This window comes from Akebia trifoliata, chromosome 1 (genome assembly GCF_017979445.1).
Source record: "Akebia trifoliata isolate Shusen 1 chromosome 1, ASM1797944v1, whole genome shotgun sequence".
NCBI lineage: Eukaryota > Viridiplantae > Streptophyta > Magnoliopsida > Ranunculales > Lardizabalaceae > Akebia > Akebia trifoliata.
In genome coordinates, this window is record NC_141375.1 from 33664253 (window position 1) to 33769881 (window position 105629).

At 35.8% G+C, this 105629-nt stretch overlaps 10 protein-coding genes across 15 annotated transcripts; 4 read left to right on the forward strand and 6 right to left on the reverse strand.

The window, feature by feature from the left end:
* The first annotated feature begins 490 nt into the window (after positions 1 to 490).
* CRR21 (Tetratricopeptide repeat (TPR)-like superfamily protein) lies at positions 491 to 3732 on the forward strand. The gene has a single exon (XM_086454583.1). The coding sequence runs from the start codon at positions 629 to 631 to the stop codon at positions 3194 to 3196; it is 2568 nt and encodes an 855-aa protein (XP_086310709.1). The 5' UTR covers positions 491 to 628; the 3' UTR covers positions 3197 to 3732.
* A 7929-nt stretch (positions 3733 to 11661) lies between these two features.
* On the reverse strand, positions 11662 to 14775 carry LOC147411966 (Leucine-rich repeat protein kinase family protein). Its single transcript, XM_086454591.1, has 2 exons — positions 13344 to 14775; positions 11662 to 12531 (listed from the first exon to the last, which is right to left on the reverse strand). Exons 1-2 carry the CDS (start codon positions 14632 to 14634, stop codon positions 11891 to 11893), a joined length of 1932 nt encoding a protein of 643 aa, XP_086310717.1. The 5' UTR covers positions 14635 to 14775; the 3' UTR covers positions 11662 to 11890.
* Positions 14776 to 20808: 6033 nt separating this feature from the next.
* Positions 20809 to 26123, reverse strand: DBP1 (DNA-binding protein phosphatase 1). 4 transcript variants are annotated; one of them, XM_086454603.1, is made up of 5 exons: positions 25693 to 26123; positions 25245 to 25287; positions 23647 to 23853; positions 22852 to 23063; positions 20809 to 21547 (listed from the first exon to the last, which is right to left on the reverse strand). In XM_086454603.1, exons 1-5 carry the CDS (start codon positions 25800 to 25802, stop codon positions 20983 to 20985), a joined length of 1137 nt encoding a protein of 378 aa, XP_086310729.1. In that variant the 5' UTR covers positions 25803 to 26123; the 3' UTR covers positions 20809 to 20982. The 4 variants fall into 4 exon arrangements, with proteins under 4 accessions (XP_086310729.1, XP_086310733.1, XP_086310750.1 ...); XM_086454607.1 differs by having other exon boundaries at positions 23647 to 23850; positions 25693 to 26122; XM_086454624.1 differs by lacking the exon at positions 25245 to 25287 and having other exon boundaries at positions 23647 to 23850; positions 25693 to 26122.
* Positions 26124 to 40692: 14569 nt separating this feature from the next.
* Positions 40693 to 44259, forward strand: YUC1 (Flavin-binding monooxygenase family protein). Its single transcript, XM_086457758.1, has 4 exons — positions 40693 to 41518; positions 41630 to 41878; positions 42473 to 42595; positions 43862 to 44259. Exons 1-4 carry the CDS (start codon positions 40886 to 40888, stop codon positions 44063 to 44065), a joined length of 1209 nt encoding a protein of 402 aa, XP_086313884.1. The 5' UTR covers positions 40693 to 40885; the 3' UTR covers positions 44066 to 44259.
* A 1022-nt stretch (positions 44260 to 45281) lies between these two features.
* LOC147411969 (putative 2-oxoglutarate-dependent dioxygenase AOP1) lies at positions 45282 to 49693 on the forward strand. 2 transcript variants are annotated; one of them, XM_086457923.1, is made up of 4 exons: positions 45282 to 45290; positions 47918 to 48267; positions 48720 to 49041; positions 49451 to 49693. In XM_086457923.1, the coding sequence occupies exons 2-4, from the start codon at positions 47924 to 47926 to the stop codon at positions 49691 to 49693; spliced, it is 909 nt and encodes a 302-aa protein (XP_086314049.1). In that variant the 5' UTR covers positions 45282 to 45290; positions 47918 to 47923. The 2 variants fall into 2 exon arrangements, with proteins under 2 accessions (XP_086314049.1, XP_086313984.1); XM_086457858.1 differs by lacking the exon at positions 45282 to 45290 and having other exon boundaries at positions 47894 to 48267.
* Positions 49694 to 51235: 1542 nt separating this feature from the next.
* Positions 51236 to 63764, forward strand: LOC147411970 (paramyosin-like protein). Of its 2 annotated transcripts, XM_086454635.1 has the most exons (11): positions 51238 to 51512; positions 51953 to 52112; positions 52633 to 52725; positions 52900 to 53013; positions 54891 to 55055; positions 55766 to 55845; positions 57432 to 57471; positions 57605 to 57712; positions 58210 to 58290; positions 62642 to 62764; positions 63473 to 63764. In XM_086454635.1, exons 1-11 carry the CDS (start codon positions 51310 to 51312, stop codon positions 63518 to 63520), a joined length of 1215 nt encoding a protein of 404 aa, XP_086310761.1. In that variant the 5' UTR covers positions 51238 to 51309; the 3' UTR covers positions 63521 to 63764. The 2 variants fall into 2 exon arrangements, with proteins under 2 accessions (XP_086310767.1, XP_086310761.1); XM_086454641.1 differs by lacking the exon at positions 52633 to 52725 and having other exon boundaries at positions 51236 to 51512.
* An 821-nt stretch (positions 63765 to 64585) lies between these two features.
* Positions 64586 to 66211, reverse strand: LOC147411971 (gibberellin 3-beta-dioxygenase 1-like). The gene is made up of 2 exons (XM_086454650.1): positions 65542 to 66211; positions 64586 to 65237 (listed from the first exon to the last, which is right to left on the reverse strand). Exons 1-2 carry the CDS (start codon positions 66021 to 66023, stop codon positions 64607 to 64609), a joined length of 1113 nt encoding a protein of 370 aa, XP_086310776.1. The 5' UTR covers positions 66024 to 66211; the 3' UTR covers positions 64586 to 64606.
* A 20903-nt stretch (positions 66212 to 87114) lies between these two features.
* LOC147411972 (gibberellin 3-beta-dioxygenase 1-like) lies at positions 87115 to 88373 on the reverse strand. Its single transcript, XM_086432518.1, has 4 exons — positions 88253 to 88373; positions 87796 to 88030; positions 87519 to 87748; positions 87115 to 87419 (listed from the first exon to the last, which is right to left on the reverse strand). The coding sequence occupies exons 1-4, from the start codon at positions 88371 to 88373 to the stop codon at positions 87148 to 87150; spliced, it is 858 nt and encodes a 285-aa protein (XP_086288644.1). The 3' UTR covers positions 87115 to 87147.
* Positions 88374 to 90421: 2048 nt separating this feature from the next.
* Positions 90422 to 92690, reverse strand: LOC147411973 (gibberellin 3-beta-dioxygenase 1-like). Its single transcript, XM_086454659.1, has 2 exons — positions 92162 to 92690; positions 90422 to 91148 (listed from the first exon to the last, which is right to left on the reverse strand). Exons 1-2 carry the CDS (start codon positions 92620 to 92622, stop codon positions 90566 to 90568), a joined length of 1044 nt encoding a protein of 347 aa, XP_086310785.1. The 5' UTR covers positions 92623 to 92690; the 3' UTR covers positions 90422 to 90565.
* Positions 92691 to 96810: 4120 nt separating this feature from the next.
* TIFY8 (TIFY domain protein 8) lies at positions 96811 to 104831 on the reverse strand. Its single transcript, XM_086454668.1, has 6 exons — positions 104223 to 104831; positions 103376 to 103566; positions 102807 to 103261; positions 102618 to 102705; positions 97185 to 97440; positions 96811 to 97092 (listed from the first exon to the last, which is right to left on the reverse strand). Exons 1-6 carry the CDS (start codon positions 104455 to 104457, stop codon positions 97004 to 97006), a joined length of 1314 nt encoding a protein of 437 aa, XP_086310794.1. The 5' UTR covers positions 104458 to 104831; the 3' UTR covers positions 96811 to 97003.
* Positions 104832 to 105629: the final 798 nt, after the last annotated feature.

The following is a 105629-nucleotide window of genomic DNA, read 5'->3' on the forward strand; positions in this document are numbered from 1 at the left end:
TTTCCCAAAAAACATATCTTGTTCCAGAGGTTTGAAGCTATTCATTAGGGAAATTTATTTTACGTACCCTTGTTGAGGGTTAAAGATAATATCTTTTAAAGGCATTTAATTATATTTCAGTAGTTTCTGGAGAAAGGCTTAGATTGACTCCAATGCACTCTGGCTCTTGCTATGTGTCCTCTACTAATTGTAGTTATGCATTGTCAGAGCCCTCTAAAAGAACCCCAACGCACTCGTCCTTTGACTCTATTTTAAAATTTTGTGGAGAGAGAGAATGTGAGAGACAAAAGAAAAGAGTTGATTTTTCTCTCTCTTCCCATTGGCGATAAAAAATGATGGCAGTTACACATGTTACTATAGTTGAATTTGTGAAAAGCGATTTTTAATAATAAATTTGGAATAATGACCTCTTAAATAGGTAAAAAGACTCTCCACAATAAAATGCCTGACAGAGGTGCCTATTTGTTTTGGAGTTGCTCTTAGATCAAGGGGCACGTCATAAGTTTCGACAAATAGGGGGGTGTTTCTCAAATTTTCACCAATTTTCTTATGGTACTGATTCGTCCAATCGTCCATGGGAGTTATCCATTTAGACCTTTAAAATGACGAAAACGCCCTTCCTGGTTTGATGACACCAAAACCTCTCGTTTCTTCTTCTTGCATGGCTTCTCTGCCTCTTTACACCACACCAAACTCAAATTTCCCTCACTTTAAATCCACTAAAACCAGAGAAATTCTCAATTTCAAAGCAACCCATCTCACTAAACATCGTGAAAATGAGAAAGAATCTCAAATTTCATACAAAACTTACCTACACCACATCTCTTCTCTTTGCAAAGAAAGCCGAATCGAAGAAGCCGTTGAGATTCTCACAGAAATGGACTATAAAAATATCCAAATTGGTCCAGAAATTTATGGAGAAATTCTACAGGGATGCGTGTACGAGCGAGCTCTCTTCACAGGTCAGCAAATTCACGCTCGAATCCTTAAAAACGGGGATTTCTTCTCTAAAAACGAGTACTTAGAAACAAAGTTAGTAATTTTCTACGCAAAATGCCTTATTTCGGATGTTGCGGTTGAGTTGTTTCGAAGACTCCACAAACATAACGTTTTCTCTTGGGCTGCCATTATTGGACTGCTTTGTAGAATGGGTTCTAATAAAGAAGCTTTATTGGGTTTCTGTAAAATGCACGAAAATGGGTTTTTTCCTGATAATTATGTTGTTCCCAATGCGTTAAAAGCTTGTTCTGCACTTCAGTTGATCGAGTTTGGTGAAGGGGTTCATGGGTTTGCTCTAAAGATGGGTTTTGGTGATTGTGTCTTTGTTGCAAGTAGTCTTGTAGATATGTATGGGAAATGTGGAGCCTTAGAGAATGCAAAGAGGGTTTTCGATGAAATTTCTGAGAAAAATTTTGTTACTTGGAATTCAATGATCGTGGGTTACGTCCAAAATGGGATGAATGAGGAAGCAATGGAGGTATTTTACGATATGAGAGTGGAGGGTGTTGAGCCCACTCGTGTCACAGTGGCAAGCTTCCTTTCTGCATCGGCAAATTTAGATGCTCTTGACGAGGGAAGACAAGCTCATGCTCTTGCAGTTTTAAGTGGTTTAGAGTTCGATAAGATATTGGGAAGTTCTCTTATAAATTTCTATTCTAAAGTTGGTTTGATTGAAGATGCTGAACTTGTGTTTAGTAGGATGGTTGAAAGAGATGTGGTGACGTGGAATTTGCTTATTTCTGGTTATGTGCAAGATGGGCAAATTGAGAATGCATTATATGCATGCCGTCGAATGAGATCAAAGAATTTGAGTTTTGACTCCGTGACTCTATCATCGGTATTGTCTGCCTCTGCTTGTACAAGTGACGTAAAGCTTGGTAAAGAGGGTCACGGATATTGCGTTAGGAATAATCTTGACTCTGATGTAGTTGTTGCAACTAGCATTGTAGATATGTATGCAAGATGTGGGAGAATCGATGACGCTAGACAGGTCTTCAATATCGCAACAAAAAGAGATCTCGTGTTGTGGAATACACTAATTGCTGCTTATGCTGAAGTGGGTATGAGCGGTGAGGCCTTGAAATGGTTTTATCAGATGCAGTTAGAGGGTGTGCCTCCAAACGTGGTCTCATGGAATTCAGTGATATTGGGGTTTCTGAGAAATGGGCAGGTTGTTGAGGCTGAAGACATGCTCTCACAAATGCAGGCTACTGGAATCCAGCCTAACCTGATCACTTGGACTACCCTTATATCTGGTATGGCTCAAAATGGACACAACAATGAAGCTATCTTGCTATTCGAAAAAATGCAAGAAGTTGGACTCCAACCCAATACTGTGAGCATCATTGGGGTCCTCTCAGCTTGCACAAATATGGCATCAATACTATACGGGAGAGCCATACATGGGTATGTAACAAGGCATGGACTTATCTCATCTCTTTCCATTGTAACTTCTCTGGTAGACATGTATGCTAAATGTGGAAATATCGGTCTAGCTAAGAACGTGTTTGACATGGTTTTAAACAAGGAATTGCCTATCTACAATGCCATGATCTCTGGTTATGCATTGCATGGTCAAGTTGTAGAAGCTCTTACACTTTTCAAACAGATGCAGACGGAAGGGATGGAACCGGATGGCATCACTTTCACCACTGTCTTATCGGCATGCAGCCATGCTGGATTGATGGTGGAAGGTTTGGAGCTTTTCGCCAATATGGTCTTGTTATATAATGTGAAGCCAAGTATGGAGCATTACGGTTGTGTGGTTAGTCTTCTATCTCGGTGTGGTAGTTTAGAAGAAGCTCTTCAGCTTATTCTTACAATGCCATTTCATCCTGATGCCCATATATTAGGATCATTGCTCGCAGCTTGTAAAGAACACCATGAGATTGAGCTCGGGGAATATTTGTCCCAACACCTGTTCAAAATGGAGCCAGAAAATTCTGGAAATTATGTGGCACTTTCCAATACTTATGCATCTGTAGGAAGGTGGAATGAGGTGATTAAGTTGAGGGATTTAATGAAAGAGAAAGGGCTGAAAAAGAATCCGGGGTGTAGTTGGATTCGAATTGGAACTGAAATCCATGTATTTGTTGCTGGTGATAAATTGCACCCACAATGTGATGAAATTTATGAGACGTTGGCTTGCTTGGAGAAGGAAATGAGATGTGTGGAGTACGAAATCCTCTGTTCTTAACCATTCAATGGTCTTTATATGGAAAAAAGGAAAAATGGTTCATAGAGCCAATTAGAAAATCATTTTCAGAAATTATGGGACTCAGCTGATCGGGTGGTGTTCATAATGGATATGCCTTGCCTTGGTGAGAATTCGAATTCCTAGACTTGAGAGAATAAGAAGGAAAATGTCTTGTAGGTCTATCTTGAGAACACAAAACGAAGTTAAAAATTGGAGTGTTTCATTTGAGAAGACGAAAAGGGATTCAGTGGTCTTGCTCTTTGAGACTAAATGCTACCATCTAGAAACTGATGGATGTGAATTGTGACAACTTTTATGTCCATTTGGATTTTGCATGAGCAAGTATTGGTTGCAATGTACTAATCAAAAAAAGTGTTTTGGCTGTTCTCCAAAATTTGTTATAGCTGATATGAGCGTGTAATCTGTCGAATATGATACAGTCATTGAGCATGTAGTTGATCTGTCACCATGTTCATTTGTCATCGATACTCACTTAATTGAATAAATCAGAGTAACATGTTGGTTTTTGAGCTTCACTCCAAACTTTGTTGATCCATTTCTGTCGGTATGTAGACATCTATTTATAGCTCGTAAATAGATGGACTCGGGCGGGCTGTTTGTGTGAATCAAACTATCTATGGTCCAGGCTGCTAGGGCCATTTATTTTTGGGTGGATTCAGGCCCATCGGAAGGCTCGACCCAGTCCATCTCCCATCCCACTCTCTTTCTCTTTTATTTGATGCCATTACTTCTAGAATGGTTGAGATTTAAGTTCTTAATATTTCCTAGTTTAGATTGAAACAGTTGTTGATCTGCCTTACCTAACAATCTACCTACAACCACCACCCATCGGTAGAAAAAGCTTATAATCCTTGTTTCAAATTTGGAACTTTAAAGGAAAGAAAAGTAGGTTTCTTTAGCTCTACTCTAAAGTTCACTAGATTTACTATGAACCTGATGTTCTGCTGTTTTCATTTTCTTTATGGTGGGTAAGCACTTCAAGAACAAATGGAGATGTTGTATCAAATGGAACACAAACTTGATAGATACTCTAATTATATTTCCTTTAAAACAATGCAATGGTGTCTGTCTATACCCCCCCATAACCCCTTCAATGATTATATAAAAAAAATAATTTTAAATACTAAAAAAAAAAGAACAAAAATACACATTGATCTCTATTAGATAAAACAGTACTTAATAGATTACTCAAAAATATTATCAGTTTAAATTAAGATATTAATTGTTATGTTTGTGCCTTAATTTTGTTGGTGGTACTATTTGGGAAAAATAGACTCAACTTCAAGAGGGGGAATTACGTCTTTTTCATGAGCTATAAATTCATTGTAGGAGCTCTAAGAAATTTTTTTTTTTTTTTTTTTTTTTTTAGGGGTGGGGGGGGGGGTTGAGAAAAAGTAAGACTGTGACCCTATTTTTCACAGAAATAGTGACAGGACCATCATCGCCTGTAAGAGTAGGCAATATTGTCCAATCATGTAAATTCCGTGTTGTATTCTCTTTATTTTGATTTGCATGTTATCATTGATTTTTACACCAATTTTCTATGTTAATTATGTGATCACCTTACCTTATCTCAATCCAACTATATATTAAAGAATATTAAATTAATGGTGCTCTTACTTTTAATTAAGAGTCGTTATTTTCTGATGCCCCTTTTACACATGCCTCGTGACATGGCATAAGTTAGAAATATTAATTAATGGTGCTCTTACTTTTAATTAAGAGTCGTGATTTTCTGATGCCCCTTTTATACATGCCTCGTGACATGGCATAGGTTAGAAATGTCAAAAAGAGAGGTTAGAAGATAATGACATCGATATAAGGACGAAAGAGATGTTATTTAGAGATTGAAAAAAGGTATTTGTGTAAGGTGATGGAAATAAGTCATTCTTAATTCAAATGGATTGGATTCTCAACTCATATAAGTTGAGTGTTAGGTAGGATGAAGGGGTGTGGTATTTAATTAAAAGAATGGATTATATGAGGGATTAAATGATTAGATTTTGAGAGGATGGAGGAGATAGTGACAAATGTCCCAAAGGTGTGGGTGTGTGTTTTAAGTGAGTTGATTGTTTTTTTATGAAATGATGGGGGTAGATTATTACATGAGTGTAGATTGATTTACTTTTTTAGGGTGATGATGAAGTTGGTTAAAAAAATTTGGGAAATAAAAGGGTGGTGATGACAAATATCCCTCTTGATGGCGAAGAGTTCCATGGATTTCATGGGTATGGATATGGGTAAAAGTATGGATTTTAGGTTTAGGGTAAATTGAATTGGGTTTGTGTCTTAACGAGTATTTGAGTCTTACGATTGGCTTGAGTCTAGGATTTGGGTTCGAGTTGGGTTGAATGGGATTAGGGTTAGGTTAGGTTAAGGCATTGGCTAGTAGTGAGCTTAAAATAATTTTTAAAGAGTTGAAAATTAATGGGTTTTAGGTAAGCTTAGGATGTCTCCAAATTTGAAATTTGAATAATGAGAGATGGAGGAGGTGAGGGCTTATGAAGTCTTATTGTGGATCCAAGGGACCTTTAGGGGTTTTAGGATTTTTTAATTTGATCAAAAAGTTGAATTTTGAATATTTGAGAATTTTTAGGTCCATTGACAGATTTAACTAGAAAAATTGATTTTTTTTTTTTAATCATTTTGAATGAGAGCCATTTAAATTGAGGTGTCTATACTATCCCGATAAAAGAATCTATTGTTCTAACACATGCCATGTCAGGGGGCATGTTTTAGAGAGGCAACGTCAAAAAATCGCTGCTCTTTAATTAATGGTGAACTTCCGATAGTTGGAGTCTTGAAAGTTCAACTCTAAATAAGAGTATTTTGCACGAGATTGAAAATTGGTATCTCTTTCATTTTTTTTGTTAGTCTTCTCTAGTATAAAACAACAGTCAAGGGGGTATTGCTACCAATTTAAAAATATAGGGGCCATCTGAAATATGTACGAAAACCAAGAGGGGTAAGTCTAAAGTTATTGCCTAGCATTACTGGAGAGAAATGAGGGTTAGTTAAAAATTGAAGTGTCCATGGTGCGATGGACCACAGAGGATGTATAATTGATGTAAATTGCTAACGTTATAGGGCCCTCTTGGGCTTCACTTTCTGACTATATTTCTCTAGTGTCTCCATCACTTGGAAATTTCTTTTACTCCATGATATTGAGCAACAATATTGAGATTCTCTTCAAATCCAAGATGAAACACATTTTGATGATCAAGCAAGTAATTTCTAAAATATCTGTTTGCACAAATCCCTCGATGATTCCCCATCGTTAATACATAGAATCTCATAAATATATCTTGAGTTGGTATGAAAATGGGATCGATAATAGAATAGAGTTTCTATGTAAATTCAAAAAGTTTGTTTTCCATGACTTTTTGATTGAGTCCTTTTCATATCCAATAGTTTATGACCTATATATCCTTTAACTACCCTATCAATGCAGGTATTTGACATAGATAGAACTACATGATTCCATCGAACTTGGAGATATAGAGATCACCTACAATTATAACTGTAGAGGGTTAATTAGGTAAGGCATTTGGACCTTACACGTGTTCAGATATTAGATTAGTAGGAGATCAGAACTAACAGATTTTCTCCTAAGTGGTACCCAAGATGTCCAACTCATCTAAAGGGTAAAACTCGAATGCCAGCTCTACCTAATATATAAATCGAGCAAGGTAGACTTCTGAGTTGACTCCGAATCAACTCAGATCCCTTAATTTCAAGGAAGGTGCTAGGAATTAAGAAAGTGGATAACAAAATCCGAGAGATCTTTCCTTTCTCAATATCCTCTACTGAAGGTAAGAAATCGCTACTGGAGATCCCCTGAAGATTAGGGATCTCAAGGTGATTCCTTATTTTAAGAGATTTCTCAAAAAGAGCAACAAATAGAGGAGGAGACTCAGAAGGAATGGGTTCAAAAGATCAGATAATCCATTATTGATTAATTAAGAAACTGGTTTTATCATTTGAGAGTTTTTGACAGGTACCACATCGGTATCACCATCATCAATCAGAGGGAGCAAAGGACATAAGACGATCAGAGGGAGCTGAGTTGTATGAGGTAACATGAAATCACCTCTACAATAATCAAAGGTTTAAAATCTCATTTCAATGCAATATTTTATTTTGGAGAAAAGCTAAAATGGCCTCAATTGAAATATTTGAAGATATTCCACAACATTTTGAGACAATATAAAACATTCAATATTCAAGATCAATGTTTCATTTTGATATCAATTGACATAGGGAAGTTGATACGATCCTACTTTGTATCTTGATGATCAAACCACAAAACTAAAAAATATAAAGTGAATAAGATTAGAGATTGATTTGATTAGAGGCTGTTTGGACCTCGACCAATTCGAGATGGTCAATCTCCGTAACCCATCAATCTCCTTAATCCAAAGGGATATTTGATGAACTCTCTCGTTGATTTTCAATTAAGAATACAAAGGGTATTATAGATAAAAACCCTAATCTAACATGATTTTATTCTAAAAACAGCATGATCCAATTTTGATTTTATTCTAAATCTAAATCTGATAAAACCTCTAATGTAGATCATAATCAACTAACAATACTACTATGTGGCAAGATCTATCCTATTATCGTACTCCTTACTCCTATAATCCAGATACGTAACAGAAGTTTTCCAACTCAAACTAATCCTAGTTGAACCAATTCGGTAATTGCAAGAGATGGGAAAAAAAATAAAAAGACAATAATTGCAAAACAGCAAATATAGTTTGAGGTGGTTGTACATGTGGTGGGCTTTGAAGGGAGTAATTCAATTTTTAGATTTAAGCCACTTGATTCAAAGTGGGCCTTAACAAATTGACATTTCTATACATCACAACTTTATACAATCAACCAGAAGACCCAAATGTCCAAGTATCGATTTGTTAGCTTCATGGAGATCTTAATTACTTTGGTTAACAAGAATGTAAGTTGCATCATAAATGAAAATATCCTCAAGTTGCTCATTTCTACTTTGTTGATGATGACCTAATGACCTTTTTTTCCATCCTATATGATTCTACACTCAGAAAACGTATATGTGATTTAGAAAATATTAATTTAGAGTCAAACCAAGTTTTTTTTTCCTGAAAAATCTCCAATTTTTCTAAAAGAAAAGATTTTGTACTTCTCTGATATAGAAAAATCAGCCTTTAGGATCATTTTCAAGTGATTCTGAAACCATTAAAACGTTCGATCTTGTTTTCACACGTTTTTCAAATTAGAGCCAAAAAAATCTATTTTGGCAGAGCTAAACCATGTCTCAACTCACTTAAAAATACTTTTGGAGTTATATACTTCCTAACCAGCATATGATTACAAGATTTCTAATTATAAGTATAATTTATTCAATTAGAATTTTGAATAATTTGAGTTTAAAATTTATGTACTTATACTTTGTCTAAATGAGTCACTATATATTGTTATATATGTTCATTCATAAGTCATAGTTACACTAATAAAAATTACATGTTCCATTTTTTCCAAATCTTTAATTTAAAGATTCTTAAATACTTTTTAAACATTCAAATATAATAAATAATAAGAAAATTTGTAATTAAATATTATTTTAAAATGTAACAATTAAAATTTCTTAATTTTACTATTTTTATGCAAGTGCATGCATATATTGACTTGAACCTAAGGCCTCAAAGTTGCTTTGCAATGTGTGAAACCAAGTAAGTTATGGGTGTAAGCCTTAATAACTATGTCATTTATTAACACTTGATTTTTCAAAGTTCTTAAAGGTTTGGTGTTGCAAAGTATCTTTCAATCTTAGATTGACTTTCTCAATATAATGTGTGAATTCTTTCACTTCAAACAATAATTTGATGTCAATTTGACAAATCATTTTCAGATATAACAACAAATTTTTACATAATACTCACTGCAATTTGACTTAATGGTAATTTGTCGCTTTGGTAACATTATCTTAGAATATAAATAGTAACAATAAATCTTGAGGGATTGGCTCAATGACAAATTTGGACTAATAAACGATTAATGCCCGTAGGTCATAAGTTTGATACCCAGTACAAGCGTTAATTTATCAAGGGCTACCTGCGAGGGCGCACCCTCACTGACTTAGTGTGTGTGATGCGCGGGTATTGCACATGCACCGGGACTAGCCCTTGGACCATACCACAATCCATGAACTGGGCAAAGTTTGGATACGAGCTTGATCCATTGGCTGCGGGGATACCCGATTATAAAAATAATAATAATGTCTAATTAGAATTCATGTCATGAGTTGAAAGGCTTTTACATTAGATTAAAATCATTCAAATTTGGGATTAGCAATATAATGTAAAGATTCATCACATAAATGAAATTATGTTTTAATGAGTCGTGTTGGAGTGACCTTGAAAGTGGATGAAAATCATAGATATTTTTTTTACTTGTATCTCGATGAAAAATATTTATGATTTTCATGTCCTTTTTCACTTTGAGAGGTGGGATACATAAGACTCCAGCATTATTCTTCGTTAAAAACATTCGAATTATGTATTTAAGAAAGTTTAAATTATGTTTTTCTACTTCCAAATAAACAAAAGATATAAAATTCATTTTTATCGATAAAAAAATAAAAATAAACAAAAGATATAATTTTTTTCCACAAAATCAACACCGTTGAATGATGGATGCAAGGAAGTGTAAATGGAGGAGTGAGGATTTGATAACTAAAACAGTGGAACCTGTGATGGTGGAGTGGGCCCTACTTCTGCCGTATACAGGACTTTGACCAGCCTTTTCATGTCAGAGAAAAGAAAAGAAACTTGCCGGCCAGCTGCTAGCCTGTCCACCATTTTCTACCTGCATCCAGCCAAGCTTTTCCTCCCTAATATACCCAAATTGGCCCGCTTTACCATGAACAACGTTACGCCACGTGTCACTCGCGAGGCTAATTTCGGTCTAATCAAACCAAATATATATATATATATGCAGGAAAGTCTAGGTAAATCGAAGAGTAAAATATCATGGTTGCACATGCAGCACAACATGTAGGTCCCACTAGATAATCAACTCTTAAGAGATATATCTGCATACGTGGAACAGCTTCGTAGGTCGCTTGATGTGGGCCAACGACTATATCAGGGCCATCAAAGAAGGAGTTTCAACTATTTCTGTAGTCTTCCAACGAGACACTAGACATGTGATTCTTCCCTTTGAAATTTGGATGGTACTCTCTAAAGTCAGAAAAATTCAAATTAATGACCACCCGCTGATACCATGAATGATCTCCACGTGTATAAATTTGATGCAATCATGAATCCTTCTTCGTTCTGTTGAATATTTGAGTTACCCCTTTTTATTTTCAAATTGATGTTATCTAGATTTTTCTCCTCTGTTTTCTTATTAAAATTATCAAACGTACCCTCACTTTCAATCTCGATCAAAAGGGAAAATATCTAAATTTTTCTCTTATGAATCAACCATCTTCAAACTTTTCAACATATATGATGAATTATTTTTAATCCATTTAAATCTATCTTCAATATTATCTTATACAATTTTTTTTATTATTTATAATCAGGTATCCTTATAGACGGTGGATAGGGCAAAGTCCATAGACCATGGCCTTGTTCAAGAACTAGTCTCGGGACACGTGCAATGCTTGCATATCACACACACACAAGGTAAGTGAGAGTGCGCCCACGCAAGTGGTTCCTAAAAAATTAAATGCCCGTATTGAGTATCAAACTCACAACCCATAGGCATATTAATTGCTTATCGATCCGAAATTATTATTGAGCCATCACTTTGGGATTTATAGAATCCTATATTGCGTAGAGGTTTGAAGGATGAAGTTTTATCTGATTCATCATTTCACGCTATTCAAACCTAATAAACAATTGCTTAATACAACTATAATGTTGAAAAATTCTAAGAGTGGGTATGTAAGTCTTATATGAAGAGGAGTAATCAAAATTTCAAAACAACTCAATCTATCTTTCACTGTTGGGTTTGCAAAAGAGTCGTGATAATCTGACGCCCCCTTTGACTTACACCTCCCTACATTCCCCTCCATCACAGAATCGTAAATCATTTGCCTTGGGAGATTCACAAAAAAAAGATTTGACTAAATTAAAATTCAATAAATCAAAATGGCCGGTATGATTTCACAAAATAATTAATTAATAGATAATTTTCTACCAACTACAAAAGAATAATGTTTTGTGGTCATGAGTTAACAACATGTCATCCATTTGCAAAAATACATCAATGTGAACATTCCAAACATAGATACAACAAAGGCGTGGAGGGATTTTTAAATTGGAAATGTTAAATTACGTATATGTCGCATATGCTTAGAACTAACGATCTGGCCAACAAGTCATGATTTGCACATTCGTTTTAGTCTTCTTTACTTGGCTTCCTACATTCGAAATGTTTTACGGGAGAAAAAAAAGCCATCAAGAAAACAATAATTAAATAAAGACAACTAAATCCATCAATGGTAGTGTCCAATATGATTAAGGAACTACCACCACCCCCCCCAAATAATTCAAACCCTATATAAAAATAAAAGAACAAAGAAAACCAAATTAAAAAAAAAAAAATCACTTTTTGGGCCAATGGGTAGTTCTGACCCTGTTACGCACACTGTGGCGTAAGTTAACAAAACCCACACGACACATCAATCTACGGTGTGACTGCTGCTGGAGGAGTACTTGACTCCAGCGGAGGCGTCTGACCGTCGGATCCTCTCGATGGATCATCAGTTTCAGATCGATTCAAATCCTCTATCATACGCACAACCTCTTGGATTTCTGGCCTTTGATCTGGTACAGTTGAGACACAAGCCATAGCAATCTGAAGCAACTGGACCATTTCCTCTTCAATGTTGTGGTACCTCATCAATTCCACATCAAAAACCTCAGCCGTCCATTCTTCTCTAACCACAGATTGGACCCACCTCGGTAGATCAATCCCTTCCTCTCCCAACGACGCTTGATTCGGTGCTTTACCAGTCAATAGCTCCAACATCAACACACCGAAACTGTACACGTCAGACTTGTACGTCACCTTCCGGGTCTCCACCACCTCCGGCGCACGATAGCCTGCCACGCGGTTCGGTGAAGAGGGTGCACCGAAAAGCGGGTTCAGCCCGAAGTCCGAAACGCATGCGTCGAGATTCGAACCGAGAAGGATGTTAGAGGACTTTATGTTGCCATGGACGATCTTTCCTGACACGTGGAGGTGAGCTAGACCACGTGCAGCACTTAGTGCGATCTTCATCCGGTGGTCCCAGTCCAGCGGTGTACGGCCCGAACCTCTACTACCTATAACCATCACATTACAGACAATTTTACTAAAATGCCCATATGTAATTATTTCCAAACACGAAGGGTATTTTAGACAAGAGGGATCAGAAGCGTGGAGCGTGATGATGAAAGCATGTTGGTGGCGAAGTAGTGAAATATGCAAAGCTGTTTGAGTGTTGACTACAAAGAAAGGAATTTTTTTTTTCTTCTACAAATAAAGACGAATTTCACACGTGCCAAGGGTGCACCTAGCAAATTTTTTATAGAGCTCCTATTGGCACACCCCAAATTACAAATAAAGAAAATAATTTAGTGGCTGATAATAAGTAAAAAAGTTGGGATGCCAATATAAGCTCTCTTTATTTTGGCTAGATTTCTATGTCCGGGATCTAAGATTTTATATGAGCCAAACCTTGATTATAAGCAACTATTGAAATTTGTATGAACGAGTGTGTTATATTGTTGATTTGAGCCAAACTTTCAACTCGTTTGAAGAGTGTTTTTAACCTTTAAATGGGTGTGATAAATAATATAAGAAATTAGGGTGTGATAAATAAAAGTTGGAGTGCCAATAGCATCTCTATATTTTTAATACACTAAAATTAAAAGTAAGACTTTTACTAGTGCCACGCCAATTCCATTGTAAATCACCAAAGAATTGCATACAGTTGGTGTAGCAATAGTAAAACTTGCTGTGGCAATAGTAACTCTCAATAAATAAAAATAAGAAAAACGAAAAAAAGGGAATTTCCATGACTGTAAACAGCTGAAGCTTCTTCACTGTTAAAGAAAATGGGTAAGAAAGAAACACAAAGAAGTCAAAATCAAACCGTGTAGAAGAGCAGATAAGCTTCCAGCCGCCATGAAATCGCAGACAAGTAGCTTCTCATCCTTTGAAAAATAATAAGCCCTCAAAGGAACCACATTTTCGTGCTTAACCTTCCCCAAAACCTCCATCTGCATCTCGAATTCTCTCTTCGCAACGGTCACATCTTTCAATCTCTTAACCACAACTGTAGTTCCATCCTCCAACACGGCTTTATACGAAGTACCCGCACTTCCTTTCCCCAAAACCTCCGCAGAAGCTCTCAATAAATCCTCCAAATCGAAACTATAAACCCCATCATTTAAAAATATCAATTTGTTTCTCTCTGACTCCGCAGACCCACCAACAATTTCGTCTTTCGAAGACGATGTACCAGCCTCTGTAACAACGGATCTTGGAGCTGGTTTTGGAGTCTTTGGGGATTGTTTTTGACGCCGACGCCTTAAACAGAGGATAAGAATCAAAAGCAATAGAAGTAAAAGTACGCCAGACCCAACAGAAATCGCGATAATTGCTGCTTTGGAGAGCTTTTTAGAGCTTTTATGAACTGGATTTTGAGGGGAATTTGATGGAGAAGGGGTTGGAGATGGAGGAAAGAATGAGTTGTTGCAGGGACGTAAAGGCCCCCCACAGAGATCTATATTTCCAGAGAACGAAGAGGCCGGGAATGTCGCAAGGTTTTTGGGGATGGAGCCGTTGAGATTGTTGTTAGAAACATTAAAGCTCTGCAAGGTGCCGACATTAATGCTGGGAAGATTCCCAGAAAACCGATTGTTCTCCAGAAAAAGCCCAGACAAGTGGGTCAGATTGTTGACGGAAAATGGTATATTTCCGGTGAAATTATTGGAAGAAAGGTCTAACCTTGCCAGCCGTGTTAAGCTGGTTATACTCGTTGGGAACTCGCCGGAGAACAAATTATTCTGGAGGTAGAGACTTCGAAGGACCTTTAACTCAGAGAAGTCAGAAGGAATCTCGCCGGAGAGACGGTTCGATCGGAGACTAAGAACACGTAAGTTGGTCAAACGGCCTAGCGTGTTGGGCGGGATCTGACCCACAAGACCAACACCAGGGAGACGGACAGAGTAGACGTAAGACTGATCTCCGCTGCATTGGACTCCTACCCAGTTGCAGGCAGAGTCTGATGAGTTCCATTGTAGACGATTCTCATGAGGGGTTTTGGAGAGGAAATCTAATAGAGCTTGCTTGTCTTGAATTGGCTCCGAGTTGAGTTCACGACTCATTAGAAGAAGAGAGACACAGAAAACAACAAAACCAGAAACAGATAACAATGCCATTTCAAAATGGGTTTTTGAGGAAAAAAGAGATCTAATTTTCTCACATCGTTCGGTGTGGTGGTTTTTTTTGGCGGTTTTGATGGAGATGAAAAGCTGTTTTCCGATCAGAACCCATGAGAGCGAAAGAATCAGATAAAATGTGAGAGAGAGAGAGAGAAAGAGAATCAGATAAAAATAGGCTTGAGAGAGAGAGGTTTAGTAGGCCAGAAGCTACAATAAGTCGTTCTGAAACGTTTCCTTCAATGAAAAATTATTTATTTTTATTTTTTTAAAGAAAAAAAAAAGTATAAAAAGTTTTAGGTAGGAGTAAGTAATTTTTAGATACCCCTCTTGAGTTTTGAAGTATATTCGAGATACCCTCAATTTTAAAATTACTAACATATGACATATCCCTTGACCATGGTCTTCTCATAGAGAATTTTAGAATGACCAAAATATCCTCAACTTCATCTTCTTGTTGTAGAATACGTAAAAGATAGAGAGCTGCTATAGGCACCTCCAACTTTTACTTATCGCACTCCAATTAAATAATAATAAGTTAATGATTGAGAATCAGTAAAAGTTCGGGTGTCAATAGAAACTCTTCTATACTTTGAGTTTAGAATTTTATTATGAGCCTAATCATAATTGTAAACAATTATTAAAACTATTTTAAGGAGTGTCATAATATTTTGTAATGATGAGATTATAATTTGAGTCAAACCTTTGGTAATGTTTGGAGAATGCATTTTAATCTTTATTTGGGGTGTGATAAATAATTAAAGAATTTGGAGTATAATAAGTAAAAGTAGGGGTGCAAATAACAGCTCTCAAAAGATATAAGGAGTTCTTCCAACGGATAGAGCATGAGAATTCACAAATTGAGGGATTTCTCTCGACTTGAAGAACATGAAGACTTCAAAAATTACAAGTCTTAATCCAATTTGTAAAACATGAGATTTCTTGATGGAGACTCTAGTTACGATCGAGGTTCCACCCAACTTGATATAAAGAATGTGAACAATTGCATTGACCAATGGTAGCACAAAGATAAGATAATCTTGAATAATGTCAAAATCTTTTTTTTTTTTTTTTGATAACAAAGGGTATTTGAGTCAGCTTGCGCACACCAGACTAGTCCTTACGCCCCACACCCAGGCCTTGGTTAGCTTCCGAGTGCGAATAATGCCAAATCTTGATTAACCTTGCATTTGTATAAGGCCAAGAAGTTAAAAAACTTGCATCATATTGATAGAGGCTATTTTTATTTCTCTTTTTGTTTCTTAATATGTTTTATAAAATAAATGGTTATAAGATACAAAATCAAAATTTGCAATAATTATCTTGATAATCAATCTAGAAATTTAAAGTTAAAATCGAAAAAGTTATAAATTGCATTTTATGTACTTGAAAAAGAAAGATATTCCTATCATTTCGATGGGACGATCTAACAAGCATCCTAATTATATTGTCGATTTGTCATGATTCTTGGCATAATTAGTGAAAATCTCAAATTACTCATGAATAATATGGGCCACACGAATGAATATATAATATTAAATTTTATATTCTATTCAACAATCCGTCAAAAAAACAAAACAAACAATCAACTTCCTTGCTCTCTTCTTTCCTTGGAATTTATGTCCTTTTGTGTTTGTGTAAATCCCTAATCTTCATTCTTCTTGTTTAGCATTTCAATTGTCAATTTTGCTGGTTGAAATCTAAAAAAAAAAGAAATTTGAAAATATCTCTCTCTCGAATTGTCCAGTTGTGATTTCTCAGTCAAGAAACTCCCTCCTTCAATATAATTTGATTTACATATTATTTATCAAAGAAAAGGTTCAATGGTTGGGCACATCCAAAATCGAATTATTATTTACATATTGATGACACACGTGTTATCATCTTCCAACATAAAGAAGAAAAAGTGTTTTATTGGGCACACCCAAAATCAAATTATTATTTACATTTTTTCGTTAAAATTAAATTATCTCAAAACTATATTATTAAAGCAATTGGTTGCACTAGGGCTTAGGCTTTGTATCTTCTCTCAACTGTCATTTTATAGAGTTAGAGCCCTTTGAGAGCACTTCAACACTCCCAAACTCTAATTAGAAAGTTTGAAATATTTAAAAAAAAAAAAAAGAATTTTTTTATTTTTACCTATTGATAGTAAAAAAATGACAGTTGTCAAATATTTTATTATAACAGGATTTGTGGAGAGTCATTTTGGTTAGTACGGTTGAAATGAAAATCCCTTGAACAGATAAAATTACTTTTCACAATAAGATGCTTAGTAGATATGCCTATTAGCATTGGAGTTTCTCTTATTATAGAGAGAGGGCTTCTCACTTAATTAATATATGGGGGTATTTTTGTCATTAATAATAAATAATGTTTTACAGTACACAGAAACTAGTTGAAACCATTAGAAGATTTTGAAATAGGAGGCTACATGTTAGGGGAGAAAATGTAAATAGTACCTTAGGGTCTGCTAATAATAAAAAAAAAACCTTTAAAAAATTGTGGGGGCAGTTGAGTGCCAACTACTTAAATCATGATGTCTTGCCATATGGTGGAATGATAACATTCATCTTACTATCTTAAATTTTTTCCTCTATTCAATTATTGGATCATCTTCACATACTTTCTATTGAATATTTAGATGCCCCTCTATTTTCTAACATTTCTCCTAAATAAAATGACCTTTAATAATAATAATAATATATTAAAATAGAGGGTTATTATTGTTACTCCAACTTTTACTAACGCCACACCAACGATGTGCACTTCTTTCATAATTTACATAAGAATTGGTATGGCCTTAATAAAAGTTGGTGTGATAATAACAGCTCTTTAAAAGTATCTTTCATCTATATATATTTTTTCAAACTTAAGATTCTGTTTTCAACCTTTAAACCTCAACAACAGGATAAGAATTTTGAGGAGCAGAAGATAATTGGATTTTGGATAGACAAGAGGCTGAAAATAATGAACTAAAGAGAAAGTAGTATAATCTAAAAATAGTTTTTACCTTAACAAAGGATATATTGTGGAAAAGAAGAAAAAATAAAGGATATTGTGGGGAGAAAAATAAACGATGTTGACTACACAATGAAGATGTGGTCATTTATGTCAATTTTAATTAATTAATTTTATTTTTTTTATAGAGAATACTGAGGTCAAGGGAGGTAAGTCATCAATTTGAAACACAAGGGGTATCTCTAATATTTTCCAAAATGTGGAGGGTTATATCTAAAATACCATAAATAATATTGAGGAAACCTGGGGTTGTACTAAGAAATTTTTGGTCCAACTGACCTGATATGGAGCTTTACTCTCAGAATTAGTCTGATTAACGGTTCCCAGACATTGGATTCGGGCGCTTTTCGTTGTGAAATGAGTTTAAAAAGAAAAGAAAAAACATTGTAATTTCTAGGCTTTAAAAAGAAAAAGCATTCTAGCATAATGGTTAAAAATAATTCACTGTGCCCGTTTTTGGTGTGCAAATCTATTTAAGGGTTAAGGGAAGGCAATATTTGCTAGACATACATAGATGACATGGTTTTAAATCTCGTTCAAGGCTGAGTCCAATACGTCTTACTATCGTCCATCAACGAGACGGATAGACATGTCAAACATATCGGATAAGATTTAAAATTGTGATTCATTTGTCTCACTGTTGAACGAGATGACTCAAACGTATTAGAAAATTCGTCCAAGACAACTCGGTCTAGTTCATGGATGAGATGAGAAGTCAAAATGAGTTTTAAAACCATGATTAAATGATCAACACCTCAATTTTTTATAATGATGAAAATTGTTGCTCCAACTTTCGATTTTCCATCTCATCCTCTATATGATTAGATTCTAAAGATGAAGTCAGTATAAATTTTAACAAAATGACATATTCTTATTTTAAAAAAATTACATACATTTTTTTTTTTTTTTCATTTTTTAATATAATATTTTCAGCCCAACTCAATAAGATTGTTCCATAGGTTGATTGCATCTACTATTACTATTATATTTCATAAAATAATTGTGATAAAATAATGTGCTAAAACCTACACGAACTGTACGCAGTTGACGTGGCAAGTGCAAAGAACCGTAGATCTTTTTTCTCTGGGATACACAAGGAAAAAAGATTTCCGATTCTGTGCACTTGCCATGCCAATCATGTACGATTTAGCGTGTCATTTTATCACTAATCTCAATAAAATCCATTAATATCAGCATCTCTCTTTTATGATCAAAATCATGTGATCTATTTACAAGTAACCTACATAAAGATGTTGTCAAATTGTCAAAAAAGGAAAAGAGTATGTATATTAGACGTTTGTGATTTTTCCAGCCAAGGCGAATATTGAGCAAGGAAATTGTCTTCTTAGGTGGGTCCCACTATACCTGTACGGTCCAAACATGATGAACATAATAACAAAGGCGTATACCATAAGCATACATCATACATGAATATGTATATAGCTTATATGGGAAGACAGATAACAATGCTGCTTTAGAGAGAAGCAAAGAATAAAGGTGAAGGTGGTGGGTAGTGGCCTGGTTGGTGGTGGACCCACTTGGGAGCAATGTTCAATTTCGTGGATGGTCAGGATCATACCATCCCAAATAACATTATCAAGACATGGTGGCTCACATGCAGTATGAGAACCCAACAATTATGAGAGATTGATGATGAGAAGTGATATAATAGTGGAAAATATTTTAAAATCTCATTCTCAGCTGAGGCAATCTTTCAATATATAAATATTCCGAAACATTCCCGAAATATTCAAACGTTGTTTAAGGTCAATATTTTATTATGTGGATGAAACATTTTAAAATGGTACAAAACTTTATAAAGTATGGTAATAAATGTACCCCAACCCAACACTAACACTGGATGCAGAGGAGGAAATGGTTTAAAACAGTTCACAAATTGGTTCAGTCAATCACTCGTTTGAGCAGATGATCATCATAACTGTCTTCTGGTGCATTAGTTCTCATCCTCCTAACCAATTAATTAAAGCCTAATGAAATTGACTTCTCCACCGTTGGATGCATCAGCATTCTTGACTGGAAACCACACGTCTCCTCCTTAGGTTCCACCTAAAACTCAAAACTCAAACAAGCGAATACATCTTATAGATACAATCTGCTCATAGTAAGAGTTGTATAGGTTTGATATACTTTTACCTCAGACAAACAATACTACATTCAATGCTGGTCAAAGCATATGGTTGTTTCAGAACAAGCCCTGCCCTCACAACTACTTGATTCATCATGAATATATATATATATGGAAAATGTTTGGAACCCTACTGTTTGTCCTACATGGGTTAAAAGTTTTGGAATGAGCTGATTTTTGGTGAGGATGATCCCTATGGTGAGGAGATCATCCTCACCTAAACTCAGCCCATTCCAAAAACATTTATAGACAATGAAAATAAAAGTAAAACAAGATGAAGGTCGAGATGACCAACCAAAGAGAAAGTAACAAGAAAAGAAAAAGAAATTAGAAGCCTGAAATGTTCCAAACAACTTCCCAACGAACCAAAAAATCTTTAAAAAAGGTCCCTGCTCTTGCACAAAAAGAACAATAACCCCATAATCTCCAAGAATATATCTTGGGTAGATTTTGACTTTCCTTCAAAAGTAATTGCGTTGCTTTCCTTCCAAATGCCCCAAACAATCACGAAAGGGGGGAGACTCCACATTAATCTCTTCGACAATCAAAAGCTATGCCCCAATTGAGCCCATTCAACCAACACACCTCTCACAGAACCTTGAAAACAACACTCCACCCCCAAAACATAGCTAAAAAATTATTCCCCACCTCCTTGGTCACATCGCAATAGACTAGCAAGTGGTTTGGCATCCTCTTCACGCATGCACATACAATAAACATCTGGCTTGGGACATATTTTATTATTTAACTGTTTTCTAGATGTTAGAATTATTTTGGGTTAATTGCTCTCATTAGCATTGGAAGCACATCACATTATGGCAGGTCATATTTTATGGTTTAATGAATCCCCCACTTATCCCATATTTAGCTCCTTATAGCTGGATGGGTTGGTTCACCTGTTTAGGGTTCATGAGAGCAATGACCCTAGAGTATGTTCAATTGCTCAATTACACAAGTTTTTGAGCAAATTTCACATTTCCCATTGGTTTAAGCATACTCCACAAGGATAAAAAAAACATCGAAGATGGATACTGGAGATCAATAATTTCCACAAAACCGATAAAAGGTGATACAAGAAAAATCTGCTGCCCCCGCATATGTTACAGTTGGACGATCACCTCTAAAATACTCAACAAAATCCTAACGACAGAAAACTGACCCACCACCACCACCCACCTTCCTCAATTGCCCAAGCTATCCAAGAAGCTCTGCAACTCCCTCAGACCCTCTGCCGATATGCTCCGCTGGACACGCGAACGTGGAGTCACCAGGTTCGGTGGTGGCTTCGAATTGAAGCACACTACGACGACAGCTAAGTTGTCACCACTTTTCCTCTTCAGGGCCTCATCAACCAGCTCTTTACAACACATGACTGGATCATTGTGTTCCTGGAGCTTCCGCCGGGCAAAGTCCACGGCGTTCTGGCTCCTGAAGACATCCCAGATCCCATCACAGCCCATGATCAAGAATTCATCTTCATCAGTCAGCCTTGTCATCATCAGCTCGGGCTCGGCGCTCAAGGGACCTCCATCACTATCCTTCATGCCTTCCATATGCCAATCCCCCAGGGCACGTGCAACGTTCAGCAGACCATTGAGGTAACCATCATAAATGTAACCCCCTGATGCTTCTATTCGCTTCCTCTCTTTGATACAGATTGGCTTGTGGTCCCTTGACATCTCAATTGCTTTGCCCCGTCGGCAGAGTACTGCTCGACAGTCTCCAGCATTTGCCACCACCAATGATCTGCCACAAAATAAGAGAACAATAAATCAAAGGTCAAACCTTGTGTGGAACAAACAAGGCCTAAAAATTACTGGACTAAATGCATTTCCGTAAAAGACTTCCTAAGAGGCCTTAAAACTTTCCCTGAAGTGAGCCCAGGGGCACCTTGTTTGGGTCTTAAAAGAGGAGATATGCCTTGTCATGGTGATTATAAACAGAATTTCTACACACTGATTCAGACCCACCATCATCGACTCCTAGGTGATCTTTAGGTTGAAAAACCAAAAATTATCTGATGCTTTGGTTGATCAGGCACACACTAACATAAAACTACATAGATTATAATGTAGAGATTCAGTTGGTAGTACCTATCAAACAGTGGGTTCCCACCCCTTCATTTGTACCATGCATTCCAAAATTCCATTTATAGTCTGTAGAGGCTACCATCTGCTGCATGGTGCGGACTATCGTTTTTTTCTTTTTCTTTTTTTTTTTTTTTGATAAATATAAAATTTTATTGAAAAGTATAGAGATGAGATTTGGTGATCAATTCCAATCTTAAGATTCTCATCTGGACTTCAGGTCCTAAAATTCATGAAAGAGATAATCAATCATATTCCCACGTCACCTTCAGATTTCCGAACTTATGCCTACAAGTCAGGGCAATGAGGTATCCATTGCAGACTGAATTAACAGCAGAAATCTATCCGTCGCCACATTGAAATCGAAAGACCAAAGCCTCTTAACCAACCCCAACCAGGCACACATTAACATAAAACTGGGAGATCCCCTTGGTAGTACCAATAAAACAGTGGGTCCCACCCCCTTCATGGGTAGATTTTTGGAAATTCCATGTAGAGCCAATGGCTACCATATCCATGGTGCAAACTATAGTTAAGGCAATAAGGAGATGTGACTTGGTATGTGCCCCAACAAAAGATCCACATGGATATGACACTGACACAACATGTATATGGCATCAATACAACAACCATTTTTAAGTATTCATGTAGCAGCGACAACGCACCCATCCATGACCACTGCCAGGGCCCAGTCCTGATAAACAAAAGTGGTACACAGAGCATACCACTGACCAATGGATCTTGGCCACTTTCACAAAAGTAGGCACGCTCAAGTGTCACTTCCAAATATAGGAATATTATCTACAAATCCATCACAGAAAAAAGGGTTTTGGTCACATCTAAGGGGTGCATGAATCATCTCAGAAGAAAAAAGAAAGAGAATAGGCACCCCAAACCCTGGAGGGAAAGAAAAAGGAAATGCAAGATGGCTATAATATCCATTTGGAGTAGAAATTCACTGACCTCCCAACAACAAGAGCTGCCAATGCAGTTGTACCAGAAGCAAGAGTAGCATCCACGGTGCAAGCTTCCGCAAAAGCAGTGTCGGTTTGCAGAAATGCTGAAGCAAGAGCCCTCTCCAACTCCCTTGGAAAATCTTCATCCTGTAGGATGAACCTTGGTAAATGGTTACAAGCAAAGTCAGCAGCATGCTTTCCTCCATGTCCATCAAAGACCTGAGCCAACCAAGAAATAATTCAACGTGAACTAGCAAAGAAAGTATTTACAGCAGAAATGGAAATTAGGTAAAACAATTTTTTTGTTCCTTCAAACTTCCAGATCATTGAGCAAGCTATCATGCCCAATACACTGAAAAGCCTAACAAGCATTCTTTCGTTACATCATATTACCACTTTCACAAGTAATTTGCGATGCTGTGAAAAAAGATAAATTGAGAAAAGGGAGAGAATATTAGGATGCATATCAGCTTGATCATAATTATGTTCTGACAAACTATACGGAAATAAATGTCACATGCAATGGGTTCAGATTCACTTTTTAATGGATCGAACATAGGAGAGCCATATGATTAGAAGAGAGTGACTAACCAATACACAGATTCCATCATACCATTTGTCATATTTTATTGATAGCCGTAAACAATCCCATACATTGGATTTATTGATCTTCAAAAAAAAGTATAATGTTTGGCTATGCCATTGGTGGACTGTCTTTACAGGCTAATCAATAAGGTCATTAGGTTTCCTCTTCTGAGAGAATATGTTCCAAAAGCCTAAGTGATAATGGACAGAAAAATACCCCATAGAAGGCATTGGGCCCTTCGCCAATATTTTTGAGCCCATAATCATGAAAAAAATCATCAACACAAACATATGCATCCTCCATGCTCGGGCGAAACCCAATGTCAGTCCAGGCCCCAGAGCGAACAATCGGAATGAATTCAGCTACGCAGCCCTCCCCGACCATTTTAGGTCCAAAAGAAATATCCGATGTCATCTTTACCTGCTAAAGCTTTAATATCAGTGACTTGATCCACAGACATCAAGGCAAAAAAAAAACTGTAATGATGTCAAATGAATCATTATTTATCTTGTAGAAAATCATCTAGCTACTATAATTATGACGTTGAATTCAGATTTAAAAAAATTCAACAATTAAATAATCAAACACAGTTCCCAATACTAGTATAGAAAGGCTCCTGCAATTTCCTTTTCTTTATAAATTCTACTATATGCTTGATCAAAGGAAGGATCACCTAATAGAAATCTTAGCTTCAATTTGTTTAGTTACAAGGACAGCAGCTACCAAAAGCAGCAATGGTAACACAGTATGAAAGAAAGAACGTGAAAACCAGCTAGCGGCTAGAACTTAACAACAACAAGAAGGAAAATGAAGGTAAAACATGAAAGAGCTCATACGGTTTGAAGTCAGAATCCAACAAACTCGGGATGGGGAAAGGGGAACTGAAAATGTGAAAAATAAATAAATAAATAACAAAAATAAGAATACCCTACAAGGAAGTAGCAGAAGTAAACTAAAGAAATGGCAGCCCAAAGGAAGAAGGATGGACAGCAACAATCAGGGCAGAAACAAAGTAACAACGGATTATTGAAGAAGCACCACACAAATATGGAACCCATATTCTGCCAGAAAAAACACATGGAGCATAACTCTCGGAATGAACAGAGCCAATGATATCCAACTGCTTAAAGCTTATCACTGATTGCATTACATATGGAAGCCGTGGTGTTTCAGAAATAGTCATGGAGCATAATTCTTCAAATAACAAGCAGCTTCAGAAAACCTCCACCTGTTTTCACTGAAAGCATAAAAGCCATATTTTACATGCATTCAGTGAAGTAGCAACATAATGTTACCTATTGAAAGGCTTGTCAATGAGTGGGAGGAACCAAACACTAGACACATGGACTAGTTTAGAATTTATAATTATGCTTCCAAAAAAAAAAGTGCACATCATATACTCTGTCTTGGTGCTACTTATTCTAAATCACTTGGACTCCAGAATCGCTTTCCAGAGTTTTAGCTTTGTTTTGGCCCCCTCTCTATGCTCATCAACTACCATCATGTCATCTTCAAATATCATATTCTAAGTCCAAAGAATCATTTTTTCCTATTAGTGAAGATGCAGCGAATCCATGCATGTGTGAAATAACATACCATAACCCTCCCTTCCCAAATACATGCAATGCTTGAAATAAAATTCCCAAGGGCCCACAAATTGTGGACTGAATTCTATTGGCCTGTATAACAGCTTAGAAAGAAGCAAATAAATGCAGCCAAATCAGAATTGGGATGTTATATGGAATCATTTTCCCCTCAAAAGGATCAATCAACCAACAAAGAAGTTCACCATTCTACCCAGATAGGAAGTTCACCATTCTACCCAGATAGGCTCCAACCAAATTGGATCGCAATGGCCTGAGTTCATAAAACAATAAAATCAAGAACCCTGGATTGATTCCATAAGTTTTATGAAATAAGTAATATTAAAGTAAATAAGGAAAAAAAATTAAGAAGTGCTACAATGCATAATTTCATCTCAAACACAAGACAGAAGATTCAATTGCAGCCTAAATGCCAAATTGTTAAGTGCATGATAGTGAAACAACTTAGTTACTTAGTTCAATTCAAGTGAACCAAGATGCTACATTACAAGCTACAATTATTTTCCATTTAACTCAAGTTCAAATTTTCAAACCAGGGCTTAGTAGCACTAGAATCAAAAGCTGGGGAACCATCATTTTCAATGTAGACAACAAAAGCAAGATCGAAACCCTAAAAATTGGGGAAATCATAAGCATTTCCAGTTAGAGAGAGAGTTACGAGAGACTGGTGACGAGCAAGTGTTTTCTTGCAAGATGATGTAACACTGAAACTCTGCCGATAAGCTCCCGCGAACGGATTCGGAGGTCGACCCTCGCTCGAGCTGTCATTATCACCACCACCACCACATTTATTTTCCTCCATTGTGTTCAGCTCAGAAACCCTAACCCTAACGAACTTGTGTAGATAGATCCGTCGATGCAAGCTGAAATGTCAAAATTCCAAAGAGAAAATTAGGAATTTCTCTCTCTACTAGGGTTTTTCTGGCATTTTTAGGGTTTTGATTTGGGATTTGCAGATGGAATGATTTTAGGGTTTTGCGGAGATAAATAAAACAGAGATGAATCCTTCTTTTCTATGGCTAGATTTCAGGCGGAGAGAGAGAGAGAGGTTTAGGCGAGCCCACACACGACACAACTGCTTTTATTTGCCTCAACCCTCAAGTCCTCAACTGCTAGTTTTAAAGTAGTTCGAATGAAGGCCAAAAAGCTCCCTGTTATTTTTTAAAATGTCCAAATTGTCCTAGGCAGAAAGGTATTACTATGCATACAGACATATGGAAGCGTTCGGAACCCTAAGGAGAGTCATATGTTGTGCTAAACATTTTTTTTAAATGTGGACCGTTCGACTTTTGTAAATAACTTTTGTGAGGTTAGAAATTTCCAAATCAACGGATTTTTTGTGAGGATGATCTCATGATAGAGATCACTCTCACAAAATATCATCCCATTCCAAAACCTTTAACCCATACATTGAAAAAATGTTTGACTCTCTTTAAGGCCTCTGAACGACACCTTTTATATATATATATATATATATATATATATATATGGGTCACGTTCAATGACAAACATTTTAGCAAACTTTTTGGCAAAACATTTTTCAAAACATGAGTTAGAAGTTTTGGAATGGGCTGATTTTTGGTGAGGATGATCTCTACGGTGAGGAGATCATCATCACCAAAAATCAACTCATTCCAAAACTTCTAACCCCATCAAAAACAGTTTTTAGAGATCATCATCACCAAAAATCAACTTATTCCAAAACTTCTAACCCCATCAAAAACAGTTTACAAAAAATGGTGAGGAGATCATCCTCACTAAAAATCAGCCCATTCCAAAACTTCTAACCCATGTTTACAAGTTGAAAAATCGTGGACCATCCATTTTTTGTAAACTGTTTTTGATGGGGTTAGAAGTTTTGGAATGAGCTGATTTTTGGTGATGATGATCTCCTCACCGTAGAGATCATCCTCACCAAAAATTAGCCCATTCCAAAACTTCTAACTCATGTTTTGAAAAATGTTTTGCCAAAAAGTTTGCTAAAAAGTTTGCCATTGAACGTGACCCTATATATATAGGGAAATGTTCAGCAACAAACATTTTGGCAAAACATTTTTCAAAACATGAGTTAGAGGTTTTGGAATAGACTGATTTTTGGTGAGGATGGTCTTTACGGTGAGGAGATCATTATCACCAAAAATCAGTTCATTATAAAACTTCTAACCCATCAAAAATGGTTTACAAAAAATGGATGGTCCACAATTTTTCAACTTGTAAACATGGGGCTAGAAGTTTTGGAATGGGCTGATTTTTGATGAGGATGATCTCCTCACCGTAGAGATCATCCTCACCAAAAATCAGCCCATTCCAAAACCTTTAACCCATGTGTTTGAAAAATGTTTTGCCCAAATGTTTGCCAAAATGTTTGTTGTTGAAAGGGACCCATATATATGGGAAATGTTCGGCACCCTACACTTTACCTTACGTTTTACCCTACGTGTTTTATTCTACATGGATTAGAAGTTTTTTAATGAGCTGATTTTTTATAAGGATGATTTCTACGGTTAGAAGATCCTCCTCACAAAAAATCATCTAATTCCGAAATTTCTAGCCTCATGTTTACAAGTTGAAAAATTGTGGACCGCCCATTTTTTGTAAACCATTTTTGATGTGGTTAGAAGTTCTGGAATGGGCTGATTAGAAGTTTTGGAATGAGTTTTATGTTTGTATGTTTGTCTTTTACATAATAAATGCTAAAGGTATTTTAATCTTTCTATTTAAATATCTTTTTTGAAGTAATTGCTTTGACAAATAACATCAATACAATAAATGTATTTATTAAGTCATAATCCTTATTTTTATTATGTAAAAGACTAACATACTTTTGCCTTTTTCATTAAAAGACAAAATGATGAGAGGTACTATTGGAAAGTAAATTTGATGGATAGTCCCTATGATGTATTGAAAATTAACATTATATAACTTAAGTCAATCTTACCTTTGTGTTATAGAATAATGATTTTCTGATGCCCCCTCTGATATACATCCCTCATGCCATAGAATTATAGATCATTTGCCTTGAGATATATAGAATCATAAATATTTTCTTGTGTATCTTGAGGCAAATAGGAAGCTTATGTTAAAGGGGGCATCAGATTATCACAGCTCTTGTTTATGATTTTTTATAAAATTCGATAGAAAAAATGCTAATATAACTTGTTGTAAGTTCGATTTTAAAGCAGACATTCTTCAAAATTTTGGAGGAATCCACCTTTTAGGTAACAAATGCCCCTTTTATCTTTAAAAATAATAATGGCATACCCTTGAAATACCACCTTAATTACACAAACTGATGATTTGTCCATTGACTTTGATCTTCTTTTATAATTTATCTATTGACTTTGATCTTATTTTATAAATCAATGGAACAATAACCTCAATGCCCTTATTATCACCACCATCATTATTATCATCACTCTTTCAATTATTTATTTATCTTAGGATATTTTTAGATGAAACCTCTCTTAAAAATTATTAAAATAGCATTTCAAGTATTTTTCTTGAAAAGAATCTTCAAAATATCTTTAAGAAATTAGTATTTTATTAAGTTGGACTTAAATGGTCTATATTATTTATTAAGAGACTATTTGATATGTATTCTTAAAAAAGAGTCTTTCATAGTCATTGTCCCTTTTGTCGTACTATGAATTGCTAACCAGGATCAAGAGTAATTGTTTGCTTACATACCAACACTGTGGCTGTGATGACGTAAGTAATAAGATGGAAATTTCTCTTTCCTACCTACACATCCACTGCCTAGAAATCTTTATTTTTAGATTTCAAATCTTAAAAAGCATTGTGGGGTTCAGACGGATTATCATATTGGCAATCGAACACTACAACTTTCTAAATTTCATAAAAAACTTCATGATAAAAAAAATTAAAAAGAAAAAAAAAAAACAAAATTTTGCGAGCATGATCAATAGTGTTGAAAATGGACGGCCATTGTGCACCCAAATTTAAAATTAAAATGTAATAGTGAAAAATATTTTTTTTTATAATTTTTTTTTTTTTAATTCATAGAATTTCATCCTCTACAACACTTTTGTATTGAATCATATTTTTGAATTTCATAGGAAATTTCTATTTTTTACTATAGGCAGGAGAGAGAAAAATTATCTTATAATGTTGGTTTGATACGTTTGAGGGATGATGGGGGTAAAGATACTTTCGAGAATGAGTTCCACAATTGAATGAGTCAAGAGGTTTAGTTTCAAAGCAAGAAAAATAATATTTTTTTGTGATATTTTCTCTACACTTGTATGGATTTTTTTTTTTTTTTTTTTTTTTAAATCTTGCCAATATGGCTTTTGTTGAAGAATTAAAAGGAACCAACAAACTACGTGGAATATTTAGTTTTTATAAGAGTTAGAATGGATCTAATTCGTTGGAATTGGTGCTCCAAATCTCATATCTGCTAATCGCTCCAATCATCACCACAGATCTCCAAGTTATTTGAATCGATGCTCCAAATCTCTCATTGCTCCAATCATCACCACAGATCACATTCCATCATCAACTCTCTGTCAAACAAACATCCTTAGTAGATATTGGATTTTCCTAATCTACACATCGTTGGTTGCAAATCGTGAAGTCCTTCTCCATCGTTGATTCTTTCAACATCTTTCACACATATTTGGATGCATCATCGAGCCCTTGGACCACCAGCCCAACAACGTAAAATCAACCCCATTTATTTGTTGATCCATTTATCCAATTATTATCCATACCCAACCCATTTTAAAACAGCCCACATAAAGGTCCAAGTCCAGCACATAGTCCTTCTAAGTATTTAGCTCCATCAGTAGGCAAACATAAGCCCATTCATTAAACCCTAGAACTTTCACCTAAATAACCTTGAACCAACCGACAAACAGGCCTAATCTATTTGATCCATTACTACCTTACCCAACCAGTCTACCTATTTGTCCCCACCTAATGACCCATTGGCCTTGGAGTTCATCAACCCCCTTATTTTGGAGAGAGAGCACAATTTGATGAAGATCATGAAGTCAAATGCAAGGTGCACTGAGATATTGAAGTCAATGGCTGATGATTTGAAACAAATTGGCATCCTAATCAAAGAAATGATTCACATAAATCAAACAATATGTTTCTCGATAAAACATCTTATAGATTTATATTCAGATGTAATTGAAGATCACCACGTCGTGTAGGAATCTGAATCAAGTATTGAAGGATTGGTCTCCGATCATTTCTTACAATCATTGTCTATGAACATAAAATAAATGTCGACATCACCAAAGTCAAACATATTAAAGACAAAAAGGCAATAAGGGGAGAGTAGAACGCATAAATATATGAAATTTCTTGATCCAAAACCTTTGTTACTTTTGTACTTTGAGGATTGATTTTGGCATCATTGGAGGCTTCGTGGATCAGGGAAAAGCAAGAGCTCCAAAGAACTAAAGATTAACCCTCAAGGAGTTTATGGAGGTAATAACAGAATACACCTCTATAATTGGTGTCGTCTGTGGGAAACAAATAAGACAAGGGACACAACGTACACATGGTGAGCACAACGGAGGATGCAACTAAGTTTGTAACAGAAGTACAAGCCCCTGATGCCCCCAAGAGTTCAGGGGAATCAAGATCCCCTTGAAACGTCCAACTTGTGCTAGTACAGACGGAGTTACAGCAAAGCCTAGAACGACAAGCTGAGGAAATCCAAGACCTTGAAGGAGAAAACGAAGAGCTGCGGCATCAAAAGGTTGAAGGATCAAAGAGCAAAGGGGGCAATGATGACAATGCTGGACACTGAGTCAAGAATCATGACCCAAATATTTAATTTCATTGTTGGGCCGGGGAAATCCAATTATAATATACTTGATCGACGATGACAACGCAGGGTGGTCATAACTACTACACCAACATTGGAGGGAGAAATCCAAGTGCAACAAAATTAGGTCTGCAGCTATAAGTCTTTGATAATGATGATGAATATGGTGATTATGATGAAGCTCTGCTAAATGGAATGTCCGAAGCCAACGTGATATTTTCATTCAAGCTTCCATCATGGCGGTGGTAACAGGCATGGGCCTCTATCATCGTCTGCAATTGAGATAGGTGACTAATAGTTTTGATTATTTTTCATGATTGATTCCTAAATTTCTTTTAACCTTAATAGATATTAGATATTAGGCTAATGCTCAAGCTGGAACCTCATATCGGACTTCATGATGTGAAAGTGGATAGGAACCAATGGTGCTTTTCATCGAGATTCCTATCCACTTTCAATTCTTGACAGACAATATGAGGTTCCAGCTTGAGGTCGGTCACTCCAGCATGGCTCTAGATATTATTAATCAAACTACATTTTTAAACTTCTAGTAAGACATGATTTAGACATTATAGGATTTGTAGAACTTTTATGTTAACGAAACAATAAATCCACACATCTATTATAGTCTGCCTATTCATGTCATGCCATTTCCTAAAGTTTTTTGAGCCAAGTTGCCAATGCAGGACTTGGTCAAGAAATATTACAGGTAGAGAACTTCAACTCTATAATGAATTTGTGATTGATTTTGGTACTAGAAGCACTATGATTCTGTTTATTTTTAAGCTGTTAGAGATTGCAACATTGCTCAATCTATTGTTAATAAAATTAGAAATAAATATATAATAATTTAGTAATCCAAGTTAACATAAAATTAATATATTATAAAAGCAAATATGAAATATGAGAAAATTATTTTAAACCAAATCATTTGTAATTCAATATCAATATTTTAAAAATATTAATTTATATTTTGTTGAGAAATAAATTAACCTTTTCCAGTGTTATTAAAAGTTATGAATATGAATCTATTTTATGGGTGGGTTAGGAGCCACCTGATCCCCGTGTACAACTAATTTTATCCCATGAGTAACTTTGACAATCTACCAAATTAACGATAATCCAAAAATTCTTCTATATGGAATTGGAAAATATCAAATAAAAAGACTATCTCTAACTATATATCGCTAAAGGTAACTATCATTTATATAATTCGATAAATCATATTACACGTGTTAATGAAGATCTTATGTCATCTGCTGCTCGAAGGCGAGAAAAAGTTTCATCTTATGTTGCTTTCCTCAATGAGGGACCACAGTTGAACACAGAACGCGGTAACAGTTCAAGTGCCGAAGATAAAGAGTTCCTTTAAAGTCGCGCGAGACTCCGGGCCAGTTGAAGGCGAAAAGTGCTTTGTTGCGTTGTTCTAAGTTCACTCGCTCTTTAAGGCTGACTTCTATTCGTCGGCCGTTGTTCAAGCTTTTTCCTTATTTTACTGAGAGGAAGTATACATATAATGACGAATAACTCCTTTATCTTATTTTTCGATCAATTTTCTCCAAACATCTAAGTTTTATTTTAATCTTTCAAAGCATAATCATAAAACACAAATTAGTTACAAATGGGTCATTCTAATTCATCCTCCAACAAGCTCACTCCTTAACCTTAAAATAAAATAAAAAAATGTTTAACATGATAAAATCAAAAGACGTACATAAAATATTTTTATTAAAATAAAATCGATAGTTCTAAAATAATAAGTTAAATGATTAGCATGACAAGAATACAAAAATCACAAGAATTTTCCAAACTGAACAATTCTTGCTCTTAAATGCTACCAATTTTTATTTATTTTTATTTTTTATAATACTAAATGCAAATAACTATTTATTTGATCGAATGGGATTAAGATATTGAAGAGATGATGGTTAAACATTTATAATCCAATTGTTGTTAATAGTTCCGTTCTCAAAGGAAATGTATGTAGGGATGGAAACAGGGCGGGTTTGGACCAGATTTATCTATTAAATCTGTCACCGGCCCCAATTATATTTGCACACCCCAAACCCGCTCTGACTTCGACTCGGTTCTTAATTTTTTGCCCCAACCCCGGCCCTGTCTCCAATAGGTTTCCCCCCCCCTGACCCGACCGCCCTTCAAACCAACCCAGTCCAGCCTATTTTAATTTTGAACGATGTTGACAGTTGAGGTGTGAGAAATAATTTATGAAATTGGAGTATTGTAAGAAAGAATAGATTTCAAGAAGGTTTGAACCTAAGGACAACTCTATTCATCTTATATATATATACATATCAAAACCGTCCACACTCCGAAAATAATTCAGTTTTTTTATTTTTATTACCAAAATCGCTCACGAATCGTTTAAAACAGAAAAAAACGGATGTTATAGGGGCGGGGTGAAATTGCCAACCCTAAATATATGTGTGCTTCATGGAGACCACCCCATATACACGACATGGTTTGGCAAGGGCAGAGCTAGTAAGGAGCCTAAGGGCAATTGCCCCTAAAGAGCTTTGACATAACCTTGTATTTTCAACAAACTACATGCCCTATTTGCTCCCACTCCTTCATCTCTCTTCTTATTTGTCCTCACCCCTCATCTCCCTCCAGAATTTGCCCCCCCCCCTTTCTTTCGATTTTTGAAAATAACGTTATCTCTTGATTGGGCATTTTCTCATAGACTAATGGGAAAAAGGCCTAAATATCCTTTTCTTCACTTCCAAACAAAAACGTTTGAATTTTCCCTCAAAACCATTCATCTTCAAGCTCTTCAATTGTACTATTAAGTTTGCCCCCACGACAATAAAATATTGGCTCCACCCCTGTGGTTTGGTTCCACGCGATACAAATTAAGGCCATTCATGGGGTTCAACAATCATCATCAAAGTGTCAAAGCCTTGTCAAGATTGAAATTTAATTACCTAGGAAGGGCCAACATATGTGGATGTAGTGGATCCATTTTTGTAATTTTCAATGGTCTTTATGTTTATCGTCACACAATAAAGAATTGGAAGTACTAATAATCAAAGAATTGTTAATGTTGGTCGATTAAATATTATGTTTTCATTGTTGACGGTAGATAATGCTAGGGTCCACCATGATTTAGGATAGCAATGTCAAAATCACCCGTGTTGACAGAAAAGTGAAGAAATCAAATATTTAGTCTATTCATGTAAATTAGATTGTTGGTATTTTATTTATCTTTACTATTATGATGAGAGAAGGCCGAGTAGAAGTGGCTTCTCACTAAAATTTGACTGTCCAAAATTACCCTCCCATAAGAAATGACACCCAAAATCATTCCTAATTAGGGTTTTTCAATGATTAGAAAAGGAGATAGAAGGTCGTGGCAATGTTTTCTCTACACTTCTTTTTCTCCCTTTTTTCCACTTCGAATTCCTTCTTTATGTCTCCTTACTCCTTAGCCTTCTTCTCATTATGTGACCCCTTTCTCTTTCTTGGTTTTTCCTTCTCATTCTCATTGTTACTTTCTTTTCTTTTCCTCATTATCGTCCCTCTTCTCCTTGTTTTCACCCCCTTTATTTAGTAAATAAAATTAAATAAAGTGCTTATATTAAAAAAAATTACTTATGTTTTTAACATATGAACATACATATATGGGGTCCTATTCAACAACCAACATTAGGGAGCAACTGTTTGGAGCCAAAATTTGTTCTATGTGAGTTAAAAGTTTTTGATAGGACTGATTTTTTTTTTTTTTTTGTGGTGATGATCTCGATGGTGAGGAGATCATCCTCACTAAAAATCATCCCAATCTGAAACTTCTAACCCTAGCTATCAAGAGTGATTTGTAAGTTGAAGAATTGTGGACTATTGATTTTTTATGGGATTAGAGGTTTCAGATTGAAGAGGATGATCTCCTCACCATAGATATTATCATCACAAAAAATCAATCAAATCCGAAACTTTTAACTTATATAAGACAAATTTTGGCTCCCAACGATTGCTCCCTAACATTGGATACCGAATGAGACCCATATATATGGGACGATCGTTCAAGGGCCAAACATTGTGCCAACGTGTTCTGTCCTATATGTGTTAGAAGTTTTGGAATATGCTGATTTTTTGTGAAGATGATTTCCATAGTAAGAAGATCATCTTCACAAAAAAAAAAAAAAAAAAAAAACAGTCTATTCCAAAACTTCTAACCTCAGTTTACAAGTTGAAGAATCGTGTGACATCAATTATTTTAAAACCACTCTTGATGGTTTTAGAAGTTTTAGAATAGGCTGGTTTTTTTTTTTTTTTGGTGTGAGAATAATCTCTTCATCATAGAGATCATCCTCACAAAAACTTACGATCATAAGAGAGAGAGAGAGGATGAATGAAGTTAAAAGCATGTCATTGTCGTTGAACTTCTTAGAGATTGAGTGATTAGTTTCATCCAATCTGATATCTCGGCCCCCTTAAACAACAAGAGAGTCCTTGAACCAATATCCTTGTTAAAGTTCAATAGACCAGTAATAAAGGCATTAGCTGAGCCAATTGACAAATAGTAATGGTCTGCTTGATTACAAATTATATCAGACTTTAACGAATGATTAGCTTAGACATCATCAAAGGTTATTTGATGCCCCCTCACTCATTCAACTATATGTTCCCCCTCATAAATACATTCTCATTATGTGAACCTTTTACATGATTTTTGTGCTTCTTTTGAATATTTTTTTTTATAATGAATTTTGCCCTATATCTAATTATCTTCAGATTGTAAACAGAGGACAAAAAAAAAAAAAAAAAAAAAGCATAAGTTCATATTACCTCCCTCCAAGAATTGGACGTGTAGGCCTCAGTAAGAAAAGCAAAGCATCATTGATGTCTTAATCATTTACTGCATAAAATGGAAGTATCACCATTACATAAATTACAAGAAACAACTTTAAAGGTTTGATGAATGCTTTTAAGAGGCAACGCTTCCGTGATGAAAAAAGACTAAGCGACCAATGTATATATAACTATATATTTGGTATAAGATTGTTGGTTCTAATAATCGTAAGGCCATAGAACGGGCAATTATAGGAGTGGTGGAAACATGATTTAGTTATTAATGAGACAGATGTCACCCTTAGAATGATGATTAAGATAAAGAGAATTAAAATTCCAAGACTCACTCACTGCCAGAGACTCCGAGGTGGATGATATCGTAAATTTCTTCACTATTAATGCAAATTTGCAATGAGAGAAGAGTGAGTGTTGTTGACACAAATCTATTACTTCAATTAATTTTTTAAATTAAAAAAAAAAAAAAAAGGCATCTGAATTACGTTTAATGACACTATGAAGCTAAATTGTCTATTTAGATAATTTTTTTTAAAAATCCTTTTGACTTACTTATAAAGACATCCAAACCTTACAAAATACCATTTTTTTTTGTAATTCATATGTGGAAGGACACATGCTACCCCTAGATGCTTGTAATATGCAAAGATGATGTTCTAAATACGCTATTACCACACTCCATGCTAAACTTGATTTTGGATACCGTATTCATCATTTAAATTCAATGGTTAGGATTGACTATAGAATTGGAATATTTTGAGAAAAAAAAAGAGGGGGGGGGGGTCATCTTTAGAGAAGGAAGAGGCCTAACCCAAACCCCTATTTTTATTTTACAATGAGAGTTGATTTGAAGTTCATCTAGGTTGACTCCTTTGAATTTTGAGTTGATTCAGTTTCACAACTAGTGAGTCAACTTGTAAAATGCACAGAATAAGTGAGTCAAATAGACATATTTGATATTGTTTATAGCACAAAATAATAATAATAATAATTTTTAAATTAAAATTTATTTAATAAATTTTGCCACACCAACTTTGTCTTAAAATACCTCAATTTTTTTGGCACCCCAATAAAAAAGACACCCTAAGTCTTTCTTTAATTTGACATGAACATTAAAGGAGATTGGAGGCAATCCCAATGTTTTCTTTATATTTTTTCTTGTCCTGTTCGGATTTTTCTTTTTTCTCTAAAGCCTTCTTCTTAATCCATACTTTTCTTCTTTTTTTTTTTTCTCCCATTTCCACTTCTCTCTCTCTCTCCTTTCTTGATTTAAAAATTAAAAAAAAAAAAAAAAAAAAAACGTTATTATCTTATATTTAATTTTATTAATAGATACAATAAGAAAATATTTGTATTGGCTTATAAAAAATGCTGATGTAACCGTGCATGACAATACATTACACACTGTGTTGACAGAGATATTCGTAACCATAGGTAGGTAGATATGCACATAATCATAAATGTGTTTTTTCGTGATACGAGTAAAAATTATATGCAATTATGTATGCATCTCCACGTTACAATTGTGAGAATCACAGTAAATCCTATGTCATCCCAGAACTACTCAAAATCATGATCCTATACTCCCATCCTAGTCAGCACTGTGTAAAACAGTAATCAACGCACTCAACGACTATAGATTTACATAGCAACAGAAATTCTTTACCAATCTAGCTCTACTACACGTTTTACTCACCCAAGTCGACTCAAATGTTGTCGAGTTAACATCAAAGTCGATGGAGTGAACTCAAACTGGAACCTGATATCGCATTTCTTGATGTGAAAGTAAATAGGAACCACAAATTCTTTTTCACTTGTATCTCGATGAAAAATATATATGGTTTACATACAGTTTCACGTAAAGAAGTGAGATGTGAGGTTACGGTTTGAGGTCACTTGAAATTAAAACGTGATTTAAAAAGGCTAGTCAAACATCGTCAACGAGTCCCATTTGACGTTAGTGAAACATACGAGGTTGACACGTAGTTTTCAATTCGTTGGGTGGAAACTTAGAATATCGAAAATACCCTCTCTCAATCCATCAAATCAACAATTGTCTTTCAGGGTCGTTTTGGTCATTTTCCTTTCTTTACTGGACCCAACGTTGGCACCGCTAACGTCCCATCCGTACGTACCGTGTTTCCCCAATCTCTATTGGATTTGGAGAATAGATTGGCTACTAATTGGTGGCATCAGTAGCACGTGATTTGTAAGGAAGGTGACCTCAGCACTTCTCTTGCAGTAGGAAGGACAAGCTCATGACGTCCAAGACTGACTCGCTCTGCTCTTCTTCCATTGTAGCCAGTTGGGGGGTGTGACCGTACGACACAACGCCCAACCATTGTTTGTGGTGGTGGATTCTACTTGCAAGTTGGTGTTAGTGCCTCATGCGCGCATGCATGGGTTTGCTATGTAGTTCTGAATTGTGGTAGGATTTCAACAGTTGCAAGAGTCGTGATTTTCTCACTCGATTTTTTTTCAGTAGATGTGTACTCGAATGACGTGGCATGAGAACATAATCATATGTCGTTTTCCTCCAGAGATAAAGACAGGGAAAAAGATTTATGATTCTGTATCTTACCACGTCAGCCGAGTACATAATCAAGTGAAGTAAATCGAGTACAAAAATCATTAGCCCATTCTCAACCATGAGCGTTGGAGGAGATAAAATTATTTTTTAATAATATATAAAATTTATTAATGTGTAATGATTTTCTAACTCAACCTCAGAGGATAATTCAAAAACTCACAGGACGTGGCATGGTTACAGATTCGGAATCATAAAATGCCTCGGGATACACAACTACACATCCCCATAAACATGTGTAACGTTTAGGGGATGTGGGTCCTTAGGGTTTCTAACTTTAGGCTAGTGATTTTTTATTATAAAATTTTACGAGATTGCCCGTGTTTACTAGCACATACAACCTTTTGATGCATAAGAAGAAATGTGATAAAATTAGAAGGATATTATTAAAAAATAGGGTAATATATGAAAAACATTAATAGTTGGAAGAGTATTCTTAATAAGGAAAGAAAGAGAAGAAAAATAATAAAATTAGAAAGGTATTCTTGAAAAAGAAAGATAATAAATTTAAAAATTATCCTCGAGATTTGTAATTAGAATAATCCTAACCCCTCTTTAGTGGGGTTCACCATTGTGTTTTATTATATAGGTTGTTTTTATTTATGTTCAAATTAACATTTTATATTTATTTTTACAATCAATCTTCTTATTAACTTTATGATAGAAATTCTATTAGTTATAGATAAGCCTAGTAAATAATTTAAAATGAAGGTCTGGTGTTTGGAATATCATAAATCAACTCATTCCATGTAGTACTTTTATAGCTTAGTCCCTTCACTAAATGATAATCATCTTCAAAAACCCTCGCAAGAAGATTATATTATTATTTATCCCGTCTGAATTTTGAAATTACCTTTTAAGCAACCTTCTTCTAAAAAATACTTTGATATAATTGTGGGGGCAAAAATGTACCACATACACCTCAAGGCTAATGGCATGAACAATATCTATGAAGTTTTTTTTTTATCCTCTTCCCCGATGTTTCAAAGAATTTCTAAGTTGTATTAAATTTCACTTTAATTTCCAATTATGTGAACAATCCAATACCATGGCTCAACTTTTTAGATAAATTGCTATCATATTTTAATCATGTTCGAGAATAATATGTTGATTGCCTATCAACATATGAAACACCTTGATTGATCCCAACCCACACCTAACATTTTTTTGGCATAATGCATTGTCAAATGGAGGGTCGGGTCTCTTACAACATTCAACTTTATTTTCTTAGCCTCATGGATTCCCTAGGAAGACCATGTCTTGCAAGAAGGATAGAATAGGACTCATCTAGTAATTGGGTCATATATCCACCAAGATCGATAGTTTCTCCCTCTGACATTCAATCAAAGGGGTCTGATGAAGTTCACCATTAAGGATCCGAGTTTCGTTGGCATATATATGGGGGTGTTTGACTGACAATCATAGGATGACAAAATGCTGACAAATATTTTGTCCTATATGATTTAAAAGTTTCATATTGAGTTGATTTTTTGTGACGACGATCTCTATGGCGAGGAGATCATCCTCACCAAAAATCAGTCTAATCTGTAACTTCTAACCCCATCAAAATTATTTTAGAATTGTGAACTGTTGATTTTTTATTGAAAATTTGTAAATTAATTTTGATGGGGTAATCAGCTTCAGGTTAAGCTGATTTTTGGTGAGGATGATCTTCTCATCATAGAGATCATCCTCAGAAAAAAAATCAGTCTAACATAAAAATTTTAAGCCACATAGGACAAAAATTTTGTCAGTGTTTTGTCATCCTAAGTTTGTCAGCTGAACACTCTCCTATATATTTATCCAACATAGAATCGAAGTATGCTAAGGTGTTAACATGCCAATTGTTAGTTCTCAAGATTTAGAGGCTCTAATGTGGTTCAAACCAATGTTGTATATTGTGCCATTTTTTCATCAGATGGTCCTTTGCTACATAACTTCCATATGCGATCTGCAATCATGTAATATTGCCTCGTATTCTATTAGATTATTTGAGGTTTTAAATCCTAGTTACAATGCCTCCGTTAGTTGGATTTTGCGAATCCTTCAAAATAAAAATAAATAAATCCACAGTGAGTCCGGGCTGCAAGGAGGTATATTTTCATCCAGCCCTTGACCTTATTCATGTGAATTTCCAAATTGACTTGATGAATTTACGAGTCAACTCAATGAGTGGATTAAAACGAGTTTTATAACATAGATACAAATCTATGTCCCAAAATGTTAGTTGGAGGCAAATAAACCAAAGGAATAATGGAATAGAATTTTGGTCTCTCATGATTAAAAGCTCTCATTTTTTCTCTGTTTATTATGGGATGTTTCCTACCATCCAACAACCCATCCTCTGCCACGTGGAATCCAACGTGGCATTCTACAAAACCCCCCACAACTCTTAACCTTCAAACCTCAATCTCATCCAAAGTGAGCTCTCTCTCTCTCTCTCTCTCTCTCTCTCTCTCTCTTTGAGCTCTTCTCTTGGCACTATTTTCATCCTTCAACACAAACAAGTCTTTTAATCCCACTCTTTCCCTTACCGTTACCCTATTCAAACCTTCCAAGAAAAAAAATATATAGAAAAACTAAAATTCAGAGTTCCAAAACAGAGTATCTGAAGAACCAGGGCTCTTTCAAGAACATCTCTCAATGTTTTTTAGCAAAGAAGACGAAATACAGCTGAAACGTGTTTCGGTTCACGTACCCATCATCATAGGTGCAGGTCCTTCAGGTCTATCTGTAGCTGCTTGTCTTGCAGATAATGGCGTCCCTTCTTTAGTTCTTGAGAAATCTGACTGCATTGCTTCTCTCTGGCAGTACAAAAGCTACGATCGATTAAATCTCCATCTTCCCAAACAATTTTGTGAGCTTCCATTGATGGGTTTCCCTAAAAATTTCCCAAAGTACCCAACAAAGCACCAATTTATCTCTTACATGGAGTCCTACGCAGCCAATTTCTTTATCAAACCCAAGTTCAGACAATCGGTTCAGACTGCAGAGTTCGATTCGAGTTGTGGGTTATGGAGGGTCCGAACCCAAGACGTCGAATACAGTTCTCGATGGCTCATCGTTGCTACTGGAGAGAATGCTGAGCCTATAATCCCTGAAATTTCAGGGATTGAGAGGTTTCATGGACGTGTTCTTCACACTAGTGTCTATAAAACTGGTGCAGATTTTAAAAATCAGAAGGTTTTGGTTGTTGGGTGTGGGAATTCTGGCATGGAAGTGAGCTTAGATCTATGTAATAACAATGCAAGACCTCACATTGTTGTTAGAAACACTGTAAGTGACATAAAATCCCTACTTTTTGACCTCAAAAGCCACCTTTATTTGATTTTTGATTAATTTATTAATCTGGGTAAAGTTAGATTTCTCACTTTTGTTTGGCTTCAGGTACATGTTTTACCAAGAGAGATGTTTGGAATCTCAACCTTTGGTATAGCTATGGATCTTCTCAAATGGTTTCCTTTAAGATTTGTAGACAAGTTTCTTCTACTTATGACATACTTCACCTTAGGCAACACAGATAAATTAGGCCTTCGACGACCTAAAACTGGCCCCATGGAGCTTAAAAATGCAACTGGGAAGACTCCTGTCCTTGACGTCGGAGCTTTATCATATATCAAATCCGACAAAATCAAGGTGAATAGATGGGTTGTTACAGAAAAATAACCATACTTAATTTAAGTTTGAGTTGTCGGTTTTTTATTTTTATTTTTAAGATGTGTGCATTAAATATCCAAGAGTTATTATTATATATATGATTTGTAAAATTCAATCCTATAGTCCAAGTGGGGTGTTTATGTTCTTTTTATTTGAATATTTCTTCTAATTGAGACTATAATTGGCCTGAGCTTCAGTTAACTTTATTTTATGAAATCTTCAACTCATGGTTTTAAAACTCGTTTTGAAATCACGAGTTTTTTTGAGACGTCTTGTTCAACAATGAGAAAAATGAAAGTGGGTTTGTAAATCTCGTCTGATACATTGATTTGTTTGTCCATCTCGTTGCTAAGTGATACCGAGATGACTTGGGCGATGTGTCTCGGTTTCTCGGACGAGTTTTAAAACCATGCTCCAACTTCAATATTAAGAACCTTTTTATTTAACAAAAAAAAAAAAACAAACAATTATTTATGGATTTGTTCTTAAAGAATCATGTTTTACATTATAAGATTAATTCTATGGATTAGCTTTAGTTGATATTTTTAAGTGTTGGGGATGTGTGTGGTCTAGGTGATGAAGGGTGTGAAAGAGATAACAAGGAGAGGAGCTAAATTCGTGGATGGACGAGAAGAGGAGTTTGATTCGATTATCTTGGCTACTGGGTACAAGAGCAACGTGCCTTCCTGGCTCAAGGTAATTAGTCTCTTTTGCCTTCCTTTTTTCTTATCTTATTGTCATTCTTCTATCACTTTCATCATTGTAAATCTGTGCAAACTAAAAAATAAATTTGGGATTTTTTAGATTCTTTTAGGGATCTGTCCTAAAAGCTGATCTTTTTTTAGGGTTCATGATATGTTACTATCATTGAAATGTTGGGTCTTGTGATGAATATTTTTTGTGTGGTGTTGGGAGTGACCTCAAGATTGTACTTCATATTGCACATCATGACGTGGAAGTGTGTAGGAACCATAGATGCTTTTTGACTGTGCGACCATGAGGTACAATCTTGAGGTCACTTCAGCATTATTGTAACTTTTTTTTTTTTTCCAAATATTCTTAGTATGAACTACAAACCCTAAAGGCCTAGTCCCTCTTTTAGAAAAGAGTCCACCTAGCTTCCTAAGGGTCTGGGGCTCATCTCTTGGTATCCAAACAACATGATCCTATGCTTTAGGGTTGTAGAGGTCAAAATTCTATGAATTTTGAAAAAGAAAAAGTTATTTTTCTTTGGAGTTATGTGAAGTTTGGTAGCCGTCCATTTTCAAAACTTTGGATCTAGTTCAAAAGAAATTGGTTTTTGAATTTATTTTTGGATTTGAGCTTTTTTATAAAACTTAGAGGGCTGTGGTGTTGGATTTCTGATGTGGTAATCCATTTGGGCAAAACGACGCTTAGTAAGATTCAAAATCTTACTATGTTAGCAAGGAAAGGGTTTCACTTAAGAAAACTAAATAACAAAATTGGTGTTTTGGAGCTCTCTCTCTCTTTAGACTAGTCATACCATTTAAATGGATTTGAATTTATTTAATTTTAATATCATTTGTTTATGTTTAATAATAACATATTTTTACTTGATGTACATTCACATAAACAATATTTTATATAAATACCTAGCAAACATTTGAATCAATGAAATCAATTACTTTATACAAAACACAAAATCGAGTTGACTCAATGTAATGGATGATTCACATATCGTTCAATTGTCTCGTGGGCCACCTGAGTCATCTCAATTTCACAAGAATTTTAAAATCACCTTTGGAGCTGTTTATTGGCATTGTCTTGGAGCCTTGATTGATCTTATTGGAGTTCAAGTATAAGGCAACTCTAATTTTAATTTTTTTTTTATGGGTTTGCTCCAAAAATTGAAATTATTGTATTGTTGATGAGTTGTGACTATAATGAAAATATTAGTTTTTATAAGGTTTGATGATTAGAAAATATGCTTTGTTTTTTCAGAGTTGTGATTTCTTTACGGAGGAGGGCATGCCCAAGACGCCCTTTCCTAACAGTTGGAAAGGAGAGAAGGGATTGTATTGCGTAGGGTTTACGAGGCGAGGCCTCTTTGGAACGGCTTCAGACGCCATTAAAATCGCTAAAGACATTTCTCATCACTTGAGGACAATAAATGACCCAAATATTTCTTTGTTGAATTGCCCGTAATGGGTCCTTCGGACCTCCCAAATGAGCTCATGAGCATTGTTTGTAAGGATGCCACAGGACATGCCTATGATTGTTTGTAATCCTTGGTTTCCTGTTGGGAAAAAAAGAATTGGCCTTAACATCCTGAATAGAAAATCACAAAAAAGGTTTAAAAAAAAATATTCTCCATATTTCGAAAGGTTTGACCTGGTCAACAAGGCTTTTGTCTTCAAGAAGATGTAAATATATATATTTTTTTCCTATGAGTTACAGAATTTTGTATGGGGTGCTCTTCATCATGTATTATTCTTAGGTTTTAATAATACAATTGAGACATACAAAATTATCCCTTCTTTCAATCCTAACTTTTTGATTTAGTATTTGATGTTTTGATATCGATTGCATCAAAATTTAGCTTTTCTATTTTGAATGGACGTGATTGTGTGGCCCACTGTGCAATGTGTCTAAGTTGATCATGACTTGGAAATGGAAGGCACACTTGTATGCTACAAGGTAATTCGCCTACGATCATGGCTCCATCAGCCCCATGTATTCGATGAGAGAGGAAAGAACTCAAGAATATCTTTGGGTGTGGAGGGCACTTCCAACACATTATATATTGAGTTATATACAAATACTCAAATATCAACTTTATTGTTGTATTCTATGCGTTCTCCACTTTACTTACTCCATCGCTTGATAACTCTTGTAAAAAAAAAAAAAAAAAAACCTTCTCTGTTTCATAGTTAAAAAAATTTCAGAGTAAATATGCTTTATTTAATAAATTGTGTATTAAAAAAATACAATCATGACTCTACTATGGTCAATAGTTTAGTTATATTTTCTCTAATCTCATGTCCATACATATTTTCATCACATTTTTCTTTACAACAAAACAATCTTGATCAATATTATTATTTATTAATAATTGAATGTTCAATATATATAACACTCAGACTAACTACAATACTTTTTTTAATTTTTATTATTATTTTGTCTTCTAATTGTAACACTCACCAATATATATTTCATATTTTCATTGATTTTTTTTTTTTGAGGGATGTATATGACTAATGTCTATATTTAACAAAAGAGAAAAAAAAAAAAAAATACTTAATGCAGTGGATGAAATGATGGTCAAAATGAAAAGTAGGCGGGAACTATAGAACGATTAAAAATAGGCTTACTGATAAAATAAAATAAAATACTTATTTACTCTTTCTGTGAATCTACAATCAACTCAAGGGCTTACATGTAAATTTATCAAATTATACACACTTTTTATAAATATTAAAAAAAGGAAAATGCTCAAGTAACATTAAAATTGACATCGATTCTCAAATTGCTGACGTGCATGGATGTATGTATGGAATCATAGATGCTTTTCGTCGAGATACGAGTGAAAATCATCTATAACTATCTATGTATGCACCTCCACATCATCAACAATGTGAGAATAGATGTCCATTTTAATGTTCCTCCAGCACGGCTCATTAAAAAATGGCTAGCTCAATAATTTTGACAAAATTGGTAGTTGTTTTTATTAATTTCCCTCTTGGAAATCCGTCGTGCACTTGTGCACATCTACAATTAACAACAACAAAGCCTTCTCCTCAAGATTTGGGGTCAGGTAAATAAATCTTATTCCTCCATTTACTAAGAGACAATACTTTTGTTATTAAAATGAGTTCATATATTTGCTCTCATTATCTCTAATTGTAGATTTCGAAATCAATTGTCAAGAATAGTTTAGCTATAAAAAACTTGCTCCTCTTTTATCGTAATAATCTTAACCCAACAATAAAGGACCAATGTGCAAATGTGGGCGTTACCTATAATTTAGACCTCATAGCACAAAATAATAAACAACTATCACACTTGGGATGGATCCTCTTAAAAAGACTTCAAAGAGAGGACAATTTCCATGACCCCTTGAAAAAAAAAAATCATACTTGAAAGCAACTCCTCATTAAACATCACAAGATAATGCTAATCATAATTAAATTGCTGTCCTGTGCGGCATTTTGAGAAAATCTCGCAAGTATTTAGTCGATGGTTTTTTGTAGTTGGACCAATGGTGTTGAATTAATGTGACACCTGAGGCGCTGCAAGCACCATTCCAATCCTCCAGACCGGACAAAGAAATATTATTCCACTTGAAAATGATTTTCTTGTCGAAGCAGCAAAATCCTATTGTTATTCTCTCATGATTACCCCCACCCGAACAACTAAAATCGAACTCTCTTTTTGACATTTTCTAGGTGCAATCAAATACTAGCAAACGTTTTCTACGTAAATTCATTTCTCAACAACATTTTCTCTACAACTACACACACATACACTTAAAATGGGGATCAACTTAAATCTTACAAAAAAGACATTTTCATTGAAACTCGTCAAATCATTCTATCTAGGAAGGGAAAAGGGATATCATTACATGATTACTTAACAAGGAAGAATAAAATATGAAATGTATCTTTAATGAAAATTTAATGATAGTCCAAATAGGTAATAATTAAGATATATATATATATATATATAGTTTATCCACTAGTATAATAGATTGATGGCGACGACACCAATGAGAACGAATGCATAAGCTGAAAAAATAATTTTTTTGTCCAAGTGGCAAAATACTAATGTTATTCTCTAATATGATTACTGGCAGACCAAGAATTAAACAGCCAACTCACTTTTTTGACATTTATTTCTCTAGATGCAATCGAACATTATTAAAAAATTCCTATATAAATCTATTTTCTTGGAGATATTTTCTATCTTGTACACGCCTTTTTAAAATGGGGAACAACATAAATCCTACAAAAAGTCATTTTCAGTTGAAAAATTGTTCTCCAATTGTCCTAAGGCCTCAAGATTCGTCTTCCAGTTAAGAGTTTATAGGATATATTTTATTCGGATTAGTATAAATTTCGACAATTTGTTTCTCAGTAAATCATGTTGACACGTGTAAGTAAAGGATATCATCGACCTATCTAGCTAGATCGAGTGAGAGAGGGAAAAAAAATGCAAATTTCTCTAAATTTCGTGGGCCTGTAGCCATCAAATTTAGATTTTTAAAATTCGTCAGTCCAAGTCCAACAAATTGGCTTTTTTTTTTTTTTTTTTTTTCAATTTTTACAGTTTTCACATAGTGTAAGGAACTACTATGTTAAACTAGCAACGGTTGTATAATGTCGATATCCTAACCAAGGGTAGAGAGAGTGGGGATCCAAAACAATGAGAGAAGGAAACCACATATCGAAAGTTAAAATGTGGTGCAAAATTTTGGAATCCGAGTCTGATCCATCAAAGTCTGATTCATCGAATTGAGGAGTATTTAAAAAAGAAATATAATTGCGGAGGATGCTAATATTTCAATGAAATCTTGGAGCTTAGCGTTCTTTATGTATGTATAAGATCCAAAGAAAGGTTGAACAGTCACCCCTTGGACAACATTCTTAATGTATGACTGTCACCTTGAGATAAGCATCATATAAATCTAATTTATGAAAGATTGTACACTTTTTCCAAAATTATTTTTTAAGATAATTATAAGATTTTTCAACATGACAGATTTTCAATCAGCCTGCGACAATTCTGAGTCCAAATAATGAGCTGTGAGAAAATCCTAATAGGGAGATAGAGTTAAATTGAGTTGGTGGACACCCAAGTCGAGTTCGAGTCGAGCTTTTGAGTTTAATTTCTTTGTTTTGTGCGTATTGTGATATAAAGGCATCAATATGAACTATATATAAACACATACATGAAACATATATGATACACTAATTAAAAGGCCTCTAACAAGTCCTTCAATCTTGCAAGGTTTAAAAAAAAAAAAAAATTAAGGCAATGGGCTCTGCAGAACCTCTGAAGATTCCCATGGTAGATTTCTCTAGGGAAGACATGAAGCCTGGAACAAGTTCTTGGTGCTTGGCACGCGATAAGATCCGTCGTGCCTTTGAGGAATATGGTTGCTTTGAAGCTGTGTACGACAAAGTCCCTTCAGATCTTCACAAGGGGATGTTTCGCGCATTGGAAGAGTTATTTGATCTTCCTTTAGAAGCAAAGAGTCGAAACATTTCGGACAAGCCCTACTATGGCTACTATGGACCCAATCATATGATCCCTCTCTATGAGGGATTGGGCATCGAAGAAGCCACAGTTCTCGAACAAGTTCAAAACTTCACAAAACTCATGTGGCCTGAGGGAAATTCTAGTTTCTGGTATACTTAGAATATATTTCTTCACCTAAAATTTGTTATATTTTTTGAGAGCTTATAATATTTTCTACATCAACTATTTTTACAAGTACAACATAGCAAGTAATATTTAGCATTGTTTGGGGGTGTGGACAATCATTCTATTTTTTAATGATTACACCCCTTTTATTTCAATTTGAATTTCTAGTTTCTAGTCAAGTAAGAAAAGCTCTATGACATCTGAATTAGAGGAAGAAATCACAGGTTGGTTGCTGTGGGATTGTGGTTGCACTAACTCCCATCTTCCTCTTCTTTCATAGTTTACTATTGAACACTTATGTGTACATATCCTTATTTGGTGTATTATATATAATTTAATGAATTGTTGGTTATTACAAAGTTGGTGTTCTATATATGATCTCTAAATTTTTTTGTTAGATATTCCAATTAATCATGTTGTTATTTTCTTGTTTTAGTGAGGTTGTACATTCCTTTACAAATCGATTATCAGAGTTGGATCAGACGGTGAAGAGGATGGTTTTCGAGAGCTTTGGATTAGAGAAGTACTATGACTCTCATGTCAAATCAATCGACTACCTTCTTCGAGTCATGAAATACAAAGGAACCCAAACTGATGAGACTACGCTTGGTCTCCTACCTCATACTGATAAGTCCTTCATGACCATACTTCACCAAAATGATGTCCATGGTTTGGAGGTACAACCAAAGGAAGGTGAATGGATTGGTGTCACACCATCGAAAACTTCATTTTTAGTCTTGATCGGTGACGCCTTCTTGGTAGGTTTCTATCTTCAATGTCAAGCTGGGGTCTACTTAGCTTTAGTTTTGATAGTTAGATTCTGATTCCAAAGTTTGATTTGGATTTGTCAATTTGTCAAAAATCATACTATGAAAATTACATTTCAAAATATACAAATCATGGTTTTAAAAATCATCCAAGACAGATGACTCTTGGTATCATTCCTGAATGAAAGAGAATTTCAATGTGAATCATCCTTCATATTGATTCATCTAAGGTCCAATATGACTTGTTTGATGTTTTCAAAAATATCGGCCGAGTTAATAAAACTCAGTCCAATCAACCGGGTTTTTGTATTTTCTGATGATAAAAATAACAATTTTTTTTTTTTTTTTTAAATTTCCAAGAGACGCTAATGGTGCATGTGTATATGTATGTTTTTCGTAGGCATGGAGCAATGGGAGATTTCATTGTCCTCAACACCGGGTCATGATGAATGGGACCGAAGAGAGATACTCTATGGGCTTGTTTACATTCAGCAGGGACATGGTTCAGGCCCCAGAGGAGCTGGTTGATGAGGAACATCCCTTACTGTTTAAACCATTTGATCAAATTGATTTGCTCCACTTCTATGTCACACAAGAGGGTCGAAAAGCCAACTCTACTCTTAAGGCTTATTGTGGTGTATGAATTGAGACCTCATTTTACTTAATGGGCATGTTTTACCTCTCTTGGACAAGAAGTTTGCTATTAGTATATATATAATTGTGACAGTATCAATTGATACTCTAAGTCGGTATCATTGTGATACTTTGGACATTTGGTTCGGATTATAGAATCTGATTCTTGCCCATATAATATGATTTTAGAATCTGGTGTTACATTTGGAATTTAGATCCGATTGTAAAAGTGATTTCTCATAGTCAGAAATGGAAATCGGCTATAATCTAAAGTTATGCATGACGGGGGCCCAATAGTGGAGACTAAAAACTTGCTCCTCGTTAGTTGTAGTAATCACCCAAGAATAAGGAACCTAGGTAAGTGTAGAACAATGTGAATCTTACCAAAATTTTAGACCTCAAAGCCCAAAATGATCAACAAGTATCATACTTGGGTGGCCACTCTTAAAATGATTTCAAAGAGAGAGGACAATGTTCAAGGCACCTTCAAGAAAAAAATATATATTGTACCTGAAAGCAACTCCTCGTTAGACATCACTAAATATAATTAAATTAGGGTTAAATTGCCATCCTGCAGCACTATGAGAAGTCCTCACAAAGATCTAGTCGAGGGTTCTTTACCGATGGAGTTGAATGCGACACGCTGAGGTTGCAAGCACGGTTCCATTTCTCTAGACCGGATAAGGAAATATTATTCGACTTGAAAATGATTTTCTTCTCAAAGCGGCAAAATCCTAACGTTAATCTCTAACGATTTTTCAAGAAAATATTTTCTCTTTAATTGTACACACCACTTAAATCTTACCAAAAGTCATTTACATTTGAAACTGGACAAATGGATCGTATTTGGGAAGGGAAAAGGAATATTATTATATGATTATTTAACAAGGACAATAAAATATGAAATGTATCTTTCGTGAATATGTAATAATAGTCCCAAATAGTAATAAATAAAGGGTAATTTCTTAAATAATTGCAAAAGTTTTTGATATTTTAAAAGTATTGCTAATATTGATAATTTGATAATATTTTATTAACATTATGTGATAGTTGTGTCAACACATATAACATTTTCGATAACTTTTAAAAATTTGATAATTATTTGGGAATTTACCCTTAAAATAGGATAGTTCATCCATCATAATTATAGATCGATGCCATCGACGTTGCGTAAGGAGAACGAATGTATAAGCTGTAAAAATATTTTTCTTGTCCAAGCGGGAAAATACTAAAAGCCAACTCTCTTTTTAACACTTTTCCTAAATGCAATTGAATATCATCAAATTATTTTTTATATTAATCTATTTTCCTAAAAACATTGTCTTGAGAAAACATTTTCTCTACAATAGGACACACCCTTTTAAAATGTGGAATAACAGAATACCTAATCCTCAAAATTCATCTTCGAGTGGGATCAATTTTATCGGGATATGTGATATCTGCATAGTTGATCTCTCAATAATCATGTTGGCACGTGGTAGTCACTGATACCATCGATAGAATGGCACCACTGTATTAAACTAGCAACAGTTGTATCAAATCGATATCCTAACCAAGGGCAGAGAGTTGGGATCCAAAACAACGAGAAAACGAATTCACGAATCGAAAGTCAAGACGTGCTGCGAAATGTTGGAATCCGAGACCGATCCGTGGAAGCCGATTCTCAACCTTTTCGTATCGGCTGGTTGTATCGGATCCGAAAATCCAAATGTATCGGTCTCGGACATGCTTACAGGCGGCCTCGCATGGTGCATCTCTGCAACCAAGGCCACCGGTCCCGAATTCGAACTCCTGTCCAACCAAGATTTCGCTCTCCAAGAAGACAAAATGTAAGCAACCCATCTCTCTTTCTCTCTCTATCTGTCTTTGAAGATTATTTAGTTGGATTTCAGTTAAGTTCGTATATGTTCTTCAGTTGTTTGGACGTGTCTACTATTTTCTGTCCCTTGGAACGCCTAGGATTCCGAATTAATTTGATTGGTTGTCAAGATTCTACGCTCTTAGTTACTGAAATTAATTATAAAAGCGAGAGCTTGAATTTAAGTTTTGAAAGTAGAGAGGAGGAAACATTTAGGGTTATAAACATTGATAATTTGGGCGGCCTGTAATTCCATGCTGAGGTTTGTTTCATAAGCTTCAGTTTCAATTCTCGTTGTTAAGGTTTTTTTTTGTGGTGGGTGGGGGGTGCTTCTGAAGTAAATTGAGTTGGGGTTGTCTTTTTTTGTTGTTGTTGTTGTTGTTGAATATATGTATTGAATTTGATGTGTAGCAAGGTTGGGGAAATCATTGAAGCGGCTTTAAGATCGATGGAGTGTCCTTATAATCTTCAAGCTCACCAGATTCAAGAGCTTGACTATAAAGGGGTTTATCCTGTTGTACAATGGATTGTCAATCGTGTTCTAGCAATGCAAGCCAAGACCAAAGATGAGGTATGGGATTTTTAGCAGAGATATTTTCAATACTTACATGAGTCTATAACATGTACTTTGTTTGTTTAACTATCTGAATTTTGACTCTATCGTTTTTTTTTTCTCTTAACATAGAGTTGCAAATATTCAATTGAAGTTTGTAGATTTTTTCTTTTGATTAATTCTGGAGTGACCTCAGTGGGGGACACACGGAGGACATCCTGACATGGTGGTGTGCACATGCCCGTAGATGCGTTTTCCGAGATACGAGTAAAATGTATCTATGGACATGTGCGCACCACCATGTCAAGGTATCCCCTGCTGAGGTCACTCCAGCATGACCTTTTTTTTTTTGATATTTTAAAGTTTGGATCTTCAGGCACTATGTCCATGCATTTGAGAACATTTTGCTATTACTTATTGATTGAAAGATATTATTTTTATACTCATATGATGGTCTCTACCGTAAGTTATTGTGTTATTCCTTTTCCTCTGTTCTGTACATGATGGAAACATAGGTTTCTTATGTTTACATGATAAGGAAAAGGAGAAGCAGACTGTTCAGCAGCTAGAGAAAGAGTTGAATCAAGCAGCAAATTCAATAAATAAATTGCGTACCGATTTGAATGAAGAGGTTTGTGAATAAAATACCTAGGATATTTTTGTTGCCGTTTTCACATTTCCATATTTCTAGAATATGACTTCTTGGCTTGCCAATGGAATCGGATGCTTTCTGAGAAATTGGTCTATATTGTATTTCTAAGTGCATCATGATGTTCCTCATGTTGTTTCTTGTGATATGCACCAGAATCAGAAGAAGGCCATTATTCTGAATGGGATTCAACATCTGCATGAGAAAATTGATAAGGAGGGTGCTAATGATATGGTCCAGAGATTGATATTACAGTTGGAATCATTGAAGGTAAATTGTTTGTTCTAATTTTCATGTCATTTTAATTTCGTTAGTCATTAGTTATGTGAGATACTCTGTAATTGAGTCTTTTTATTTATCAAAAAAAAAAAAAACTCACTAACTAATAGGAAGAGAACTGACTCCCATTTGGTCAAAAGGTCTTCGAAGAAAATCCCTTTTGATTCCTCAAAAATTTTACTCCAAAGGAAGATGAGACCCAAGATGGAGAGACTATTTTCGTGAACCAAGCTCTCCCTATCTTTGAATATCCGAGCATTCCTTTGTTTACAAATCCCCTACCAAATAGCAAAAAGGGTGATGCTCCAAAGCTTCCTTTTGAAGGCCACAAACCCTGAACCAAGAGAAGCCTCCATTTTGCTTTTGTGCAAAGGACTTAGATAGCATGGATTGAATTTTCTATTTTGACGGATATGTATAAACATGTTATCCATACTGAATAAACAAGAGAGTAAAGAAGTTTAATTGAACAGTCCCCCTGCAGTGAATCATCTATAATGAATCTCTAATTGTATACATAAGAAAATAAGAAAATTGCCTCTACACTTGGAATAATGGATGAACCTAGTGGAGTTATGGAGTAAGCTGTCCAAACCAACTATTGAAATACACCCGATAATACTTCCTCCCTAGCTAGTACACATCAAAATCTAACTTGACATATTCCTGTCCTATGTACCTAGGTATATGTTTTAGTATCAATTCAACATGGATAAAGTGGTACTTCAACAAGCCAACATGCCTAGGTTCATTCAATTTTTGGCAATCTTTATATGTTTAACAAGTTACATAAGATATGAGTGACATTTAGGGACAAATAATTTTTTTATTTATAAAAATGCATTATTTCTGGGAATAAAAGTTTACAGGTCTGCTGATAATGGATTGCTATTGAAAAGAGAAGCTCTTATGGGTTTGCTTCTATGTTGACATAGCCCCCGAGGAGGTATAACACTGTTATGTGCCCGACCGACAGTGGTACTTTTCTTAATTAGTGTCTTTGAAAACAAAGTACCATAGATGATTTCTTCCAGGGCTTAATATCTACGGCGATAGCAACATATTTTATTTTTATCACAGAATCTGGTTCACTGATCTTATGTCCTCAAATTCGTCAGTATAAATTGTATCTTTAGCAATAATTTCTTTGGATATTATCATTGTAATTGATATTTACTTCATATTATTTTCTAACAAACATTCATAATTTGATAAATAACCAGTTTTTAGTGGACGCAACATATAGTTTAGGGTGCAAAACTTTGCCAAGAAAATTGTCACTAGTTTCTAAGTAATACAGGGTTTAAATTTTTTAGTAATTTCAAGCCCATCATGGAAACTAAACTATCTTGTTAGAGATGAAGAATATAAGAAAGAATATTTTCTTTGCAACTGAACTAGGATGTTGTAGGATCAGCACACCATATTTGTCTTTTTGTTGTAGCCTAAACATGTTTCTAGTGAAGTTTATGCATGAAGTTTTAGGAAATTCTCTAAAGAATTGTAATTATTAGTAAAAAAAAGGGTCAGTGACGGCAATGAATGAAAATAGTTATGCGCTGAAAAATTGTAGTGATACATTGCTAATATTTTTTCATGTAAACCTTATGCCTGGATTTTATGTTGATCAATTTCTGTTTGATGTTTCGTCTTTTACATTTATTTCTTGTCATTTTGTTTTGAAGTAAAACTAAGATTGTTTGGTTCTTATGCCGGTAAGAATGACACGAGTAAATTGTTTTTTCTAATAGAGTTCAGAAACATGAGGTATATGATTATGTAAAAAAAAAAGTCATGTTCAATTACTTGTTAGAACCATTGTGCGTTACATTAAATATGTGATACTTATTATTTGAAAGTCTTTCCAGGCTTTAGAAAGGCAAGGATCTTGCAACAAAAAAAATTCTGATTTGCAAGCTGATGTAATTGAACTGGAGAAAAAGATATCAAGCAAAGAAAACACCAAGAACAGCTCTGACGATTTTGAGCATTCTTTGTGTGGTCCATTGGAAAAATTGAATTCAGCAAAGATGGTAAGATTTTACTGCTATCCATGCCGATACTTTTTAAATGGAAAACACGGCTGGGTCTTCTGATTTTTAGTATTCATATTTGTATTACAGATTATAGCCAACCCCAAATCTTTATAATTAGGCTTTGTTGTTGGTGCATTGGTATCATGTATTATGCTTTAGTTTTTTCAGCTCAGCATAATATTTTTAGTTCTTCAGTGTGTGGGTGTTCAGAGAAATTCTGTTCCCATGTTTGTACTCCTTTTATATTTACTAGAATAACGTCTCTTTGTATTCTGTGTGTCTACATCTTTCTGACCTTTGGCCCAGAGCAGATAATTTTTCAACCTCCTCTAGGGCATTGATAATTGTTCATGGCTAGTCATCATTCCTTGGTGGATTTAGGGTGAAATATGTACACTTGCACATATTGCATAATGTGGTAGATTGTTAACTATCATCACTTGATATATTTTATATTGGCTTCTCAAATGTGCTACTCAGAAATTGGTTTTAGTCATTTTTTTTAACTTAATTTTTCCATGTGAAGAAACTCTGATGTTTCTATGAAGCTGTTAGATGACTCACTAATAAATGTTCTTCCTATTTTCTCCATCATCTCAATTTCTTGTCAACCAAATTTGGATATTTTATCTTCGAGTTCTATATGGAAAGTTCTACTGCTTATTTGTGAAAGATGAAATGATGTCTTCTTAAATTTGGTTGCCTAGGAACTTGCATCCAAACTAAGGGAAGTGATGTTACTAAAGCGACGGCTTGATGATTTACCATCTCCATCTGAACTAATCCAGTATGTTATCTACTTGTTTTGTTATGGTTGATCATTTGGGATATATGTTTCACTTTCCACTTTTTTTTTTTTTTATAATTTTTTTTCCTTGTTATATTCTATGAAAAATTGCATTCTTGATTGGAAAAATTCCATTGATGACGAAAGGGTAACATGTTGATAGGTACATAATTTTGAAGGATTGATAGAATAATTGGTATCATCACCTTTCTCTAGTGATAATGGATGGCGGATGGCTCTAATTATTATTGTATTTGAGAGAAATATACAAATCAATGAACATATTAACAATGGGGGGAGGATAAAAAGGACCACACAATTGAGCAAAACTGGATTGGACTACTGGATAATAGCAATCAATAAAGTACCGAACGTTGCAAGTCTGGGATTTTTGCAGGCAATTATGCTGAAGTGACCTCAGTTTGGAACCTCATAACCCACTTCTTGACGTGAAAGTGTATGGGAACCATTGATACTTTCATCAAGATACGAGTAAAATCATCTATGGTTCTTATTCACTTTCACATCAAGAAGTGTGATATAGGCTGAGGTCACTCCAGCACGACTCTTTTGCAAATTACTCGTTCAATACGTGAATTACACATGGCTTATTCATTAAGATTCATTAGTTCATGAAATTTTAAGAAATGTTAAATTAGACAGTTGATTTGTAAGTTTTCTTGTTTATTCATATGGTGCACATTATTCATGAATTATTTGAGAATTTACTAACTATGGTCTTGGTCGAGAAGTGTCAGGAGACATTGCCCAAAGATGAGATTTTAAACCTTGGTAAAAATTGTGACGTGGAACAATATAACAGTTAGATCCGGTTGTCATGCACTTATTAGTAGGATCAATAAGTGAGGGCTCTCTGGAAGGATCTAATGTTTTTGGGTCTTTCTTTATGGCCCACCTACCATGGAGGGGGATTTTTAAAAGAACTGGAGGCTATATTTGGGAGGGAGCCCGCCTTGAAGAACATTACCTCGAGATGACGTTACGAATGTTGACTTGTATAATGAATTGAGGAGTTTTCTTCAATTTCTGTGTATATTTTATACATACAGGTATTTGATAGCTTATTGTAACATTAAACATCCTTTTTGTCCAATCTAACTTAAAATATTCTCAGCATATCGGTATCTACCGATACGCATCAACATGGAAAAGTGTGGCACATTTAACATAAGTTGTTGTAAGGTTCATTTTATAACCTAAAACTTGTTTTCCTAACAATATTTGTCACTCAAATATTGGTTTATGTTTTGAGAATGTTTCAACAACTCCTGAATGTTTGGGAGTGTTTCATTTCGACTCAGGGAATGTTTCATTTTTTTCCTTAATCGAAAAATTACCTCGAGATAAAATTTTGAACCTTGGTATGGTAAGATTATCATGTCATGCTTTTAAAATGTATAGTTTCTGTTTGAAGGTAACTAGTTTCATTATTTAATTCCTTTTAGGTTGACAATTTTCCAAATCTGTAGTGAATTAAATGACATCTTGCTATGGATAAACATTAACATGAACTTTAGGTTGGTCATTGTGTACTGTATCTAGTGTTAATTTGAGTTTATCTTCAGGTATGAAAGACGGTTTTCAGAATTATATGTTCAAATCCAGGTACTATAAGGCCTTTTGTGGTTAATACTTGTAGCATATGTTTTTTTGACTGCTTTCTTAGTGACTCAATACTGTATTCATGTATCAAGGTTTAACTGAATTGGGTACCTTTGTCCCTCTCTCTCCTTTGCAGGAAAAGCTTCAGCAAACTCGCAAATTTTATGCGACATATAATGCTCTTTTGGAGATAAAGGAATTAGTGCTAAAGGAAACGTCCTTATTAAACTCAATAAGTTCACAGGTCTGTGTGAGGAAGAAATTGGTCATCTATTCTAACTTAGTGTTTGCAAGACATATCAACTTCTGTTTCTTTGTGTACTTTGAACTTCATGTGTCTGACTTGTTTGCTCATGAGTTCTTATGGTGAAATTGTGCTTGAAGATGCCTTTGTGGGGTTCTTATCAATTTTCATTCTGTCTAATTAAAACCATCACGGATATATTAGAGACCTTTCTAGCATTATGAAAAGTAGATTATTAGTTTTAACATTCTGAACCATTTATTTCACCATTATGTTGAACAACACATTTGGTAGGATTAGAAATTTCTGAAATGGCTGAGCTTTTGTGAGGATGATCTCCATGATGAGTAAATCATCTTCATATAGAATGAGCATTTGACTTTTCTCCGGTTGGTCACTAATGTCTGTCATTTAGTGTGTTGTAAATGTGTGTATACGTGAGAGCCCGTGTTCTTAGTTTCATTCTGACTCATTTGAAGTTTTCCTTTTTGCTGTAGTTTCAAGATGCTATGACTAGTACATCAGGTCGTATGAAACTTATTGACTCCATGGAGGGAATTGTGCAGGGAACTAAACAGGTAAATGTGCTTCTTCTAAGTTCTAATGTATGAATGAAATGGAAAATTGTCACCACTTCTGTTAGTGGGAGATGCTAAGGACACAATAAAAAAATGGAAGAACCAACCTAGACAACAAGCTTAAGCTGTCAAGGATCTGGTAATTTTTTTGGACTTTATCACCTCATTGAGGTGGCAATTTTGTCAAGGATTTGATAATTGAAGAAAGAGTAATGCTAGCCCTACTTGTGTGAGAAGAAAAGGAATCTTGTTTGACAATTGACTTGTTTTTTTTTTGGGGTATTTTTGGAATTTTCAATACCATACAGCCCCTATGGAGATTACCAAAACACCCTAACAAGGATACTTGTCAAGCATAAAAGGTCTATGAGGTGCCTCTTTTCTACTCATGCTACTAGGACTAGCATTCTTGAAGAAAACCAGCAATGGTGAAATCCACATTTTGAATGTAGCTGACCCTAATCAAGAATAATAGCTTAAACAGGGAAGCTTGTCTCAAAGATATAAAAGAGAAGTGAAAGACCTGATGACCATTCTAACCCAAATAAAAAACTATGTTAGCCTATTTATGTATACTATATCTGCTGGCAAGGTTAAAATCTCATATCGTCTAATTGTATTGTTTTTCTCAAAAAATGAAATGGAACAAAACATTCCTATAAGAATTAACCAGAATTTTACAATACATATAATGTATGAGGCTTAACAAAGCAGTATTTTCTGAATAAATGATGCTCATCTATATTGAACCTTATGCGAGGACAAGATAATCATACCAATTAATTTTATTGATTGATTGTCTCTGTATTGATTCAAGCCTCAAAAGTACATGTTTGAGAAATGGTCCAAGCTTATCATGTTGGGTATGTTACGCATGTTGAGCACACTTGAATTGACTTGGGAAAACCCAGTTGCATTTCAGTTTCTCATGCTCTGCTTCTCATATATACAAATTTTCTACTGTCTTTACATATTTTATGCGAAACGTGTACGTGCAAAAGCACCAAATGGGATTTGAGTTTCTCAGTCTAAATTGAGGAGTATTTGACTGTGGAACAAGACACAGTCTCTGCTATTAAGCTGAGTAAATTAGTTCCCTATAGCTGAGTAAATTAGTCTCTACATATGCCTGCGTATGGGTGACTCAGAAAATTTTCCTCAACCATAGCTGAGTAAATTAGTTCCCTATAGAAGTACTCAATGTCTCTGCTATTAAGCTTGCAAACTAAATAGAACTGGACTTGACAATTGATTGAATGTTAGTATCTCGATTCTAATGTATGGTATATGAATGAATGATGGCTAGCATGGAACTCTTTACCTGCTAAGAGTATTGACATACATACAAATATAAACACACTTAGAAGTAGGACTGCCATCTTATAAGTACATAAATTTGTGGTGTCATAATTGTAAGTGGTGGATAAGGTTTGGATGCAAATTTGTACTATGTACGTGTGTACTTCTTTAACTTCAAGAATGGATCAACTAATGAGGTGGGTCCAGTGACTACCTAAACTGAATGAATGGGTATGTGACCACAGTTGTACTGCCAGAGGAAAAGGGAGAGAGAGGAGAGTCCCCTCTAAGTACCTAGTTATGTAGTGTCGCTATCAGGACAGTTTGCTCTTCTAAAGTTCCCATATTATTCTGTACTTTTGACTGTGTTAGTTGGCACTACCACTAGAAAACCCAGTACTCACTATGGTAAAGACCAGAGATGTCTCTATCTCCCTTCGCATTCAGCTAGTTGTCTCTATCTTCTAGGGAGAGAAGCATTCCAATTGGTGGTGTGAATGCCGTTGGCATTTAGTGTCTGGCAATGCTAAGCCATGCTGACGTGTCAACAAATCGACATAAAGTTAGGATCAATATGAGCAAATTTGGGGTGCAAATTAACTTTTAGTACCATTCCAACGTATGGTGTTGTCACATTCAGTTCTTTTAACCCACTGCCTATCTTGTGCCCGAAATCGTACAAGGTGCTATTCTCTTTGGACCTACTGACTTCATGAGTGTTTAGCTGACCCCTTGGTGTATGTTATCAAGCTGATTTATAGAGTGTCGGTTCCAAAGGGATAGCCTAAACATTTACGAGATCAGTAGGACCATAAAAATGTGTCACCTGACACTGTTGACAGGACCAAACACTGGCCAAAGCAACATTGAAAATTTCTCTCTGGTTCAGAATCTTGCTAACCTGTAGAAATGAGACTTCTCCACTAGGACAAAACAAGGCATTGAAAACTAATTGTTATTCATCTTTTGTTATGTTATGAAATGCACAAATCAAGCAAGGTTTAAGCTACTTAAATTATGGTTGTAGACTTATAGTACTAGACAAGATGTCCCTTTGTGTCGTCTCAACACCTTGTTACAACTAGATGTCCTAGTGAGACTATATGCGAAAATACAATACGTTGAACTGTGCCCCCAGGCTCATGGTGATTTTTTTATTTTATTTTATGTTTGACCAATCTTTTTTTTTTGATAAGTATAAATTTTATAAATAAAGAAAAGGAGTAAAGGAGGCTGAGATAGCCCCCAAACAACAAAACACCGGCATCAACAAAGAAAGACCAACACAAAAACAAACTCGACCAGCGGCTAACTATGAGTTAAAATGATTCCCCAATTAAATACAAAATCTTGAAAGTACACTCCCTCAAATTTCTTACTCATCTTCGACCAAAGGAAAAGAAGCCCCAAAATTTCTACGATCACTTGTTGAGTTGATTTCTCCTTGCTGTGGAATATCCTGTTGTTGCGTTCTCTCCAGAGACCCCAAGCGATGGCTGAAGGGAGGATAGCCCAGAGATACCTCTTTCTAGAAGAGAAGATATTGAAACTCCAACCCTTTAAGAGGTCAAAAAACGATAAAGGAACAACCCATTCTACCTGGAACCGAGATAAGAAAAACATCCAAATAACACGAGAAAAAGAACAGTGAATGAGAATGTGATTGACAGACTCTCCATCCCTCGAGCACAGATAGCAATAATTTGGGATAACCCACCCCCGACGAATCAAATTATCCAAAGTAAGGATTCTACCCAAAGATGCAAGCCATATAAAGAAGGAAACCTTAGAAGGAACGAGAGCGGACCAAATAACAGAAGGAGAGAAGGATATTTCACCCACAGGGAGCAAGCAATTATAGAAGGACTTGACAGAGAACTTCTTATCCTTAGCCTTGAACCATTCCCTTCTATCTTGTTCGTTCACTCTGAATTGGATTTGATTAAGGAGATCTAGAAGAGATGTAACCTCCATTAATTCCCAGTCATTGAAATTCCTCATAAATCCCAGATCCCAAGAATCTGTGCTCCCATCCCGAATCAGACACTGCCTTACCGAGTTATTCTTTTTCAAAGAGCAAGCGTACAGTGATGGAAATTGGGTAAACAGAGATGAAGTTCCGCACCAGATATCCTCCCAAAATCTAACCTTATCCCCCAACCCAACTTTGAATCTAATCTCCCTATCAAACTTTTCAACACCATTCAGAATACCTCTCCACACGCTACACCCATAAATGCCTCTATGCTCCCCACTTCCCCACCCAAATCTCTTTTCTCCATATTTAGCCTGAATCACTCTCCTCCACAAGTTTTCTCTTTCTTCCCCGAATCTCTAAGTCCTTTAGGAGCTCCAGGGGTTGTGGAAGTTTGGATCAATGTTGAGATTTTGACATCATTTTATACTGGCTGTCAACCTGATGCAACTGTTCTTATTTGTCTGGCCTTTGGACCAAAAATGCAAGCTTAGTGCTCGCACAAGGTAGCAAAAGACCAGTCGTGCTTTATGAAGCTTAATGTTCGGCTGTCAAGGAACAATATGTTCATATAATAAGTGTAACAGAGATGAGCATGTTGAGATGGACGAGTGGTAAGCCTCTGAAGTAAAACAAAATATAATTATATTTTAGAAAGTTTTGGAGTACTTATGATATGATGTAAACTGGAACGTTCATCTAGATCATTCGGAGGAAAGATCCACGTTGATTCTTGCATATGGCGCTAATTTATAAATGAGGCTTACTTAGCATTTGTTTGTGAAAGTCCAATTTATAAATGAGGATCACTTAATTTTTACTCTGAGGACAGTTTTGGACAGAGTCGAGGTTGGATGACAGATATACATGCCAGCTTCTGCAGGGGCATTAGAACTCACACTATTTGTTGTATACACATGATGATGGTTTTAGCATTTATGCCATTTTCTTATGTCGTAAATTATTTAATTAGGAGAAAGCTTTCCCCTCAGCTTCTGTTCATACTATTTTTTCCTGTGATGCTTAAAAATTTATTTTGGGGTGTATTTATTAATTACTAATCTACCCTCTTTATAGAAACTAGGAAAAGTGCAACTTGGGCTTCAAGCAGAGCAGAAAGTATATGATGCCCTCAAGGAGAAGTATGCCTCATCAATAGCAGAGCAAAGACGCTGCTATTCCCTTTTAAAGGCTTTCCAGGTTTGCATCTCAATCCATGAAGCTACCAATAACTTGAGTAGATGTAAATTATATTCCACAAATGAAAAAGGATTATTTATTTATTTATTATTATTGTAATTATAAAAGGTATTTTGGGTATTAAATGCTTGTTAATTGATGCAAGTATACTGGTAATTTAATCAATATAAATGAAAAAATTCTTAAATGAAATGACCTTAATGGAGTTACAAAAAGAATGAAAAGTGAGAGATTCTCCCAACACTTTAAAATACTTTTACACAAATTTCGGTTTGAACTTAATTTCAGAGTGATTGTGATGTGACTTTGGATTCAAAGTGATCAGGATAAGTTGATGGTGTCGGTATTTTAATCAATCAAGCGGCTCAAATGTGACATCAAAATACGACTCAGATTAGATGGACTGAGTGGAATTTGGAATCTTAATCAAATACTTTTTGCAATCTAATGCTACCTGATATAGGAAATATGGGAAAGGTAAAGTGCATAACCCCTTTGTGCTGGGTTGCTCAACTGTACCATCTCGTAAATAGTGAAACTCTTTCGAGGATTGATCCTCTGATCTCTGTCACACTTGGGGAATTGATCCTCACTGTTTGAGTTTAAAGGGTTGTTCTTTGCTATTTGGTTATTCTATTTCAACGCGTTGTGTCAGATTGGTACCATGTCCTTTTGTGTAATTCCCTAACTAAGCTTGACAATTTTCAGGAGGAATATGCAAAGAACGAAAGGCTTCGGACCCAAACTTCCACATAAACAAAGACTGTCGAAGTGATGGGATTCAAAACATCCAAGACATTCAACGAATCTATTAAATCAAAGATCATAGAACAGTTTGCAGATTAAAATCTTATTTAGCTCCAAGATTTTGTTTATCACCCTTCATTTGTTCAATTTCTTCAAAAACTCTGGCCTGGAATGTAAAAGTACACAAGGAAACTGTTTGCAGGTTTGAACCCAAACAAATAATATATTATTATTTCATTTTCCTTTGTGCAAATTTATGTTTCTGTTAGTTTGAATTGCAAAACAGTTGTGTGGGCCATTTTTTTGTTTTGTCTGGCATGTTCTTGTATCGCGTACGCCGAAACCTAATTGGGCTGGAGACTCTTAAGGTATAGAGATCTTCGATGAATTTTTGGTTTCCGTAGCGTACCTAACACATCGAGAAAAAATAAATAAATCAATTAAAAAATAAAACAGAAAGGCAAAACTGCTGTTTCCCTATGAGAAGGCAGGGTTATAAGGTTGGCTTGGCTTTGCCAGTGTGGATGAGCATGTGAGTACAGAGGCAAGCCCATCTTCAACTCACATGGTAATTCTGATCAATGAAGAGACTCCACTTGTGCATTTACAATAAGTCCAAAAACCCAATTAAATTTCAACAAATGGTGTCGACTTATTCATTTAAGTTATGAGTGAATGTGAAATTATTGGGTTGTTTATTTTATAATCTTTTATTAATAAAGTGTTGATCTCATGATTTAATCCTTTCTTATCTTGTTTATTGTCTTATTCATTGGAGGGAAATCTTCCTTCATATCCGGGGCAAAAAGATGTCGGCTCATGTGTCCTCTATTTCAATTTTCAAATGGGGCTCTCTCTGTCTTTTTTGACACACACAGACAAGGAAGCAACAGAGACCATTTGTTTGCATCCCTTTACATGATTGACATAACTTATCCTCTTAGGTCTTGCTCATGGAACTAACCCAATTCCCCACTCTCTTACCCACATCTGTCCAAACAATGAGAGTCCCAAAAAGATGGCTAACCAATAGAAAAATAGAGAAAAAAAATGTACATAGAGATGATCCTCTGTAAAAAAAAAAAAAAAAAAAAATTATCCTACTTCTACACTATTGTTATCATTCACGTCGACGAATCCATTTCGAGGAACACAGAGTCGAACTGAAGATAGGGCCTTGTTGAAATGTTCTGCTTTTGTACATAGGTACTCGCTCCATGTAACAGGTCGGTAGAGAGGAGGATTTTTATGATCAATCAGTTTCGAAAGTGGTGAAATTTGAGCGTTCATTGGTGGACCGTAAAGATAAGCAATTGAGAGACGATGACGAGTGCGGTGAACCACTGCACGATGAAGAACACTTGTGTAACGTCCGTTGGAGAGGATGTGAAGGAGGTCGCCGACGTTTACCACAAGTGCACCAGCAATTGGTGGTACAGTTACCCATCTGTTCCCATCTCTCAGGACTTGAAGACCACTTATGCTATTTTGGTATAGGACAGTGAGGAAGGTCGAGTCAGTGTGAGCGGCTAGACCCATGGCTCTATTTGGGTCTGGGCACGCTGGGTACGAGTTCAATTGTAATGCAGCGGATGCTCCTTTGAATTCACCTTTCGGGCCTACCCATTTAAGGTCTTCCTTAGTTATACCCAATGAGCCAAGCATCAACCACATCAGCCTCCCAGCAAGATCTTTCATCTCTTTCTCATATTCTTCCATTACATCACTGCATGAGAAATCATAACTATTGTGTTATAATACAAGGAATAGATGAAGTTCTTTCTATTACAAAGTATAACACTTGAGAGATTTTATTTTATTTTTGAAAAAACGGATAACTAATCATTCATGAATGGTTATGAATGACTTGAATTTTTCAATCTTTTTCTGTAGGAGCAAGTTAGAAAGATTGAGAAATAGATTAGCTCTTTTGTTTAGTGGTGCAGAGGTTGGCTATCAATAATAGCACTATTAAGCATATTGTGCATGCATGTAGGCATGCAAACATGTAGCCATGCATGATTGATTACCTGAATCTGTTATAATCTTGAGGCCAAAGTTGGCGAGCATGTTCGATTGGGGAGCCAACGATGGTAAAGCCTTCTGACCACATAAGCTTGGGAAAGAAGGAAGAGATACGGGCCAAGCCATAACCAGTTACACCATCGGGTAAGCGTGCAGCCTTGAGCTTTTGTTGGGTAGGGAGAGAGAAGAGACGCCTTCCTTCGGACTCAACATCCTCAAGAAGGCTCATGGGGATACCATGATTCAAGATTTGAAACACACCCCATGTCTCACAAGCTTGACCCATGAGTTTTGTGGCATTAGGATCCATAAGATCGATAACGGGGACTGATGACTCAACACCATACAAGTCCTCACCGGATGGGTAGTCAGCTAGCGTAGGCCATGCATGTGAGTCGGGTACCTCACGGATCGATTCAAAATCTAGTTGATTATGATGGAGGTTGACAGGGTGAGATATGAAGGCTTCTGAGAGTCTTGAAGGCATAGTGAATTATATATATGTATATATATGTTTGTATATAAAGAGAAAGCCTAAGAGTGTATAGGGGAAGGAAAGAAAGAGAAGTAAGAAGTAGGAGTAGTTTAGGACAAAAGGATGATTACAGTTAAAGAGAACTAAAAAAAAGAGGTAGTTGTAGTAATAGTAGAAGCAGTTATCTGGTAAGATAGGAAGATTATATGGTCTTGTGAATCTATATATAGAGATGATGGTGAACATGGTGACAAGGTGGGTAGGGAGTAGTGTTTTGGAGGGAGTGGTGTTGGGTTGAGTGTTGATAGGACATGAGAAGGAACAAAAAAGGAAAGGACCAACTTGTCCTCAAAGAAAGAAAATAAAAGCCTCTCAGCCTCTCAAAGCTTCCATGAGAGATGGGAGAAGGGATTTTTCTCACCATGTGCCCATGTTTTGTCCTCAAGTAGAAAAACATCTATATCAGAGCTTTGGATATAGTTGGTTCTATTTCCTTCCTCACATGAAGACAATACCTCCTTTCACTTTGGGAAATGACTAAACTACCCTTTTCATTGGCCTTTTGGAATTTGGTGCAACTTCTCTGAAATTTTTATCTATCTTTTGTAGAGTTGAAGGGTTAAACTTGGTGATTAAACAAAGAGGAGAAAGACTTTGGGACCATAGTCTCATGCATGCATATGCAGGGGTACTTTTGTCATCTATTAAATCGAAGTGGGTGTTTGGAGTTCTTGTGCTTTTCCTTGAAAAAAAAGGTAGTAAAGTTTCTTTTGGTATTTTGCGGTTAGATTTGTGTTTTTGTCCCACATCACCTCAGTGACCTCTCTGTTGAGTGCTCAAGTTGCAAAGTCTCCAATCAATTCGGTTCCCTAATAATGTGGGGTCTCTCGGTCTTGGATGTATCAACTAGGGTTCATGTCTTGAACAAAGCACTATCATTCATAGTGGAACTAGGGTTAGATTTAACCAAGGTTAAAAGCAAACCATTATATATAATGGTCATGCATTCTTATTTTTAAAGATGAATTTACATCATGGTAATTTTAAAAACCAAAACGGTGGTTCGACCCAATTTTTAGCTAAAATCGATTAATTTTTTATGAATGCTTTGGTGGTTGTAAATTGGTGCAACCAAATTGAATCAGAGTTTAACAAAAGTTCAACCAATTTGACAAACTCCAAAAGTTAAGATAGTATGTCGGTCGACCAGAATAAAATGTGGTGGAACAAATCCTCACGATGTTTCTCCTCTCAAACTGATTGAAAAGACTCGTTACAAGAGTTCATGATCTATTTCTTTTTCTAAGGCAATAACCTACTTGTAATGGTACATTACTCTATTGATCCACCATGACCTAACTTAGGGAGCTGATCCTTTGTAGTACTTCGTGCCTGCAATTCCCTATAGTGGTGTTAGATGGTTGAGAGACTTCGCCACTTGGGAAAACATGAAAATCCCTCCCTTCTTGGTCATTCATTTTCAAATTCATATATCAAGTTTAAAAAAAAAAGTTTTTTTTTTTTTTTTCAAATCTCATAATCAATACATAACTGATGTGTTAGTTTTTATGTTTCAACATGATCTGTCTATTATTGAAATATTACTTTAGGGAATTATAGGAAAAGTGTACTACAAAGAATCCACTCCCCTTAACTTGAACGTCGGAATGTAGTTAATAGATGCCAAAGCTCCAGTACGAGACATAAAGACAATATTAGAGAAGAATCACAATAGTTTACACAAATCTCAAGGTGATTTCCTCTACATTACACTTTTTCTTTTTAAAGAAAGTTAAAAAGAAAAAAAAAAAAAAAGCGAATACCCAACCCTTCCCATCAATGAAAGAAAATTAAAATTTAGTCTAATCAATTGTCCATATCCTTTTTGAGGCAAGAATTAAAAAAAAAAATCAACACCTACCACAAAATTAGGGTTTCCCCAAATAACCCTTAATGGGCATTTTATTGATCTGATTGGAGACCTTTCTGCTTTTTCTTAGACAAGAAAAGGTGATCTCTTAAATTTATTTTGTCTCTCTGTCTATTATTGTGGTGGTAAGGGGTAGACAGCTTAGTGGAAACAAGAACATGAGAGATCCTAATGGTCATGTCCCTTATCATCTCTCTCACTTTATGTGATCTCTCTCTATTCATGTAACATATGTGCACAAATAAGACATTTACATTGCACATGCTCTTCACGTGACATACATGAAGACAGGTGAGACCCATTGTTTGATGGGTCCAACCTATGAGATCTTCTCTAAACTGAAAATAACTGATCTATAACTAAAATTGTAAAAAAACCAACCCCTCCAACATTTTTTATTTTTTTTATTTTTTATTTTATTATGAATTATTATTCCTTCAAACTTCTCAAATATTTAGTAAAATTTGAGTATTTTGGTCATGAGTCATGACATATTATATGGGTTGTTTTACGAAAATGGATAAGTATTTTTCCAAAATTATTGATCCAGTAATGTATTTTAAATATTTATGAAAATAGTCATTTACCCGAATTTTTAATTTTTTTTTGTTTACAAAAATGATTCTCTAATTTGTAATCACATTTGGTTGTTACTTGTTACCTTTCTTATGAACCTACATTCAATTTAAGGGTATAAAGGTAAATTTCAACAATTTGTCTGTATATTGTACGTCAGATAGTCATTTTCATAAATAATGCCAATTGAAAATTGAGTACATGGCCATTTTTGTAAATATAAGAAAACATGCAAGGGTGGCTGAGTAATTTTGGCAAAACACATAGTTTTATGTAATTTCATGCACATGTATCTTATTTTTTATTTTTTATTTTTTTAAAAGTCTATCAAAAAAAGGGTAACAAAAATGTATAATTTTTTAGGATTGCTATTTGCACCACAACTTTTACTAATTACACTCCAATTTCTTAAATTATTTATTAGACCCTAATTAAAGATTAAAAGATGCTATTCAAACACTACAACAACTTGGTTCAAGTTATTACATCAACATTACAAAGGATTATAACACATTCAAACAATTTCAACTGTTGTTTACAATTAGGATTAGTCTCATATAAAATCTTAAATCTAACAAATAAATATCTACAAGAGAGAGAGATTGGTAACCCAACTTTTATTTATTTTTAGTCATTGAGTTATATATTTATTTTTTAAAATTTAATTGGAGTGTAATAAGTAAAAGTTGGGGTGCCAATAGAAGCTCTCAATCTCCTTGTTCTTACTCGTGCCCTTATGGGTCCCCATACATACCCTACAACAGTTTTGGATCTATATTCCGTCGTTTGTCAATTCGTTTGGACTTGTGGTTCGTGGTTCGTCACTCTTGTAAATGGTATTTTGGTCATTTACATTAGTATTTGAGGCATTTAAGAAGACTTAGTATTTGGTCATTTATGTTAGTCTCATATAAGATAACTTAGGTTTAGAGGGCATGTCATAAGTTTGAAAACTAAGCATCTAATATTTGACCAAAATATTGACAACATCTAATTTTTCCAAAATAGTGGATTCATTATTTCAATGAAATCAGTATGAGCCAAATCACAACCAAATTGCTTTTACTGATTATGGTGGTTCGACGTAATTGAAGCAAATCTATCAATAATGGTTTGGATGATCTAACCTTGTGAATCACAATCAGTATACTAGTCATTGATACAAAAAATCAACTTACTTTAACGTTACGAACAACTTATATAATAAAATACAATAGTAGATCCCATTCTTCATGTCAAGATTTATACCAGAAACAACATATCTTGATGGGAGATTTCACTATTTTACCTTTTCTCTTCTTCCTCTTTTCAAATGAGTTGTAATATTTTGACTCGAAAATTTTCACTCAGTTTGTACTTGGTCGATATGGTAACTGCATCAAACCATAGATCTTTTTCTTTAGGATACACAAAGAAAAAGATCTACGGTTATGTGCACTTGCCACGTCGACTGAGTATAGATCGAGTGAAAATTTTCGAGTCAGATTATCATTAGTCATTTCAAATATACCCCTAATTTTATTATCTTTCTTCTTCTACCATTTTTTAATATTATCCTTTCAATTTTATGATTTTTCCTCTTCTCTGTCCTTTCTTAATAAAACCCTTAAACTTTATTATTTTCCTTTTTAACCTTCTTAACTCCAAAGAGGATGTCCATGTCAATGCAATAAACTTTAATATAAAAATATTATTCAAAATAATTATTTAAAATCATCAAAGTTTTTTTTTTCTTATTAAAAGTCAACTCTTTGTGAGGTTAATATTACAAGGATGCATTTATATTTTTTTGGTGGGTGATGACAGGAAGATTTATTCTAACATAGGATCATCAAACTAGACATTCATGTGGACCCAATAACGAGTACAAAGGGCGAGGGGAAAATGAAGTAATACATAAATATTTCCAAACTTCTATACTTCTCTAAGGACTACTCCATTATTGCTCTTGTCTTTTGTGTTGTTGTAATCTCAACATAATTTTTTACACCACTAATTGGTTCAAAAGGTATCCTATATTTTCTAAAGAAAACTTTTGAAAAAATAATCCCACATTAGATGATTACAAGAGTGCTTGGATTATCTTTCTTTTTTTTCTTTTTGTTTGTATCAAAATTTCCATATAAAGACCCAAACACTTCAATTCATGATCTGCACATGCCTTACCTAAAATTAATTAGTTCTATATCGATTTTATTAACTTCTCTAATCACGACAAACCCCACTAAGAAAAGTTGGAAGATTGCGTGGTTGGCCCATTTTTTAGTATTATTATAATTTATATATTGAGTTTGATTGGTGATTAATAGTTAAGAGTAATTTTGGTAGTTTAGATTTTAAGGTATATGTAATTGTATTGTAGTTTGTTGTACAGTTACAATAACAATAACATCCTTCCATTTTATTTTGTTCAGAGCCAAGTATTCTATTATTACGCTTATGAAAGATTCTTTATATATTGAGAATATGTATTGAATGGTCCCCTAGTAACAAATACGGACCAGTTATGTCCTACTTAACAAATACTAATCTATTAAAGATATTTTAATGAATTTTTTAAGAAAAATACTTGAAATGTTCTTGTAAAAACTTTACAAAGTGGTTTGATCTAAAAATATACCAAGTCAAATTAAAAACTTGATCTATTTATTTAGTTATTAATATTTCAATGAAAAATAAAAAAATAATTTATTAAAAGTTATTCATAAATTCAATATAATTTTATTTGACTCGTTCTAATCGACTTGCTAATTTTTTAGTTGAATCAATTTGATAAAAATTCAAATCAAGTTTTAAAATTATGTTCTTATTATTTAATACTTTTTTGTATATTTTAATAAATTTAAAATACATAGACCATATCAATTTGATGATAATGATGACTATATTCATCTCCATCTCCATCATCATCATCATCTATAAGAGTTAAAGATAATCAGTTTTGCGAAGAGAAACACAAATATATTTTTTTTCATTGATCTATAAGAGATCGATAACCATAAGCAAGGGGGACATCATTAATTTTAAAACATAAGAGTACTTCAAATATTCTCAAATAAACATGTTTCTTTAAACCTCAAAAATTGTTGAAAGGTTAATTACAACATTTTTGCTTCAAAATTCATTTTTGACTAATATTTAATAAAATGAGTGGTATAGAGTCCATATTTTTATTAAAAAGGGACTTTTTGGCACATATTTCCCAAATATTGGTATTAAATCCCTAGGTTTTATAGTCATTGGAGCATAAAATTGAATAGGAAGAGTAGGGTTTCTTGGATTATATAAAGTCTAAAAGAAGCGTGAGTAGAAATCGTGGACTATAATTTCTTCCTCTTATATGATAAATTTCTTTCATCTTATCCATTAAGGTTGGCACTATCACCATCATCATTATTAGCATTTTCAAAAATCTTATCGCGTTTTGAGCTTTTTCTTTTTATTGTTATTATTATTATTATTTTATTTATACAAGATTGACAATTATCAATAGCATTTTGATTATGAATATAATCTTCATGATGTGGTTTTGGTACGCACGATCGACGACAAAAACTTTTTCTTTGTTGTACTCATCTAAAGAATCTTGGTAGCTAAGCTGAGTTGTGCTATAAAAAACAAGAATTTATTTCATCTTTGAATTATTGAGGATGAAGACCGGCAAGTCATGATGTATGTTAGAACTTAGAACTGAACATAGGCCAATGATACTGTGGACACCAGTACTATATGGGACTGTAATCAAAGCCGTTGTTTGGGGGATTATCTTTTGTCAATTTCGATCATGTTCACTATGTCGTTGTCAACCAATACAATTGATGGTTCTGATTTCGTATACATTGTAATTACAATAGTACAGTATCTACTGAATCGACATCTTGTCATTTTTAGGCCATTGTTTGGATGCTCATGAAAAAATCCAGGATAATTCTTAAAATTACTATCGTTTTCATCATCAATATCAGACTTCTCCTAACTTTTACTTAGGACCTGTTTGGACAGCTTGCTTGATTAAAGAAAACCAAAAATTCATTTTTCCATCATCATCATGCGGTCCCGTGGTCACAAATAAAATTGGGATAATTGTGACTCCAACCTAATAAATTTGAATTTATTAGTCTAATCCCAATGACAAATCAGGTTAAGATCCGTAGAGATTCATCCATAAATATGACAAAATAGAGTTCTCAATTTGAGATGAAAAGGAATCAACTAAAATTGTTTTAAAAGATTATCCCAAGTTTAATTAGTTATGGAATAATCCAAAGAGAAAACCTAGCTATTTGATCTGCCACAAGAAATTTGTGAATTATTATTGTAAAATTAACTTTACAAAGTCTATCGATATAAGTTAAATCAAACGAATTGATGAGACAAGAATACCTAGAGATTCTCAAATGAAATGCAGCCCTAGAATCATATACTAATTCCTAGCAAACCTGTGTTTTTCCTCTCATCTCAAATGTATGTTTGATGTTGTGTATCAAATTTTGTTGGACGGTAGAAAAGTTAGGAGACCCTGCGATGAAAAGGGTAGGAAAAAAAAAAAAAGATAAAGATTGGCAACAATGATTTATTTGTTCTTCGTCATGTTTGCTAGTTAAGTCACCATTCATCATTTGTCTTACAGACTAATTCAAATCTTGACCTAAGTGTCGGGGTGAAAAGTTAGGAGACCATGCGATGAAAGGGTGGGAAAAAAAAATAAAGATAAAGATTGGCAACAATGATTTATTTGTTCTTCGTCATATTTGCTAGTTATGTCGTCGTTCATCATTTGTCTTATAGACTACTTCGAATCTTGACCTAAGTGTCAGGGTGAAGAGTTAGGAGACCTTGCCATGAAAGGGTAGGAAAAAATAAATAAAGATAAAGATTGGCAACAATAATTCATTGGTTCTTCGTCATGTTTGCTAGTTAAGTCGTCGTTCATCATTTGTCTTACAAATTAATTCGAATCTTGACCTAGGTGTCGGGGTGAAATCGATAGGTATCCCACCGACATGAAATTGGCTCACATGAGCTGCATGGAAACCAAAATTTCCAACACAGTCATCCATGTCTTGTATATGCCAAAATGGAATCGGCAAGAAGAATCATATTTTCGTCCTATATCTTTTTGTATCAACTCAATTCTCGTAACTTTTTGACTTTCGTTTTATCATTTTAAAGTCTTCAACTTGGGCATTTTCATTGGTGTCGTCATTGGTCTTTATCGTGCATCTTTAAATCATTGCTTCAATTTAATTTAGTTTATCTATATTTCTATATACTTTTGAATATCTAAATTGTAATAATAACCATTCTATAAATATGTTCCCTTTATTGTACAATATATATAACTTAACTCCATATATAAAAAAGAATTGATTTTAAAAAGTGGGAGAACTAGCTAGACCCATAAAATGAGTTTTGTTTGGTAAGAAAACAACATATTTCTTAGTTGACTGGACTCTAATGTTCACTGAATTGAGTCAAGTCGACATTTCATGAATCTAATGGAAGAAGAGTTGAATTAAAATACATTAAATTAATAGCATAGTGGTATAATTATGTTAAGTGATGATGAGTTGACTCAGAGAGTTGATTACTTCAAGTTCCAAGGGCAAATCACCTTGAAATCCAAACAAGTCGAGCCGAATCAGCCGGGACAACATCAATTGGATGCTGTCTGTCATGTATTGCTGAACATCTCGGTCAATATTTTCGAAAAAATCCCTCTGTTCTAAGTAATATTTTGTTGTTAGGGAGAAGGATCCAAAAAAATGTCACATGGGATAGATTTTTTGCATGGTTTCAAGTCTTGGACAATCCCATGTTAATTCGACCAAATTAGTTTGAGATATATCGTCTTGGTTTGGGACAGAAAATCCAGGTAACTTAGACTAGTTCTGGGATCTAGATTGATTTGTCTTTTGTTTGACTTGACTTGACCTGCCAAAAGGTTCACTTGAGAGTCGGGTCTGGATTGTTCGAATCAATTCAGTCTAGGCTTACCGAGAATTGATCCATGAATTGAATTCTATGTAGCGGACCCACACACCAAAAGTCAGTGTGATTGGTGATTTGTAGTAAGGGATCGAGTTTTTTTTTTAAAACTATATATTGGATCTTGTTTATGATGAAAATTTCTCAAATCCAACAGTGACAGATCACTAATTAGGAATAATTTGGTATAGAAGATAGGGTCCTTCCCCGAACCTTTTGGTTGATTGAGTGAATTGGCACATAAAATGGTTTGGGTCCATCTTGATCATCCATATCACCTTTTTATCTCAATCCATCCTTGTCCATGACCTTAGGTGTACCATTTCAAAAAGTGGCCTCACAATTAGAGGAGCCATATTAGAAATTGGATCAGATGAGCTTTATATGTTGAGTAAGAAATATATTTTTTCGATCAAAGAATCCATCAATAAGATCTTTCATTCTTGTTTCTATCAATAAATAATTTGTCAAATCCAACAATTTAATTCAACTCACAGTGCATCATACATCATGACATGTTTTGTCAAGGAAAATTTAAAAGGTCAAAAAGGAATCAATATGGTGCAGTAAGGATTGATTCCATTACGATTAGAAATTGAAAACTTGAAAATTACACCTATCCCATCAATGGGTTAGCAAAATAAGCCGAGAAAAACACATACACCAATCAAACTGAATATCTATTTGTTAATAATTAAATCTAATTACCAAGAGGAGTTGGGATCTATTGACTCGTGATTTGATCGTTAAAACTTAAAACACAAAATTTATTACAGGATATAAGATACATTCTCAATATTATCTTTAATATTATAATGACAAAAGGGAGAAAATTGATACTGTCAATTGTCAATGCAAATTCATATAAATTATTATTTTTTAAATTATAAAAATATATTTATATTATATCTTTTATGAATACATTGGACTTGACCCCAATTTTCTTTGTGTACTTTCATGTCCTTAATAGAAGTATAGAAATATATAGATTACTAATTACATGCATCCGTATATAAAGGAGAGGTGAGCTAATATACGTACGACCTCATAGCCAAGTTATGAGTCCAAATCTTAGCATTATATATTGAATAATGATTTTCTAACTAGAAACTATTCACTCGGCTGACGTGCTATAGACACGAAACCATAGATTGCCAAAGACTTTCTAGGTGGAGTTTCGTCATTTCTTGTTTCAGAGGGGGCCGAAGAGCGTCAAATTGTTGTGCATAGGGGGATTTACTTCTTTATAGCATAATCAGGACTTACTCATTTATATGTAGTATCGTCATTATCTCGCACAGGAACACTCTATTGAAAGATAGTGTAGTACCGTCAGGTATAGTATAGTCTAATTTTCCTAAAATCTTTTATTTGAAAGTTGGTAAATACCCACCCCTTATTTCAATCTAAATGAGTCTCGAGGGTCTGAAAACATAAATTTGTGTATCCCAAGAAAATAAATCTATAATTCTATGTTTGTAGCACGTCAACCAAGTGAAGACTTTCTTGTTAGAATATGAGCACTCTTACATATTATATAACACAACACTTAATAAAGCCAGACTATCTATAATGTTTTAACAATATCTATAATTAATTGATTAAAATTCTAACCTTAAGAAAATACAAAGATGTAGACAAACCTAAAAGGGTGCTCCAATACATACCCAAAAAAAAAAAGAGAGAAGTGCAACTACAACGTCAATTCGACAATTGTAAATTAATTTTTGATTTCTTTCTCGATCACTCTATTACTCTCATAACTATAGTGCTTGAAAAACTTTTTACTCGTGTTACTTTATTCCAAGTAGAAACCCAAATTGAAGACCTTTAAAGAAGGAAAAGAAATGAAAAAAAGGGTGTGGTCATTAAAAAATTAAAATGGTTATATGGACACTAGATACAAGGCTTAATTCCATTGTTTGGTGTGTGATGGGAAAAAGTTGATGTTGCTATACTTTGCTTATTATTATAATCTTCGATCCTAATCTATTTCAATAGTGGTATATGAACTATGATATTCCTTATGTACACCTTATTAATTACTATGAGATATTCTATCTTTAATATTATTTCAATTGCCATTAATTATATTGGTTACAATCCATTGACCAAGTTATCATCTTCAAATAAGAGATAATATCAAAATGAAATTTTAATTTTTAATTTTAAAATTATTATGTTTTAATCTTTAAAAAAATGTATGAAAAAGAAAGAAAGAAAAGAAATGGAAATTATCATCTATCTACATTTAAATCAATGTTTAAAAATATGATCATAAATAATAAAATGAATGTTACGACACAATTTGATTGGATCTCCGCTTAATAAAATAAATGTTACGACCCCACTTTATTGGATCTACCAAATTTGGACCCCTGTTACAAGGTGCAACGCATCTTGCACAACTAGCATTACATGAAAAAGGGGTAAATTCAACGTCATGATCTGTCAAATTAATTTGGCTTAATCCAAGCAAATTTGATGGACAATGGTATCAATTTTTCCCCCTTTTCCCCGTAGTGTAGGGCACATTCCATGAGAACAATCTATATTTGGCGCTTTGGTGAAGAATTTTTTATTCCTAGGATTTAGCGCATACCATTTTTTCATTTAACTATGGGCTCAATAGCATGATTAATTGGGGTCGGCTATTGGAGAATAATTGTCCATTTACTTGTCTTATATAGAATATTAAATGAAGATTTCCTCACTTTTTTTTATAAATAAAATCAAGGAAGATTGAATCAATGATAAAAAGTGTTTTTTGGACTTTGGACCACTAACATGATTTGTTTAATTTATTGCAAATAATTAATTAAATCCCCTTCACCAATTCCCAGTTTCTAACCACCACAATGCATGAAATCGATAATAAAATAGAGAAACAAACATTAGGACAAAGTAGCTCGCTAGGACCCCTCACATTGAGGGCATTATTTAAAGTTACAATGGTAACTTTGTCGTGTTGTTTGTAAAATTAGGTGTAAGGTTTGTTTATTATTTTTTATTTTTTTATAATGAGGTTAAGGGACTAGTTTTATTTTATTGAAATAACATAGATCTTGATGATATTCTCTAGTCTTTGATTTGTAAGTTTAACAATTGAAGTGCTACTGAATCATAACTAATGTATCTCATCAATAATGATTTTTATTCTCTTATATAGAATCATCTCTCAAACTTATGGTGGTAAATAATCATTATGAAGTTGTTGATGAAGAGTTGTTGGCCGTGAATGTCATTCTAGTATGATGTGCATGAGGTATATAACGAGTCATAATGGCATTGAAGATAAGATTAAGAAAACTGTATATTAATTAGTGTATTTAAAAAAAAAAAAAAACCCTTTTACTGGTCAATTTTGTCGTCTATCTCCACATGGCACCCCGATCAGTTTTGGGAGCCATATGTAGACATGTCGTCCAGTCCACATAGATAAGTGGTGGGCACACGGGTCCATGCAAAGGTAAGCTATGTCTATCTATCTCTATAGGTTGATAGGTATATAGATATAGAGAAAGAGAGAGAGAAACAAAGGAAGGATTGAAAAAGATACCATGGTGAAGAGTAGGACAAGGTGGAGAGGGGTGGGCATTTGGAGGGAGTGGTGTCTTGGAGTTGCCTTTGGTTAATGCCAATGGAATGGACAAGAGAAGGAACAAAAAATATGAAGGATAAGGCATCTCATAATATAACAAGTCCTATACGGAAGGCTAGTTCTAGTTTCTTTTAAATTTGCATAGCACATGATGCTTTGTCCTCAAGTATTACATCATTTTCTTTCTTCTTAGATGTTCAAAAAGTCTCCTTTGTCATTTTATAATTATATGGATTTGTGTCTTTCTTCCGTCTTACTTGTCTAAGTAGGCTTCTTTCCAAGCATACTTCAATTGGTTGACGTATTGAAATGGGAACTTTGAGTTTGTGGGATGTAGTCCAATGTACCTTTAAAAAAAAACAAAAAAATGGGATTTTTAATTTGGACATAACCCTTCGACCCTTCATCTTTGAGTGAATATTTGAGATACTCCCTATGTTTTTAAAACAGATAGCATACCCCCTTGACTGTATTTTTTAATGAGAGACTTATGGGAAGATGACCCTAAAATAATATGGTTCCATCTCTAGCTAAAACCCCTTGGAGTCTGCTTTGTTTGCAGGGTTGTACTCTTGAGAAATGGAGTACTTCTGAAATTCTATTATGTATGTAGTTCAACTAATCTTGAAAGTTGACACACACAGTTTATTACAACTCCAGTGTTTGGTTTGGTTATCAGTGAGAATTCACCTTGGACTAGTAGAGAACTCTTAACTCTAGTACTTTGTTAATTTAGATTGTACTCTGAACCAGATGGTACAGATCGTTCAATAGCCCATGCACATGGCCCACCAAGATAAAGTGGTGAAAATTCATGGACCACTAGTATGATTTATTTATTTGTTATTTGTGAACAAGATATAAATGATGTTGTTGATGATCATTTAATTTATTATATTGGATTATAGGTGAGTTATATTGGATCATTTAATTTTTGCTCAGAGAATCCAGGATCCACCAACCACACAAGCCCATGTGTATTGAATGCATCCCCAATTTATAGAGGAGTGAGAAGGAGCCACGTCACATATTTACAATTTCTCCTTCATTAAAAATTTAGATATTTTGAATCATCCATTTTCAAAGCTTTCATCAGACTTAAAAAAATGTCTTTTTTGTCCCAAAAAAAAAAAAAAAAATTTAATCTGATCTACACGATGATCCATACAAGTCAGCGGTGTTAGATTTTATTTTCAAGAAGTCAATCTCTACTACTTAAATGTCACTACAAGGAACACATACTACAGAGGATCTGCTCCCAATTTACAGAATTATCCTCGTTAGGCTTGACGTGGCACCCATTAGAGAGTCTTTGAGTATTAAGATGAGAAATTTATGAGCAAAAAATCACTTGGGAGGTGGGGTAGTTTATTATTAATTACTCAGAAAATTTTCATGTCAGATTAGAAAGTCAATTGAGTTATGGGCGTTAAATATAATATTTTTTTCAAAATAAATAAATATTTTTTTACATTAATAATTTTACTATGTTTCATTGACATTTCAAAAACACTTTGCTTCGGGATTCCAATAGTAGCCAAAATTCAAAAGTGGTCCAGAAGACAAAGTTGTTTGGACCAGTTTTTGAATTTTGCCTTTTAAGAGAATCAGACAAAATATCATAAATGTGTTTTTTTCATTTATTTATGAAAATGTTCATAATACCTAAGTTAATGATTAAAATACCATTAACATGTTTATAAGATTTTAAGTTAATAAACATAACTTCTGGAGAAATCCTTTTTCAACAATTACCCTATAGCTTCTAGAAGCACTTTTAAACCCTAGAAAAGCACTTCCCTGAAAACTATGACATAACAATTGATGTAGCAATTGCTTTTCTTATAGATGTGATTTAAAGAAAAGTGATTCCATAGACGTAACATCTTACTGCTCTAACTTTTGACATAGAACATCTTATAAATGACATATATGTTGTGTCCCATTTGCCCTAAATTTGGCTACCCAATTTATATTTAGTTTACGTAATCATGCAAGGGTATCATGCAATTTACTGTGCCAAAATTTTATGATTAGGTTTCAATGATTATAAAGATAATATAATCATTCATTTGACTTTTGCAATAGTGCATTGTTGAAATGCCGAGTGGTGGATGATTATGGTTCTTGTGAGATGTCTAGTATTCTTATTGGGCTTGGACTCCAAGAGGCAAGACAGGATCAAAAGAGACCTTTTCCGAAGCAGAGTGGGTTTGCCTGAAGCCGAAGGGGACAGCACTCCCGAGGTACGAAAAAATTTGGGTATGTATATATGTATTTCAGGTAGGATTTTTTTAGGTTTTTGATCTATGAGGTTTCTTGCAGCAAATGATAGAGAGTCTGTAATCTTTATCGTTGATAATAGATTTTTCTCTCTTTCCTCCATGGACGTAGGCAATTTGCCGAACCACATAAATCATGTGTTCTGGAGTGTTCGGGTTTTTATTGTTTTATACGCTTCCACAACAATGGTCAACCACCTTAGTTAATGGAGAAATTCGGACGTCAAGAGGTTGGCCTTTTAAGTAGGCTATGGTGATGGCAGGCCTGGTTGAGAACTGCTAAGTGGAGCGGAGCCATGAATCGGCCATTGGTGAAGCTATGGAAGAGGTCACCAACATTGATAACAAGTGCGCCTTCAACCAGAAGAACAAATCATACCCACCTAGCCCGATATCGAAGGATCTAGAGATAGCTACTACTTAGATGGAATACGGTAAGGGACAAATCAATGTGCTCAGCTAGGCCCATGTGTAATAGCCATGTACTCTGACACCTAGAGTTTAGGTGTAGCTCGCCCCGGAGTCACCCGGGAGCCCCTATGTAACACTATGTAAGGCTCGTTATGAAGCCATGTCAGCCCCCGTACCAGGGCATATCTGTTAGCTTAGGGTACGTGTCAGCCCCGTGCCAGGGCACACTTGTTAGCTTAGTGGCATTTTCGTAATAAGGGAGTATGACCGGCCTCTACTTTTGATGTTCCCTTCTGGAAATCTAGTAAAGACTTAGCATACACTTTGTAGGAAGGGTGTCAGTGCTGTCCCAATCCCCGGCCTACACCCACGTTGTTGAAGCCCTTGAAGCCCAGCTCCGTGGAGGTCCCGCGTGTCATAGGATCATCAATTGCTTGTAACGCATCTATTTGCTTTTATACCGCGTTACACCGTGTAATCAATATTATATCAACAAAGTTGCCTTCGGGCTTTATCTCGTGTTGCCTCGTTTACTTGTTTGCTAGCTACGTGTGTGTGGTGTACGATCATTTTACAGGCTTGCAAGTGGATTTGACCCCCTTGCGCCGCACGACCCCGCTTCGAAAGAATAGGGCCGTGACAGTTGGTATCAGAGCAGCAGTTGTTTGAGCAAGGTTGGTATCCCCCCTAGCTATTCCCCGGAGATCCCATTCAGTTCACGCGAACAATGGTAAGAGGAACTACTAGTACCGCGGATCAACCCGCTCCAAACACACCAGCACCACGTACAAACAAGGAACGCATAGAGGTATTAGAGGAAAAGGTAGGTATGCTATCCGGGATAGTTGATGGTATTGCGCAATTGGATGATCGACAGAACACGCTGGAGGAAAGATCCGAGACATTCCGAGCCAGAGTGACTGACCTCGAGGAAGATACACGAGGATCCATAGCTACATTACAGGAACAGATCACGGAGCTCACTACTAAGGTAGGCCTCCTGGTAAGAGCCGTTGGTAACGAGCGGCCTACCGGTGGTGATGCTCCTCCCTCGCGCTTGCGAGTCCCCGAGCCACGCGCCTTCAGTGGTGCACGCGATGCGAAAGAGCTCGAGAACTTCCTGTTTGATATGGAACAGTACTTCCGTGCAGCTCGTCCGGATTCAGAAGAGGTAAAAGTAACAACTGCTTCTATGTATCTTGCAGGTGACGCTAAGCTATGGTGGCGAACGAAGTACACCGAGATGGAGAGTGGCCAATGCTCCATCGATACATGGGAAGACCTCAAAAGGGAGCTGAAGAATCAATTCCTACCCGAGAATGTGGAGTTCATTGCCCGCAGGAAGCTGAGGCAACTCCAACATACTGGTACCGTGCACGACTACGTCAAGCAATTTTCCGCATTGATGCTTGATATCCGTGATATGTCAGAGAAAGACAAGCTGTTCTCGTTTACAGAAGGGCTTAAGCCTTGGGTTCAGACAGAACTACAGAGGCAACGTGTGCAAGACCTCACGACTGCTATCGCCGCAGCTGAGCGGTTGACGGATTATTCTCCCGTGGATGGGAATAAGAAGAAGGTATCCAATCAGTCGAAAGGGTACTCTCAGCAGAGTGAACGCACCCATGGGTCTTCCAAAGGTAAAAATGGAGGATCTAGACACAGTCCAAGCAGGAGATCCCATCGGGATTCCTCCCCTTCGAAGAACACCGGTACCCAGTCCAACAATCACCGCAACAAGATTCAGTGTTACTTGTGTGGTGGTCCTCATAAGACGTTCAATTGCCCGCAGAGAAGCAAGTTGAATGCACTGTTAGCTTCCCAGAGTGACCCTAGTCACGAGAGTTCAAGTGAGAAAGATGAGGATGAATCTTCTCATATGGGAGCTATGCATCTGTTGAATGCAATGAAACAAACCTCTGAGACTAAGACGATCCGTCAGCGTAAGGGTCTCATGTATGTTGATGTGGAGATTGGTGGTAAGACCACCCAGGCAATGGTTGATACGGGAGCTACACATAGCTTCATTTCCCCTGCAGAGGCGAAGCGCCTCAATATCCGGCTCGAAAAGGATTCAAGCCGTATGAAAGCTGTTAACTCCGAGGCCACTCCTATACAAGGGTCGGCCAAGTCCGTGGCCATCAAGATGGGTCCATGGAAGGGTAAGCTAGATCTTCTCGCAGTTCCACTCGATGAGTTCCGAGTTATCATTGGGATGGACTTTCTGCGACAGAACAGGGCCGTGCCGATGCCATTTGCCAACACTTTGGGCTTGCTAGGTGAAAGTCCAAGCTTCATTCCTCTCTCTACAGGTAAAGAAGAGGGAAAGATGATCTCAGCCCTTCAGCTGAAGAAAGGGTTGAAGAAAGGTGAGCAAACGTTTCTTGCTACCTTGCGAGTTGAACCTGATGATCAGGACCATAGTTCAACTCCCCCATTGGTTAAACAGGTTTTGACTGAATTTGATGATGTTATGCCGGAAGAGCTTCCGAAGACCCTACCGCCACGTAGGCCGATTGATCATCAAATCGAACTAGTACCTGGTACCAAGCCTCCTGCAAAGGGGCCATACAGGATGAGTCCTCCGGAACTAGCTGAGCTACGCAAGCAACTTGATGGACTTCTGGAGTCTGGATTTATCAGACCTTCGAAGGCACCTTATGGGGCGCCTGTTTTATTCCAGAAGAAGCACGATGGGTCATTGCGACTTTGTGTAGACTACCGAGCGCTGAACAAGGTTACCGTCAAGAATAAGTATCCGATTCCACTGATTGCCGATTTGTTTGATCAACTTGGAGCAGCCAAGTACTTTTCCAAGTTGGATTTGAGATCAGGGTACTATCAAGTACGGGTTGCAGATGGAGATGAGCCGAAAACTACCTGTTCTACCAGGTATGGTGCTTATGAGTTCTTAGTTATGCCTTTTGGCCTTACGAACGCACCTGCGACATTCTGCACCTTGATGAACGACCTCTTCAGACCATACCTCGACAAGTTTGTTGTGGTATATCTCGATGACATTGTGGTATACAGTTCTACCTTAGAAGAGCACGTTCAACATCTACGCAAGGTATTCCAAGTGCTTCGCGACAATCAGTTGTATGTCAAGCTAGAGAAGTGTTCATTCGCCCAAGAGCAGATTATGTTTCTTGGCCATGTTGTGGGTAATGGACAGATCCGGATGGACATGGAGAAAGTGCGAGCTATTGATGAATGGAAAACCCCTTCACTGTCACAGAACTCAGGTCATTCCTCGGTCTTGTGAACTATTATAGACGTTTCGTCCAAGGTTATTCCAAAAGAGCCGCACCTCTCACAGACCTGTTGAAGAAAGATCACACTTGGTCCTGGTCGGACAAGTGTAATGAGGCGTTTGAAGACCTCAAGCTTGCTGTTATGCAAGACCCAGTCTTAGCTCTACCCGACATCACCAAGCCGTTTGAAGTTCAGACAGATGCATCTGACTTTGCTATTGGAGGAGTGTTGTTACAGGATGGGCATCCGCTTGCTTATGAAAGTCGGAAGCTCAATGATGCTGAGAGACGCTATACCGCACAGGAGAAAGAGTTGTTAGCCGTCGTCCACTGTTTGAGAGTTTGGAGACATTATTTGTTAGGATCACAGGTTCATGTGAAGACTGATAATGTGGCTGTGAGCCATTTCCTGACTCAGAAGAAGTTGACACCGAAACAGGCTCGTTGGCAAGAATTCCTCGCAGAGTTCGACTTGGCCTTGGATTACAAGCCAGGAAAGAACAATAACGTGGCCGATGCCTTGAGTCGCAAAGCAGAGCTAGCAGCACTTCAGCGACAAGTTTCTCAAGTTACCAGCACTTTACAGCAGAGAATTCAGAATGGTTTGAACAGTGATCCCCAGGCGAAGGCCATATTGGATATGGTGCAGAAGGGGAAAGCACGCCGTTTCTGGCTTCGGGATGGGTTGTTATATACCACCAAGAGCCGCATGTTTGTTCCACGTGCGGACGGGCTAAGACGAGAACTGATGAGGGAGTGTCACGACACTCCATGGGCTGGCCATCCGGGCTGGCGCCGCACATTAGCTCTCTTGGAGCGAGGATACTACTGGCCGAACATCCGTGATGATGTGTTAGACTATGTGAGGACCTGCCTCATTTGCCAGCAAGACAAGATCGAGCGCGACAAACCTATTGGGCTGCTGGAACCGCTTCCAGTCCCCCAAAGGCCTTGGGAAAGTGTTTCTATGGACTTTGTCACAGGTTTGCCGAAGGTTGCAGAGTATGGGTCCATCCTTGTGGTTGTGGACCGTTTCTCCAAATATGCTACATTTATACCGACCTCGACATATTGCTCAGCAGAAGAAACAGCGCACTTGTTCCTCAAGCATGTCATCAAGTATTGGGGTGTGCCCAAGAACATTGTCAGCGACAGAGATTCAAGATTTACCGGGAGATTCTGGACCGAATTGTTCAGATTACTTGGGTCTCAGCTTGACTTTTCGACCAGTGGACATCCACAAACAGATGGGCAGACTGAAAGATTTAATGCCATGTTGGAGGAATATCTTAGGCATTTTGTCACTGCCAACCAAAAGGATTGGGCGAATCTACTTGATGTCGCACAGTTCTGTTTCAACCTTCAGAAGAGCTCTTCCTCCAACAAGAGTCCTTTTGAACTTATTACTGGCCAACAACCTTTAACTCCTCATACTATTGTTTCAGGATATCAGGGACAGTGTCCAAGGGCGTACAAGTTTGCTAAGTTTTGGCAGGACAACAATGAAATTGCCAGATCTTACCTTGAAAAAGCGTCTAAGCGGATGAAGAAATGGGCTGATGAACATCGTCGACCAGATCGTTTCAAAGTTGGTGACTTAGTTCTACTCAAGACAGATCAGTTGAGAAGGTTCAACCGAGTACAGCGAGCACACAGGGGTCTACTACAGCGTTATGAAGGTCCAATGCTCATCCTCTCTCGAGTCGGCAAGGTCTCCTACAAGCTGAAGTTACCACACTGGTTACGCAACATCCACCCTGTCTTCCATGCCAGCTGTCTCAAGCCATTCCATGCAGATCCAGCAGATCCAGCACGCAGCATTCCAACACGTTCACCTTCTCGTTCAACAATCCAGCCGGAACGTGTTGTCGACCAAGTTCTCGCCGAGCGTCAAGTCAGCAGCAGTTCAAGCAAGCAGCAGCACATGGAGTACTTTGTCACTTGGAAGAACTTGCCAGAATGTGAAGCCACCTGGGAAAGAGCAGAGAACCTACAACCATTCAAGCAGAAGATTGAAGAGTTTGTCAGGGACAATGCGACGAGGACGTCTGCAGAATAGGTGGGGGAGACTGTAACGGCCATGTACTCTGACACCTAGAGTTTAGGTGTAGCTCGCCCCGGAGTCACCCGGGAGCCCCTATGTAACACTATGTAAGGCTCGTTATGAAGCCATGTCAGCCCCCGTACCAGGGCATATCTGTTAGCTTAGGGTACGTGTCAGCCCCGTGCCAGGGCACACTTGTTAGCTTAGTGGCATTTTCGTAATAAGGGAGTATGACCGGCCTCTACTTTTGATGTTCCCTTCTGGAAATCTAGTAAAGACTTAGCATACACTTTGTAGGAAGGGTGTCAGTGCTGTCCCAATCCCCGGCCTACACCCACGTTGTTGAAGCCCTTGAAGCCCAGCTCCGTGGAGGTCCCGCGTGTCATAGGATCATCAATTGCTTGTAACGCATCTATTTGCTTTTATACCGCGTTACACCGTGTAATCAATATTATATCAACAAAGTTGCCTTCGGGCTTTATCTCGTGTTGCCTCGTTTACTTGTTTGCTAGCTACGTGTGTGTGGTGTACGATCATTTTACAGGCTTGCAAGTGGATTTGACCCCCTTGCGCCGCACGACCCCGCTTCGAAAGAATAGGGCCGTGACACCATGGCCCAATTTGGGTCCGGGCAAACTGCGTATGAGTCCAGCAGAAGCACGTGTAGAGCATCTTCTGTGCGACCCATTCGCATTCCACATCATCTCTAGCTATTATTGTTGAAAATATGGGCAGGAGAGTGAATAATACTACATATAATCAAAATGGCTCAGAGGCGTGTGCAATGTGAGCCATTTCTTGAAGATAGTTGATGCCACCGTATTAGGTAATTTAGGGGAATTTAGGAATGTGCCCCATATGGGTCATGTAGGGATGTGCCCCATGTGACCTATTACTGTGCTGTTGTTGTTTCCATCAAATAATACTCAACCCACTTGTATTATTTTTCATAACAATTTATTTTATTAACTTATAGTTGGGGCCAATAAATTGCCCACATTTAAGTGATAAGTCTTTGATCATGTAATTATTTGACTTCCGCAATGCGAATCATCTCGAATGCCTTAACAGTAATACCTTCCCTTGATTTGTAGAAATTCCTTGTAAGTCACAGGGTGGTAGAGAGAGGGATGGATGATCATGGTCAACAAGCTTCTTTAATGGCGAAATTCGGACATCCATCAGAGGGGAATAGAAATAGGCTATGGAGATGCGATAGATGGCCTTGTTCAAAATTGCTAGGTGGACTGAGGATAAAAACCGTCCATCGGTGAGGCTGTGTAAGAGGTCACTAACATTGACGACAAGTGCGCCTACCTCTACTTTGGTGCAAGACCATTAGAAGGGACGAGTTGGTGTGCTCACCTAGGCCCATGGGTATGAATTAAGCTGAAGCCTCTGTTGAGGATCTTCTATTACACCTGTGGGACACACCCATTCCACATCATCTCTAGTTATGCCAAATGACTCGAGCATCAGCCACATTAGCCTCTCTGATAGCTCTTTCATCTTTTTCTTGTATTCTTCCATTACATCACATCGCTGCAGAGAGAAACAATGTATCTTATGCATCTTTATACATTCCATCCCATTATTTGATATATTTTTAAAATAAGATTTTGATGACGATGGTGATGATCCATTGAGGGCACTAATATTATAGTACTATCATAATATCAAACACATTTATGAGATTACCAGAACTTCATATAGTCTTCGGGCCAAACTCTCTGTGCATGTTCGATACGCAAATCAATAATGGTGAAGCCCTCGATCCACATGAGCTTGCCAAAGAATGTCGACAGCCAAGGCATGCCATACCCAGTGATCCCATCTGGCGATCTTGCCGCATTGAGCTTCTGATGGGTAGGGAGCGAGAACAAACGTTGGGCTTGGACCAAAGCATCATTGTGGATAGAAATGCCATTTATGACTTCATTTGAGGAATAACAAACGTTTGAGGTTCTCTATCAAACTGGAATCTCAAGGAAAAAAAGTTTAATCCCTAGGAAAATAGTGATGATATTTGAAAATCTATGGTTCTCTACTAGTCTCAATCATGTGTTTGATGGAGTGCCTCAAACCTCATTTAAATTTCAAAAATGTTTTAAGAAAATCATTTAAGAGCTTTCCATATCTTTTCATATTTACCAACCTCCGTTTAGGTGTGTAATAAAAGGCCTGTGGATTTGGGACCAAATTTGATCTGGCCCAGATTCAACTAAAAACCCATCATATCCAACAAAATCATTTAATAGCTTTCCATATCTTTTCATATTTACCTACCACCGTTTAGGTGTGTAACAAAAGGTCTGTGGATAGTAAATTTTGGTGCGTCAACGGCATTGATGCATATTAGAACAACTTATTTTCAACTATACAAAGTCTTGATTTTGAGGAATTGATAAATAATTCATTTGGTCCTCAGTTTCATGTAATACTGATAGAAATGATACAAATAAAAATATTTTTTTTTAAAAAGTATCCCAATTTATTTATTTAAAAATATTCCAATTAAAATCCAACATGTGAAAAAATCGAAATAGCAAAGATAATAAATCACACAAAAACACAACGATTTACGTGGTTCAGCAACGTGCCTATGTTCATGGAATAGAACAAAAACAATCACTAGTTTCTCATCATTTTTATAGTCCTAGAGATCTCTATTTATATAATTGAGAGTTATTGAAATCTGTAAAACTTCCCAAAATAGAAACCCCCAAAAATTTAAAACTCTTAACAAAATATTACATGATTGCCATTTTTCATTCCCCTTAAAAAACTTGGGTTAGGGGCTATGCTCCCTTGGAAGGGGACGCTCCCCCCTTCACCCCCGCTCGCTGACCAGGTAGCGAGACCAGTATAAGTTTCTAAGGATCCTATCAAGGGCAAAGCTGAGATTTTCTTGTAGGGGGCATTAATTTAAGCACATAAATATTTCATCCGAAAACTCGCCCCCCCCCCCCCCCCCTTGATCTCGTTCTTCCTTAATTGATTAATGTGAAATGATCTCATTAACCTGAAATCAAAATCCCTTTGATTTCTCTTTCCAAAATTGATTATATTCAATCTATTAAGTAAATTTTTTACCCTAGTCTACAAATTTGATATTGATATACTTTAACCTTCAACCCTAGAGAAGAAAAAAGGATTTGTGTAGAAAATGCAATTCTTTGATAGAAAACTCTTGGATTTTCAACGAGGGATTAAGGTAAGGTAATGATGTATTGAAGATGAAGACAAATAGATTGAAGTTAATTTCCTATATGGGTTGAAGAACTAAGAACTTGAAGATAACTTGATTTTTAGGAAGAAACAAAAAAGAATTGGTTAGTGGTTGAAAATGAGGAAAAATTTAGGTTATTTTGGAAAGAGTCATGTTGGAGTAAATTCAAGATTGACCTCAATTCACACTTTACTAAAATAGAGTTGCGCAAACAACCATGGATGCTTTTCACTTGTATCTCAATGAAAAGCATCGAGGGTTCCATACACACTCTATGTTAGCAAAGTGTGAATTGAGGTCACTATATCGTCATTCTTTCAAAAAAGAACAAAAGTCTTCAAACGAAGCATGTCCTCAATTTGAAAATAAGAGTATCTCAAATATTCGCCAAAATGTAGAAGGGTCAGGCAAAACATGAAGGGGAGGGAAAGAAGGTCAAATGGGTAAGTCATCAGTTTTATAATAATGGGTGGTGAAAGCAGTATGTAGGAATCATAGATGCTTTCGAATCTTGGGATCACTCTAGCATGACTTATTTTCTCACGAGCAGTGTTGCACTAACTTCCTCCAACTCTGCCTTTCAACACAATGTTTACAAAGAATCAATAATCTTCCTCAAGTGGACAGTAATCATATATCGAGGAAAAGCATATATGGTTCAGTGCTATAGGAAGTCTGTTTAGCTTTTTTATTTTCTTATTATCTCAACATTCTTTGAAAATTGATTTAGGGAATTATTTTAATTTATAACCATTAAACTAAAGGGTCAGAATCAATTTTAAGTTAATGACTAAATGTCTACAAAAGGTATCTCTCTAACAAGCATGCCCTATTGAAGTACTTCTAAACTCCAAAAAGCACTTTCGATCCAAACAACCCACATCACAATCACTTCTCTTTGATACAAGTGATTCTAGTGAAACGTGTCTATTGAAAGTTGAGTTGTGAAAAATTAGTCAATTTGATTATTATTTAAAAATAATAAAATATCCAGCAAATGTGGCCCAAAAAACAAAAAAAATCTATGATCGATTTTGCTGGTTTTAAGATATTAATAGGTAAACTTTCAACCTAGAAAACCTCAATAATAACACATTAAGAGAAATGTGCCGATGTTGTATATGAGCCTTGTGCATTTCCTTCAATAGCATTATTTAACATAACATCATGCAATTTATTTCATTGATTTCATTGATGCATGAGCACATTTTCATAATATGGTCTTGCTTATGTAATTAATTATATCACTTCCGCCATGCGAATCATGTCCTTCGCCTTATTGAAATGCTTTGCCTTGACTGCTAGAAATTCCTTCCAAGTCACAGGGTGATAGAGAAGGGGATGATCTTCGTCAACCAGTTTTTTTAATGGTGAAATTGGGACGTCCCTCGGTGGGCTGTAGAAATAGGCTACGGAGAGGCGATAGGGGGCCTGGGTCACAATTGCTCGGTGAACTGGGGTCACGAACCGGCCGTTAGTGACAATGTGGAGGAAGTCACCAACATTGACAACAAACGCACCATCAACTGAGGGTACCGACACCCACCCCACCCCATCTCGAAGGACTTGGAGACCACCAAGACTTTGGTGCAACACAGTTAGAAGGGACGAGTCCGTGTGCTCGGCTAGGCCCATGGCCTGCTTGGGGTTCGGGCAGGCCGGGTATGAGTTAAGCTGAAGTAGGTTTGCACAATTTTCAATTACACCGGTGGGACCCACCCATTCGACATCATCTCTAGTCATGCCCAATGATTGAAGCATCAGCCACATCAGCCTTTGTGATAGCTCTTTCATCTTCTTTTGGTATTCTTCAATTACATTACTGCAGGGAGAAACACCATCACTCGTTAGATTACACAGTTTCTCTTATGAACCATTTGATATTATTTGTGGAACACCCTCATAATGTGGTATATTCGATGTGCATCCCTAATTATTGGATTTTTGAGTTCAAGTTCAAACATGCCCATAATAAATTGCACAAAATAATATTGCAATTACTCAATCAATCATAGATTTAGTGTTTTTACGCTCAAAGCTAGGCCCATTGACAGCTCTTTTTATAAGGGGCAGGTCTTCCAAGATAGTGTCAAAATAATAGGTTGAGGAATTTACCCTGGCAGACCTCATTGTTGTATTTTTATTACAAAAACTGTATTTGAGTTCTGACAATTTTAAGAAAATCTTATTTTATAAAATTCGTTATTTAATAAATTTTAGAATGGGATCCACATTATTTTAAGAGATTAAATACCTATAATATCGTTAGTTTTTTATATAAATATATCCTCTCTCTCTCTCTCTTTTCATCTATTATCTCTTAAAATCATGAGTCAAACTTAAAAATATTTTCTACAACGTAGAAGTAATCTATATACATAGTCTATTAGGATTAAGATAATGACTATCCAAGAATTCTCAATCAAATTAATTTTCTACAACGTAGAAGTAATACTACAGCAGGAGGACCCATGTCGATGACAATTCATTTTCACCTGCATGTATGCCATATTACCATTATTGAAATTTTAAAATGGGTAGTGATATTCTGACTCATCCACGTGGCATAATCAACCGACTCCCTGACGTGGGTTGTGGTAGAATCATAGATTTTATGCCTTGGGAAACACAACTACACATCCTCATAAATATGTGCAGTTGTGTATCCCAATGAAAAGAAATCAATGGTTCTGGCACACCCCATGTCAAGGGAGTCGATTGAGTATGACACGTAGGAGAGTCAGATTATCACGACTCTTTTAAAAGTATAAACAGGATCAATATTGTAAATATATAATAACGAACTATATATCGTGAACATTTTAATATAATTACCAGAACTCCATATAGTCATCAGGCCAAAGTATACGTGCATGTTCGATAGGCGAGTCAATCATAGTGAAGCCCTCAGTCCACATGAGCTTGCTATAGAAGGGAGACATGTGAGGCATGCCATACCCAGTGATCCCTCCATCCACGGATCCTTGTCTTACCGTCTTGAGCTTCTGATGGGTAGGGAGTGAAAACAGACGTTGGACATGAAACTCCACGTCATTAATAAGGTGTATTGGGACACCATGGTTAGTGACATGGAAAAAACCCCATGTCTCGCATGCTCGACGAATAAGATTGGCAGCGTTAGAATCCGAGAGATCGATAATGGGAATCGGCTCGACATTGGAGCAATCACTAGTGGATACAAAGTAGTTAGCCCATGAATGTGAATTGGGCACGTCTTTGACAGACCCATAGTCCAAAGGAATGAGACGATTGAGGTTGGGAGAGACGGACTGCATTCTTGGGTGGGAGTTGAGACTACGAAGAAAAGACAAGATGGTGGCAATAGAGAAAATATGACATACGACAGGAAAAAATATTACATATAAATAGGCTAAGAATCGCAATACCGTGAGGTGTCCTGTTCTCCTGGATAGGATCGGTGTGTGTACATTTTAATTGGATAATAAACCCATTGGATTACGTAATAGCCCAATGTGATTTAAACTCCAATTACAACGTGCCACGTAGATAACATTCCTATTTTACAACGTGCCACGTAGATAACATTCCTATTTTATATTAATAGGACACCTTACCATCCTGATTAAGGTTTAGAGTCGTCTTTTCATTTACTGATTTCCTTATAGGGATTAGAAATGGGAAAATATCATACCCGAATCATGTTTGAGGCTCTTTGTCAAACAAACAGTTGAGATGAATGAACGTTCCTTGAAATTATCAAGAAAATCTTATTTCAATAAAAGTATATTGATCTCTAAGAAACCTGTGTTTCATCTATCATCTCAACTATACGTTTCATGGAGAGCATCAAACTTCATTTGAAGTTAGAGAATTATGAAGAAAATCTAACCTTCCAAAAAATAATAATAATAATAAATTTGGCCTTGGTAGAAACACATCTATCTACATTTAAATACAAACAACAGGGATCAGTATAAATTTTCTAGGGATCCCAAGAATATCTTCCCATCTCAGCCATACATTTGATATAATTAACATCATGTTCAATACTAGTATTTGCAATATTCCTAGGGGTTCTCTAGAAAATTGAAAGCGTAAAAAACTTGTACTCATCTCTAGAAAATTTTGTTCTCGTTCCCGTCAGAAATTTTGAAAGCTTAATTAGGAAAGTCCTAATATATCCACTTTTTTGTGTTTACCGGTGGCTTTTCCAATAATTTCATTGTAATCCATTATTTATAATGGATAATCATGTATTTATGGATAATTATTTTGAATATTCAAGGGATATGCATTTGAAAGTTTAATTGGGAAAATCCTAATATATTCACTTTTTTGTGTTTACCGGTGGCTTTTCCAATAATTTCATTGTAATCCATTATCCATAATGGATAATCATGTAGTTATGGATAATTATTTTGAATATCAGAGGAGATGCATTTGAAAGCTTAATTAGGAAAGTCCTAATATATTCACTTTTTTGTGTTTACCGGTGGCTTTTCCAATAATTTCATTGTAATCCATTATCCATAATGGATAATCATGTATTTGTGGATAATTATTTTGAATATTCAAGAGATATGCATTTGAAAGCTTAATTAGGAAAGTCTTAATATATTCACTTTTTTGTGTTTACCAGTGGCTTTTCCACTAATTTCATTGTAATCTATTATCCATAATGGATAATCATGTATTTATGGATAATTATTTTGAATATTGAAAGGATATACATTCCAATCATACTATTCAAAAATGATTATTCCATAAATATTTTTTTAATTCAACCTAAAATGGAGATGGATATTATATCGGAGACCCTAAAAATCTGAAATGACTTACTAAACTATAAGTTAGGGGATTGAATCTTTTGGAGCTAAAAAATAGATAATACAAACTCACTATCCATTTTGGTAACTGAAAACTCGATTGTCAAAAAATGGAGAAGGAGATGACGAGTGCATTGAAGACCTTCAAATGGTTTTGACTCTCCAAAACGACAAATTTGAAGGGGGGATTATGCGTTAGAGTTGCTCTAAGGCTATTTGTATTGTGGTGGGAATCATATTTAGATTTAATTTTTAAATCACAAGAGGCCCCAAATCAGGTACATTCACATCAGATTTTAAGAAATAAATTTCACAAATTTAGAAAGGGGAAGAGATTTTTATATTAGTTCAAATTGTATTTTTAAAGAGTTAATTTTTAGATAGTTGGATCAAAACAAAATATGACCTACATCAAAATCATTTAACCAACGTAATTAACTTAAACACAATCATTACTAAATTAACCCAAATTAAAAAAAATACTACACCCGAAGTAGATTCCTGACATTGCGGTTATTGGCTAGTAATTACTAGGTGAAAACAGGTTTTGAACTCAGATCATGCTATAAACACTCGTAGACTTTAACCAACTTTTCAAACTGATACCTTCAACATTGTGATTATGGATTTCTATTGAATCAATAATATGCGATCAATTTGTATTAGTTTTTTGAATCATTCACTAGGCTTGTGCAATTTATTTGTTACATTATAATTATTTTGAGCCCATTTTTTATTTTATTTTTTTTGGAGTAAAACTTTGATGATAATCTGATCAATTCACTCCTGTAATGCAAATCATTAGTAGTACCTTGTAGAAATACTTTAATGATAATCTGATCAATTCAGCTTCTTTAATGGTGAAATTTGGACACTCATCGATGTACCATAGAAGAATGCCAGACCTCATTCACACTGCTTGGTGGAGCGGGGCCGAGAACCTCCGGCTATTGGAGAGGCTGTGGAGAAGGTCACCAACATTGATGACAAGTGCGCCATCGACTAGGGGCACCGTAATAGGCCCATGGCCCTATTCGGGCCTGGGGAGACTGGGTATGGGTTCAACTTAGGGCTTAAAATGGGTCTGATTTTATTCAAAATCTGAGTGATCCAATCCGATTTTTAGTGGATTTGATTTCTCAAATACATCCAAATTAAAATATGAATTGATGTCTCTTGACCTGAGTCAGATACAGATCCATCCTTATATCCACCTATATTTGAATGATATATTATTTTGTATTTTATACATGTTATATTTTTATATTTTTTTAGTCTATCATTCATTAACAAATGAGTGCGAGATGAAGTGATTGAAGCTTTTCTTTAAAAGGGGAGAGGTCTTGAATTTAAATCATATTCAAATCACATTTTTTAATAAATTACTTTACAATAGTTTAAAATTATCTGACACTGATCCAAATTAAAATCCTGGATATGAATATGGGTCATGTCCGGCCTGAACCCAACCCATTTTAAGCCCTAGTTCGGCTGTAAAGCATCTTCTATTATACCTGTGAGACGCACCCATTCCACGTCATCTATAGTAGATGACACGCCCTCTGAATTTAGCATCAGCCATTCTTCTTATTTGACGCATCCTCATCAACTTGTGAATTCTTGATTTGACTCAACCCCATGGGCATTTGAGTCGCGTTGAGTGTTGTGAGATTTAAAATATGGATTCCATATTAAATAAGAGAGCTGCTATTGGCACCCCAATTCTTACTTATTACATTCCAATTTCTTAAATAATTTCTGACAACCCGGTTAAAGATTAAAACACTCTTCAAACATTACAAAGGTTTTTATTATCTCAATATTATAAAAAAATAGTAACACTCGTTCAAACAATTTCAGTAGTTGTTTAGATTATGGTTAGGCTCATATAAAATATTATATCCAAAAAAAAAAAGCAGGAGAGTTTCTAGTGGCACCCACTTTTACTTATTCTCAACCATTCACTTATTTTATTTATAATTGGGGTGTACTAAGTAAAAGTTGGGGTGCCAACAGCAGTCCTGTTAAATAACTATGCCAAGAAAAAGTAGTGGATCTCTAGAAAGTTGTGATTTCCCTCTTTACTTCAACTGTCTATATAATTGAGAATATCAAACGCTGTTTGACACTTCCTATCTTCTTCTCAAACTTAAAGACTTGTTTAAGATTCCATCTACTTCAACTTTCAAACCTAAAGAATGCATTTTGGGAAATTAGAAAATGATGGAAATTCGAGTTGAAACATGGAATCTAATGATCTGATCATATAAGAACAAAATCGACTTATCCAGGAAATAAGAATCAGTGAGATATGTGTAAGTCTCGATCGATTGATCGTTGCATTTCATGTTTAAACAATCCTGAACATGAGTTTTATCTTGAGTCAATAAAACACAACCCCAACCCAAAATAGATCACTTTTTCAAGGTTTGTCAATGAAACACAAGCCACAGAACAGTTCTTGGGCTTAAGGTCCTATTCTATGTAGAATAAGCACAAATAAAAACGTGTTCTTGGTGTACTCCTAGTCCTTGACATCAAAAGTTGAATGATGAGAAATCCTCTTTGATCGAAAGAGCATTTCAATTTTGGACCAGAAGTTGTGATTTCATTATGTGCACTATAATTAATATGATGAAATGATCAAAGTTCAAACACCTCTAAATTCCATAGGAATTAAATAAATAAATGAATCAATCAATCAAGTGAAACGTTATGCAAGGTGTATATTTGATTGAGAAATCTACAGCTGATCTGTCTGGAGAAACAACAGTTATTTAGCCCACAAAATTTCGAAGAATAAAACTCAAGTTCCCTGAAAAACTACAAACAGAACCCAAAGAAAACAAGACTAGTAACCTCTCTATCATCATACCTCTCTTTTGCCTTTGGTGTCAGGTTCTGTTGCTTGATTGAGGGGTCTTGTCTCCCTCAATATCATGCTTCCTTGATTCCCTCCTACAACCAGTACATTATATATTAGAATCAGTGACATATAACAAGTAAACACAAGGATATTAAATGTAAAAATGACCAAAATTCGGAATTACCGGGGGTAGATAAGTTCAAAGGATCGCCTTGGATTGTTGAAATTCGTGCACCTTGGGTGAATCCATGAACTGAATTTCCTGGCATAGATACCCTGCCACGTAATTCTGTTGGGAGAGCTAAATTGCTAATACCCATTTCTTTTTCCCCATTGGGCGCATAAGTGTCACTAAAGGGCGGTCGGACACTAGACTTTGGGGAATAAGTTGTAGACCATGACCCACCATTTGATCCAGCTAAACCCATTATCATATCAGCCTGTGATATTAACAATGAAATGCAAATTACCGGTCAGGGCATGGCATGTATGTGTCACCTATTCAGCCTGAACTATCACATTTTAATTATTTAATCAAATTTAACTTTTGTCTCTAAAAAACACCCAACAAGTAGAAGAGTATGTACCAAGGACTTACTTTTTTCTGGTTTGAGGCTCCCCATCAAACATATGGTTGGGATGGGAGGAAATACACAAATTTTCTAGCGGTCAATACACATTTGATGAAGAACCTAAAACTTCATCGAGGCTAGCATTTTCCATGTATGAAAAAACCCATGGTACTGATTTTACTCTTACACGCAGTATACTTAAACTTCAGTCTATTCTTGTAAGAAGACATTTCTGACAGCTACAGGATTTTTCTCTCTTTTCAATGTATAAAACAAATTATGGAATTTTATATATTTACTACTACAAACAAATTTAAGTACACAATTATATATTTAAGTATTCGTAAGCATATCTTAACGTCATACGCACCGCCCCCTCGTTAAGTCCTACATGCAACTGGTTGAGTTGAGAATCAACCAGACCCTGGAGGATAGCCCCAAGGAATTCATAGCTTCATGGGGCTTCGAACACTTGACCTACCCTTCCTGAGGAGGTTCTCAAGGCTCGGCTTGCCACTAGGCCAACCCTTTGGGGGTTTTTAGTAATTACAGCATACAAACCAGACCACCTAATTTTTAATAAAAGAATTGTATCAAAGGTAGGTTTATAGTAGTAGTAAGACCTCGTTTGCATTTATTAAAAAAAATAAAAATAGTAAGACCTACTTATCAAAAAAAAAAAAAAAATAGTAAGACCTCATTTGTTATTGCAAATTCAAATTAGTTCAGTTTTTTACCTATTGTTAGTGACACTTTATATCAAATATTCGTATTTGTAAGCATATCTTAACATCTATTTTGCTAATCTTACTTACATACACATGGGATACTATCTCAATGTTTAATTATTCATTAATATAAGAAATATAAACAAGAAAATTTATGTGCAACAGAAACCATTATTATGGGGGCACAAGGAAAGGAGCATGATGTCCTCTTAATGAAAGTGTGTATGAACTTTGAACCAACATTTGATAGGTTCTATCATGAATTTGTCCTCATTCAAAAGTTAGTCCTGAATATAACTAAGGTGGGACGTAAATAAAACTGACAGTCATGGATTCCAACAAAAATTTTGTAATTGTTTAGGTTTCAACTTGTTTGGTCTAGACATAACCATCCAACATGGGTACCTTCTTTTTATTTTGTGTGAACAGTTCCCAATATATTTTTTTCTGACTACTAAAACAAACACAATAGATTCGATAGTTAGAATAAGTCAAACAAACAAATAGATTGGATGGTTAGAATAATCCATTACAGTTGACTTTTGGCTCAGAAGAACCCTTGCAAAAAAAGGCAAGGGTGCCTTCTTTCACAATTCCATGTTAAGCATAAATATTCCTTGGTGCAAAGTATCAGAGACAGACATGGCTGTAGATACCAATTATAATTCTGCAAAAATGACATGATTTTGATGATCCAATTTTCAGATGTTATGGGAATCAAAACTCATTTAGCATTGAAGCACGAATTTGTCAAGGCAAGAGCGATAATTCAGGAATAGGAACCTAAAAATATCAACATGAGAAACATGGCTGTCAAAACACCCAAGTGATCCTGCCCTAGGGGTCCCAGCTAGGTGAAGCCTTGACTGTTTACCAAGTGGTGAGAAAATGAGAAAATGCGTGAGCACAACCCTCTCAAAGAAAACAAAGAAGAAAGATGAATGAGAAAAAGCATGGATTGTTCATTTGTGATGGAAAACAAGCCGACTTGTCTACTCGACTAAGTTGGAATCTAGTGCACCGAGACATGGAACAAGTCGGTAACACAACTTGATACCCGAGAACAAGTGTCAACGAACATGGGGGACTTTGGTTTTCTTCCTCCTCTACTCTTCATCCTCTTATTCCCTTTGAGTACGAATAAAATAAGGGAACTTTTTTATTCAGGTGCCACGTAGGCAGACCCTTTTGTTGACGTGCCGTGCAATGAAGAAAATAAGGATCTCTACCCCATGAAAAAAGATTGATGTGGTGGCTGGCAAAAAGAGGGCACCATCGCATGGTAAAAAATGCAAAGCATGCCTGAAAAGGATAAAGGTTAGGTATCTGAATCGGTGCTGTTTGCTTGGAATGGTTAGCGGAAGATGTTAGAAAGCGTCACCTAGCATAGGGGTGTGCCACCCAAGTAGCCAATAAAAGGTCGAGGTAGAAAAGAAAATTGACTTTAGGCCAAACAAAAGATAAAAAGTCTACCACCAATAACACTCAAGAGGACCACTATGTAACACAGACTACGTAATACCTTATCCACCTACTACAGGAACAAATCCCCTTCTCTAGTCAACTTTGACTGAGATCTCTCCTTGTTTCTTCATATTCTTTCATTTCCTACTATTTCTTTTTATCGTTTTTGGTTCCACAATACTAACATATTGGCATACCAATTAAAACATCAACAGATCCACAGCTACATGATGATGAGAGGGAATCCAACACTGGCTTACTAATGGGGCATGATAGCTCAACATTGGTGGAGGTGCCCATGCAATGGTCAAGTTCCAAATCCCCCTCCTTATCTTCCCATTTCTACTTTTTGTTTTTCGTTTTTATTTCGTATTCATCATGCTTGACTATGAGGTTGCATAGAAAAGCTCGACGCAACTGGACAGTGAGGCCAATTGGCACCTAGCCTAACTGTGGTTGCGCAACCAATTCTGTTGACAGAGAAAGGATTGACGATGGGTTTTCTATTTGAGAAGTTGAATAATAAGACAACCACAAGCCTTCAACAAAACAGGTGATATGGTTGAGGTAGCATCCATATCTCTGAATATGAGCAGAATATCAAGAAAAAGCAAGACATTGGAGGTAATATGAACTCTTCGACATCTCCTAAGGACGACAAACTTTAAGGGGGAGGGGGGTTGAGATGTTGATGATCCTCGAGATTCCCATACAATCATGAATTTCAATCTTGGATATGAAACATTCATACACACGTACAAAATCAAGAATATAGAAGAAAAGCACAATACAAGTAAGATGTAGTATTTGTTGACTAGGTTTGTCACTTAAATTATTGACTTTGTCCCAAAAATTCCAGAAAGCCAATCCATTATTTTTCCATGGGAGTACATCATTCTCTACAAGCTATGGCTTCTTCTTTCCTCCTCCTTCCTCTCCAATGTAGAAGAGTTCTTTATATAGAAAAAGAACCATAATTTAAAGATAGTGACAACCCTCCTTGAATCAAGGAGTTGGTTTTCTTTCCAACTTAGGTTGGATTCCTCTTCTGATTTTATTTTCTTAGATAGATTTCCAATTTAACTTTTTAACCTATCAATCGTGCAGACAAGGGTACCTAGAACGAGAATATATTTGAACCTCAAGATGCACAACAATAACCTAGGCATACACGCAAGCCAACCTCGAGATACACAAAATTTGCTAATAATTCTTGGGTCCTAGTGCACACATCTTGAACTACCATGTAATAGCCTAGATTAAGTGCAAGTTTTATGCCTCCACAGTACCTCACATTGGAAGTTCAAAATGAAGACTTACCATTATGGACCTGAAGCTTATTTCCAAGATAGGTAGGTAGTTATGAGAATAAGGGAGACAAGCAACATAAGTGAGATTAGAAGGGGAAAAAACAACACTTTGACCAGAACCTCATGCAACTAAAATACTAATGGTTAAAAGACCCGGCCTGTAAGACATTTTCATTACACTCGCAAAGTTTAAGACATTTGTGTCATTCAGTGTATCAATAAGCTAACAAAATGAGACACATATTACGATATGATATGATACACGGGAAATTCATCACACAGTCTGAAATGAAGAATTATTATACTATGTTAACTGATATGATAAGCTAAAAATATTATGCTCAGTAACATATTGTCACCTTCTATTGCACATTTCAAAAAGAGATCAAATTTAAATAAATTGCTTATATCTATTGATAAACACTTTTTTCTTTCATAGCAGTAACAGGATGAGATGAGACATGTCATATAATAAGGTACAATATTTTAAACCATGACGGTAAGGCAATGGAAGGTGCATGGGAAACTTCGATTTAGAAGTCTTTTTCTTTATATAGTTCTAAACAGGTGAAGTTTACACATACTTATGACCTACTATGCAAGATAAAAATAGATCTGGGTATGCTAGCCAAGGTAATTGCATGAAGCAGACACATAATGCGTGTCATTGAACTAGAACTGCCTAGACCTCAAATGAGATGGCTAATGTACCAGTGTAGAACCCAATCAAGGTTTAAAATCTCCTTTCAAGGCAATGTTTCAGTCAAGGTAAAAATCAAAACAATCCCGACAAAAACATTCTGAGACATTCCTGAAACATTTAATGTTTTGAGGCAAAGGTTTCGTATCGGATTTGGACAAAACCAAATGTGCCGCAGAAAATTTTTGAAACAGCACAAAAATTTGAACCATGACCCTAATACAGAAAAGCTGGATAGTGTTATAACAGTAAACATGGTTGGGTTTCCCAATATTGATCCACACCACCTTGTTTCCATAAGTGATCATGTTCCAAACTTTCAAACCTACAGGTTTTTATGATTGAGCATGTTGTATAGTAGACAGTTGATAAGCAGATTATGGTTCTTGTGAGAACAGTACAGAATGACACGTCAGTTTTAGGATTCATAATGCATAATGCAAAACAATCCTTGAAATCTTAATTAATCAAAACTCGAATTCTATTAGGTTGGCTTTCTTGAAGAGCATCAGATACGATGATTAAATGAACGCTCCTACAATAGAAAAATGAAATAAAAAAGAAGCAATGATGCAGTGGGGATAAGAATGCATAAGCCAGTTGAGAAATCCCCAACTCTTCGATCCTAGCCAGTATGAATCATAGTAAAGTTCACACAACTATTGCATGGACTCAGCCAAGTTGGTACTAAGTAGCATATTTCTCCTGTTGGGTCTCACACCAAATCCAATTCAAGGCCTTGTCCATAGTGCACCACAAGCATACTACCATAAGAGAGTGGAAAATAATACCATGTCAAACAGATATAGCCATCCATCCTTGACAAACAACCGAAAATCTGACCTTGTTTGGGTGAACATCATCGAAAACATGAGCCTGGCCAGCATAAAATATAGTCATCTGCCGACTAGCAGACGTTAATCCATGTCGACTGGTCACCACAACAAACGGAATAAGGTATATTCAATCAACTTTTCAGATTCTACAAAAAAAAAATGGAGAAAAAAGAATAAGCTGTAATGTAAAATATACCTTGGCAGATTAGAAGTTTCGGCGTCAGCAGTTTGAATCCCAGACTTCGGTCTGCTACTCAGAAGAACTCCAGATGAGTTCTTATCGGAAACACTGCTGCTAGCATTAATACCACTCAAAATTCCAGACCCTTTAATCCCCGTTCTAGAACCCTCATCAGCAGCGGCCTGAGAAATAACCGAGGTAGTAGCATTGCCATCCCTATATCTGTTTGGGGTGACCTTATCCACATGCATTGAAAATTGACCAAGGCGTGATGGGTGGTGCTGCACTGTGGACCCCACATTCATCGGAATAGACCGTTCCCACTTGGAAGGGATGGAATCGGGTCTCCTTCCAATAGGAGGATGTAATATGTGAGAAGTAGATGCCGGCCTCGGTGGTTGCATACTAGAGAAAAATTCCTCGTCGTGAGACCTTCTTGGCCCCTCACTTACTGCACTATTTCGAAGTATCTAAATTTCAAATGTGACAAGCAACATCAGGATATAAGAAAGGGTCAATCACATTAACATACTTCTGGCTAACACGAAAACGCTAGAAGAATATATTAACAAGATTCTTCGGACCTTCATCAGGTGCGAGCTTTCGAGGGGCTCGAGTCCAATTTGAGGCGTTCTGTCTCCAGTTGAACCCGTGAAAACAGAATCTGTATTGCTCCTCTTTCTTCCATGGAATATATTACTTATTTCGGGTCCGGAGAAGTCGCTCCTAGGGCCATGTATCGGAAACCCCTCAAAATGATTCCCCATCTGCCTTTCTACCAAAATCAAAAAGGATGCATCAAAGATAGCAAAGATGTTTTCGACTTTTAGTTTTGCTTATAGATTGCGTTTGTCAATTGGGCATTATTTTATATTAACCACACCGATTACTGGAATCATTCAAAGTTCAACCCATAACATATTAAAAGAATAAAGCAACACACTTTGCATCAAATATGTTGGTTTGGAATAAAATTAAAAAAAAAAAAACCATCTCAAAAAAAGAAAAGGGATACACAGAAATAACAAACATTAATATGTTCCAGTTCCCCCAGATCCAACAGCATCAAATGAAGAAAAACATCAAAAATATATGTAACTAACCATCTTTAACAGTCAAAGAGAAAAAAACAAGAAAAAGAAACAAAAGCATAGTCACAAAAAGCTAAAGTAATACCAACTTCTGCATACCCATGAGATGAAAAGATCAATCAACCAAAAGGAGAGAGAGAGGCAAACCAAGTTGTAACATCTCTACAACAACTTCACAACCGAAAATAAATAAATAAATAAAACATACCCAAATTAAAATATTAAAAAAAAAATGGAAGAAAAAGCCGAAGAACTAATCGATTTGAACAAAAACCATGAAAATCAAAACTAAATCACGAAAAAGATGGAAAAAAAAAAAGTGGGAAGGAAAGTCACTGACCAGAACCCAGATCAGAAGTGGCGGATACGGGGCCATGGGCCCCACCAGAAGAAGCTCCAACGGAAGCAGAGGCCTCAGAGAGTCTGATTTCTCCACCCAAATCGATTCTTTGCTTCGGCACTTCAACTACAGGGGAATCTGAAGCACAGCTCATACCAAGAAAATCATGGAAAATGGGTTTCTCACCTTCTTTGCTGATGTTGGTGTTGTGATGAGCCATCATCAGTACCGCCATTTCATCAGGTAATCATGCTGCAGATCTCGTACCAAAGCCTCTCTCTCTCTCTCTCTCTCTCTCTCTCTCTCTCTAACCCCACAAAGAAGAAAGAAAGAAACTTGGATTTTTCAGAAAAGATAAAGCAACATAAATATAGAGAGTATCAGAGGCTTGTTTTCAGAGAGAGAGAAGTTAGGACTTAGCAGTGAGTTTCATTAAAAAGAAAAAGTTGTATGGGTTTCTCACTTTCTCTGTCTTCTCTCTTTCAAGTTTCAATTTCAGGCTCTTTTTCTTCTCTGCTCTGTTCTGCGATGTGTCGTGGCGTTTCTGTTTGTTTATTTTTTTCACAGAGAGAGAGAGAGAGGTGGGGAGAGTGGTTTTAGCTTTTGTTATTATAAATGAGAAAAAAAAAATGGAATTTATATTAAATTTAAATGGGAAACTAACACGTGTGGACAAAGAAGTGGCACGTGAGAGAGAAAGAGAGCAAGATGATTCGTTGGGCTGGGAGTGGAGTAGAGTGGAGATGGTGGGGGAGAAATTTGGGCATCGATTCTCAAGTACACATCTTGACTAATGTTCCTTCCTTAATTACCCCTCCCCTCCTCCTCTCAAATCCTCCCACCGCTGCCATCTCCTCCTAGGGTCCAATGGACTCTACGTATAAGTATAGTTAGAAAATGGGCAATGGGTCAGGCTGACCCAATCCGCATATTGGCCCGAAATAATTTGATCGGGTTAATGACGACTTGGATTTTGGCTTAATAATTTTTTTTCAAAAAGATTAGTCTAGTCCTACATTATCTGGTTCACTTCGTTCGAATTTAGGTTTGCAATTTGCCACTCTAGAAAAATATTGATGATTAGAAATAGTTTTGTAGAGGGCATTTAGATTATTTATGTTAATCTCAAATAATAATTAAGTCAAATTGGACAAGTTATCAGTTTGAAAAACACATAATGTTAACCAAAACACAATTGGATTCATGTTTTTCAAAACAAATTTATATAATAAAAACAAGGACCTCACTTAATTACAATCGAATGGGGTTCACACTATCTCGATTTATTGTCTTTTCTTTTCGACCTCTTTAATTTTATTATCTTTCCTCTCCCCTTAATACAATATCCATCCAATTTTACCATCTTTCCTCTTTCACCATTTTTTAATAATATTCCAATAACTTTAC

What these genes read in the sequence shown, in the direction of transcription:
- CRR21 (XM_086454583.1), top strand. Translation starts at nt 629, where the DNA reads ATGACACCAAAACCTCTCGTTTCTTCTTCTTGCATGGCTTCTCTGCCT.
- LOC147411966 (XM_086454591.1), bottom strand. Translation starts at nt 14,634, where the DNA reads ATGGCATTGTTATCTGTTTCTGGTTTTGTTGTTTTCTGTGTCTCTCTT. An exon ending in CTTATCTGCTCTTCTACACG is followed by an intron (nt 12,532 to 13,343) that starts GTTTGATTTTGA and finishes TGATGGTTATAG; the next exon opens with GTAGTAGAGGTTCGGGCCGT.
- DBP1 (XM_086454603.1), bottom strand. Translation starts at nt 25,802, where the DNA reads ATGACAGCTCGAGCGAGGGTCGACCTCCGAATCCGTTCGCGGGAGCTT. An exon ending in GAGCCTATCTGGGTAGAATG is followed by an intron (nt 23,854 to 25,244) that starts GTGAACTTCCTA and finishes TTAAAGCTTTAG; the next exon opens with CAGGTAAAGATGACATCGGA. An exon ending in GGCCCAATGCCTTCTATGGG is followed by an intron (nt 23,064 to 23,646) that starts GTATTTTTCTGT and finishes TGGTTGGCTCAG; the next exon opens with GTCTTTGATGGACATGGAGG.
- YUC1 (XM_086457758.1), top strand. Translation starts at nt 40,886, where the DNA reads ATGTTTTTTAGCAAAGAAGACGAAATACAGCTGAAACGTGTTTCGGTT. An exon ending in TCAAATCCGACAAAATCAAG is followed by an intron (nt 41,879 to 42,472) that starts GTGAATAGATGG and finishes TGTGTGGTCTAG; the next exon opens with GTGATGAAGGGTGTGAAAGA. An exon ending in ACGTGCCTTCCTGGCTCAAG is followed by an intron (nt 42,596 to 43,861) that starts GTAATTAGTCTC and finishes TTGTTTTTTCAG; the next exon opens with AGTTGTGATTTCTTTACGGA.
- LOC147411969 (XM_086457858.1), top strand. Translation starts at nt 47,894, where the DNA reads ATGGGCTCTGCAGAACCTCTGAAGATTCCCATGGTAGATTTCTCTAGG. An exon ending in GAGGGAAATTCTAGTTTCTG is followed by an intron (nt 48,268 to 48,719) that starts GTATACTTAGAA and finishes TTCTTGTTTTAG; the next exon opens with TGAGGTTGTACATTCCTTTA. An exon ending in TGATCGGTGACGCCTTCTTG is followed by an intron (nt 49,042 to 49,450) that starts GTAGGTTTCTAT and finishes TGTTTTTCGTAG; the next exon opens with GCATGGAGCAATGGGAGATT.
- LOC147411970 (XM_086454635.1), top strand. Translation starts at nt 51,310, where the DNA reads ATGTTGGAATCCGAGACCGATCCGTGGAAGCCGATTCTCAACCTTTTC. An exon ending in AATTGAATTCAGCAAAGATG is followed by an intron (nt 55,056 to 55,765) that starts GTAAGATTTTAC and finishes TTGGTTGCCTAG; the next exon opens with GAACTTGCATCCAAACTAAG. An exon ending in CCCTTTTAAAGGCTTTCCAG is followed by an intron (nt 62,765 to 63,472) that starts GTTTGCATCTCA and finishes GACAATTTTCAG; the next exon opens with GAGGAATATGCAAAGAACGA.
- LOC147411971 (XM_086454650.1), bottom strand. Translation starts at nt 66,023, where the DNA reads ATGCCTTCAAGACTCTCAGAAGCCTTCATATCTCACCCTGTCAACCTC. An exon ending in CAAGATTATAACAGATTCAG is followed by an intron (nt 65,238 to 65,541) that starts GTAATCAATCAT and finishes TTTCTCATGCAG; the next exon opens with TGATGTAATGGAAGAATATG.
- LOC147411972 (XM_086432518.1), bottom strand. Translation starts at nt 88,373, where the DNA reads ATGAAAAGATATGGAAAGCTATTAAATGATTTTGTTGGATATGATGGG. An exon ending in GAAGACTATATGAAGTTCTG is followed by an intron (nt 87,749 to 87,795) that starts GTAATCTCATAA and finishes CTATAATATTAG; the next exon opens with TGCCCTCAATGGATCATCAC. An exon ending in GGAATGGGTGTGTCCCACAG is followed by an intron (nt 87,420 to 87,518) that starts GTGTAATAGAAG and finishes CTTGCACCAAAG; the next exon opens with TAGAGGTAGGCGCACTTGTC.
- LOC147411973 (XM_086454659.1), bottom strand. Translation starts at nt 92,622, where the DNA reads ATGCAGTCCGTCTCTCCCAACCTCAATCGTCTCATTCCTTTGGACTAT. An exon ending in GATGACTATATGGAGTTCTG is followed by an intron (nt 91,149 to 92,161) that starts GTAATTATATTA and finishes TTCTCCCTGCAG; the next exon opens with TAATGTAATTGAAGAATACC.
- TIFY8 (XM_086454668.1), bottom strand. Translation starts at nt 104,457, where the DNA reads ATGGCGGTACTGATGATGGCTCATCACAACACCAACATCAGCAAAGAA. An exon ending in CACTTCTGATCTGGGTTCTG is followed by an intron (nt 103,567 to 104,222) that starts GTCAGTGACTTT and finishes TGATTTTGGTAG; the next exon opens with AAAGGCAGATGGGGAATCAT. An exon ending in TTTGAACTTATCTACCCCCG is followed by an intron (nt 97,093 to 97,184) that starts GTAATTCCGAAT and finishes TACTGGTTGTAG; the next exon opens with GAGGGAATCAAGGAAGCATG.